The 122,500-nt window shown below is 42.4% G+C and overlaps 5 protein-coding genes and 1 long non-coding RNA gene across 12 annotated transcripts; 1 reads left to right on the forward strand and 5 right to left on the reverse strand.

Moving 5' to 3' along the window:
• Window positions 1–23,622: 23,622 nt before the first annotated feature.
• On the reverse strand, window positions 23,623–31,534 carry LOC126988267 (dTTP/UTP pyrophosphatase-like). Of its 3 annotated transcripts, none has more exons than XM_050846324.1 (6): window positions 31,212–31,534; window positions 29,630–29,740; window positions 28,499–28,635; window positions 27,074–27,247; window positions 26,806–26,965; window positions 23,623–23,735 (listed from the first exon to the last, which is right to left on the reverse strand). In XM_050846324.1, the coding sequence occupies exons 1-5, from the start codon at window positions 31,299–31,301 to the stop codon at window positions 26,815–26,817; spliced, it is 663 nt and encodes a 220-aa protein (XP_050702281.1). In that variant the 5' UTR covers window positions 31,302–31,534; the 3' UTR covers window positions 23,623–23,735; window positions 26,806–26,814. The 3 variants fall into 3 exon arrangements, with proteins under 3 accessions (XP_050702281.1, XP_050702279.1, XP_050702280.1); XM_050846322.1 differs by lacking the exon at window positions 23,623–23,735 and adding an exon at window positions 25,787–26,341; XM_050846323.1 differs by lacking the exon at window positions 23,623–23,735 and adding an exon at window positions 25,787–26,435.
• Window positions 31,535–33,256: 1,722 nt separating this feature from the next.
• Window positions 33,257–51,582, forward strand: LOC126988268 (zinc finger and BTB domain-containing protein 49-like). 3 transcript variants are annotated; one of them, XM_050846325.1, is made up of 11 exons: window positions 33,257–33,489; window positions 37,587–37,748; window positions 38,952–39,156; window positions 40,051–40,317; window positions 41,959–42,037; window positions 44,116–44,193; window positions 45,335–45,352; window positions 46,811–46,935; window positions 48,201–48,363; window positions 48,506–49,180; window positions 49,703–51,582. In XM_050846325.1, exons 1-11 carry the CDS (start codon window positions 33,444–33,446, stop codon window positions 50,180–50,182), a joined length of 2,298 nt encoding a protein of 765 aa, XP_050702282.1. In that variant the 5' UTR covers window positions 33,257–33,443; the 3' UTR covers window positions 50,183–51,582. The 3 variants fall into 3 exon arrangements, with proteins under 3 accessions (XP_050702282.1, XP_050702283.1, XP_050702284.1); XM_050846327.1 differs by lacking the exon at window positions 33,257–33,489 and adding an exon at window positions 33,496–33,642; XM_050846326.1 differs by lacking the exon at window positions 45,335–45,352 and having other exon boundaries at window positions 33,259–33,489.
• On the reverse strand, window positions 50,663–56,866 carry LOC126988270 (uncharacterized). The gene is made up of 2 exons (XR_007741818.1): window positions 53,476–56,866; window positions 50,663–53,086 (listed from the first exon to the last, which is right to left on the reverse strand). It is a non-coding gene; the product is annotated as an uncharacterized LOC126988270 (long non-coding RNA).
• A 4,609-nt stretch (window positions 56,867–61,475) lies between these two features.
• Window positions 61,476–74,315, reverse strand: LOC126988271 (uncharacterized). The gene is made up of 10 exons (XM_050846328.1): window positions 73,674–74,315; window positions 73,172–73,303; window positions 71,805–71,954; window positions 70,735–71,700; window positions 70,271–70,437; window positions 70,004–70,124; window positions 69,196–69,294; window positions 66,957–67,619; window positions 64,046–64,165; window positions 61,476–63,900 (listed from the first exon to the last, which is right to left on the reverse strand). Exons 1-10 carry the CDS (start codon window positions 74,142–74,144, stop codon window positions 63,799–63,801), a joined length of 2,991 nt encoding a protein of 996 aa, XP_050702285.1. The 5' UTR covers window positions 74,145–74,315; the 3' UTR covers window positions 61,476–63,798.
• A 1,283-nt stretch (window positions 74,316–75,598) lies between these two features.
• On the reverse strand, window positions 75,599–96,727 carry LOC126988272 (pleckstrin homology domain-containing family M member 2-like). Of its 3 annotated transcripts, none has more exons than XM_050846329.1 (7): window positions 96,500–96,727; window positions 81,854–82,052; window positions 80,302–80,489; window positions 79,581–79,751; window positions 78,913–79,068; window positions 76,660–77,156; window positions 75,599–75,782 (listed from the first exon to the last, which is right to left on the reverse strand). In XM_050846329.1, exons 1-7 carry the CDS (start codon window positions 96,563–96,565, stop codon window positions 75,614–75,616), a joined length of 1,446 nt encoding a protein of 481 aa, XP_050702286.1. In that variant the 5' UTR covers window positions 96,566–96,727; the 3' UTR covers window positions 75,599–75,613. The 3 variants fall into 3 exon arrangements, with proteins under 3 accessions (XP_050702286.1, XP_050702287.1, XP_050702288.1); XM_050846330.1 differs by lacking the exon at window positions 78,913–79,068 and adding an exon at window positions 77,777–77,860 and having other exon boundaries at window positions 96,500–96,724; XM_050846331.1 differs by lacking the exon at window positions 78,913–79,068 and having other exon boundaries at window positions 96,500–96,723.
• A 1,983-nt stretch (window positions 96,728–98,710) lies between these two features.
• LOC126988273 (nuclear pore complex protein Nup153-like) lies at window positions 98,711–116,446 on the reverse strand. The gene is made up of 11 exons (XM_050846332.1): window positions 116,090–116,446; window positions 110,447–110,654; window positions 107,875–108,147; window positions 107,530–107,766; window positions 107,252–107,400; window positions 106,631–106,753; window positions 105,997–106,254; window positions 104,675–105,039; window positions 101,873–104,402; window positions 101,329–101,411; window positions 98,711–100,451 (listed from the first exon to the last, which is right to left on the reverse strand). The coding sequence occupies exons 1-11, from the start codon at window positions 116,159–116,161 to the stop codon at window positions 100,373–100,375; spliced, it is 4,377 nt and encodes a 1,458-aa protein (XP_050702289.1). The 5' UTR covers window positions 116,162–116,446; the 3' UTR covers window positions 98,711–100,372.
• Between the last annotated feature and the right edge of the window lie 6,054 nt (window positions 116,447–122,500).

A 122,500-nucleotide genomic window follows, 5' to 3' on the forward strand; every position in this document is an offset into this window, starting at 1 on the left:
TGTTGCTTTTGTTGTTGTTATTGGTGGTGGTGGTGGTGTGTTGCTATTATTTTGGTGGTGGTTATGGTGGTGGTGGTGGTGGTGGTGATGGTGGTGGTGAGGTGTTGCTATTATTTTGGTGGTGGTTATGGTGGTGGTTGTGGTTGTTGTTGTTAATATTGCCTCTTTAGAGTTACAGAGACACGGGCTAACCTAAGCGCCCGTCAGTGAAGAGCAGTAAATTATGGGAACTCAGCGCGGAGGAGGATAATTTTTGCAGAGGGCAAGAAGTGACTCAGTCCTCGACGAGGCTACGACTGCTGCAGCTTTTTCTGTATCTGATGCATTTTGGTCTTGAGGGTAATTGCGGAGATGCTGCGTGACTGGGCACCGGAGCAGATAGTGGAGAAGAGGTTCATGGTCCTCCTCAAGACTGTTCACAAGGTTCAGGGCGATCATAAAGTTGTGATGCACACAGAAATCCGAGCCGCAGCCTGTGTAGGTGGTGGACAAGGTGCGATGTTGTCCTGGGAGGGAGGACTAAAGGCTTTTGTTTGGTGGCTCTTGTGTAGTATGTGGCGGAACGAGAGCATGTGGCAAGGTGATCCCTCAAGTCAAGAGATGGACCGAAGGGCTGCTGCATGGACCTGAGATTTTATCTGAGCCAGACTGAGAGGAGTGGTGATATCTGGATCTGTGCGCTGCCTTGCACTACGAGCGGCACTAGCAGCCCTCTCGTTGTCCAAGATGCCCACATGGCCAGGCACAAGTGTAGCTTGATAGTGTTGTTCGCTATGTGGAGTGTGAGCGTCTCTTTTTGGATGGAGGCAAGGAGATGCACGTTATCTGCAAAGTTTGTTTGTCTGAGTGCTGTTAAGGCAGAGTGTGAGTCGCTGTGCAGCACACTAGTGGTGTCATGTGTGTTGTTGGCGTGCCGGAGGGCTTGGTGAATTGCTATGAGCTCAGTCTGGAAGATGGACGTGCCCGTGCTGGGCCTGAAGGCATGCGTTAATTTGGTTGCCGCACACAAACGCAGCTCCAGCAGCACCCTTCTCATCTACTGAACCATAAGTGTAATAGTGTAAGGAATGAGAGGTGGAGAGGCTAGCAGTCTGCTCAAGGCTTTTTTTGGTGTTGGTGGAGAAGGACAGCGAGTGCTGCCCTTGGGCGACGGCGGTGGTGGTGGTGGTATATTTATATTGATGGTGGTGATTTATGTAAGTGGCGGTGGTGTGAGCAGAATACAGCGAACTTCATTGCGGTATTTATCACACACACACACACACACACACACACACACACACACACACACACACAGGGGGTGAGGAGAGTCATATGTTACACTGGGGTAAAGAGTTGATTAATCAACGACACGGCAGATGCCCGTCGACAGGCCCGCTGCGGCCGCTTCTGCTACTGTGGCAGGTCTGTTGACAACCTCCCTGAGAAGCTGACCTCTCCCTCGTACTCCGCGTGAGCAACGCAGCACCCACTTCACGGGCCGTCGACAGACAAAGGCCCCAAGACTCCTCCGTGGTGTGGGCGACTCGTAAAGAAGGTGGCGAGTGATGTTTTCCTTTCCGCTCCGATTTACTGACAAGCCAAATAAAAGGAAACAAATAAATAACGGATGATGAAATTTTTTCGTATCTTTTTATTCTTCTAAGCAATCCTGTGTGTGTGTGTGTGTGTGTGTGTGTGTGTGTGTGTGTGTGTGTGTGTGTGTGTGTGTGTGTGTGTGTGTGTTTAGTTTTTCTGAGTGTGTGTGTGTGTGTGTGTGTGTGTGTATAATTTTCTGTGTGTGTGTGTGTGTGTTTACGTATCTGTGTGTATATTTTTTCTGTGTGTGTGTGTGTGTGTGTGTGTGTGTGTGTGTGTGTGTGTTTGTGGTTGTGTGTGTGTGTGTGTGTGTGTGTGTGTGTGTGTGTGTGTGTGTGTGTGTGTTCAGTATCACCATTCCAGGTTAATTAATTAACTATCGACGTGTTCCCGGCGGTGACTGACCCAAGCGATTAATTTTTCGGGGCAGGTGAGTCGAGATTGAATTTATCTTTCCTTTTTTTCTCTTTTTGCTCCACTTTCCCCAGCCTTTCTTTCTCTTGGTTTTGTCTTCCTTAAGGGACTATTACACTGGGCAAATTTTCCGTGGATCTTCAGTCAAACCACGATTTCCGCTAACGTGGTTCTCATTTGTTTCTTGTTATTGCTGCTGATGATGATGGTGAGTAATACCGTCGTCCTTCAGTGAAATCTACCGTAGCTTTGGAAGATCGTGGACACGTCAGAAAACCACGGAAATATGAGAACCACGCCAGCGGAAATCGTGGTTTGACTGAAGATCCACGGAAAATTTGCCCAGTGTAATAGTCCCCCCAGTCACGCGTTAATCTTCACCAGCGTTTCTTTTCTTTTTCTGCGTTGCATTTTCTGTTCAAGTTTAAGTATTTTATCGCTGTCAATAACGTTCTCGGCGTTATCCGTCTGTTTGTTTGCCTGTCTGCCTCTCTGCCACCGTTGCCAGATTATCGTACTCAGAGCCAGATTATCGTACTCTCCTCCATGTAAAAAAAATAACAAAAATTCGCCATCTTTAAGTGTTATTTTACATCATGAAGGAAAGACAGTCATATCATCTTTGAAGGCAAGCAACGTCGTTTTTTTAATAGACAAGATAAACCCAAGTCTTGGTGAGACCTTCCCAATCAGTCACTGTTGTCTTATCGGACCCTCCAAGGCCTGTCACTGACCTCGTACTCTCTCTCTCTCTCTCTCTCTCTCTCTCTCTCTCTCTCTCTCTCTCTCTCTCTCTCTCTCTCTCTCTCTCTCTCTCTCTCTCTCTCTCTCTCTCTCTCTCTCTCCCACGAGTGACAGATAAGGACGTTCTCACTGAAGGAAAAAATCGTCCCCGTGTGAAGTTACTAAAAATGTTTTAAAATACTCACAAGATCTACGAAAGTCGAATGGCAATGACACACTCCATACCTGAAATGAAGGATTAACATTAAGACGTGAACAGATAAAACTGGATATCTCCCAATACACTTTTACATTTTCCAACAAAAATAGTAATTTGGGAAAAGTCAACCATTTTGATACGAACGAACTCAAACACTTTCTTCATCTTTCTCCTCCTCCTCCTCCTCCTCCTCCTCCTCTTTCTCCTCCTCTAACTTGATATACATTGCCATGTGAATGATTCAACATCGTGTACTGGTATACTTTCGCTTTACTCAATTCAAAGCAGTGATTCTCAAGCTTTTTCTAACTATGTAATCAATCCTTGGAATTTTTTTGAAGTGGTGAAGTATCGCCTTGTACAGAAGGAGGGAAAAAAAATCCTATTAAGTTAATCTTCTTTAAGTTATACCTGGTTTTTTTAATATGTGATTTAAAGTGGAAGTCTACTCAGGTATACCAATGAATAAAATTAATTAGTTTGAGATGCTTTATACATTCAGGCTTTACGCTATCAAAATTTAATACACTAGAGTGAAACCAAATTGTCGAGTCCGTTTTGGCGTTGGCTCCCGCGGGTCCATTTCTCCCCTCTGCTCTGCCACACAATCCCAACACCTAATTTTTCCTCTTATATGTTACCTATAGCTTACATATGAGAGGAAGAGATAGGTGTTGGAACTGTGTGGCAGAGCAGAGGGGAGGAAAGGACCCGCGGGAGCCTACGCCAGACCGGCCTCGACATACTTGGAAGACTATAGTAGTTTCTGAACCGTCTCATTCTGGCAAGATATTCCTCGTGTACCTCCGGGATGCGCGTGCCCAGCTTGAGAACCCTTAACACAATGCCGCTAGTTCAGTGCCACTCTTCTGTACTGATATACGTTGCTGTAGAAGTGACTCATTTTTTTATTTATTTTATTTTATTTTTTTTTACGTTGTTGCCTATTGCGCCGGTAGGCATCTTCCCGGTGGGGCCTGATGGTCGGCCCAAGGCTTCTTCCAGGTGGGGCCTGATGGTCGGCCCAGCCCGTTCTGGCGCAGGCGAGTGTTTATAGTGGCGCCATCTTGCACTCAACATCCTTCCCAGTCAAATTTTGTTATACTTAAAGTTTAACTAAAGTCCACTGTTTGAACTCTGCCACCACCATCACCACCTCTTCGTCCTTCTCTTGATAATTTTTACGTTTGCTGTGGAAGCGAGTTGTTCGGCATCTTACTAACTATTTTATGTTATTTAACGTTAAAAACACATTCATTACTGTGATACAAACTCAGCCACCATCACCACCACCACCTTCGCCTCCACCCAGGGTTGGAAAAACTCATGATTTTTTCTTTAAAAAAATCCAAAAATCGATTTATTTGATTTAAATCGGGTTTTTTTAAATCGATTTTTTTTATTTAAATGATTTTTTTTAATTAAACCTTGTTTGTTTCCATTGATTATTTGCTTCAGTCTTATGAGGCCATTTTCCTGTATTAAACTTGGCCAATGTTAAATGAAACCATAGTTTAATATACATTACCCAAGATGAGTTTTTCACATAAAAATCAAAATATATATTATATATATATATATATATATATATATATATATATATATATATATATATATATATATATATATATATATATATATATATATATATATATAATTTAAATCATTAGATATTTTACTCTTGATATAACACTTAAATCCTTTTAAATACGGCATATTTAATTTTAATTTAAATCATGATTATTTTGCTCTGATTTAAATCGATTTAAATCACTTGAGTTAAATCATTTGATTTCAGTCAGAACAACCCTGCCTCCACCCCACCACCGCCCCTCCTCTGGAATGTAAGTCGTCAATCAAAGATTCGACCTTTGTCTTTCGACGGCCCAGGACGAAGGTTCGGGTGATGTCAGCGAGAAAAGGTTCTCAAGGGGCGGGTGGTTGCCAACGCTCAGGCCACAGCGGCACGCAGCCGGTCTGTTGAGGAGCGCCTGGCGTGTCACTGCACTGATATGGTGCCGACGCTGATATGGAAATTGATAGTTCAACATTCTAGGGATTGTTTCTTTGCGTGTTTCTGTAAGTTTTGTGGCAGACTAATACCATGGAGGAGTCTGATCAGTCGTATGTAACTGTGTGATAGTTCTCTCTCTCTCTCTCTCTCTCTCTCTCTCTCTCTCTCACACACACATTCGAATCCGCTTCAAAGCAGAGGTATCAGATAAGCATCTGGCGTAATCTGCCTTGTGTCTTTTTATACTGTCTTGAACTGTTACGTACTTTCATGAAACCTTGAAAACCATCCCTTGATGTTTAGATTTTTCTTTTTCCTGCTAAGAAGTGCGGGAAAGTTACGTAAAAATATATTCAGCGTTCTCTACCAACCACAGCCCCCGGGTACACCTAACAATCTAACTGAAACTAAACTCAATCTTAACAAAAACGACACAACCCTAATCTGACTCCACCTTACATTAAACCACAGCCAATACTCCAACCAGCGCCCTCATTCAAACTTACTCACCATGGCAAGAGAGAGAATAACAACCACACAACTACAAACAAGTCCACATTATCCACATTACAGTCACGCACCGTCACACACCCTCCTTCCCTCCTACCCCCTCCTCCCTCATCCTTTAAGTAATTTAATCCACCTTACAATTTCATACTCCCATTCATTCTCTTAACAACTCCAACTACCGTTCATCAATTCCATGTATGTGTTTACTTCTCTCAACCCCAACCCCCCACATCTCTCCTTTCACCCTTATACACACTCTTCATCCCTGCCACCTCACACACACACACACACACACACACACACACACACACCTTTGCCATCTCCCACTCTAAGAGCCGATTCCACAGTCCAACACAGTGTCTTCGTAACAGCCCGAACCAAACAACAGAATCTCATACAATCCAAAACGGGGAGGTCTTCGATGCCACACTAAATACACAAGACTTTTCCTGTATAGTTTCGTCAAATTTGTGAACTTAAATATAAACACCAGACACTATACAAGGAAATTTCGAAGGCTCTGGTATTGGTTTGGGAGCTTACTAACCCGTCATGGGGAAATGTGAAACTGGCCTTAAGACACTCATTCAATGCCAACCACCTCCTACATTCACCCACGCTTCTCCCCATCACCTCCTCCATTCCTTCATCATATTTTTAAAGCCTCCACGCACCTTCCCAACTCATGCTCGTCTCCGTCACCTCCTCCAGAACTAACACACTCTTCCCCACTATCTCCTCCTCACTCACTAACTTCTTATCCCTTCCCCCAGCACTTACGCAGTCTTTACCCCCCCCCCTCCCCCTCGCTTCCCCACTCACTCAAGCCTCCCCCCCCTCCCCCCCATCACCTCCCACACGCTTCCAACACTCTCCTGGCCACACACGCGCACACACAAACACACTGCTTATTGTTCATCATGTCTGTGTTCATAGGATACACGAAACAGATTTCATTGTTTCGTTTTGTTTATGGGTTTGTCACTCGCTCGTGTGTGACCACTTGCACCCTCCACTTACTTAACGCACTCACATAACACTCCGCAACACTACCATACTATACAACATGCATAGGACTTCTGAATACTACAATTACAAAGCGCTTGGCAGACTTCTGTTTTCAGGGAGGGATGGGGGGCGTTACACCGTTCAGATGTTTCTGTAAATGTTAAAAAAAAAAACATTCACTGATCACCCTCCCACAACTCCCTCGTCTAACACATACAGCACTTGCATGACACTTAACACGATAAAATAAACACATACACAATACAAATGCTCAAAACACTCTTAAAACACATTTGCTTAACATAAAACACACATAAGCAGGACACATTACCAACCCACGGACAGAACACACAAACACATGCCACATTCTAGCACTCTTTAGAATAATCTCAAAACGCCATCGCCATAACTAAGGGATCTACTGAACGGGAACGAATGAGCCTGTCTGATAAATATTTCCTCTACACTCTACAACATACTCATGACTTGCACAACATAGGGAATAATAACTAACAACAATAATAATAAAAGTAATAGTACAGTAGTAGTAGTAGTAGTAGAAGTAGAAGTAGAAGTAGTTGTAGTAGTTTCTTCTCTCCCAACACCTCTTTTAACCCCTCCATCTACTCTTCTTTCCATCACTACCTCCTCTTCCAACACATCTTCCTCCTCCTCTTCCTCCCTTCACTCAGCCTCACGCCATCACCCTTCTTCCTCCTCCTCTTCCTCCTCTTCCTCTCTTCACTCAACCTCACGCCATCACCCTTCCTCCTCTTCCTCCTCTTCCTCTCTTCACCCAGCCTCACGCCATCACCCTTCCTACCCACCGTCGCCTCTCCTCCCCTCCTTACTCCTTCCCTCCTCCTCTTCCTCCCTCCATTCACTCCCTCGATCCTTTTCTTCGTCTCTTATCTCCAATTCCAAAAATGAGAACAAGAACAAGGAAACAAAAAACAAGAACGAGAACAAGAACAAGAACCTCGTATGGAGTATGCATCTCATGTGTGTGTTTGGGTGGGGGGGGGCCTCCACACACAACTCTCTTGGACAAAGGCTCCTCGTCAGACAGATAGATAGATAGATAGATAGATTGATTGACTGATTGAGAGAGAATGTGTGTTCACTTATAGAAAATGTTTAGTAAATGTTAATGTTTTCTAAGTTTTGGGAAGAAATAACGCTGGAGGTGGAGGTGGAGGTGGTGGTCGGGTTAATGTTAATGTTTTCTAAGTTTTGGGAAGAAATAACGCTGGAGGTGGAGGTGGAGGTGGTGGGGTTAATGTTAATGTTTTCTAAGTTTTGGGAAGAAATAACGCTGGAGGTGGAGGTGGAGGTGGTGGTGGGGTTAATGTTAATGTTTTCTAAGTTTTGGGAAGAAATAACGCTGGAGGTGGAGGTGGAGGTGGTCGGGTTAATGTTAATGTTTTCTAAGTTTTGGGAAGAAATAACGCTGGAGGTGGAGGTGGAGGTGGTGGTGGGGTTAATGTTAATGTTTTCTAAGTTTTGGGAAGAAATAACGCTGGAGGTGGAGGTGGAGGTGGAGGTGGTGGTGGGGTTAATGTTAATGTTTTCTAAGTTTTGGGAAGAAATAACGCTGGAGGTGGAGGTGGAGGTGGAGGTGGTCGGGTTAATGTTAATGTTTTCTAAGTTTTGGGAAGAAATAACGCTGGAGGTGGAGGTGGAGGTGGTGGGGTTAATGTTAATGTTTTCTAAGTTTTGGGAAGAAATAACGCTGGAGGTGGAGGTGGAGGTGGAGGTGGGGTTAATGTTAATGTTTTCTAAGTTTTGGGAAGAAATAACGCTGGAGGTGGAGGTGGAGGTGGAGGTGGAGGGGTTAATGTTAATGTTTTCTAAGTTTTGGGAAGAAATAACGCTGGAGGTGGAGGTGGAGGAGGTGGTGGGGTTAATGTTAATGTTTTCTAAGTTTTGGGAAGAAATAACGCTGGAGGTGGAGGTGGAGGAGGTGGTGGGGTTAATGTTAATGTTTTCTAAGTTTTGGGAAGAAATAACGCTGGTGGAGGTGGAGGTGGAGGTGGTCGGGTTAATGTTAATGTTTTCTAAGTTTTGGGAAGAAATAACGCTGGAGGTGGAGGTGGAGGTGGAGGAGGTGGGGTTAATGTTAATGTTTTCTAAGTTTTGGGAAGAAATAACCCTGGTGGAGGTGGTGGTGGTGGTGGTGGAGGGGGCAAGAGGCAGCAAAAACAACAACAGCAGTAGAGCACGCCAGCTTAAAGTGGAATGCAGCAACTATGAGAGGCAGAGAGCGGAATTAGTGGCAGGAGTAGTGATGGTAATAGGCAGAGAGGAGTGGGTTAGAGGCTAGAGGAGGACAACGGGGCGATCTGCACAGTGTTGGGGCCACCGTTGCCAAATTATCGTACTCAGCGCATTGATTTTTTTGTAGTTTCTGACCGGTAACTATAGGAAAAGAGAACGAACCCCATCAATATTTAACAGTTTTAACGCTAACTTTAATTTCCTATCGTTATTTGTGTGGTTACGACAGTCTTGGAGCCTAAAAATGATAAATGAAATGTTCAGTGTACGACAATTTGGCAGCGTTGGTTGGGGCTGTATGGGGACAAGAGGGAGACAGAAGGAAGAATGGTTAAGTTTGCAAGAGTGTTCCTCGTGCAATGCTGGGAAAAAAAGGCACAAATATCTGAATAAGTGAAGATAAGTGACTATTTCAGGTTAGAAAATTACGTAACACTGAAAAGGAAGGTGTGTGGATAAGAAGGGAGGAACGAGAGGAGGAGGACCTAAGAAGCGATACAAAGCGTTACAGGTCATAAGAAGAAGAAGAAGAAGAAAAGACAAGGCGGGTCACAGCTGGGGTCAAGTCTAAGCCCGTGAACAGCTCGTAAGCCGCTCAATCAAATTACTACCGCGCTCTCTCTCTCTCTCTCTCTCTCTCTCTCTCTCTCTCTCTCTCTCTCTACTCAGGTGGTGTTCAAAGAGTTGAGTTGTGAGGATTCATAGTCTAATCTCCTCCTCCTTCTCTGTCTCTTCCTCCTCCTCCTCCTCCTTCTCCTCCTCCTCTTTCTCTTCCTTCTCCTCCTTCTTCCCTTCCACCTCCTCTTCTTTATTCTCCTCCTCCTCCTCCTCTTTCTCTTCCTTCTCCTCCTTCTTCCCTTCCACCTCCTCTTCTTTATTCTCCTCCTCCTCTTCCTCCTCCTCCTCCAAGAAGCAGATCTTATTGAGTCACTAGCTTGGCGTCATCGTTAGCAGTGACAAAGTATTCCCATCATCGCACCGTCGTCTGCCCGCAAGAAAGGTATGCACTGTGATGCTTGGTTCATCGCAACGAGTTTTAAGTGAAAGACGCTAATAATAATAATAACATCAGTGAACGGTGAGAAGAGCGCGCTTCTTGCTTCACAATACCTGCAGTAAGATTCTCGTGAGTTCAGCCACGCGCTAGAAATCCAACTACCGATGAGGACAGCAGCAGTATGAAGGAAGATTCAAGCAACTCGGCCTCTACATTCGGGAAAGTGGTGACTGCGATTAGATATAAAACAGGCGCTCGACGTCATTCTTTTTTCTTATCCCACTCTCCCTATTCAACTTAAGGCCTCGTTCACTCTGTGCCGACTCTGGGGCACGACTACCCACGACTCTAGGGTACACGAGGTCTTGGGTGTTGATGTGAAAGGGTCGGGCATGTCTTGAAAGAGTTCTTGAGACTGTTACCGAATGCTGCGCCGACGTCGTGACAGGAGTCTGGAGTCGTGAGGGTTAGCACATGCTGGCAGCTAGTCGGCCGAACGTCCCAGACAGTCGGCAAAACACCAAGACCCCAATAAAACCTCCCCCCCCCCTCCTTTCTTGCAGCGTGGGAACCAACTTGTCAAATGGAAAAGTCGCTGGGTTGTGGTGGCCCAGAGTCGGCACAGTGTAAAACGGGCTTTAGAATAACAAGTAAACGCCAAATTCAGGCAAGGCTAAGGAACAAGGACATAAGCAAGATATTTTTCCTTGTCAGAGTCGCTGGGTTTGCCAAAGTTTTTTTTTTTTTTTTTTACAGCAAAGAGACTCAAGGCACAAAAAAAAAAAAAGTAAAAAAAAAAAAAAAAAAACTCGCTGCTCTAAAAAAAAAAGAAAGAAGAAAGAAGATGGGAAAGATAGAGGAGGAGGGGAGGAGAGGTCCCCTCTCTCTCAAGTTCTCAAGTCGTAGGCAGAGGAAATACAGATGAAGGAAGATTGTTCCAAGTTTACCAGCATGAGGGAGGAAGAGTGAATGAAAAAGTTAAGAAGATGCTAAATCATTGTATATAGGTATATATGAGTATAAGTGGAGGGGCATGAGAGAGGGTAGGAAGTTATTAGGACGTTCCTGCAATGTCTTGTATGTTTTGCTATTTCCGCATCAGCTTCCACGATGACACTGTGACCTTATACATTACACCGGATTTCAAGTATTTCATCGACATTGGTCCGTAGTTCTATGGATCCGTGGATGGTTTGCCTGGTTTAGGAATCATGGTAATAGTGGCTACTTTGAATCGTTGAGGGAAGTAACCTGTTGTTAACATCGCATTGTATATGGTGAGTAGGTACGCCAGCCCCCGGGGGAATAACATACTGATTTGTTGTTTATCTATTTTGCTCTCTCCGGGCGACGTGTTTTTCGTTTTGTTTATAGCTGATCGGAGCTCGGCTGTACCTATTTCCATAGTCAACAGATGGGCCTGTGTTATGCGTTGCAGATCAATCCTATGGTGTGGCCTGGTTCTTGTTGGGTCCTGCTGGAGCCATGCCTTTACTCCCCGTTCATTGTCTTGGTCATAGTGAGCGTTGTCTTCAGGTCTTATTGTGAACACTGACTTCCAGGTTTCTCTGAACTCTTGGGCAATACCCTCGTCATCCTGTATTTTGACTCCTCCCTTTTCTAGGTGTATGGGGCGGTGATGTGTGTTGCCCTGCAGGCGTTTTATTCCCTGCCAGAAGGCTTTTGGGTCCTTGTATTTCTCGGCGAGGCCTTTTATTGTGTTTTCCCACTGCCTGTTGTATACTGTTTTGCACGTATCTTGTAGCGTTCGTTGGAGAACTCTTCTTTGTTGATACAGATCATGCGTCCAGCCGTGCCGCCCGGCGTACCGGAGGATGTTGGTAAAACGTAGCTGTGCGTCCGTAATCTCTTGGTTGCGGTGGGGGTATGATAGTGTTTTGTGCCTTGTGAGGGGTATTGCTTGTGCTTGGGCAGTTTTGACAGCGGTATACCAGGTGTTGACAGCGGTTTCTATGTCATCTGTGTTTTTCCCCTCTAGATGTAGGTCAGGTAGTTCTGAGTCAATGATTTTCTTATATTGCTACCAATTCGCCTTTTTTGTGTTCATCCGCTGTGGGCAGGGCACGACAACGGGAGTGGTTGAGATGGTGAACAGTATTGGGAGGTGGTCGCTGCTCGTTAGTGGCCCCTGGCTGGCGTGGGTGTTGTGGTATGTTTTCCCAATCGTTAGAATCACGTCTGGCGTGGTGAGGGCTGAGTGGCCTATAAACGTGGGGATATTTGGACCTATGTGCTGGGCTCCGAAGGTGGTGGTGATTTTTATAATGTTCTCTCTCTCTCTCTCTCCTTTTCTTTTCACTTTCCCCTTTTCCTCCACTTCTACCTTTCTCCTTTCCCAGTCCACTTATTCCTCTTTCTTTTATTTTCCCTTTCCATTTCCATTAACTTAAAATTCGTCCCAATCCGCCTACCTTCCCACGCACGCCACTGCCTCCCTCCCTTTGCCTCTCTCTCCCTTCCCCTCCCTCCCCCTTCCTCCCCACCTAATCCCCTTCATCCCCTCCCCCCCAAACCGCAAATCCCCTCCAATCCCTGCCAAATATGTCGCCTAAAATGAAGTCCTTGATCATGTTAGGCCACTGCTCTCCCCTCACTCCTCCCCCTCCTCCTCTTCTCCTCTTCCTCTCTCTCTACACAGGCTCTGGAAGGAAGAAAATGGGAGGGGAAAGGATATCTGAAGGATGGAAGGAAGAAAATGGGAGGGGGAAGGATATCTGAAGGGTGGAAGGAAGAAAATGGGAGGGGGAAGGATATCTGAAGGATGGAAGGAAGAAAATGGGAGGGGGGAGGATATCTGAAGGATGGAAGGAAGAAAATGGGAGGGGAAGGATATCTGAAGGATGGAAGGAAGAAAATGGGAGGGGGAAGGATATCTGAAGGGTGGAAAAGGAGAAACAGGAAGGAAGGGTGTTTTAGAGAATGGATATGTAGGATTGAACTCTACAGCAAACTCCCTTCCTTTCCCTCATTACACTCCTTCAGTTTTTCCCTCTCCTCATGAGACCTGCAAAGGAGGATAAAGGAAGGGGAAGGAAAAATCATAAGAACGTAAGGAGTCTGCAGGAGGCCGGTAGGTCTGTAAAAGGCAGCTCCTGTGAACCTAACCCCACCTAACATCAACCAGGGCCATCGGATTCGTAGGTAGTCACGCTAACCACTACATCACGGAGGAAGGAGAACGAAAGGAAGGAAATGTCGACTTGATTTATGTATTTTAACTGCTCATCGCGCTGCTGAAGTATAGTCGAGGGCGAACAGTTTGGATTCACGACCACTGAGTAGCACATGCACCCGCGTCACTGTGGCATAAACAACATACGTGCGTCTGGAGGGGGCGTTTGTGGCCCGGGATGCGCACGTCGAGCTTGAAATGGTTAGTTACTTCAGTAAGTCAGGAGATTTTGCAACTCTGCGGGATTCACGCATCAATGGCTGTGGCGGTAAGTGGTGGAGTGGTGTTAACCCGGTAGCAGCGACGGGGCAAATTTGTGGCTTTACCGTGTACCAGCGATGGGCCAAATTTCTGCCATGATATAAACCTCCCAAAATAGATGATGCGTAAACTGATCACACATGCGTTGATATATATTATGAAATGGTTTGCGTGAGTGATGATTCTTTCTCATTATTTTACTTAGAGGGGCTTTTAACCTAACCTAACCTAACCTAACCTAACCTAAGAAACATGACCCCCGCAGGTACCAGGTTAAGCGTCCAGCTTCATTCTTGCATGCCAACACAGGGGTGAGCAGGGGCGTCCACGGGATGTTTCTCAAGGGGGAGCAGAGCCAAAAGTTTTTTTCCTGGTTGAACTATGTACTACAAGGCAAGGACACAGTTTCCCAATAACTGCAGCATTAGGTGTCCTCGTGAGGTTTTGAAAAATATTAATTCTGTTATAATTCATAAACGAAAGAGTTAACGGGAATATAACAGATTTTCAAGGGGTGAACCTGCGCCCCTTGTTCCCCCCCCCCCCCCACCCCACACACACACACACACTCTGGACGGCAGGAGGGATGGGACCAAGGGCGCAGAGCTTCTACGCAAGACTCGCCGAAACACTCGCGGATAAGAAACAGGAGCCAAGAAGCTGTGAGGTCGCCTGGATGAGATGCAGGCTGTCCTTCTCCCTCCTGAGGTCAGCCTTGGTCTGCATGAGAGGAGGGAACCAGGTCACCTCCATCCAAAACCACTCACATTGCCGACCTGGACTTTGAGGCGACGGTGGTTGATAGTCGTATCAACCACAAGCTCTGTTAGCTTAAGAATAATATGTTTAATAAGGGTTGTAATACTAAATAAAGATGGTTGTCGGCCATAGTCATTGGCGGGGTGGGGCCAATGAATTGCTTTGTGAAAGAGTATGAGAAAAGATACCGCTCACAACGCAACACTAATGGATGGAGGCCCTTAAAAAAAAAAAGTAGCAGTAGTAGTAGTAGTAGTAGTAGTAGTAGTAGTAGTAGTTACCATCGTCATCATCATCATTATCATCACCATTATCCTTTTACTGTTCCTTTCCGTTTTCCTCCTCTTCACACACACACACACACACACACACACACACACACACACACACACACTGACCTCCATCACCTCCTCTCTCTCCCCTTTAAGCATCGACGCCGCTCTTCTGAAACAGTTGCAGCCTTCCGGAAAAAGTAAAATATTCGTATACCTGGAGCGATGAGTTAAATTGGTGAAATCCTCTTAAAGCGTTACGTACACCAGCGAAACATTCAGTCACGGCAGCAGCACCTAAAGCGAAGGATCCAGAGTTTACTTAGGTCGGTAATAAGGGTCGTATTTTGAGATATTTCGCCGCCCAAGAACACATATTTGACAAGGCTATCGTAGGAGTTGTGGGCATTTCCAGGAGTAGTTTTATGACCCTGGTGGTACTCTGACCCTTCCTCTGCACCATGACCACCATGACCGCAGGTCGGCGGCCGCTCCTTCTCTTCCTCCGAGTGACCCCACCGTGACCAGACGTACCTTCGCTGCCTCCCGCACCACGTGTTTTACATCGTGGTGGTCTTCCTACCATCTGCAGGCATCCACATGTCAGGCGACTGTGTGCTTCAGGTCAAGGGAAGCCCTTGGGAGGTACGAGAAGGCGGCGTGTTGCTGAGAGGTTACAAGAGGACTGAAGGAGGACCAACGTGGGCGAGTACCACGTGTTCTGCTTCGCCCATCTACAGCTAAGTACACTTATTGCCTAGGATAGTTTAATACAGTTAGCTAGGTTGCTGTGTGCCTGGAATTAATTAATTATTCCTTATTTTCAGCGAGTTTTCCTTGTTGTTTCAAATAAACTTAAGAGCTGGTTCATCTGGCCTTTGCTTATCCTATGAGGGTGTGACTGGTCATAATAAGAGACGAGAAAGGGACTTTGAGTATGAGAACTCAATTTTCAGATAATCTATTTTATATTTTTTTATTGCTGAGAATTTTACGAGATCTTCAGAAGTCCAGACATTTTCAAGAACCCCACAAACGGAATGTCGAAGAAGGTATGAGTCTTAAAATGAAACTGATATACAATGAAAAGAAACAATAAGAATACGAAATGGAAGGAAGAACTTGAGGATAACAGGACGAATGGAATAAGATAGCGTCGACTGAGTTAGCAATTAGAAGATTGTGATAATCCGACACTTCTGTTTTTTTCACGACTGAGTTTGTTACATGCGGACTTAATTAACTGTGAAAATCCAACACTTCTTAACCCGGTAGCAGCGACGGGCCAAATTTGTGGCTTTACCGTGTAGCAGCGACGGGCCAAATTTGTGCCATGATAAAAATAAAAATAAATAGATGATACATAATCTGATCACAAATGCTTTGATATGTATTATGAAATGGTTTGCGTGAGGGATGATTTTTTTTCTAATTTTTCTCGCTTAGAGGGACCATTAAGAAACATGATCCCCGCTGCTACTGCTTCTTAACTAGCGCCGCCCCAGAACTGGAATTAAAAAAAAAAGCCAAACTACCCACACAGTTGTTATTGGGTACTAAGACGTTTTAAAAAAAATGGCGTGAGGGCGTCGCTCGGGGAACAGATACGAGGAAGACAAATAAAAAAGGAGAAAGAAGCGGGGAGAGACAAGAGAGGAAGAGGAGGGGGAGGGAGGGAGGGAGAGGAGTGGAAGGGGAGAGGTCTTGAAATTGAGATGCGACCCTGGAAATTACCTGTTACTGATTACATCTCTGAGGCCGAATACCTGTCCGTCAACACCTTGCCCCCCCCCTCCCCCCTCCTCTCCCCTTTTCCCTCCCCTTCCCCCCTCCTCTCCCCCTTTCATTTACACCCTTCCTCCCCCTCTCCATCCACCTTTACCCCTTCTGTCCCCCTTTTCCCTCCCCCCTCCACCTTTCCCTCTAACCCCCCCTAGCTACCCACTGCGCCCTGACTCTCACGTAACCTTCCAAACAGCCAATCCCCCTCACACCTTCCCTCCCCCCCCTTCTCCTTCTTTCCCCCTCTTCACCCCAACACACTTACACCACCATCCCCTCAACCCTCCCTTCCATCACATCCCTCAGCTACATTTCACATAGTGTGACCTTCCAAAGCGACCACCTCCTCCCCCCCCCCCCCTCACACAGGTTTCTGTCACTCCCCTCCATAACTACCCCGAGCACTCTCCCCTTCGCCCCGCCCCAGCCGTCCGTCATACAGTTATACGTATACAACATGGCCCCCAAATAGCTCCCTTCCCTCCAGCTTACCCCTCATCCACGCCCACCTGCTCTTGCCAGCCAGAATCACTGTTAGTTTGTGTTTTTCCAAGTGAAAGTAACGGGAATGCAGAAATTGGTCTTTAATTGCATGAACCACTAGTTAGGCTCCACCTTCATAATGCTAATCTCTCTTTGTTCCCATATTACAAAAAGGACACAATATCCCTAGATTGCTTGAGGGTCGTATTTTAAAACATTTCGTCGCCCAAGTTCACATATTTGATAAGGCTGTCGTAGGTGTTGTGGGCACTTCCAGAGATAGTTTCATGACCCTGGTAGTAGTTTGACCCTTCCTCTGTAGCATGAGCCTAAAGAAACACTCATTAGAACCCGACTGATCCCTTCTTTGACCTTTATAAGTAGCTGATGTGAGATGGCAAAGAGCCTTGTAATACCAACCATGTCACGTGCTGGCCTCACAGGAACAAACAAGTGACGAGTGACAACGGTAGGAACACACGCGATAGTAACATAAATAAGGCCGTGCCAGCTTCTGTAATAACGTTCATGGGTGGTATTCTCAGGCGCTCCCTCCTCTCACAACAAATATTTATAAATGCCACAAAGGTTATCAGAAAGGTTCCCATGAGTGGGTTTTTTTCACGTTCATGGTACAGGAGCTTTGTCATATTACCACCAGGGTCAAAAATCTACCCCAGGAAATACTCACGACTCCTACGAAAGCCTTATCAAATGTGGGTGTGTGAGCCCTGAAACGTTTAAGAATATGGCCCGTAGAAATAGAAACTTATCACGAAGATAAAAATCAAGGAAGTTTAATTTGCACCGCTGCGTTGTGATCTATAATAACTGAAGAGCCTCTTGGTGAAGTGCTTACACTGACTAAAAGATGCTACGACCCGCGTCAATGAATACAAACTGGACACATTCAGGCTTTGAAAGAAAACTGGCAAGAACTGATTTATGGTGCAAATGAAGCAGATAATTAAGTAGTTAATGCATTAAGCTAAAAAAAATTCAAATGAAGGAGAGATTTATGGACGGGGAGGGCAGAAAACTTGATCTCAGAAGCTGACATGTATGCTAACGTGTGGAGTATGCATCTCACGTGTGGGGGGGCTCCACTCACACAGCTCTCTTGGACAGAGTGGAATCTAAGGGCCATATTTTTAAACATTTCTGCGCCCAAGAACACGTAATTTACTAGTCTTTCGTTGGAGTTTAGGGCATATCCAGGGGTACTTTTATGACCCTGGTGGTAGTCTGAGCCTTCTTCTGTACCGTGAACCTAAAAGAACACTCATTAGAACTCGATTAACCTCCTTTTTGGCCTTTGGAAGTAGTTGGTGTGAGGGGTGGGAGCATCTGACAATACCAACCTTAGGCTCTTCGTCTCATCAGCTCTCCTCCTCTTACTGATTGTCTTCTACCTCTTAAATTCCGCCGCCATGTTGCCTCTCTTTCTATCTTCTATCGATATTTTCATGTTGACTGCTCTTCTGAACTTGCTAACTGCATGCCTCCCCCCTTCCGCGGCCTCGCCACACACGACTTTCCACTCACGCTCATCTCTTTACTGTCCAAATCCCTTACGCAAGAGTTAACCAGCACCTTCACTCTTTCATCCCTCATGCTGGTAAACTCTGGAACAATCTTCCTTCATCTGTATTTCCTCCTGCCTACGACTTGAACTATTTCAAGAGGAGGGTATCAGGACACCTCTCCTCCCGAAATTGACCTCTCTTTCGGCCACTCGTCTAACTCTTTTTAGGAGCAGTGAGTAGCGGACTTTTTTTTTCATTATTGTTTTCTTTTTTTTTCCCCTTTGAACTGACTCCTCTGCTGTAAAAAAAAAAAAAAAATATGTAGGCTGACTGGCTTCTTATAATCTTAATCCTTGTGTCTCCTTGTCTAAGTATATCTAACTATATGCCTTCATTACGAACCCCATACAGGCCTATTCACTCTTTCCCCACCAACCTCACCGAGACCCCAAACTACCAGCAGATCTCTCCCCCAATAATGCACCCCCCCAACCGATTTTCTCCCAAGTATCGGCCGGTAACCGTCCTCCACGCGCAGCCGTAGTGTATGCCCCCAACCACCCCTTTCACGCCCTGCCCCATCCTCCAATGCCCTACCTCTCCCATAATAAGACACACCCATAACACCCACATCCAACCCTTACCCCGCCTGCACCCTTCTGTTACACATCCTTCCCCTTCTCTCCCTCTCTCCTTACCCCACACGCACACCCTCGAAACACTGGTCCTAACTCTCCCCACTCTCAACCCTTACCCCAATTACGATTTTCTACTACATATTCGGCAACCTTCTCTCTCTCTCTCTCTCTCTCTCTCTCTCTCTCTCTCTCTCTCTCTCTCTCTCTCTCTCTCTCTCTCTCTCTCTCTCCACCCGCAAATCAAGGTAATTCCCAACATAATCTAATTAAGTCACAATCTGTTAGATACGGCCGCCACCGCCACCACCACCGCCGCCATCACAACTACCACTGCAAGAATTACTGAGAAAAGCGACTGATATATAACAGTAATAGTAGTAGTAGTAGTAGTTGTAGTAGTAGTAGTAGTAGTTGTAGTAGTAGTAGTAGTAGTAGTAGTAGTAGTAGTAGTAGTAGTAGTAGTAGTAGTAGTAGTAGTAGTAGTAGTAGTAGTAGTAGTAGTAGTAGTAGTAGTAGTAGTTTCAAAACTGCTATACGTATTGCACTGAACTCAATGGATTAATAATTTTGAGCCAGCAAGCAATCAAGATAATAAGGTGCTACATTAAGATCCTGAAGGACATGAAGTATGGCACCTAAATTACCTGTCCTTCGCACCAGCAACCACAATAATACGACCCGTTGTTAACTAGGGTTTCGGGGTATTAAACAGGCAGGTATGTTACTAAAATAAAATAAAAGTAGGTTTCTCTCTCTCTCTCTCTCTCTCTCTCTCTCTCTCTCTCTCTCTCTCTCTCTCTCTCTCTCTCTCTCTCTCTCTCTCTCTCTCTCTCTCTCTCTCTCTCTCTCTCTCTCTCTCTCTCTCTCTCTCACACACACACACACACACACACACACACACACACACACAGTTCTTCTCATCTCTTCTCTCTTTCTCTTTCCTACTCCATAATTTTCCCCTTCCTCTCTTTCAAACTTTCTCTCTCTTCGCCCGTTAATCTTCTTTCATTTAACTGTTTGCTGTGTGATATGACGGAGGCAGTTCTATCACAGCATTAGCAGAGAGATTTGGCGCCTCACAAAAGATCTTCAGAAAAAACTATGAAGCGCCGAAAGAGTAATGGAGAGAAGGAGCAACATGGATTAGGAAAAAAGGGTTCAAGATATTCAAATGACGATTAAATACAAGACCTTATGATGGGCAGGTCACAGGTGCTTGGGACTGGAAACAGATGAACGACCAAAGTAACAAAGCAAGGTAAAGTTGGGGGCATATGCTATAGCCGCGCGTGGCCTCAGCGCTCATTTCCGTGGCACTTGCAGAGGTGGGCAAGTGCGGTACTTAGTGCGGGAGTACCGCATCACAAAACAAGTACCGCACTACCGCAACATTTCTGAAAATACCGCACTACCGCAGACTGCACTGAAAAATCCTGCGGTACTTTTTGCGGTACTTTGAAAACTACCGAAGACGACTTTTGCAGCGCGGCATGCTCACAGAATTTTTTTTTATTACAGTAAATCGGACTCAATCAGTCAATCGGTATCAGTCATCAGAATCAGTGATTCAATCATTCTGCTTTTCTGTTAGTGTTCAAAATTAAATACTAAATAGACGGACTAAACTACTACACTGCGAGTCTTCTTTAACCCGCGCGGTGCCGGCCATTTCAACCCCGGAACCGTCCGTGGTGCCGGCCGATTTTTCATTGTACTCTTTTAAGCATGTTTCCTTTGTTTGGATAGCCAGGACAGGCGCTGAAGCATTTTTTATTTTGACTACCGCAGCACCGCGTACCGCAATGGGAAAGAAAAAAATTGGACCGCACTACCACAACCGCACTACTCCGGAAAAAGTACCGCACTACCGCAACCGCACTACTGATTTTTCAGTACCGCGCCCACCTCTGGGCACTTGCACTTGAGCCCATGATGGAAGCACCCATTACCCCAAGACACAGAGCCAATGTGACATCCGGGATACCACAGAAAAGAAAAGAACCGGGTTAGCAAAAGAAGAGAAGACTAGAAAAATATTAAAAAAAGAGGAAGAAATAAAAAAAGGAACAAGAAGAAAAAGCAAAAGAAAGAAAAAGATAAGGAAGACATTAAAGAAAGAGGAAAGGGGAAGGAAAAATACAATACCGATAGAAACAGAGTGGCAACCCAGAAAAGAAATTAAGTCAGGGCAGACAAATAACCAGGCGGAGAGATAACATTTTAAAGCACTTATTGGAACGGGATGGAGTACAGTAACACCAGATAGAGAGAGATTGAAGACGTTGGGAAAGGACTCTAATATCGTGGGTTAGTAATGACCAAAAATGATTATGATGATGATGGTGATGATGATGATGATAATACTGAGGACTACACACACACACACACACACACACACACACACACACACACACACAGCTAACGTTCCTCATATATCATTAAAGAGAGGGAAAAAAGAAGTTCCATGGCAGCACTGCACTGAAGGGAGGCAGAGAGGGAAGGAGCGAAGGGAGGGAGGGAGGGAGGGCCTGCAAGTGCTGATAAATACGTAAGTCGGAGGGAGGAAAAGGGAGGGAGGAGAGACTGCAGGATAAATGAACAGGAAGGAAGGGAGAGAAAAATGAGGGTAGAGAAAAGAGAAAGAAAGGAAAAGAATATAATTTTGAGAGAGAGAGAGAGAGAGAGAGAGAGAGAGAGAGAGAGATGTAGCAAAAAGTCACGGAGAGGAGAAAGAAAAATCAGTCTGAGAGAGAGAGAGAGAGAGAGAGAGAGAGAGAGAGAGAGAGAGAGAGAGAGAGAGAGAGAAAAGCGTAAGGAAGAAGCAGGAAGGGGAGGAGAGAGAGAAAGGAAGGAAGGGGAAGGGGGGAGGGCAAGGTGGAGAGATGTAACCTGGTATTGATTTTAAAGCCGTGCGGAGTCGTTCCCCAACCCCCTCCCCCCTAACCCCCCTAACTCCCCCCCCGGACGTCCATTCCCCAACCCTTCTCCCTCCCACATACATACATTTTATTCCGTGCCTTCCTTCCTTTCCTGCTCCTGTAATCTCTCTCTCTCTCTCTCTCTCTCTCTCTCTCTCTCTCTCTCTCTCTCTCTCTCTCTCTCTCTCTCTCACACACACACAGTTTTTCTCATCTCTTCTCTCTTTCTCTTTCCTACTCCATAATTTTCCCCTTCCTCTCTTTCAAACTTTCTCTTATTCCTTCATCTCTCTCTCTCTCTCTCTCTCTCTCTCTCTCTCTCTCTCTCTCTCACACACACACACACACACACAGTTCTTCTCATTTATTCTCTCTTTCTTTCTTTTTCTTCCTACGTTCTTTATTCCCAACATCACTTACAATGTAATGTACCTTCAACCGACTCCTCCTCCTCCTCCTCCCCTTCTTCTTCCTCCTCCTCCTTAACCTTCCTACGCATGGTTTTGTCGAGGAAAATTAATAAATGAACACGAAAAATCAATGAGACCATAATGATTCTCTCTCTCTCTCTCTCTCTCTCTCTCTCTCTCTCTCTCTCTCTCTCTCTCTCTCTCTCTCTCTCTCTCTCTCTCTCTTTTGCCAAGCTCAGGCTGGGAACTGAAACTATGCACCTAACACACTCTCTCTCTCTCTCTCTCTCTCTCTCTCTCTCTCTCTCCCCCACTACTACTAGTAAATCTGCAAGAAACTGGCGGACGGGGGGCGACAGCTGTGCGGCTACTAATTTCAGATCCACTGACACTGACGTTAAATGACAGCACCAAAACCAAGAAGAAAAAAAAAAAAAAGGACGAACGACAACAACAACAACAAAGATGACGACGACGACGACGAGAAAAAAATAGACTAAGAATAACAAGAACAAAAACAAGAACAAGAAGAAACGAGAGGCAAGGTATAGAGCGTACAAGCCAATATAAAACCGCGATAAATAGAGGCACTAGTGCACTGACCTCACACGTAAACACAACAGCGAACGCGTGACTGTACATGATCGACAGTGTTTTGTTTTGGTTTTATTTATTGATGTATTTGTTTCAGTATTCCAACCCGACATCTTTCGAACGTCTGTCATATATATTTCTGCATGGCTGAAGCGATAGTTTTTTTTATGCTTTTGACGATAAGATATTCTGCAGAGTGTATTGATGATTAGGTCATGGATATAGTGTGCGTGTAAGTGTGTGTGTGTGTGTGTGCGCTGGAGGGGGGGGGGGGAGAGAGAGAGAGAGAGAGAAAGTTTCGTTTAGTCGGCGCAACGTCTGTGGTCATATGCCAGAGAGACAGAAAGGGAAGGAATTATAGGAGATGTAACAGACCCCAGGTGACGGGACACAACCCCCGATTAATACCTGGTACCCATTCACTGCTGGGTGGACAGGGGCGTAGGGTATTGGAAAAGCCGCCCAAATTTTCCCACTCCGCCCGGGAATCGAAATCGAAATGTGAGCCGAGTGTGCTTACCACTGCACCACGAAGCCCCGAGAGAGATGTTGTTGTTGTGTGTAATTCACCATGGTCTGACCACGCGATCGCCAGCCAGTACCCTCCCCGACTGAGATCGCTCAGAAATGACGGATCTCTGGGAACAGCTGAAACCTTACACCCACACACGCACGGGAGGCGCGACACAACCCCCTCGACACCCGTTCCTGTGTGTGTGTGTGTGTACATCTAAACTGTTCACAAAGTCTGAAATTATAAATGATAACAGCGACGTAGCGGCAAGTCGAGAGCATTAACATAACAAGTTTACTGGGAGACTCAAATGCCTAATTTCACAGTGACCATTTGTTTGCATGATAGTAGGCCTATAACACACACACACACACACACACACACACACACACACACACACACACACCTCAAAATTATAGTCTCCACTACTACTCGCAAAAAAACTACCCCCGTGAGTGACTACCAAGGAGACTAATTTAGTACTATAGTCTCCTTGGTAACTACCCGGACAGGCACGTCACTTTACCTTTGAGCTCGTGTTTTGGTGTCATCCGTGCATGCCGTCGGGGTACTCTGGGACCTGGAGCCACGGAAAGACGTCAAGGCGGGCAGCGTCCAGCGTCTGTCCCTCCCGCTCCCTGGAACTGTAGCAGACGACTAACGTTTACTTTCCAGCCTTCTCTGCCCTTCACTACATATGGAACGTAATACCACTTCCACCATGTGCACTGCCAAAACCATGTTACTTATAGTTCGTCGGTAGAATTTCCACTATTTCCTGCGATGATACGAAGTGAATGGAAAACTTGGAATTGTTGCCCCGTAGATTTTATGACAAACATACCCGTGATAGAAAACAATTTTAGCGGAAACTTACTTATTTCCGAATGTGAAATGCACACCTGTAATTATCCATACTGTAGCTCAGCGCCCTTTCTATTTTAGTCATATAAACAGTGTTGCTGAAAATTAAATAAAGTAACTAATGACTAATATATGAAACGTACGTACTACAACAACACGACAATAATAATAATAATAATAATAATAATAATAATAATAATAATAATAATAATAATAATAATAATAATAATAATAATAATATCATGAATACAAAAGAACTATAGGAGCTACCACACAGCTTTCTGTAATAAGCCAGGCCATTTTTTTTTTTTTGAGGGGGGGGAAGTGGGGGGGAGGGGCCGCCCTGATGTCCCAATAGTATTTTCATGAGGCAGATTGGAAAAGGTGATTATAGAATCCTCCTGAGCTAGGTAACTAAGATTATAAATTATAGCTGTCGTCTTTCTTTTTTTTTCAAGTTTTTGTCTTGTTTTTCCTTTAACTGCCTCGAACCCTTGCTCCACCCCTTTGTAAAACCTCCATAGCTTGGCCCACTGCCTTCATAAATTATACTGAAGTTCTACTCTGCTAAAACTGCATCACATACTTAACACGGAACAAAGTTAATGAAGATAATTATGGTTAGAAGGAAAAAAAAGAGATACTTAGCCCGGTAGCAGCGAGGATCATGTCTCTCAATGTTCCTTCTAAGTGAGAAAAATGAGAAAAAATCATCGCTCACACAAACCATTTCATATTATATATCAAAGTATTTGTGATCAGTTTATGCATCATCTATTTTGGGGGGTTTATAACATGGCACAAATTTGGCCCGTCGCTGGTACACGGTAAAGCCACAAATTTGGCCCGTCGCTGGTACACGGTAAAGCCACAAATTTGGCCCATCGCTGGTACACGGTAAAGCCACAAATTTGGCCCGTCGCTGCTACCGGGTTAAGTGGAATAGGCTGCAGCCTTCAAGTCCCCTCATCATGAATAAACTGCAACTCATCGTAAGTGTATGAGATTGATGACTTATTACTGATCATCAAAAATCAGAGATGACATGCTAGTTTGCAAGTTAAAAACAGACTGTCATCTTGATTCATTCATTTTTCCTTGCATACTTCCACCATTTAGCTGCTAGTCATCATCCTTCTTGTATTACCTGTTGTCCCTCCATGTTCACTGACCGTCCCGTACCATATCCAAACACTGACTCTGTGACAGCCATCAGCAGTGACAAATTTATTCTTTTCATGAGTTTCTGCTGTTCTTAACATTTCTTATTAACACAACTGAGATAAAAGACAATCACAATCCACTCCAATCACAAAATAGGTAATATTTTGAAAGAGGTACACTTGAACACACATGGACAACCAACAAATCAACTGATGGATTTCTTTAATTCATTATGTATGTGAAATACACCATTGTAAACCACATACAGGAAGAAAGTATGGGTAAGACTCAAAACAAGTGCAAAATGTCAGTTAACCTGGTAGCAGCAACGGGTCAAATTTGTGGCTTTACCATGTAGAACCGATAGGCCAAATTTGTGCCACGATTTAAACCCCCAAAAATAGATGATACATAAACTGATCACAAATGCTTCAATATATATTATGAGATGGTTTGTGTGAGTGGTGATTTTTTCTCATTTTTCTTGCTTAGAGGGACCATTAGGAAACATGATCCCCACTGCTACCAGGTTAATTAACTGTCCAATGACAAAAAAAATATCTCTATCCTGTGAGCTCTGGTTGGTTATGTCCTCTAGGAATCATAACCCAAATAACATCTTCCCATACTTATTTTTTCCTTTGAATGAAAAACAGAAACACACATATACAGTTTACATTTATTTTAGGTCCAGCAATATACCTGAGAACATTCACTTCATAAAAACAGACAGCCAAATACTCCCTTATTGAAATATTAAAACATGGGAACTCTCACTTATTTCTCTTCTATATTGGTTTTGGATGTTTTTATATGTTTTTTGTTTCAAGAACTGTCAGAGGCTATTCCAGTGGCAGTCAATTAGAAGTAAGAAGCAGCCTTTGTTAGCTCCTACATCATTTAAAGCTTTAACATTGTAAAAAAAATATTTAAATCTATGTCATGGTGGAGTAAAAGTACACTGAGATCCTTGAAGAATAATGATATACGGATATGTCTTTTTTTTTTTTTATTACATCTCCAGTAGGCTTTCTTCAGGGGCCAGGTGGTCGGCCCAAGCCCGTCACGGTGCAGGCAATATTTATAGTGGCGCCAGTTATGCTTGGCTCATGCTGCCCCCCGGAACTCATTCTTGATTCACTTGGACGGTTTCTTCTAGAGTCTGGGGTGATGGGTGGTCTTCTGGACAGCATGTGGGTAGTCTTGAGCCACTCGGCGGTGACTGAAAAATCCCAGGTGGTAGCGTGGGGATTCAAACTGACGTTGTTCATGGCGTGGTAAATGCGTTGCCCGCCCGCTAACCACTCAGCCTCCGCCTACCCATGTATATATATATATATATATATATATATATATATATATATATCTATATATATATATATATATATATATATATATATATATATATATATATATATATATATATATATATATATATATATATATATATATATATATATATATATATATATATATATATTAAACAAATACAATTACATTATGCTTCATTAAAGATATACAGAGATGTTTCTTTACAGCATTACAGTACCAGTGTACTTTAGTCCCCATGATTCATGTCATTTTAGACTGAAATTCTCATTGCCATAGTAGTAAAAATTAATAAATTAATATTCCCCATGAATTTTGAAAACCAGGACAACCAACAGCATTTAATTGCTAACTTACTGCTTGGGGTTAGGAAGCAGGTTCCTCACCGGCCAGGGCTTGAGAAAGGTGTTTGCAGAAGCGGTGCAGGGGGAAGCCCATCACATTGTAGTAGTCCCCCCTGATGCCCTCCACCAGGGTGCCTCCAAGCCCCTGGATGCCATACCCGCCAGCCTTGTCCCTGGAAACAGCACACACACAATCACTTAGACTAAAGTACACCATCCCCAACAGTAAGGGTTCCCTTATTTATCATCTTGTAAGGATATCTTCAGTCACACACACTCACAGAGGCTCTCCACTGTCTACATAGGCCTTTATCACATCTTGTGTCAGCTTGGCAAACTGAACCTCAGTAGTCTCACTGAAGCAAATCTCCTGCCAGCGGCCACCATCATCACCAGCGCTGCGCCACATCAATATACAGACTCCAGTCAACACCTCATGGCTGTTACTGCTAAACCTGGTAGAGAAACAATGATAATGATATTATGCTTCATGTAATTCTTTTCCTTCAATAAGAAACTGACAACTGCCAATAATATTCACAAAAAGGAGGTGATTACAATATGTATAATAACTGATATGCCAAAAGACACCTGCTTACTAAATGGAAAAAGGCCCTAACTTGCATTGCTTGACAAATGAAAACTTTTAAAAAATCACCAAACAATCTGCTGCAGAGCATAATACCCCTGACAGAGCAAAACAAGACGCCAACATTAAGATGCACCCCCAAGACATAACCCTGGCAAAATGGCTTTGACAGGTCTAATGTTTGCTGGGTCATTACACAGTTGCCATCTTTCTAAGACAAATCGCTGCTATTTCGATCAATATGTAGCTTTGACACACTGTTCCCATCGAGAACTTATCTCAGAGGGACGGCCATGACACAAGTCTCTTGTTATCATCCTTTATACACTCCCTGTCTTTGTCCCACTCCTCCCTACCATTTCCTTCATGTACTCTTTAATCCTATCAATCCTGATCCTCTTTCAAGTCATCTGGATATCTACCACAGCACTCTGGTCCACTCTTCACCTCAACAGGCACTTTTCTCTTTCTTTTACTGGTTTATGTTAATTCATTCTTGACAATACAATGTCATTCAATGATTCCATAATGGGGAAATATGCTTTACTAGATTCTTGAGTAAGCAGGAGTGCTGATTCTTTTTTTATATATGTACAGGCCCACAGTGCTGGTAAACGTTCTTGAAGGGTCCTGGTGATTAGCCTGAGCCCACCGGTAAGAGTGAGAATTTTTTTAGTGATGCCATGATAGATCTGACTGTAACACTTAACGCAGTATTTCCTCATTCATTTTTGCTGGGCCACTATCAGGATTTGAAAAAAAAATTATGATATTTTTATATTTTTATAAAAATCAAAATACAAGTAACTCGATTTACGCGAGTTTGGTTTACACGTTTTTGAAATAATGTGGGGTCCAAAATCCAAATAAATGTTTAATTTACATGTGTTTTTTTTCACTATATATATATATATATATATATATATATATATATATATATATATATATATATATATATATATATATATATATATATATATATATATATATATATATATATATATATATATATATATATATATATATATATTTCACAATGTTTTAAATCATGATTTTTATACTCCACGAGTAAATCATTTTATTTAAATCAAAACAACCCTGGCCACTAGACACTCACCTAGAGAGCATTGAGACAGCATCATCCACATTCTTGGGCTTGCCAAATACCTGCCCTTCAAGGCTGATGCAAGTGTCTGCCCCAATGACCAGGTCTGGGTGAATGGATGACTCTGGCTGACTCAGTCTTTTGGCAACCTGAAACATAGCCACAAGAGATAACACCAAAAGTTAACAGAGGTAAGGAGTATAAGTGACAGTTTGGTAAGTACAGAGGATGAGGAAACCCCTCCCAAGGTGCATGACTTTATATTTTTCTTCACTGAATTGTAGCAGCCACTTTTTGTTTCATTCCTTTAGCTTGGTGATGTCTTCTTGTAGGAAATCCACAGTCAAGGAGTTAACAGAGGTAGAAAGTAAGTGACAGTGTGGTAGGTAAATCTTTATGATTAGAAAAGGAGTTTATTTAGCATGGTCAGGCAAAGTTCATAATTGGCTGACTCAGTGGTCTTGGCCACTTCAAATGCAGCCGCCAAGAGCTAAGACTGGACAGCCAAAAGGAGTAAAGGGTTAGCTGCTACAAGAAGTAACTGACTGCTTGGTAGGAGGAGAAAATAAGGGCAAGGCTTGAGAAGAGGTAGGTAATGGTATGAGGGAAAAGTTATGAAGGCCAGGTACGTAATGGAGGAAAAGTTAACAGGGGAATGGGGAAAGAGCAGAGACACAAAGTTAACCTGGTAGCAGCAGGGATCATGTTTCATAATGGTCCCTTCAAGTGAGAAAAATGAGAAAAAATCACCCCTCACACAAACCATTTCATAATGCATATCAAAGCATTTGTGATCAGATTATGTATCATCTAGTTTGGGGGGTTTATATCATGGCACAAATTTGGCCCTCCGCTGCTACACGGTAAAGCCACAAATTTGGCCCATCGCTGCCACCGGGTTAAGGCTAAGTAATTAGGATTCAACAGTGAGAGAGCAAACAGGGGCTAGAGAAGAACAAAGAGGAATTTTAGAGGCTGGCAACAAAGAAAAGCATACAAAGGAGCTCTTATACTTAAAATCAGATTAACTATTGAGAAAAATCCTTTTACTAATGTTAACAGCAAATATTACTAAGAATGATGCTCAGAGCCAACCAGAAAGGGACCATGACATGTGACATAATGTTTCTGCACTGGACCCACCTCTTCTGCCTTTCCCTTAGCAGTGGCAATCACGAATTGGTCTGGACTACTGTAGGTCTTGGGGTCTAGTGTCTCCTCAAAGTCTGAAGGAACAACTGTAAATTTCAGTCCCTGGAAAAAAAAAAATCATGTTAAAGTAAAGCTACTTACTCTTGGAAACCATGTTGCATATTCTGATGAGAAATGTCAAATTAAATTACGTATTATGGTATTATAAGAATAAAGTTATTTTTACATCACTTTCTGTACAATGATTGTCTGACTACCTAATATTCCATTATTCATATTACATTCACTGGACTGATGCTTTACCTTGGAACAAATATGATTGTTCATACAGGCTGGGCATTTAGTCCTCCACAGTTTAAAGGTTAAATAAAAATTTGATGTAGCTTGCAAATTGCTAAAGAGCAGCACTGGATTCAAGCATAAGCTAAACAAGCTACAGCTTAGGGTCTTTTAATCTGACCGGAGCTCAAGAAAATGGGTTTTATAGCCATTTTAACTGTTGCAGAAACAGAAATGCAATGACAACATGAATTGGTTGAATTAGTAGGTATATTACTTTGAATATTAATGTGTGTTAAAGTCATTTTTTAAATACTACTGAAGTATTCTTTCCAGAGTATAGGTACTAAATCATAATTGGTAATATATGATACAGATCGTCAACCATAATAATATATAATCGGTAAATACATTCATCTGAATAAAATCTGTATTTTTCACTTAATATATGCCTTGCTATTAAATAATTAAAAGGCATTAGTGTTCAAGTTTTGTGAGCCCCTCTGGTGTAATGCTTTTAACAAGGGGTCTAATAGCAAAAGATTATTATCCTAAAATGTAAATCAGTGTGCCATTTCTCCATCTGATCTATTTACTATCTCCCCAGTCACTACTACCAGAGGCCACAGATTCAAATTAGCCAAACCACACACCTCCACTGAGTGAAGACGCAGATTCTTCAGTGTTAGGTGCACTGGTCACTGGAACTCCCTCCCAGACAGTGTTGTTGGTGCTGGCACAATTGAGGCATTTAAACGAGGCCTTCACCTCTCCCTTGAACAGTCACTGTTCTCATACACGGAATAATTACCTGTCTCTGTCAAAACTCATCCCATTATTAACATTGTTCTGTAACAAGCTCAAATCTATATGCCTTTGCTTAACACCTAGCTGCACATGGCACACAATTCCGCCCATTATTTTGTGCAAATCATAATGTCTTTACTTTAACTGACGGGCTGGCGTGCCAGCAGTTGCGGGCTATCCATCTACGTACCACTGATAGGTGAACCATGACAGTAATTTGGGGTGGCCAACCAGGTCTTACCAGGATGTCTTACCAGGATGCGCTCCACAGGCATGGAGCTCCAAACATGCCAACACACCACAGTATATAGATGATGTAACAAAAATTAAGTGTGTGATTTAGAACACTGGAAAGTGTGTTGTGAGCACTATGGGCTTTGTCCATTATGTTAGTATTCATACAAGTTGTCGCCCAGCCGGTGTGCCGCTAGTAATCTCTTATTGTGAGTAAACCTTAGCCCTCAAATCTGCTCTTCCGTTCACTTACTATTTTCTGCAAAATTTCCTTCCTCCTAGGCGACGAGCTGGCCAAGATAATGTGCTTGGTAGACAAACTATTGAGGTGCTGGAGAATCATGGCCAGAGGTTATCAATGTAAGTGAGGTTGTACGGTAGTTGTACACTAATCCCTGTGAGTCCACGCCGCTCGCCCGTCTGTCGATCGTCCGTCCCTTCCTCGGCGCTGTAGCTGAACTCGTGCCGTGCAAGATGTAGGGAATGACACCTTGCCCGAGTAGCACACAGACTCTCTGTATGTTTTGTTTTTCGTTCACAGGAGCCGCCGATACAAAGGCCTGGCTGGGGAGAAATCTCAAGCCACCTATGACATCAAGATCAGGATTAAGATAAATTTTTTTTTTTTTTTTTCCCTGGACTATGGGCCGCTTTCACAGTCTGTTTTTATCGTTACCAATAGCGCCGATCGAGTCTGATCGACGCTATAGTTTTCCATGTGAAACTGGCCTATGTGGTAGTGGCAGAGGAAGCGAGAGGTAGTACGTGTTGAGAGTGTGTGGTAAAGTGCGGTGCTAGGCAAACCCCGCAGTCGCAGTTTTAAGTGGAAATTCTAAAGCTGCGATCCTGGCCATTGGTAATGATCAAAACAAACAAAACGACTGTGAAAGCGGCCCTCTGTCCTCCATGAACCGTCTTATGGTCTGTCATAACGACATCCTCAAGCGGCTTCTGGGCGTCCTAGATGGACTAGCTCATCCTTGGCCTTCACCGACCACGGGATGAACCGTCTATCTGTGCTGCGTCGCCACGCCGCGTACAGTTTGAGGAGTAGAGTGGAACTACTAAAAAAAAAAGGAACTCCATCATCACCTCCGTCAGACAGAGCTCGGCCTATGTATGTGGATCTATGCGGCGGGAGTGGCTGGGCCTTCTGTACGTGTAGATTGTGCATGTAAATGTGCCGTGCACACGCCTGTATATTAAGCTGTCTTCTATTTGAGTGTATAATTATATGTATCTCGATTTTGTTCTCGTTCGTTTACTTGTCCCGTTCTTTATATGCATGCCGATGTGAGAAATAAAATTATTATTATTATTATTATTATTATATTATATCCGGGTTGCCACAATTCACCTTCCCTAGGTTTCCGTACCCATCTATCGAGCAGCCCGAAAGGGAGGATGAACAGCTGCCATGGGCGTGCTGGACGTCGCTTTATAGGATTCGAACCCGGGCCCGCGGATTCGTAGCTATAGGCACGCTAATCACCGCACCACGGAGGCATATGGAATATAATTCAATAAGCGGCGTGAGAGGGCAGTTTTCCTCGTGAGATGGCCCAGGTGTAGCTGCTAGCATGGTGACTAATACTACAAAGAAACCTACCTCACATGTTCGAACCCTACCGGTTATAGCTCTATATACCATTATCTCAATCGTTCGGTGGCCATGGCAGGCTACATCGTGCCTCCCCGGAACACTGTTGGGGGAGTTACCTGTGTCCCATTACCTAGCATTATACAGACACGTATACGGCTCGAGGACCTACCATTGTATCTTTTTAATTTCATGGTGCTACCTACACATGTATTAATAGTTGTATAATCACACTCTGTCCTGCCTGGGGGTTGGGATGGCATGTTCCTCCCTTCTCCCTTGTTGTTTACCTGCAACAATAAACTATCAATCAATCAATATACCGTATAGTGGTCTCTCCTTCATTGTAACATTCGTCCTGACAGGATGCTATAAGGAGCGGATCGGCCTATAAAAACGAATCAACATATGAATAGAAAGCAGATCTAGACTCGTTATAATTTTCTCAACTTTCCTCATAATTTTATTCTACACCAGGATAATGCTTGGAATTGATAGTCTTCGTCTCTCTGCGGTTTGGAAATAAGGGAGCAGCTGAAATCAACTACAAAAATTGTAAGAGAAAACGGAACAAATGAAAAGGGAGATCTTAAATATTATAAAGAATGACCACAGAATAGTGGCTGGGATGTCAAAAAAACTATCCCGTTTATTTAGGTAAGACATCCATACATTGAACATATTTTATACGTGTTATAGGAGAACCAAATACAATCCCTGGAAGAACCATCGAGCCAGTCTGTGTTTGATGTGGTTGTTTACAAGACGTGATTACAGCTTCCCCGCGTCTATTTACGTCGGATTAAAGCCATTTGCCTCGTCCTGTCCACCCTGGCCTGGCTGATGAGGCTCTGCGGGGTCCCGGGGCGAGGAGAAGGAAGCTAGATGAAGGTCAAGAGGGCGGGAGGAGCAGGAAGAGGACGGCCGCTAGGTTTGTTTACGTGCTTCATCGACCAGTGACTCGCTATTCCCTCCTCTATTCCTCACTAAACACTCCCCACACCTGCCGCGGGCCTGGCTAGGTGCCCCACTAGTATGTGAGGGCAGAGGGCTTCCCGTGGGTGCCCCAGCTCAATGGCACCTGGTAAATATGGAGGAGGCGGGGGTGGGGGGAGGCAGGTGAGGGGATGTTTTACCGGAAGATCCGCGGCCGTGTGACTCCCTCTTGTACAGGCCGGGAAGGAGGACAGAGGCGGAGCTGTGGCTTGTCGCCCTAAAAAGCATACGCAAAGAAAACTAAAAGTGTAATATGTCTACCTGGAGTAAATAAACTCACTTGAAAGTTTGTTAGTTTTTGAAGTTGCAGGGGCTTATTGCAATGGGTGAAGTAGAAGTGTCTGTGTAGTGCTGACTTGCCTGATGGGCGAGCCAGAGGGGTACCTCTTTGGCCGACTGGATAAGGAGTGGCTCTCCCGTCTCGTTGGTCACGGGTTCGATCCCCGGTGCCGGCCAAACCTTTCCTTGTCTGGATTAATTTCTCGTGTGTTTCGTTACACGCATTGGTCGTGTGGGAGCATAGGAAAGAGCAAATTCTGGCATTTCATCTGCAGATTGTGATATGTCAGGCTATGTCAAGTCAGGCAGGTCTAGAGTAGATTAGGTTGAGTTAGATTATATGATGTTATGCTAGTTTACATTGCAGGATGCAAGACACTACAATCTGAAGCTGGCCATGCTAGACAACTATGACATTATGATGGTAAAAAATGCTGTCAAAGATTTAGTCGTGATAATTGACTGGACTCTATCATTCCTAGGGCCTCTACTGTGTCTGGTCATGATCGGGGATATTGACAGAGATGTAAAGCACTCCACACTTGCCTCATTCGCCGACGACACAAACATATGCAAGAACTTGCAAGCCAGCGAAGATGTCGACCTCCAAGGGGACCTTACCAAAATCTACAACTGGGCAAAAGAAAACAACATGACATTCAATGATAACAAATTCCAGCTTATCAGAGGTGATCCCCACCAAGACATACTAGAAAACACTTCTCTGTTCACTAGTGAAAACCAGGCCATTGACACAAGCTCTCATGCAAAATGCCTCGGAGTGTTACTAAGTGGTGATGGCACCTTCAAGCACCTCATCGAACACACTATCAGAAAGGTCAGAAGAATCGCTGGGTGGATTCTTAGGACCTTCTTCTCTCAGGAGGAGGAGTGTATGTTGACCCTGTGGAGGGCACTTTTCCAGCCTGTCCAAGACTATTGCAGTCAGCTGTGGTCCCCTCACAGGGCAATGGACAAACAGTCCCTTGAGTCTGTCCAAAGAGCATACACGAGGCAAATAAAGGGCATGAGGGGCCTCTCCTATTGGGAGAAGCTAAAAAAACTAGGACTTTATTCCCAACAAAGACGCAGAGAAAGATACATTGCTGTCTACACATGGAAGATAATAGAAAAAAGGGTACCCAATCCCTCTGATGGCAATGAAGTCCAACCAGTCTTTAACCAGAGGACTGGTCACAAGTGTGTGAGGAAACGCCCACCAACGGAAGCACCGGCACGCATCAAAACTCTCCTCTCGGCCAGTTTGCCCTACAACGGCCCAAAAAACTTCAACTGCTTGCTGCAAAGAATCCGGGACCTCACCAGCTGCTCTGTGAACCAATTCAAAGCCCGCCTGGACGCCTACTTGAGGACGACAGTTCCTGACAAGCCGCCAATACCTGGGTTCACGTCACTCTGCAGAGCAGCAAGCAATGCATTACGGGACCAAGTGGACCTGCAACACAGGGACATTGGTCTCGGGGAGAGTGTTGGATCACCATTGCTCTGAGGCATTGCCTTGCAAGACCTACAAGTAAACAAGTAATCAGGTTGTGAGAACAGCAAGCTACCATCTAAGAAATATTTCATTTGTCAAGAAATACTTGGATGATAAGACCATGAAGATCCTTGTATATAATCATGTAACTAGTAAGTTGGATTATTGTGTAATTCACTTTATTATGGCCTTCCTTAATATCTGCTGAAGAAACTACAACTTGTCAAGAACAGAGCTGCAAGGCTAATAAAGGGTCTGCCCCCCCGTGAGAGAATAACACCTGCACTTATAGAATTACATTGGCTACCCATTAAGGCACAAATAGCCTACAAAATATGTGTCTTGACTTATCAAACAACAAGACTTGGTAAACCTGGATATATGAGACATTTACAACAGGATTTTTATTTGGACGCCATCATGTCACTGAGACTCACTGAGGCACAGGTTGTATGTAAGTGTTCTTCCGTTGGATAGAAAAGATGCATGTTGAAAGGCAGAAGTGAAAGAGTTTGACCAGGCAGCATGTCAGCACGGAAGCACAGTGTTTAAGGACAATAGGGGGCACTCCATCGGTTTGATAATGTGTTGAGAATGAATGAGGATGACTTTGTGAGAAGAGTATATGAGGGTAGGATTGAAGGAGACCACTATTGAAACTGATTAACCCGGTAGCAGCGGGGATCATGTTTCTTAACCCTTTCATTGCTAAGCACTCGCAACGAGACTATCCCCTCAGGCGCGCTCGGGCACCCCAGCGGGGGAAGGGGATCTCTTTTCAGCGCTATATCTCAAAAACTATTCATCACAGCTGCAAAACAAAAACACCATTGGAAAGAGGAAGCCAAGATCTATAAGATTTGGTTATGTAAACCTCTCCTGCGAACGTACAGGCATGTTCAGGGGGTGTTTTTTGCTGTGAGTGCAACTGGCGCTCGCAGCGAGCTTTTAGCACCACCAGCAAGTGACGCTAGTGCTCGCTCTTTTAACCTCTGTATCTCAAAAACTATTCATCACAGCTAAAAAACAAAAACACCATTGGAAAGAGGAGGCCAAGATCTATACGATTTGGTAATGTAAGCCTCTCCTGCAAAAGTACAGGCACGTTCAGGGGGTGTTGACTGTGAAGATGTACATTTATACATGCACGACGGTCAGCCGTAAGGCAACTACTGTAGATCTCTTGATGATGGGGTGCTGGCAGGGTAGTATTGCCAACTGCAAAATGTACAACTATTTGGTCAAAATACCAGTCATGTGATAGGTGAAGCTATGCAAAAATGTCGCTATATTGGACAACAACATCCACCAGTTGCTCGTCCGTAGATTTTCCGCGCTGGGTTGACATGATTTTTTCTCATTCATTCATCCATCTATCTTTAGATTTGTCCCTCCATGGAGGGACCATGGACCTTTGTTGGGTGACAGCTAGCCCATGAGTTGGGCTGCAGATATGGCAAGACAGTCTTAATTTTCCCTCATTCCTTCCTTGTCCTTCGTTCCTGTTTGCCTCGATATCTGTCCCATATTTCTCTTTGCTTTCTTCCTGCCTCAATCTCCTCCGTATCTTCTTTTTCTTCATCTTAAGCATGTTCGTAGGTAACAAGACATCGAACGGCAAAGTTACCTTGACGTAATTGTGCAGCAAGCAATGAAATAATTGAATTCGTAGATTACGATTTAGTACAGTTTGCCTTAAAAGGAAGAAAAATGGGAAATAAGAATGGGTTTCTTGAACCAGCAGCTGGAGGGGCCTCCCTAGGATTGGCTAACGGTTCTGTAAACGTTCTTGCAATTCGCTGCAAGGCCAACGACGTCATCAACCAATCAGCGGCCTCGCTGACTTAGCGTGCCTCTAACTACCATCTAAGGTTTGCTTTGTGAATCTGACGCTAACGTCGGTCGCTAAATCAGTAGTGCGTAGTTATGTTGGTTCGTAGTTAGTGAGTATGTTTGTGGATTCCGCCCCTGTCAGGACTCCGGAAACAGTGAAGGCATATGAGATATGGGCACGCTCAGGTGACGGGAGCACCATGAAATAATAGTCACACATCATTAGCACTGGGTTTATTACTCACATAAAGGGTTAAAGAAAATAGTTTGATTTTCATTAATAGATAATGTAAATTTATGCATGAATTAAATTATTATTATATTTGCTTTTATGTAATGGTACTGTAGAGTATTAATGTTCTCAGATGGTAGCAGTGTATGGAAGTGAAATGAGTCAGTGATGCAAGCAGGTCCTCCCACAGGTAACCCTTCCCCTGACGCTGAGGCCATGGAGAAGAAGACAATCGTCATGGAGGCGGACGAGGTGGAGGACGGCAGCATCTTTGTGTGCTTCATGTGTGAGAAGGAGTTCAACAAGGTGTCCCTCCTCAATGACCACATGCAGCAGCACCAAAACCTCCCTGGTGAGCACATCATCAATGTTTCTCAGGTGACAAACACAATTCACAATTAGCTAGTACTGTACACACACACACACACACACACACACACACACACAAAAAAAAAAAAAAAAAAAAGACTGGATGAGATCTCAAATTGGGTGCTCAAGGAATGCAGCAAACAACTGGAAGACCAGATCCATAGTCCAATTGTGTGTTGTCTGGGAGAATGGAAAGTGCTATGGGAATGGAAAAGTGCCAGTGTCGTACCAGTTAACAAAGGAAGGAATAAGGATCATGGCGAAGGAGTCAGCATACCTAAACAAGACTCACCTAGCCTGAGTTCAAGTCTCAGCCTGGGCAGTCATCACACAACCCACCCAGCTGTTCATCCTCCCTTTCAGGCTGGGGCCGGATTCATAAAACCATTTACCATACCTCTTATTGGTAAATTTTCCAGTAACTCTGCCCAGCACTTACCCAGCCTCCAGTAAGGCCAAAATTTATCTCTGCTCTGAGCACCCGTAAGTGGAATACCGGAGTTCTGGTATGCTGGGTAAACACTGCCACCTCAGAATTATTCTGCTGTCTAACTGCTTATGCCCCCAACTTTACCAATACCTCAACTAGCACTTCTGTAGTGTAGTGGTGACCATGCCTAGCTACAACCTGCAGGCCTGGGTTTTATCTCGGCCCAGGGCAGTCAGTGTCCACCATACCCAGCTATTGATTCTCCATTTTAGGCTGATTGATAAATGGGCACCTGGGAAATGGAAAGTGTTGAACTGTGGTAACCCAGATGTCTGCCTTACTCTATGTCCCAAGGCCTTGGGGTTTTGCCCACCACAGGCTCAAGGACCAATGAAGATGAGATGAACTCTGAGGCCACAAGCAGATTGCTTTGTTGGCCAACACACTATCCTAGATTCAGAAAATATTCCTATTTCTGTACCAAGCTAATCTGTTACACAGGATAGGCAAGTTTTGTTGACATAATTGGATTAAGGTTAAGAATTGCCAAAATAGATACTGGGTTTAATTTCAAGGAGTGTATGCAATAGCAGTGCTAAAGTAATTTCCAAGCTATATTTAGTATGCCTTTATGCCTGACCATCTTTACTGGTTAGATACAGGCACATGACCATTGATTTGTGGCACTGAGAGAAAACATCAATACTGTTTATTCTGCTTCATTAGTATTGATCCATCCATCCTTCCACCCACCAGAAATGCACAAAGACCTCCCATCAAGAAGGAGAGGTCGTGGGAAACCAGGTGCCAGGGTTGCCAGGGGGAGGGGGCGCGGCAGGGGGCAAGGGGTGCCGGGCCTCATGCAGATCAAGCAGGAACCTGTAGACACCACCATCTACATCAAGTCTGAGCCATCTGACATGTACTGCCCCTCCCCAGTCAAAAAGGCTGAGCGAATCAGGTGAGAACCTTCAGAAACACGTGTGTGTGTGTGTGTGTGTGTGTGTGTGTTTACCTAGTTGCAGTTTTACAGGGCCTGGGCATACGCTCGTGTGGTCCCATTTCCGAATCTGCATTTATCCAACTTTTCCTTAAAGCTTTGCACACTCCTCGCCGATACTACATCCTCACTTAGTCTGTTCCAAACCTCTATATTTCTTTGCGGGAAGCTATATTTCTTATGTCTCTCAAGTATCTTCCCTTCCTCATTTTTTTTCTATGTCCTCTTGTGTTCCTGGTGGTAATTTCTTCTTGTAGTAGTAACTCCTCATTATCTACTTCTTCCATTTTGCTAAATAATTTGTAGATTTGTATTAGGTCTTCCCTTTCTCTTCTTTGTTCTAGTGTTAGTAAGTCCATTTCCTTTAGTCTTTCCTTGTATGTTAATCCCTCCCGCTAGTTTGTTTACATACCAGCATGGTTAACCATCATCACTTAATTCCTTCCTGAGTGTTGTTAATGTATATGAAGCAGCAGTAAGTACTACTGTTATACATAGTAGTTACTCTAGAAAAAGTTGCCGTTGTTGACATAGCAGTGATCACCACTTTGTTTATGTTTGCGGAGAGGTTTGGTCAACTTTAAAGTGGCAGTGTACCACTAAGACTTCACTAGCCAGTAAGCAAAAACTGAACCTTCACCTTATAAGACGCAAGGTGATTTTCTGGGTCTTTTTTCTGGAAAACAAGTGCGTCTTATAAGCCGTCAAATACGGTACTAAGTTTCATCCCCTACATGTATACATAAGTCCATATTACATTTGAAACAAATACAGAGAATCATATACTTGTATCCATTGCTTCAAAAAACAGTTGACATCACACAAAAAAATCAAGAGTTTCCTGTTCCCTTTCAGGCAGTATTTTCAGAGTCGAGAGCGGGGTCGTGCCCAACCCAAGAGGACTATAGGAGGAATACTGGAAGACGAGGAGATAGATGATCCAGACCTTCACCTTCTTGGCGATGAGCTCATGATGGTGCCGCCGCCTGGCAAGAAGTCATCCTTTGGGCCGTGCATCATGACCCCAGAACCTGAAGGCTTCATCTGCCCGAAGGCCACCACCAGCACCTCCTCCTCCTCCTCTTCCTCAGCTGGCAGGCCAAAAAAAAATGTCAGGATAAGGTGCAGTGCCAGGCTTTCTCCTAGTTCCCCCCCCCCCCCCCTTTCTCTCTCTCTCTCTCTCTCTCTCTCCTCTCTCTCTCTCTCTCTCTCTTTTTTTGACACACATTAAGTCTAAGTTAGATAAAAAAAATACATGATGATGATAGATGATACAAGTGCATACATTAGATAAAGAAATATATGATACCAGAAATGTAATGCTTATTGGAGATTTGAATTGGAAGCAAGAGAGTAAACTGAGAGTTGTTTGAAGCAGAAGATGGAAGGACATGAGTGAGTAGTTACTGGAACTGATAACCTCATGACTCAATGGGTAAAAGAGGAAACTAGAAAGGGAGGCAGAGATGAACCAGCAACACTGGAGTTAATATTTACAAAAGGGACTCAGACATCAGCAGGGGTGTAGAGTCGGGTACTTTTGCCCAGAGTCTGAGTCCCTCCAAGTGAGAAAAATGAGAAAAATCATCTCTCAAACAAACCATTTCATAATATATATCAAAGCATTTGTGATCAGTTTATGCATCATCTATTTTTGGGGTTTATATCATGGCACAAATTTGGCCCGTCGCTGCTACACAGTAAAGCCACAAATTTATCCCGTTGCTGCTACCGGGTTACTAGTTGAAGTTAATTTACTTAGTTGATTGGACAAATTGGATAGAAGTGACCATGGTGTGACAGAGGGGAGGAGGGGGCTGAGAGGACACAGTAAGAAGCTGAAGAAGGGAACATGTCTGAAGGATAAAGAGAAGTACAGTTTCCAATACAGAAGTGTAGATGACTGGAATGGTCTAAAGGAGGAGACTGAGGAGGCAGGGAGTGTCCATCAAATGAAGGAGAGGTTGGACAAATATAGACAAGGAGACAGGACTATCCAAACTTAGCTCAGGCCATGTAAACCACAAATAGGTAAATACAGAAGTAGAAGAAAGTTTGACAACAAAAAATTATATCAATGAAGTCCAGAGAGGGGACAAACTGCTGTAAGCATATTAAACTGTATCACTTCCCTGCCTGACCATTCAGTGTTGTATCACAGTTTAGGCACATTTCATATCTTCTGTGTCCTAACACACAGGCAGTTTCCACCTTTCTTTGCACTTGATTTGCTCACTCATTTGTTATCTGTCACTACATCAGCAAGACAGATTAGATGTTTTCCAAGTATTTGAGACCTTTTAATAGTGAAATTTAGTTAAAAAATGAAAAAGTAGAAAAGTCCAAACACTTACTTCATACTAGCATTGGAGAAACAGGGTTGTTCCTCACACTGGTGAGCTTGGGATACCCATTTCCTGCTGGGAAAAGAGGGACCATAAAGCATTTTGTAATCAAGAACTAGTACATTAAATTAACATATACCAACAATTTTATGTAGTGTGTGTGTGTGTGTGTGTGTGTGTGTATATATATATATATATATATATATATATATATATATATATATATATATATATATATATATATATATATATATATATATATATATATATATATATATATATATATATATATATATATATATATATATATATATATATATATATATGTCAGTCAGTCAGTCTGTATCACCTTGAGGTTGTTGGATAACTTTTGTCAAAGATGACACACATCAGCCTTTGAACGCTCTTTTCCTTACAGAAAGAAGCTTATTGTGCAGGAGGTAGTCTACGAAGAGGTCCAGGATGATGACGACAGTGGTACTAATGGCTCTTGTGAGGTAAGCAGTATTGTAGCTTGGCATGTGGTACAATAACACTGTCTGGTCTACCTTTTCTACTTTTTCATTTACAACAGCAGAAGACTGGACTTTCTTTATCCTCCATATGCCTTGCACAGTTATAGTATTAAGCACTTTATACAGTGTTCAGCAATATTAGAGGCATGGGCATTGGAAATACACTTTCTGCAGCTCATCATCATTAATAGTAACCTTTCTTACAGAAGCAAGGAGGGTCATGAGATGATGATGATAGCTAATAAAAGTGTAGGTGATAAACAGGGAGGGAGAGGGAGGCGATGTAAGGATGTTTTTCTTGAACTGAAAATAATCATTGTTTACAGGAAGGATTTATTGTATGTCCTCACCATGACCGAATATTGAAATTTGCGCCAAGCCGCCATGATGCGCGGCACAAGCTGTCATGATGCGCGGCACAAGCCGTCACGATGCACAGCACAAGCCGCCATGATGCGCAGCACAAGCCGCGAGAGCCCTTACTTTAGCATACGACGCCATGTTGTTACAGGGCAAGTGCTATGTTTACGTTGTGGATGTGGATACGGGCAACTGACCTTGGCCGTGTGTGACCCACACCCGGAAAAGTTGGATTTGCCAGTTGTCCAAGTGTGATACTGCCTTAAGGCAGCGAGGCCACTGACCGGGTGAGCGCCGGCAATGACGTCATCGGACTCCCAGCGAATCATAAGCGTGTTTTCAGAGCTCAACCAATCGTTTTTTTTTTTTTTTTTTTTTTTTTTTTTTTTTTTTTCCCCCAGTAATTATCAAACCCAAAAGTCAGACCCACGCATGCACCAAATAATTTTTTTCACATTGGTTACTTTATTCAATTAGCGTGAATTCAGTTAGCGCGACTGCGTTCATCCACCTAATTCTCGCGCTAAATGGGGCTCTACTGTAGTATATACCTTTCACTGCTTTATTCCCAAGAAATCAGGTCCTTGTTCACTAAAGCCTCCTTTGACCACTAGCATACTTAGAGATGTCAAACGTCGTAAACGGCAGGCTTGGCTTAACTATAGATGCTCATTCAAGGTTTGGTAGATCATCTTCTATCGCCTTAAGGTTATAGTATGTTTTTAGCGGCTTGTTCCTAGAATTTAGAGAAATTGTCCATCAATCAGTCATTAATTATGAAACTTCTTAACCCGGTAGCAGCGACGGGCCACATTTGTGGCTTTACCATGTAGCAGCGACGGGCCAGATTTGTGCCATGAAATAACACCTCCAAAATAGATGATACATAATCTGATCACAAATGCTTTGATATATATTATGAAATGGTTTGTGTGAGGGATGATTTTTTCTCATTTTCCTCGCTTAGAGGGACCATTAAGAAACATGATCCCCGCTGCTACCAGGTTAAGTATCTGCTGGTCACCCTGATGTGAAGTGTTTTCACACTTACCTCCATCATAAGGTTCAGCATCTGACTGTTAGGCCATTATATAGTGGGGACAGATGGTGTCTTGAGGCAGCAGATATGGCAAACCATTTTGCTTGTGCTTTTTCCACTGTATTTTCTAAAGAGTTCTTGCTTAATCCTTATCCTATCCAGCATTGCAATGATAAATTTATATTCAATGTTTATAGTTTCAACATCTTTCAAACTGAGAATATTTTAAAGTAAAGGAAGTAAAAAGGGAAAGGGAAAAGAAATATAGAGAATGCAAAAAGAAATTAAAGCAAGCAATAAAGGAAAGTAAGAAGAGAGTTGATGAAGACTTTGGAAAAAGACTAAGTGAAAAATATAAAGGAAACAGAAAATCATATTGGAGAGAAGTAAAAAACAAAAGAAATGCAGAAAATATCTCCACAAGGAAAATAAATGAAGTTATGGATGAGAATGGAAAGATGTTGAAAGACGGGGAAGCTGTGAAAGAGAGATGGAGAGAATGTTTTAAAAACTTAATGAATTTTAAAGATGGAGGTCCAGCAAAAAATGTTTGAAAAAAGGTTTATTTATAATTTGTATATCTTGAGAAGTGCTTGTGTCAACTGTATTGATTTATCTTAAAATCTTACCCTTAACAACCTGTCATATGGTTCATCTTCAGGTTAATGAGAGTGAGAGAAGAAACAGCCTAGAGGATGGAGAGGGCATGGAGGATGGTGCGCTGGGAGAGACCATAGAGGTGAGTCTGCCTCAGGGCAAGAAGAAAACTACAAATGGGGAGTGATGTGAGAGGTGAAGTGGCAAGATTTCCACATCACAAGTAATTTAAAAACTCGCTTTCTCGTATAGATGAGAACTCCATACGACTCAGAAAATATTTACTGTCTGAACTTTTGAGGGTTACTTCTGGTTACATCACAAACATACTATTCTTTGTTGCTAAGATTTATCTGAAGATTGAGTATCCCCTTAACTTTAAAAGAACCAGAATATAAAATGTAAGACCACCAAATGTCTGAGTTTATCTATCTATCTATATCTCTTGACGCCTTGCTCCCTCGCCGGAACTTCCCTCCAGGGGGTGGCCGCGGCAGAAGTGTCTCCATCTCTCCCTGTCCAGGCACTCCCTCTCAGCACATTCAATCCTGCTATTTCCAACTCTCACTCCAATACTCACTCACCCTATTGATCCACTTCACAGGTGGTCTTTCCCTGACACCCCCTCCCTCGATCCTTCCCTCATGCCCTCTTCACGAATTCATTCTCCCCCATCCCCATCACATGTCCAAACCATCTCAATGTACCATGCTTCACCCACTCTACACTCCACTCCTTTTGCTGTCGCCCCCATACCAAACTGCTCATACACACATTCATTACTTTCTCCATCCCATCCTGACACGCTACATGCACCTCTTATATAACTCATTTCCACTTCATGTATTCTCGATTGCTGTACTGCATTCCATGTCCACGTCTCTGATGCATATGACAGAGTTGGCAGGATAATACTGTTCCTTATTCCCCTCTTTATCTCCATGCTTACACTTCTTCCTTCCATAACTCTCTCCAATGCACCCACCACCTGTCTGCCCTTCACTGCTCTTTCCCTCACCTCACCTTCCATACTGCCATGATTACATAAAACTGTCCCTAAATATTTAAACTCGGTCACCTCCTCCATTCTCTCCTCCCCTAACCTTATCCTACTCTTCGTTGTACCCTCTGCTCTGTGGCCACTGTCATCCAATTTCTCACTTGCTAGTTCCTTCCTACCCTTTTCCTTCTCATTCCCCTGAGTTTATAGGATTTCATAAGATACTTTGTACTCTCTTTAGCAGTGAAATGTAATTAATTCTTTACATTGTCTTTCTTGATAGCTCTCAGAGGAAGATGACGTAAGTAGCTAATGTTCAGACGACTTACTTTCTATTTATAGTTATTTGTGCATGTCTTAGGATCTTAGGAGTATGTCGGACATTTGACCCAGTATACATCAGTGACGAAAAACAATACCCCACTTGTTTACTTTTTTTGTTTGCACCAGGGACATATTTAGGGTCTTGAAACACTGGAGGCTTAGCCCACCTCAATAATCTTTAGATATTCCCCAGATGGAATTCACCGGATGGAATCAAACCAAATATTATCAGTATGAGACCCATCAGTCTAAATACAAACTAGAAATAAAAGTTTGTGTCGGCCCTAGGCAGGCTTATTTTAATTTTTGTAAAAAAAAAGAAAAGCCATTTGAGATCTAGGGCTATTCATAAAACATTTAGGGCTATGGGCCACTTTCACAGTCACTTTGCTTGTTTTGATTGTTACCAATGGCGGCGATCGACGCTATAGTTTTCTACGTGAAACTGGCCTTTGGGGTAGTCGTGGTTGCAGAGGAAGCGAGGTGTTGAGAGTGTGTGCCAAGGTGCGGGGCTTGGGTAACCCCGCAGCCACCACTACCCCATCGGCCAGTTTTACGTGGAAATACTTTAGCGCCGATCGCCGCCATTGGTAACGATCAAAACAAACAAAATGACTGTGAAAGTGGCCCTATATTCAGGCCTAACTACACCAATGGTTTGCACTTATGCAGAATGCCGGTCATTAGCCACCATTGACTTTGTCCTTAAACTCGCACACAAAGCTCATTCTCGGTGCTCTTTTAGGTCGTGGTGTGTAGCCGTGTATTTTGTTGGTTAGCTTATCCTCATCTCCACAGGCTAATGTTGCTCTGTCATTTGAACATGTATCACAGTTATCTTGGACTAAATTCAGTCTGAAGCTTGAAATAATAGTACAATGAGATGGATGAGTGGAACAAACTGAGCAGTTATGTAGTTGTTACAAACTTAATGATATTCTTAACCCAGCAGCAGCGACAGGCCAAATTTGTGGCTTTACCATGTAGCAGCGACGGGCCAAATTTGTGCCATGATATAAACCCCCCAAAATAGATGATGCATAATCTGATCACAAATGCTTTGATATATATTATGAAATGGTTTGTGTGAGGGGTGATTTTTTCTCATTTTTCTTGCTTAGAGGGACCATTAAGAAACATGATCCCTGCTGCTACCAGGTTAAATGGAGGCTAGATATATTTATGGATGAGGAGGGAAGTTAGAAAATAACCCTTTGCAAGAGTTGCCATCTGACACTCTGGCCTCTTGTAGTCTCCTTATATCCTTGTTTATCCTTGTGTAAGTGGCGTTCCATGATTACCTGCCTGTCTGTCTGTATGTATATCTACCTTTATAGATATTATCGTCAGTCCATCAATATCTTTCTATGTTTTGGAGTGACTAGGAGTTGATTGTAAACTTAATTTACTGGTGATATGCTTTGTTCTGCAACAGGTGATGGAGTTTCCTCCTATCAAGAAAGACCCCTCCAGCCACAAGAAGCCTGGGCGGCGGTCACAACCCAGGTGTTCTGAGGAGGAGGGTGGTATTCCCTGCCAGGAGTGTGGCAAGGAGTTCAGGTCAGTTACCACAACTTCATTCACTCACCTGCCAGAAGAGATTTAACATTAACCTGGTAGTAGCGACGGGCCAAATTTGTGGCTTCACCGTGTAGCAGCGACGGGCCAAATTTGTGGCTTCACCGTGTAGCAGCGACAGGTCAAATTTGTGGCTTCACTGTGTAGCAGCGACGGGCCAAATTTGTGCCATGATATTTACCCCCCAAAATAGATGAGACATAATCTGATCACAAATGCTTCAGCTTCATTTTCCCCCCTTGGTTCTCTGGTTTATGCCCTTAATCTCTCCCTGTTATCACCAGTCCCACTAGCAGCAGCAGATGAAATAATCACACCAAAATCAGGTAGACACAACAAAAGTAATACAAATACTCGATGCTCACACGCTAGCCATTGTATTAACAAACACTCGGTGCTGTTGTAATGATAGCAAATCAAACCACTTGACCACTAAACTTTGTATCCATGAATCTTGGTTCTGCAAACTCGGTGCGCCCCACGCCGTATCTGGGATCGCCACGTGTGCCAAATTTCAAATGGACTTTTGCACCTTTCTTAGAATATAACAAGTTTTCAGCCATAAACTCAACAGAATCGTCATGTATTATATATGAAAACATGCAGAATTGAATGGTGCACATAAAGAAACTCACTACGGCCAGGCCAGAACAGCACCCCACGCCGTATCCGGGATCGCCGCGCGCACCAAATTTCAAATGTCGCTATTGAATATAACAAGCTTTCAGCCATAAACTCAACAGAATCGTCATGTATTATATATGAAAACATGCAGAATTGAATGGTGCACATAAAGAAACTCACTACGGCCAGGCCAAAACAGCACCCCGTGCCGTATCCGGGATCGCCGCGCGCGCCAAATTTCAAATGCCGCTATTGAATATAACAAGCTTTCAGCCATAAACTCAACATTATCATCATGTATTATATATGAAAACATGCAGAATTAAATGGTGCACATAAAGAAACATAAATTAATTGATAATTTTGAGACGTAAGCATAAAATATAAAGATAAAATAACTTGTATATTGGCACGTAAGGACACAGTATAGCGTCCTCGTGTTGAAGGGGTTAAACTGTATGTGATATTTTGTAGCCTTGAAATGCCTAGACATACATGTAAGACAAACAGTTATGTTAGAATAGGGCAAAGAACAGTAAAGGTTAAAAGGGATTTTAAATGTTGTGGCTGAATTACTCAACTCTTTATCTGGTCTATGCTTACCGTTTTTTAATTTTTTTCAGATCTGTTACAACTCTTCGTGTTCACGTCAAAACCCATTTAGAAAACAAAGATATTCCTTGTCCATATTGTGACGAGACCTTCCCTCAGCGCCACGTCTTGCACCAGCACCTTGTAAATGCTCATGAACAGTCAATTAACCTCACATGTCCTGTGTGTCAAAAGGTAAGGTATTTTCCCCTTGGCAGCTTGATCCATTTCAGTGGTGTGAAGCATTCATTGGACTATACTTCTCAAATAAAAAAGTGCACATTTAAGGCTTGACTAAATAGGCCTTTACATTCATGCCAATGATGTTCTCCAACAGGTTTTCACCAGAACCGACTCCTTGAAGTCACACATGGTGAGGATGCATGAGGAAGATGGTGGACTTATGTGCTATATTTGTGGCAAAAATTTTCCCAGTCAAGGACAGCTTGAAATGCATGTCAGGGTTCACACAGGTGAACGACCCTTTAAATGTGAAATCTGTAGTAAAGGATTTGTGCAGAAAGTGCACCTGCGCACACACTTACGAACAATGCACAACATACAAGAAATCCAGAACACACCGTGCCGAATATGCAATGCCATGCTAGACGGCCGGGCAGGTCTCAGGGAACACTACAACACCATACATGGGCTCACCAACAGCCAGTACAAGTCAAGAGTGGCCAAGCTGAGGAAGGAAGGGAAGATACCAGAGTTACCACCCCCTGTTGTGAAGGAGGTTGACCCCTCCCTCAACTACCACAAAGTCAATGTGTCAGAGGTGGTGTCCCAACCCACCACGCACACAACTGTCACCCGTAGCAAGACCTTCACACGCCGCAAGAGTGGCACTTTTCTAAGAAAGGTGCGAAAGTCCATGGCATCCACGGCGCGGGTCATCAACAGTGGGACGAGTACAGCCTTCGAGACCATGACTGTCAAGGTGGAGCCAGGCGACGTGCCCAAGCGGAGGGATCAGGAGGAGCTAAACATTGTGGAGTCAGCCTTCAAGGTAATTAAGGAACTATTTCGTGTGCTTCAGGGCATAATGTAATACTTTTAAGACTAATGCTGTGTAGTAGTAGACTTCTTGAACTTTTATGTATAGAGCTTTTCACAAACCCACCTACATAATATCTAGAAATTTTCTTTACACTAGCAAACTCAGGAGCATTTGAAGCATGTCACCAAGTCTCATTTTTGTTTTCTTCATGCAAATCAAGTTGACTCAACACGCTGCTGCCCAGTCATGTAGGGCATGCAACATACAGTATTAGGGCTGCCTTTAAAGTATGTGAGATTCCTGCATGTATGTTTTTAATCTTAAAAGATTCTGGAGCAAGAAAGAACTACTAAAATCAGTGTACATATGTTGACCCGGTAGCAGCGACGGGCCAAATTTGTGCCATGTTCTGAAGTGAAGTGTATTTTAACATTTAAGTTTTTGTTTAAATCCAGCAAAATGATGTTTAAATATCAGACCAGACATGCAACACATGACATGATGCATTACATTAAACACTTGATTGTTTAGGTTGCAGAGCAAATGGACCAGCTGGAAGGCAACGTCCCGGGGAGCACCACCATCCTAGTGGCTGGCGAGGACTCTGCCACCACTGGTGTTTATTATGCCATCCCGGTGATGATGGATGAGAACACCAACACAAGCACTGTAGACTCCTCCCCTCAGACCTTCCTCACTAACACCACCAGCACCACTTCTTCGCATCAGGACACAGCCTCCACCAATACCAGCACCATCACTACCAATGGAACTGCAATATCTTCACCCTCTGAGGGACCATCTAGCCTCCAAGAGGTTAACTTGGAAGATGAGGACTTGGACGATGAATATGCACAGTTTGCCGCTGAACACTCGCACCTCGGCAATGACGGGTTTGACTCCGACAGTTTGGGAGGAAAGGGATCCATCGTGAAGGCAGAACCGCTGCCTCTCTTTACAGACCCCAGTGATCCTTCACAGACAGAAACAGTAGAGATGTTTACTATGTAGTTTCTTAGGTGTGGATGATATATTTTATACATGCGTGTGAGAAGTACATTATGCACTGTACAGGTGGATTGTCTTAGGAGCCTTCTGTTGCTGTATCTGTGCTGGACATAGCCATCTAAAAGTGGTCTCCTACGTTGAAAGATTATGATCTGTAATGATGAATTCAAATGGTACTTAGTTTTCAAGTTGGTGTTTTTACATTTAGCTCACCACCAAAGACGTGTAAGTACTTTTACCAGATAATTTTTACCAGATTATTTATGGTTTGTCATAAATTGATAGTGATAGTTTACATTTGTAACAATTCTTTTACATGTTTTAGTTCCAAGTATAGATGCAGATGCTGGTTCAGTCATGAATAGACAAATGAACATGCCTTTCTAATGTACATTACATTAGAACATTCCCTACCAGAAAACACACATTAAAATATTCCAGTTGATTGACTAAAGTTTGAGGACACCCAGTAAAGTTATCTCCTTAAAGTTTATATGGTGTATTGATTATATAACAGTTTCACTATAGCAGATTATCTGATAAGTAAATCCTTTAACTATAGGCAATTACTATAGGACACTGCTTGCAGTGTGCTGTCACAGTAAGATACTTTTTCAAGACATCCTGTGAGATTGATACAGTTCATAATTATATGAGAAATATTATAAATGTAGATAACATGAGGGTTACAAAGCTAAATAGTATGGAAGATACACTTTCTACTATCAATAACACTGACCACTGGAAAACAAAATATATCTCAGCAATGACACATTGCATCAGCACACTTGTCAGGTCATAAGTTAATAAAATACATTTGTATTGGGTCTGAAATTAAGCACATTTACTAAAATCAGTTGATATACTGTGGCAAGATGCCTGCCACTCATAAGGGCAGAAGCATTACCGGTGTTACATGTAAAGTGATGCTCCACTGTATGACTTGTCAATTTTCTATGAATCTATCTATCTATCTATATCTCTATTGCCCTGTCCCCTCACAGGAACTTCTCCCAAGGGGGTGGTCATGGCAGAAGTCACAATTATCAATCTGATAAAATCAATAATTACCTTTGACAACCTTGAACCTCAACCATATTCATTTATTCACCAATTCATTTTTTGAGCTATGCTTAAAACAAGTGGTGTGCAGTGGTACATCCTGCAGTGTACTTGTAGGATATAAGGGTCAATAATAGTCAACTATTTTTATGAAGGTGGAATTTCAAACATTTAAATATGTTTGTAGGTTATTTATATATGTAAATTATTTTGAGGTGTGGACTCCAGAATGTAATTCTTGTACACTACTGTCAGTCTCGTGGTCATATGATAACTTAAGTAGGTCACCATTTATACATTTATCTGTTCATTTAAAGTCACCAGAGTAAAATAATTTGAGATCTGCTCTATCAGTTTTAAACCTGTAAAAAAAAAAATGGAGTATCCTTGAGTGGGATTTTTTTTTTACAAGCACCAGCAAGTTCTAACCAGCTGGGGTCTGAAGCATGTTTTCAGACGACGTCTACACACAGACAGGGGCGGCTGGGAATAGCTAACATCTTGGTCTTGATAGAGAACAAAACAAGGACAGTCATCCTCAGACTCTGACTCTATTTAGCGTTAGTTAGGCCACACTTAGATTATGCTGTCCAGTTTTGGTGCCCACACTGCAGAATGGACATCAACTTGCTAGAATCAGTTCAGGAGGATGACCAAGATGATTCAGGGGCTGAGGAACCTCCCATATCAAGATAGGCTGAAACATCTAAACTTACATTCACTAGAAAGACGAAGAGTGTGGGGAGATCTGATAGAAGTATTCAAATGGGTCAAGGGTTACAACAAAGGCGATATAAGTAAAGTACTGAGAATTAGCCAGCAGGATAGAACATGCAGTAATGGATTTAAATTAGAAAAATATAGATTTAGGAGGGAAATAGGCAGGCATTGTTTTAGTAATAGGGTGGTGGGGGAATGGAACAGACTCATCAATCACATAGTGAGTGCAGGGACGATAGCCTGTTTTAAGAGTAGACTGGATAGCCACATGGACGAGGATGACAGATGGTAGTGAGGGGGAATCTGAAGCTGCCTAGTGTAGACCATTAAGCCTCTTGCAGTTTCCCTATGTTCTTATGTCCTTACATGAAGTTGGCCAGCGTAAGGGTCTCCTGTAGCAGCACCACATCCAGCCCCTCCTGAAAGATGGCCTGCAGCACCTCGTGACGCTTGGGTCGCAGGCCCTGCATGTTCCACTGCAGCACCCTCAGACACAGCGCCGCAGAGGGAGCAGAAGGAGTGTACCGCTCACTGCGACTCTCCATCTTGGCGAGGTGCTTCAGCTGGGTGGAGGGGTTGCTGGGCATTCTCCCTCAGTGGTGATGGTGGTGGAAGGGGGTTGTGGGCACCCTCCATGGTGGCCACGAGCACCTCGTTGCGCAGGAGAGTGTCGAGGTCACTGTCGCTGGAGGGAGGGTGCTGGCGGTCAAGTAGCCACCTCATGACCTGCACCACGCACACGAGGATGGCGTTGAGGACCATGCACGTCTCCTTGCTGAGGCTGATGTCGCTATTGCCCCTCGCGGTGTTGTTGGTGGGCCTGTCTTGTGGTGGGGCTATGCACTGCGTGGAGGGCTCCTCGGTGGGCGGGTCACCACTCGCTTTGGTGCGGTGTCCGCATCGCCTGTCCCCCCTCCTCTGAGGTCGAGGGGTGAGTAGGGGGGGTAGAAGACGAGCAATGCGGCGTTCTTGCCTTTCCAAGGCCCAGTAAATACTGATGCCACGGGCTGAGTGCAGCGTTCCCAAACTCTAAGTCTATATATACACCAAGTCAAGTCATCCGCAGGTTTGTGGGAGGAGACACGGCCGAGGCGTGGTTTATGCGTGACACTGCTTGGAGCCAAACTAGGAAAGGCGGACTAATTTAAATCCAGCTCTAATCAGTCTGCCTTTGATTGAGTAGAGACAATTGTGCGAGACGATCCCTATAAGGTATGTCACAGAACCCAATTATTTTCTTAGTCTACTTTTTCTGAACAGCTTCTAAAAGTCTAACATCACCCAAATATCCAGTAAATTACACCACAGAAGTGTAGTCAAGGATTGGCCTAATATGCAAAATAAAAACTGCTCATAAAATCTGGAGTTCTACAATTAAATAGTTCCCTTAATACTATAACTTATGCCACTAGCTTTGCCTGCAATCTCTCTCACATGAAGATGGAACTCGAGAGAAGAATCAGTCCTGACCCCAAGATCTTTGTGGTTGTCAACATCTAAAATGGGTTGCTCACCAATGAAGTACTGCAAGAGAACAGGTGCATCTTGAAAATTCCTACAAAAGTTCATTCTGACACATTTGCCATTTGTAAAAGACAAACCCCAAGATCTACTTGTATTAAAGAGTAGGGTAATATCTCTCTGCAGATGAGATGGGAAATGAAATGGTCAGATTTCGAGATTTACAATTCAAACCGGAAACAACATGACTGATATAGATAAGAAATAGCAAGGGACCAATCACTGAACCCTGTGGAACACTGCTACCAACCTCACCTTTAGAACTCATAGCCATGCACAGCCACTTTCATTTCCCTGCCAATCAAGTAATCACTCAGCTACCCCAGCAAACAGCCTTCAACTCCAATGCTAGCTAACATCCTAAGTAACAATCTATGGTTCACAACATCAAAAGCCTTCTTAAAGTCAAAAAATATAATATCCACTGAAATTTTTTTATCATAGTGATCAGTAACATGGTCATAAGTGTATAATGATTGCTCAGACACTGACCTGCCTGATCTAAAACCATACTGATGAGGTGAAAGTAATTGACTATGTTCCAAAAAGGCAGACAATTGAGAAACTATAATTCTCTCAAAAGACTTTGAGCACACAGATGTCAAGCTTATGGGTCTATAATTAAGAGGATCAGAATGAACTCCCCCTTTAAATAGTGGCATTACATTAGCATCTTTCCAGTCTGAGGGGACACACATTGATGAAAGGGATTTTCTGAATAGTACAAGAACCTATCCCCAGTAGTAGTCACAAGTTCCAGGTCTTAATTTCTTTAATGTGTTGTATAGTAGTTGCTACACCAATATTCTCAAGAGTTATGGAACTTTTCATGCAACTTGGAGAGGTTTGAAATAATTACCTTTATACTACAATTGTCTTTTATTCAGTAGGGACTTATAACTCATCTTCCCATGCATGCTGATGAGAACATAGTGTGTACCTAGTGTAAGACTTGTAATGGTTAGAACAGATCACTTTCCTGCACTGTCACATTAATGTCTCAGTCAGCAGAACATGCACAGAGTTATTCACTTACTGTCCTTGCTTTTGTTTCCATTTTCCAACTTTCTTTTCTTCAATACACTAAAATACATTCATGGATGGATACTTGTATCCATGATAATTGGCTTTTGAAGGCAATCATCATGTAAAAATGTCAATTTTACAACAGCCATAGTCTCTGGGAAGTTCTCAGGTTATCACATTTTTGTTGTCCATGTTATTTAGTACATGTTGTATTAGAATGCACATCTTTGTAACTATATGTGAGATAATTAAGCATAATTTCTTGGCAGGAAGCCATCAAAGCAAAATCAAAAGGCCTACCAGAATGCTGCTCCAAAGGCCATCCCAACACATTAACTGTATTTTCTGCCTCATGATATCAGTTCTGCTCTCAGTCATAATTACCTTACAATAAATAATTACAATTTTACAATTATATACCTATATACAGCAGGGATGATTATGGTATGTGTGAACATCACTGTGGGGGAATGTTGTGATGGAGTGCAGCAGGGGGGCTGTCTAACCACTAACCACCGTGGCAAATGAGGCTCCAATGTCATGTGTAGAGCTGGCCATTGAGTGAACACAACAGTGACTATGAACAGCAGCAATAACTATTTCATAGATGAAAGACACTATACTGACATACAATGTCATAACTGAAACAAACGACTCTCCAACACAAGGTAGGCATAAAATACATTTCATTAATATTAGTCAAATGGGATAATGTTTGAAACCTGTAATGCACTTCTCAATGACTCTAAAAACATTGCTGCAGGTACACTATTGAAGTTTCATAAGTGGCAATAAGGTTTTTATAATCTGTTACCTGGTTCCAGCAGCTCTAGTGTGTGTCTTTTTCTTGTAGTTGAGTTTTCACTACACAAAACTAATTTGTCGAACCAAAACAACTTTTAAGCATTTCACTGACCTGCTTCCAATATATTTCATCAATGCAAAGAAATAATACAACCCACATGCAGGTGTTGACCAAACCTAATGAATGTTCAGTGAGGGGGAGCCACAAGTCTATGTGTGTAGGTACTATTTGAGTAGTCTGCCTCACAACACACATTAACAACTCCACAAAAGTAACTATGGCTACTCAGGTACTCTAGGCTAATAATGCAGAGTAAAGATACATTACCACCTCAACTCTATGGATCATAAGTTCACAGTACTACATGCATATTGGTAATGCTTTTTAAATAGCTTGAAAATTAACTTTTCTTCCCCTGTCTGCTACTTGTTACATCTATCTGCAATATGAACTATAAAATATTTCAACTGTAAGCTGTGGTACGTGTTTAGTTTCATGTACTGTTTTATAATTATTTTATACTCTTATTAGATATGTAATGGGTAACAACACATTTTCTATGATGCAGTTCAGATAGCACCTTTTAAGTTCAGAATTTCCAGTTACAAATCATGAGTTTAATTAAATACAAGATGTTTTACAGCTGTGCCTTGGACTGTGTGCACTACAACTTTTGTTGTTTTCTGCCTCAACCTAACTTTGCATATCATCATATGTACAAGGATATAGACTACCACATTTATCAAAGTTACAAAAATAATCAAGCTTACAAAGCTTAGCACACACTATCTGATGACATACATTTATCTTTACAATAAATCTGTAGCTCTACTAAACATATAATGCTAAGCATAAAACCTTTTAAGTTGAATTAAAAAGGGGACCTAACAAATTGTCAAACAAACCATTTATAGGGCAATGACAATTTAAAAATAATGGCAATTCATAGAAAGTCAAGTTACTATGCCAACACTGATTCCCCAGTACTGTGTTCGGAAGGTCCATGACCAAGATTTTATCCATTTAGGGTCCATTTCGTCATCAACCCCTCTGGTGCCAGGAACAACGAGCATCAATTTTTCAGGATAGTACTTAAAATCAAAGGAAATGACAAGTGCAAACATCTTATTAAAAACTGGCAGCCACATGGTCCAACCAGACTGGGACGTAGATCCCTTCCAGTCAGTAAGAACTAAGTGTTGGATAGGCAGGATGATTCCAGCCTGTACCCAGGCAAGGGGGGTAACTCCCCACCTCCCTCTCACTGCCTCCCTCTATTCCAATGTCTTTTCCCAACTTTGACAGGCTATACCTCAGTAACCATTTGGTCTAGTTTGGGGTATAAGGTGTGTAAATTCAAGCTTTGAAACTTGGACTCAAAATTTTAATTTCTGTAAGAGCTGAAAAAATTACCATGATCTGTAGTCTGGGAGTCTCGAAGCATTGCATACCAGAGGGGTTAAGAAACTTTTCAAGGTCCCAAATGTTTTATATCCTGCTAGATATTGAATCCTTTGCATCACTGATTTATAAAAACTTGACACAGAATCTCAGGTTATATATATATATATATATATATATATATATATATATATATATATATATATATATATATATATATATATATATATATATATATATATATATATATATATATATATATATATATATATATATATATATATATATATATATATATATATATATATATATATATATATATATATATGTTATGTATGAATATTACAAAACTGAATATACATTTACTCTATCATACAGCACATGATGTGGAATAACATACTTTTATCAAGTTTGCTCTGGTACACAAACACAGCCCAATCCAAACCGCAAGTGAATTTAAAGCAAAGTTTAACAAATCGAGACAGAGATGAGACCCCATGAGCATAATTATTTCATCTTCTGTGTATTAAGACTACCTAGGTACACACACACACACACACACACACACACACACACACACACACACACACTGCCAGGCTTTACGGCCTGTGAGCCCGCTCAGGCCGGATTCTTTACGTTGACTAGGAGTGGTTACTGTCCCCCCTTGAGCAAGGGGGATGGGGTGTGTGGTGTGTGAGGTCCTGGCAGTACCCACAGATTGACGACAAAGAGCATTTGCTCATGTTGCGAGGGCACCTGCTGGTGATTACGAGTCCAACATGTGATCAGCCCGTGGTGGTGAATTACACACATAACTGCTGGGAAGTGCCAATAAATTGGGGGCAAACTATCCTTGTTTGGACCCCCCCCCCCAGTCTTCTTCTTTGTCTGCGTGCCGGTCAAACAAGACCGCCAGCTTGAAGTCCAAGGAATGTACTTTCATATGCCGTTTGGTTTATTGATCTAGGTTTTTTTTTTTTTTTTTGTTTTTTTTTTGGCAAATATTTTCCCAGGGGCAACTTTTGCCCAAATATTCCAGGCTGCAGAACAAGACCACTGAAATATGGCAGGGGTTAAGGGATTAAGAATTAGCCTGCAAGTTCTTTTGATAAAAGTTTTCATATTGTTCTAAGAGATGAGTTTACACAGACATTATTTGTGAACTCTAATGCTGAGAACTCACAGAAGCCTGTCTTGTAGCCCTCTTGCTACCCCTCAGGGAATTTTCCAACAACCTATACAAACACGGTAATTTACATCTTTTTGTCTTTACAATTTCCTTGAATTTAAAATTCAGTTACAAATGTATAATATAATACAAGGTTTCTTGTAATAAACCATTGTTTTGTCTGCCAAGAGATCATGATTTATAACTTTTAATTTGACCTGATAAAAATGTACTTTGATAAGGTCTGATAATCTTGGGCTGCACTAAAATTAATATTATGTAGTGTGAAAATGAATGATGATTCTAAAATATGTAATCATGGGTGACACAAAGTGTGATATTGCTGACTTTTCTGTATTTACTCTTTAGTAAGTGTCAATAAGGAGAAAAGTATTGTACATATATGTTTATTAATAAAAAAAAGCATGGTGAAAGGGCAGGGATTAGAGAAATACTGAACCTTCAAGAGAAAACTATTGCAACACATACATAACATGTGCATAAAGAAATGAGAGGAAAGAGAAAATATACAAAAATTGTAAATATATTGAAAATTTTGGCATGAATATAAAGAAAAAAATTATGGGAGTGGCAGTGTTAAGAAAACTAAAATAAGTTCACTGTAAATACACAGAAACCCCTTAAATATAACTGAACATTGAGTGGTGATCTACTGAGAAAATTACTGAGATAAAGTGAGGCAGAAAACAAGACCATTTTGAGCCTGTTAGATAACTGTTCACTACCCTGTGCAAGAACAGACCTTGGAATATTATGCCATGAAAGATTGTGAGACACACAATAAGGAAAAAAGGAGACAAGAATAAAAAAAATGGGGGTGGGGGGGGCAGACTGAGAATGCCAACAGCTCTTTAATACAATAGCACTCTACTTTCACATCATGAAGGCAAATACGTCTCCTTAAAGATTACTTTATCATCATCCTAATTATGAGAAAAGTTAAGTAACTCCTTTAAATGTTGGCCACAAACTGGCTTTTGGGCTCACAAGATCTGAAAATGTCTTGTATCAATCATGAAGCTTCAGGCAAGGTTTCAGGTGAAGACAAAAAAGAAAATAATGACACAGTACATACATAATGTATACTAATGATTACCACCTTGACCTCGGTGCAGTTTTTATTTTCTATTAGCTAAAAAATTTCTGTATAGTAAGAAAAGAATTACCCATCACTCAGCTTCAAATGCTTTGGAAATGATTGTAAATTCAAACTGCATTCTATCAAACATGATTCTACAAGTAGATAAAAAGGGTATCTGTGAAAATATTACTTTCATTGGTGAAAGCTATTTTGACTTATTATATTAATTCTCTTAAATAAGATGATGTTTGATGATCCCTTACACTAGTGACAGCTACTTAGATTTCCAACTTAAAAATATAACAGCTGAAAATCTGAATGCATTACAACCACCACCACCCTCCCTCCTCCCTCCTTTCGAGGCAAGAAATAAACCACCACCAAACGCACGCTAGACGGGTATTCAGGCCACTTAACCCGGTAGCAGTGACGGGCCAAATTTGTGGCTTTACTGTGTAGCAACGACGGGCCAAATTTGTGCCATGATATAAACCCCCCAAATACATAATCTGATCACAAATGCTTTGATATATATTATGAAATGGTTTGTGTGAGTGGTGATTTTTTCTCATTTTTCTCGCTTGGAGGGACCATTAAGAAACATGATCCCTGCTGCTACCGGGTTAACGTAGTGGCATTGCAATACAACAATACGTGCATATGGCAAGGACTGAGGTAGGAGACTGGAGAGAGGCAGTGTGAGGGGAGGGTAGACAACAATGAGATCATGAATTCAGCCATGGTGGTGGCTGATTTGAACTGGGCACACAGGATTTTTTTCAGTTACATAGATTCAAAATTTCCTCGTTATACACGAATGTGGGTAGAGGTTCAATCGTGTTGTTAGATGTGAATTCATTAAATGTGAACTCATTAGATGCAAGATCTTATTGTAATGGCCATTTTTATATGTGTTATTCCCTTAAGAGGAAAATTTGATTAGCATGTGAAAATTTTGTTCATTGGAAACTTCCTAAGCTGAATTTTGGTGGCAGGCAGCACTGTATCCGGGGTCTTAGCACGAAGGAAACAAAAGTGCAATACATGTACATCTCATTTCTCTCTCTCTCTCTCTCCCTCTTTTTTTACAGCAGAGGAAACAGCTCAAGGGTAAAAAAAATAAAAAAAAATAAAAATAAATAAATAAAAAAAAAATTTAAAAAAACACTACTTGTTACTCCCACATAAAGCACTCAGAGGAGTGGCCAAAAGAGAGGTCAACTTCAGAAGGAAAGGGTCCTGATACCCTCCTCTTGAAAGGAATGTGAGGCAAAGTACTACAATATTTTATTTAAATAATAAAGAAAGCTTTGCTCACTTTGCTTTATTTCTTGCAAAAGGTCTCGGCTACATGCATTTTTTAGTTGACCTAAAATTGCAGACATCGAACTATATATTTTTTATTATGTAGGTTTCTATGGAACCTAATATGCAAATTTCTTATATGTGAGGGTTTCTGTCATCTCTACTGTCACATACTGACACTATCTGTATATGATAAAAATAGAACCTGCAACTTTATTGCATCTGTGTGCAAACAGCTAAATTTGTTAAAGTAGCAGGATACATCTGAAACCTTGCCTTGCAATAAGCACAGAGTTGTGGTCAGTTGTGTTAGTCCATCAAGGCATGTGGGAGCCCCTACTGGGATGGCATTTGAGACTTATCTATCTTGACACAACTTGTCTGACATGCAGTGGTTACATTCACCACACTAGTAGGGGTCTTGACATCACTCTTTTAAAGTAAATACATCTGCCCATGTTACTATAAATGCACTTCTGAGATTCTTACTATTTACACACACACACACATACACACACAGGCCCTGTATGCTACAAATAGGTAAACACACACACACACACACACACACACACAAAGTTCCATAGTGCAATGGTTAGTACTGTCACCTCACAACTGAGAGGTCCCAGGTTCAATTCCTGAGCAGAGTGGAGATGGATGAACAGTCTTCTTTATCTGTACTGCTTCTCCATCCAGCAGTGAATAGGTACCGAGTATCAGTCGGGGGTTGTGTCCCACCTCCTGGATGTGTGTGTATGTGTGTGTAATTCACCTCTTGGTCTGCTGCGGGTCTCTTTCGAGACAGCCAGTTGTTCCCCTACGGAGGAGCACAAAGCTCATAGTACCGATCTTTGGGTAGAACTGAGACCACTCACACACAACACACCGCGACGAAGTCACAACTCCTTGCCTGACGTCGCGTACCTACTCACTGCTAGGTGAACAGGGCCTACACTTGAAAGAAGATAAACCCAACTTATCTCCACCCAGCCGGGGAATCGAACCCCGGTCCTTCTGGTTGTGAGCCAGACGCTCTACCCCTGAGCTACCGGGCCATGTGTGTGTGTGTGTGTGTGTGTCAGGTTTCAGTCATACACAGAGATCTGTCACTTGTGAGCATGGTTATTTGGGGAGGGTGCTGGCTGGTGATCGCATGTCTATCGCATGGTCAGATCATAGTGAATTGCGCGCGCACACACACACACACACACACACACACACACACACACACACTGGTAAAGCAGAATATGTTACGTTTTAAAAATACATATAATCTCCACTGGCAAGCCATTCCCACTCAAATAAAAGGCAGCGATTATTTTACTACCGGTATAATATGAATGAGACTTGGAATGCAGGAATTTGAAAAATTCACCAAGAACCAAAGATACAGCTGCTCAATGTTATCATCATAAAAAATATCTATAGAATACAGAAAAATTCTAAGGCCACGCAACAATTCCAACAAATCCCTCATCCCTCATAAATAATCTTTCTATATATCTATAACATACAATGACAAAAAAGTTCCCTAATTTATAATACTTACATCATCACCCTTTCAACCATTACTATCTTTACCTGAATTTTAATATTTTATACTGGCACATAAAATCTTCAACTATAATTATAATAAATAAGATTTAAAATAGTTAATGCATAGATGAGTCTCTTCTTAAATTAAATACATTCCCAGTTGTTCCCATCAACAGCTATGACTCTTGCTGATATGCCACAGATACCTTATCCACCAATGAGTCCCTTGGTCCACAGCCATTAGTGACAAAGAAGCTCATGGGAAGCAATAATCAAGTCTGTTCAGCACCTTCAGGGAGGAATAGGAAAATGGTAACCCAATCCACATGAGATGCAACACCTCATTTGTGAACCTTGACAATAATGTGACAAATGCAATCCACAGCACCCTTGCTTCACCCTCTTCTCATCCACTTCCATAATACTGCATATCATGAAGACATGATTCACTTACAGTTTATATATATAAAATGCTTCTTAGTTTTGACTTAGCTCCAATAATAAAAAGAAAGATTTTTTCTGATTATGCAATATGATTGTGAGCAATTATAAAACTATTTCGAGATTCCTCTTTCAAAGGAAAATATTTTTAAACAGCATGATTGCAACCCAACTTTTTGGCCAATGCTTCACCAACACCCTAGAGCTACCTAAAGTATCACAAGGGACAGAATGCTGCAAACTATGGTGTAAAATATCAGACAGAGTTCAGTAAAGTAATCAAGACTTTCTATGAGATGAATCAAGACTATGGCTCAGTGTTCATGATGGCTGTAACCTCAATTGGCAAAACAAAATTTTTATGCACAGTACAAAACAAGGAAACACAGTACAGGCACTTCCTTTTTTTTGCCTGTCAAGTGTGTAGCCGTCGTGCCAAGTGCCATCTCCAAAGTGTGGCGTTGTCTGTGATTCTAGCACAGGTGCAGCACAAGTACTTTTCTTCCTTACTTCTACAGTTATCAGAAAACTTTTGTCTTGTATTATAAATGAAAATATCTGAAACTATGCATTAACTTAATATAAAAATTAAGTATCACATTTTCTGGTATGCAAGGTGCAATTTTTCTTTGTCTAAAAAAATTACCTGTTAAATCAAATGAAAAACTATCCCTTACACAACTTGCCTGGGTGCTTCCTAGGTGTTAATAACTATATTCTAATGTTAAAGAACATAGCATTAATACTTCTTAATATAAAATAACACCCATCAAAAAAAAATTCAGTGACAACACATGACCACATACATGAACTGGTGGTCACTTGTGCACCAGGAGTATCACATGTGACAAGCTATGCAAGTTCCACTGCTATATGTACATGTATAACTACTGTTAATAGATAGACACTGGTAGCTCCATTATTTTCACGTGTTACAAATGTAATAGAAATTCAAACAAAAAATATGATGAAGAATGCTATAGGTACATTGCATGCAGAAAACTGTGGTATATCTTACATGTTCGTGCACCTTACATGTCAGTTAATGTGGTAAAACACAATTTTCTCAACATTCAGCGGTCGTACAAATATCTATTAGAATTCCCTTTCTCTTACAGCAAAAAACATAAAGGAACCAAGTTTTTAAAGCTTTGTATTGTCACATGACTAGAGAGTAATGTCCTAACAAGGTAGCACACTCTAAGTAGGTGAGTATTAGTGTACATTTATTGTTCAAAATTCTTTGCACACATTTAACTATAAACCATTACTTACCAGTGAATTGCTGTACTTCCTACCTTGCAATGCACACAAAAGAAAAAACACGTAAGCATCACAGCAAAGGAAACACAGTGTTACCTCTATTGTAATAGTTAGCTTGATTTTTCATTTTTATGTCATAAGAGCATCATCCTTTTAAGTGTCTCTTACAGCAAGTAATATAAACTTATATAAAAAACCTGTAAGGCTGCTGATGAGGCAGATCAAACCTTCCTTTTCTGGAGTGTTGGGGATGGCTTTGCTTCATCCAAATCTTACAAGTGCAGGAGTGACCAACCATTGCTGGAGATCTGTGAGCCTTCCAAGAGGAACTGCTGAACGCCTGCATCCTCTATCCGCCGCAAGGGAAACTCAACCTGTTGAAGGCAAACATGAAGGTGGTGAAGGAAGATGAACATCAAGAATCCTTTTCATCCCCTTGTCCTCAACATATTAAGTACTGTAGATATATACCATTGAGGTTTTCTCTTTAAAATAATTTTTATATAATTGGTATCTCACCTGGGAGAACAACTGCCAAGTGTGGGCCAGTGCGGCAACAAACTGCTGTAGCTGGCTGCCGGAGCGGAAATAGAGTGCCCAGTCCCCGGAGATCTCCCCAGCTTCACTGCACTCAAACTCCTACAAAGAAAACAAGTTTAATATAAACCTGAAACCTTCTTGACACTGGCTTTTGGAATGATAGGAAGGTAGGTACTTGAGATATTGAAGGGAGGTGTCATGTGATACAGGAAAAGGAAAGTGTGCTGAGGTGGTATGGTCATACTTAACCCGGTAGCAGCGACGGGCCAAATTTGTGGCTTTACCGTGCAGCAGCGACGGGCCAAATTTGTGCCATGATGTAATACCCCCAAAATAGATGATACATAATCTGATCACAAATGTTTTGATATATATTATGAAATGGTTTGTGTGTGATTATTTTTTCTCGTTTTTCTCGCTTATAGGGACCATTAAGAAACATGATCCACGCTGCTACCAGGTTAAGTGAGGAGAGTGGCATGAGGGTCAATATTGAGATATCACTTGCCTTACATTGACCAACTATTCAGGATGACCACAGTGGAGCACAAGGCCCCAAAATGACATCTCTCCTCAGTTGGGGGAAAAGTTAGTTCCTTGTCCTTCCTTGCTCCACTAATGGACAGAAGAACAGGGTAGTAATTTCCTCTTATTTCTCTCTTTACTGTAAAATTTCCATGTCCCTTTCTTCCTTAAAGGCACATGGTGTTCTCTTCTAACTATTTCCTGCCAGCACGTTGCCGGAGGGAGAGGTGGGTGGGGAGGAGCCTTCATCTATTCTATCCTGTCCTACCACACGTAGATTACTAGTAGTAGCGGTAGTAAACAGACACCCTTGCCATAGACTGCCAGGCCTTCTGGTGTCTGTTCTTCCTATGTATTCCTATGTATTGACTTGACTCAACTTGTGTTTGAACATGAACTTGGTTTTTCTCCCAATGTAGACTTGACTCATGGTCTAAATTTCTAGGTAAACATGATTTGACTTTAACTCACTGCCTTCCATAAGGTAAGGCAATGTTTGGAGCATAAGCTGTAGCTGCATGTGGCAGTCTCCGTCTCATTGGCCCTTTGAGCCTGTGTAACATTTAGGTTACCACAGTTAACCTTCTCCTGGTTTCCCTAGATACCCATTTATTGACCATCCCATAAGGATCCCGGAAGGATGAACAGCTGGGTGGGCAGCACACCGACTGCCCAGGCCAGGATTTGAACCCAGGCCCATAGATTCATAGTAAGGGACTGGACTCCTGTAGGAATTGTGCCTCGGTGCCTTTCTTAGTGTAGGAAATGTGACTGGATCCCTGTAGAAATTTTGTTTGTAGGAGAAATGCTGTCTCTCTGCAGGAAATGTCACTACTCTAAAAACTGTTAAAGTTGTAGGAGCTGCTTCATGTAGGAAATGCGTTGCAGGAAATGTGGCACAAATCCCAGTTTACCCGACCTTGCCCTCTGCATCTTTTTCCCATTTCCCAAGTAGAAATTACAACTGAAAGGGCATCATTTTGATTTGATTAAGAAGATCCAGATAGAATCGCAGGAGGTGCTCAAGACTATTACACTCGAAGCTTTCCAGGGATGCACGGAATCGAGGAAGTAACGCTGGGACCAATGTATACGTGTCCAAAGTCCATGTTTAACCTGGTAGTAGTGACGGGCCAAATTTGTGGCTTTACCATGTAGCAGCGACGGGCCAAATTTGTGGCTTTACCGTGTAGCAGCGACGGGCCAAATTTGTGGCTTTACCGTGTAGCAGCGACGGGCCAAATCTGTGCCATGATATAAACCCTCCAAAATAGATGATGCATAAACTGATCACAAATGCTTTGATATGTATTATGAAATGGTTTGTGTGAGTTATGATTTTTTTTCATTTTTCTTGCTTAGAGGGACCATTTAGAAACATGATCCCCGCTGCTACTGGGTTAAAAGTGACAGGAAAAACTAGGAGGAAGGGTAACCTGTTTTTCCACAATATTCAAATTACTGTTACTTTGGGGTAGCATCTTGTATCAACTCATGATTATAATTGCAACATGGCAAACAGGATCAGGAACTAAAGACCTTGTTACTTTCAATTTAAATAGTGCAAGAAGTATTATGAGCATCAGAACTGGAAATCACAAATTCTGATTTCTAACCTTCCTGAAACAAATTCCAAACAAAGAAAACCCATACTTGTCTTGGGTTTTATGTGTCCAGATATATCACAAATTCTGATTTCTAACCTTCCTGAAACAAATTCCAAACAAACAAAGCCCATACTTGTCTTGGGTTTATGTGTCCAGATATATCACAAATTCTGATTTCTAACCTTCCTGAAACAAATTCCAAACAAACAAAACCCATACTTGTCTTGGGTTTAAGTGTCCAGATATAGGTGTGACTGAGCAAGCTATATGGAATACAAAACAAAGTAAATGAAGAGAAGATGGAGACCGTCAAATACATGCATGGTACTGTGGCCCATTTTACTGAATAGTTTTCTCACTATGACTTGTATTGTGTCTGAGGTGAGGAATGGTGCTACAGTACAGTGATGATCAAGCTAACAATGGCATCTAAGGGCCGCTTTCACAGTCACTTTGTTTGTTTTGATCGTTACCAATGGCGGCGATCGACGCTATAGTTTTCCACGTGAAACTGGCCTATGGGGTAGTGGCGGCTGCAGAGGAAGCGAGAGGTGTTGAGAGTGTGTGGCAAGGTGCGGGGCCAGGCTAACCCCGCAGCCGCCACTACCCCATCGGCCAGTTTTACGTGGAAATACTATAGCGGCGATAACAGCCATTGGTAACGATCAAAACAAACAAAATGACTGTGAAAGCGGCCCTAAGGAATGGTAATGAAAGCTGCTAAGCTCTTTGATGCCCAGTGAAAACAGAAGACTTACTAAGAGGCAGGTGGTGGGGCACTCAGCATATAGTGAGATGGAAGACAAATGCTCCATTGCACTTATCGTCAACACTTTAACTTCCCCAGTAGATCTGAAGCTTTCGGCCAGTCGTGTTGTGCTCTCCTTCCTTCCCTTCCCATCAAGAGTTTGCTGCACAGATAACTTTCTCTGTGGGGAAGGTGGTTGTAGTGATGACTTGTCTGTGGAGTGTTGCCTCTCACTGGCTCCCTGAATATCAGGAAGTTTTGAAAGGCTGTTCTGGCGAAGATGAAGGTTCTTGTGTGCTGGGGACAAGCATTTCTCCGCTCGGGAAATACGCCTCACAGGACTGCCAGGGACTGAGGAGATACCACCAACATGGTTTAGGGCTGTCAAGGAAGAGCTCAGGGGTTTGCGCTCTTTGAGGTGAGTAAGAAGCATGTTCTTTGGTTTGTCGGAGTCCTTTTTCTCTATGGTTAGTTGTGCCAAAGAGGGCTGAGTGCTGGGGGAGGATCCAAGAAGCTGCTGTGAGGAGTTTCCTGGAATGTCTTTGTCACTGCTGTTGGGGTCTGGGTTTGGTGGTGGCCCAAGGAACAGGTCTGACTGCTGTGCTAACAACACTCCCGATTCCAGGAGGACCACACGGCATGGCACCTGCATCCTCTCACTGATGTCTCGTACCTGAAATTGTAATCAGTTAGAAAGAAGAAGGCAAAAGAACACAATCATCACGGCTGAAAAAGAACACTACAAATGGATAAACACAAAGCAATTCTATAATGTATTTACCTAAAACCTGTAGCTACCTTTCATATCATTTAGTCATGTTTCTGTTTTGAGAGATATTGATAGACATTTTTATTTGGCTACATTAGGTGATACACTAGATGATACATTAGGTGATATTAACTAACAAATGTAACACATAAACGAAGTCTAGGTCCAATAAAGCGAACCTCTTTTGTGGACCTCATAAATAAATACATATATTGGAGCAATCATAGTTTGTCAATTTAAATACATAAAAAACACAAATATACATATACCTATAGACACACACATATATACATACACATATACATGCAAAGCTTCGGTTTTATGAGCTAACTGGGGTGACCTTAGTCCATTGATGCTCAAAGTTTGTTAGGAGAGGCAGAAATTTAAAAATACATATATATATACAGTCCCTCAAATAGTACGGTTTCCAGCAGTTCGGTTTTGGCTTTATGTGGATTTTCTAAGGTTTTTTAGGATTTTTAAATTTCCCGACGAGCAGGAAATTTTAATATCCTAAAAGATCTTCTATAACAATCCGTATAAAACCGAAACCAAACTATTGGAAACCGTGCTACTTGAGGGATGACTGTAATAATAACACTGCACCTAATAAACATAAGTATATAGTTTTTATAGTGTAGGTTTTCTTCATGTTGTCTATATAGAGGTGTTTTTCTTCGCTAATCTAGATAGTTCGACATACCAGCCCCTGATATGTGTTTCACCATTCTTTATTTTCTGATAAATTCCCTTCTTTAACCCTATCTCGTGTTTTAGTCCACGAGTCATCCACTTAGGGTCATTGTTTTCTTTTTTAAGTGTTCACTGGGGTATATGCTGTCCTTGCCCCTCTACTATTACTACCGCTGTTGTCAAATTATCGTGCTCAGAGCCGCTTATTTACTAGTTTCTGGTCCATAACTGTTGCCAAGAAGCACCAATAATTAACCATTTAAATGATAATCATATATGAAGGCAGTTATTTGGGTGATGAAAGCAATTTTTGGGTCGGAAATCGGCAAACATGAGAGGCAGAGTACGACAATCTGGCAACGTTGGTTACTACTACTACTAGGAGGAGGAGGAGGAGGAGGAGGAAGAGGAGGAGAGAATGAAGGGGGGCTAATGGTGGGTCCACTTTACACCCTGACCCTAATCCCACAATTGGAGACAGAAATGTGGCAGCATGGTACGGAAGGAGAGACCCACGCGGACCACTAACCCATTGGCCAGTTTCACGTGGAAATACTATACCAGATGCTATTGCAGTTACCTGGCATGGTTGATTCAAAAACTTCTCGGTTGGTCCCTGTGGATTTCTGACCTGAACTTGTCTGTTAAATCCAAAATACGTTAAAAGCAAGTCCGTTGAACTGAGGGTTTACTGTACACCATACATATACATGCGGAAACACATTTATGCACACATGCAAAAAGAGAGAGAGAGAGAGAGAGAGAGCACAAGAGTGGGAACACTTACCCCGCTGTTAATAATGGTGAGGAAGGCCTGCAGCCACAGTGAGGCCTGATGCTCATCAGAGGCGGCTAGCATGAGGGGCGTGTCCTTCTTCCTCAGCAGCTGTACAGAACAAGTCAACTCAATTACATCATTGAGTTTCACACTCAATCCTAAATTCTTACCATCCCAACTTTCGCGCATTATCGCCCCGAGTTTCACGTTGCCTTGACATGTACGGCTCACGTCTACCTGCCGTTGGCATCACGTGCGATTCCTTCAGGCGGTGTCACACTGGCTGTTTTCCTCAAACTGTTGGGGCTATTGGCAACCAAGGTTGCCTGTGCGCCCAACCAGGAGCGAATTGTCATTTTTTCCGTACAGATGGAAAATGGTTGTGGGTACGAGCGGTGTAACAGTAAGTTAGCTGTTAGTGTTAGCTTCTGATGACTGCTTTCAGTGATTTAGTGGTGTGGCATTAAGAAAGCTTTTTTTAGGTGATGCCTATTTTGCTGGTAGGCTCTGTTGGTGGCATAGGCAAATTATATTTATAATGGCTGCTATGATGCATGACCTTAATAGTTAGTGGATTCATGGTTGGCAAAGCTAATCTTTCAGTTGGCCATGCCCACCACAAAAATGAGGAATGCACAAAAATATTGTCATAAAAACTAATACAGTACTACACACATAACCCAGTTACAAAGTGAGTGCACTGAATCATCATGATTTGATTTGCAAATACTGATGAAAAAGACTCAATGGACTGGCATACATGCAGACAAAAATTAATGGACGAGGCACACATCACTAACAGTTAGGCAGACAGTACCTGGAAGGCATGGGGCCGCTGGCTGGAGGACAAGCGTACACACCCCACACACTGCACTACCTCCACGATCATGTGTGGCAGCCTCTCCCGGGCATCATTGAACTGGTACAGAACTCCAGCTCTGTTGGCACAGAACAGATTGTACTAAACACAGAAAGATCAAAGTAGGGAAGAAAACCGATAAACAAAATAAGTCCCAAATTTCCTTGGAAAAATAATACACCACTACACAATTTTGATGAGATAAAATGCCTCTCAAAGACTTACTTGAGTATAAAATATGCAGGCCTCCAAGGCATAAGAAGACCTGGAGGCTTGAACATAAGGGAACCCTCCTTGGTGGGCCCCAAGGGACCATATGCTGAGTCACCTCCCCCAAGGCTGCTGCCATCCTCCCAGTCCACCAGCCAGTAACCAACCACTTCAGGAGATTCCTGCAGGAACAGTACATAAGTATATATATATTTTTTTTATTTTTACATTCGCCTGTTGCACCGACAGGCTATCTTGGTGGGGTCTGCTGGTTGGGGTTTGAGGCAAGAAGCTTCACTCTTATAATATGACCTAGTCTTTCATGAAATAAAAATTCAATATGCAATTTTTCTATCTCTGCATGTGCCAATCCATACGGTTTAAGCCAACCTTAGGATAGAGACTGCTAGGATCAGGGTCAAATTTAGCAGCTGAGGCATGTCCTGCCCTGAACCAAAGCAAAAAGCAAGGACTCTTACCTGGAGACGCAGCTTCGTCCTCAGCCACCCACTGAGGCTTGGCAGTTCCCAGGAAGGATGCACAACCACCGCAGGGAGGGTCTGCTCCAGCAATGCTCCATTCCAACGTAAATATCCTCCAGCAAAAGAGTAAAAATTGTTTTGCCTCTGCAGCTCAAGTTTTAGAGGATGATGAGCCTGCTCTGCTTCATCTGAATCCTTGATGGTGCCTCCAGAATGCTGGCTTGTTTCACAGGACTCAGGCTCCCCATGGCCAGAGGCCTGACTCATGTTCAGCGATGCATCACTGATACTCGAGAGGGACTGGACCATGTCTGATGAGGTGGGAGTTTCATCCGATAATGAATTACTCAAGTCTGAAGCATGGCGACTTGAGTCTGTGGAGCCTAATATGACATCTGATGACAAATGACTAATGTCATTTGATGCCTGACTATCATCTGATGATGCTCTACTTAGTTCACCAGACATGTGGCTTGCCTCATCGAGAGACTGACTTGTATCATTGGACATATCACTGATGTCTGTTGACAACTGACTGGCATCACTTGACTCTTGACTGGAATGAACAGATCCTGGAGTCACTGCAGGGGAGGCTTCACTGCTCCCAGTTGTTGCTTGACTAATGTCAGCAGACTTCTGAGTGTCCCATGCATTTAGAAGGGATTCTTCTAAAAGGGAGTTGGAGAAGTTGTCAACACATTCTCTGGTGAATTCCTGTAGAAAACCTTTCCTTGAGGAAGGCTTCAAGTCCTTCACAGAGTGTGCTGCAGCCACACCTCTTGTACCCAGTCTCCCAGAGAGAAAATGGCGACGGATTGCAAGCTCCAAGGAACTCATGAAGCTGTGTGTGACGTCAGGGTCTCCAATCTCCAACTGGACACCAGGAAAAGTTCCTGTGGCAGTGAAGTCTTTCTGCATGGCCTCCTTACTTATGACACATATCCACTGGTCATTTGCTCCAACCTGAAAGCAACATTATTTCACTGAGTATAGTAATATTCCTTCCTTATAAATATCAAATCTTATTGCAGATAAATGTTTCTTTAATATCTGTGTTCCAAGCTTACAATGATGGTGTAGATGTCCGAGTACTTCATGGAGTGGCGAGGCTTTGCTCCCCTCGGCAATGGAGCAACAACGTAGAGGGCGTGGGTGGAAAGGACTACTTGGACCCCGACACTCTCCCCGCTGCTGTGGCCTTCCCTCACACTGAACATCTTGGGGGACACAACACATCATTAAAATCTTGAGTCCTTATTGCATATACTGATACATAACTAAATTTGGCTATCAGTGAATGTTCTGTTCCATGTTAATAGCATAAAAGCTTTAACAGTACATGTATATTTATGATGCTCATGTTGAAATAAAAATTCTCTTCACCACTTACATTACCAAATTTCCTACACAAAAAATAAAATTACGCAAGTAGAGGTACTATATTAACTCACTGGTTACCCTGCATATCTTGTTTGCTCTATAGATCTTTCATAACATGCTTACTTTCATTACTCTTAACTCTGACTTCATCTGTGAGATGAGAAGGCCAACACTTTACCATTGTGTTAAAAAGAGGAAGGCATTGGCAAGTGAGAGATTGCAAGATAATGATAACATGCAGATCTATGGAAGAAAGGCAAAGGAATTACTGGAAAGAACAAGAATTAGGATAGAACCAAATTCTGTAATAAGTGATGGGTTTGAGATATTTGAGAAGTCTGTGGTTAGGCCTACTGAAAGAGTATTTGAATATGTGTGTGTGGAAGAGGAAAGAAAGGGAGTGCATGGAGAACAGATGAGATTAAAGAGGCAGTTGAGGATACAAGGGGGCCTCGACTTACGACAGAGTTCCGTTCTTACGACACGTCGTAACCCAATCTTGTATGTAAGTCGAAACACACCCTTTATTAGAAGGAACTGTCAGCCCCAACCCTCACACGACCAATGATTGTTGCCGTTTCTCCCTTTTGCAATTGTATCTTATATCTGAATGTTGGGTTTTGTGGCCTCTGAGTTTGTGACGCTAATTTCGTTGAAGCTTTGAAGCTTTGGCATGTGACATCACTTAACCGCCATGTCAGCCAAGATTGCTGCCGTAAAATTTATCCCATGATTTACCGTCGTAAATTAGAATCATATTATTATTACCCTAAGTGCAACTGACCCCAAATAGTGCAATTTCTCCCTACTGACATAATGATTTAAAGGGAGGTAATTTTATACAAAAATTTCCAACACCCCCCATGCAGGGACATGTCATACTCTGGGCTGCCCTGCACTGGATTTTTTATATATATTTTTTTTGTGGCAATAAACCTCTAAATACATCTTTGCATATGGGATTCACTGGCATAGAGACATCTGGGAACTCAGTGCTGCCTCTCAAGGGAAAGTAAGTGGCTGTGTGTCTGTCTCCAACTTAAATTTCACTTACTTTGTAAAACTTTTCTTCTTCAGCTGCAAAGAAGTGAGCAGTGAACCTCTGCTTGGCCAAAGGGTCCACTTGAGCTCCAGGAAGAGTGAGGTTAGACTGGCCTTGTGCCACTTCCAAGGCAAGTCGCTCCTCCTGACGAAAGGGAAGGGGAAAAGTTAAAACAATAAAGTGAAAATACAGGAAAATTTTGATTGTCTTTTCTCCTAAACGTGTGGACATGTGGAATGTGCAAAATTAGAAAAAGTCTATTCTCCAAGCATAATGAGATAGACTGCAAATAAAATTACGTTAGTCATTCCTCTCGTCATTACATGCAAAAATATGTATTGGGAAAAACTGGGCTCAATACAGCATTTGCGGCATTATTATTATTATTATTTATTTTTATTATTTATTCTTTTTTTTACAGCAGAGGAGTCAGTTCAAGGGCATAAAAAAAGGTAACAAATGTGAAAAAAAGCCTGCTACTCACTGCTCCTAATTGCTATATATGTGATCTCACCTCTTCCTTAAAAGCAGATGGTTCTACTTTGGCAGGTATATAAAGACTGGGTAATCTTTTCTCTTCTTTGTATAGTTTTTTATATAGCCGCTTCCGGTCGCCCAAGCTTATATGATGGTGTGTCTTGGCATAGCAGCTGCTTCTCTGAGGGAACTTCTTGGGTCCTGAGCTCTTACTGCCTGACCTCCACGTCTGAATGTCAGTTTGGTTAAGATAGTCCTGCCTTCGTTTGGGCTTTGTGCCTGTTACTTTCTGTGTTTCACTTTTGTCACTTTCTTGGTATATCCGGGAAATTAGTGCCTCCTTTCCAAACTTTCCATTTTCTTGGCAGCCTTCCTTTAGCATCTCCTGACCTATCTTTGTCAACTCCTCCCACCGCACCCCATCGATGATATCACTGTGATGGGAGAAGCAGCCAACACGTGTATCTCTTTCTTGTGGCACACCCTTTTCCTGCTCACTGTCTGGCATCTCTCCTGTCGCTGGCTCGCTGGCATTGTTGTTGTTACTGTCATCACTGTTACTGTTGTTGTTGTTTTGGAAAAGACTGGTGATGGATTGATGCAAGGGAGGGTCTTCCTGACCCTCAGGAGGTGCACGCTCACTTAACAATGGACTTGACTGAAATGAAAAATTAAATTAGTCACAACAGCCTTCCAGTGAAAAATATTTTTTATTTATTAAGATATCTCGGGGATAATATTTAGGGCTAACAATTACCACTCTGAATTTTCTTCCTCCAAACTAATAGCACAGAAAACAAATGTAATTTTCTTAACTGTTTTGTTACGGTTTTCTTAAAAATGGATGTTAACAGTGGTGTAGGGAGCAGTTCTTGGCCCCCTTACTTTCTTTTGAGAGTGAGGGGGCCAACATATCTTTTGGCTTCTTCACCTTTTGACTTAAACTGTAAACAATAAGTGTGGTTTTCAAAACTAAGTCATGTAATGATGAGGACTACACTTAACACCTGTTGGGTGCAAGACCAGAGCACTGAAAGGTGTCATGATGAAAGGGACTGTTTTATTCAAATATATTAAAGAAATGCTTAAACTGTTTGTACTCTATACTGAAAATGCTCTTAGGATTTCTAATTATTTGTAGTTTGCAGTACATCAAATAATTCATACTATCTAAAACATCAATACATGCAAATATAAGTACTGTCTCCAAGTTTGCGACAAATAGATCCGCATTGTGGGTCGCAAACGTTGAAATGGCAAACTTTGAACCATTATTCTCATGGGGAAAATTGAAAACCATTGACATCTTGCGCATGTGTGCAGACAGCCCCAGCCACACGCTGGGCCCGAGCAGCTGACGGACGGCTGATGATGGTGATGGTAGTGATGAGTGTCGGCGGCGTGGCCTTTGCATCGGTGCCGCCTGAACGGTGTTTTGTCGGGGCTTGTGTGTGTGTGTGTGTGTGTGTGGCTGTTTGTTGTGGGTTTGGGCGTCTCAATTTGCCGATTTTTGTTTTCCACATGTTGCGCAGGACCTCTTTCTTTTCTTCCATCTCTTCTTTTTGAGAAAGAGATGGAAGAAAGGAAAGGGGTCCCACACAACATGTGGAAAGTGAGAATTGGCAAATTGAGGAGCCTGGGGCCACAATGGGCACAGCCACACACACGCAGGCCCCAGTGAAAATGCCGTTTGGGTGGCGCCAATGCCAGGGCCACACCGCCAACACTCATCATCAGCCACCCGTCAGCTGCTCGGGCCCAGCGCACGGTCGAGGCTGCTCACACACATGCGCCAGGTTAAATTGGCAAGGCTACTGCCCAGCTGGTACCAAATCCAGAGGCACTACAGAAATAATTGTGTAAATGTGTGAAGAAGTTAGTTTCAGTGTGTGTAATGCTACTCACAAAGTCTTGCAGAACTTATCTACTGAACCCAACACTTCAAAGAGTGCCACATCTAATGAGACTGCCATCAACCTAACACTGAGCAGAGTGACTTGCCTGGTCGAAGGAACTGAAGAGCTCATCCAGGGAAAGAGTGATGGGCAGCAGTCCCTGCACTTTAAGGCTGGACAGGAGCTCCTTCAGGTCACCCAAGTCCCGTATTTCCATGCCACTCACAGATCCACTGCACAGGCTGAGGCGCCTGTGAGGACACACATCATAATCATTGTTATAAGGTCTTCATTTCACTGATGCCTGAAAGGGAAGCACTACATCTGTGAAATATTCTAAAAATTAATGGAGCCTACTCCCTGGTGAAGTGGTTGGTATGCATAGCAATGAATCCACGGGCCTGGGTCCAAAGCCCAGCCCAGGCAGTGAGTATCTGTGTCGTTGGACCAAGGGTAAGAAGAGTCATCTTAAGTTTAGAATTCCCATGGTTTGGAGGGAGCCAACACGTTACACGTTACTGACCTGATCGAGAGAACTGGGTGTCATTTTCTGATTCAGCGGTGCAAATTTGTCCTAAATCAGTTGAAAAAACTTAGACAACTTGCATTTTTTTTTTTAGCCCAGTGTTATCATATGATTATTATTATTATTATTATTATTATTATACACACATGCACTCCTCCTCTGCACACACACAGGCAAAGTTGGTGCTGAAGTTAACCTCAGCAGCCCCATCTCTCGTGTACTCTTCAAGGGCTGGTAATCAAGTCTGAACACAAGTCACAGTGGACTACAGATTTTATCAGAGCAAACAAAGAGGAGCTTTTAGGCAACCTTGGATCATATACCTTCTAACCCATAAGTAACATTTTCTCTTGCCAAAGATATAACTTCGTAAGTCAATCAATCAATGGGGGCATACGCAAGGGGCACATCGCTTCACCTAATGACCACAGAGATACCACCAGAGATACTACCCCGTACTCCCCCCGGGGCGTTACATAATGTATGCAATAGTTTGTATATGAAACTTAAAAATAATTCCTTTGATCAAAAAATGCATAAAATAACTAGATTACAGTATTCTACATTTCTAATAAGCAAACTGAAACTGTCAAGTGTCTTACTTGTGCATAGTTTTGTTGTTCATCTCAGCCTCAGTGGTGTCAGTGAAGGAGACTCGTTTTTCACTGTTCTTAGAGGATACATTCTGCCGTAGAACAACCTTTGGCTCCATCCTAGTGCCATCCTTCTCTGGTCCTTCACCTTTATTATATTCAACCTTTTCTGTCTCAACTCCACTTGGCTGAGTATTATTAATGAGCACTGTCTTTTCTCCAGGTCCTTGTCTCTGTGCATTATCTGTCGCAAGTCTAGAATGACACTTTGAGGTACCTTTGTTCCTTGCCACACTGGTATCTTCCTTACAACGATTATCACAGTTTTTCCCAGCAGACGAAGGCGCCTCAGTACTGTCACCCAGCAGAGTGTTAGCAGTGCCTGTGGTGTCCTCATGGAGCTGTCCCACCTTCCTCCCTGCACTGACAGGTATGATGGTAATGGGTGTGGTGCCACCTGAGGAGTTTTGGGAGGATGACCTGCTCTGTCTCTTCCTTCTTGACATCTTTTGGAGGAAAGATTTCTTTAGATGAAGCATCCTAACTGTCGTGAATCAAGACACATTACTGTCTCAAATCTTTACGGTAAATGCCCTTCGATGTGTCACAGCTGATTAGATACTGCTTATCTTGGCCCTTAAGGCATATTTCACAAAAAGGTGTTTCAATAAGATAACACTATCTATTGCCCTAAGATATTATATTCAGAGTTTTACAGGACTTTTAAGAGGAGGATATAAAGGAAAAACTAAAGCAGTGCAACAGGAATTGAGAAAATATATGTCCTCAAATATACACAGAGAATTTCAACAAAATAAAAATCATATTTAAACCATGATTATATTGCTAAACTGTAACCAAAATTATATTGCACACTAGCATATCCTCTATGAAAAAGACAAGAATTACAAAAAATAAAGATCAGTGGTAATGAATAAATATATAATTAACTCGTTTTTTTTAATATAGTAAATATCATAGACATGACATTTTAAAAAGCAAATTTTGTGCCATATGCAACAGTGAAATAAATGGGAAACTATAAAAACAAATCATTGGTGAGAGCCAATCAAGAGGCTGATAAATCCATCAAGCAGAGGAGAGGGAAGGACACTTAATTAACTACCTTTGGAATGTGCTCAATGTGAATAGCTTTTTCCAACTCCTCACACCTTGGATAGGAAACTGGGACCTCTTCCTCAACAGAAAGCTGAAATAGACCAGTTAAACTGCTGTACAAGCAGATCACAAAACACAGCCACCAAAGGTTTCACCTCACTCCACGGGTTGATTTAGCACCTCTCAAGCAACACTTACGCATGCACATATTGACACACGAACGATCACGCATGATCCTCGAGTTTACCTTCAGAACAAAACAAGAGCGAAAATTGGGAGGGTACTGTAGAGTGTAGCATTTCCCTCATAGTTAACACTTTTTGAAAAAATTTATACCACGCACTCAAGGTACCAAAATCAGGCCTCCCAATAGCCAGTTAGGTGTGCGTTTTGGACGAGAAAATCAGATGGGAGGGTGTGTGCGAAAGTGTTAACAGCACATACATTTCCTATAGTGTAACATTTCCCTTTTAGTTACCAGCATGCCATTTCACACATGTAATAAAGCTCAGATAATACAGATAAAAGGTGACCCCCCAAAATTAACAAGTTTTTATCCAATGAAAAATCCTAGTCAATTAATGGCCATTCATTTGTATATGCTTTCAGTGTTTGACAACAAAATGCTGGAAAGTTATTCTAATAAGCCTGACATGCATCAGTCAGATTTCAAGTACCATATTTCCGCCATAAAAGACACTTTTTTCAAAAAAGAAGAGTCGAAAAATCACCCTGCGTCTTATACCCCGATGGTTAGGTTTTGGTAGGCCTAGGGGTTATTGTTACTGGTACGAGACCAATACCCAAAACACTTCCGTTTGACAATCGTACCCAGACGGCCCCAGAATGAAATATACCGTATTTCGCAGCACATAACGCACACTTTTTTTCACTCAGAAAATGCCAAAAAGTTACCCCTGAGCAGTATATGCCGAAGGTACAAATCTTAATTGATTTAAATAATGAATAGTGCGATGCAATAGAAAAGATAAGTGTGAATATCCAGCAGAGAAGAGGGCATGTGAAGCGGTAAAACCATACAGGTCACAAGAAGCCGCACCACACGTGGCAGCCAAGGCGCATGAACACGAAACACAAAACACAACATTGCCATGGCGCACCAGTCACCAGTGTGCCGGGTACCTTGGTGGTGATGGCTAAAGTGGCTATTACAAGGGAACAATTTTGGCGGAGCAGGGCGCTGCCTGACGTAACTCTGCTCGGCGACTGTGAGGAGGACTTGGGTGGATTAGTCTGGAGGTATTTCTGCTGTGCCGCGGCCCAGTCAGCTGACGTTTTCTGTGATATATGTTCGAAAGAACGGATATCCGTGGATGACTAAAGAGTTTGTTGTAAACGCACTTTTGTTTCTCATTGTAAAAATAAATATATTAAAACATAATATGATTGACAGAAATTAATCAACATCAATTTCAACTTGAAAGTAAGTATACAGTCCCTAAAAGTCAAGATCAAGACCAAAATTGCCCATCGTAAATAAGGTGGCCAAATGTAATAGGTACTGTATATACAGTAAGTTCAGGGAAAATGTGGAGTTTTTTTTCTAAATATATATTGCCAAATTATAGGTGCATCTTATACTCTGGTGCATCTTATATGGTGGGAAATACGGTATATTTTTCATCATGCATAATAGTATCCCTTCCTATGGGCATTTGCATCTATCATACAATCTCTTGCCCAATCTATCTGTCAATCAGTCAGTCAGTCTAACTATCAATCAATTGCTCTGTCTCTATACATCATCTTAATGCACATGGATTATCTGCTGCAAACCCTGAGGCACCCACCCAGTTCTCTTCCAGTGCCTCGGAGCAGGTAGTGTCCAGGTCCAGGCAGTCCTGTACAGAAGGGGAGGGAAGGGAAGAGCTCATGCTGGTCAGGGAGAGACTCATGGAGTTCATGCTCGTCCCAGAGGAGCTGCCAAGACTCCCCTCTGCCTGCATCCACCCAGGCACATCCTAAACAAAGCAAGATTGATTTTCTTATAAATAAAACCATACTAACTTATTTATGCTTCATGGACATTGAAAGCAAAATTAAGTAGAACATTGTATGTATGTATGTGTATTAGTAATTCTTTTATGCATGTACAGGGAGCAAGTGTGTTTGACTAATGTGTGGAATAAGGACAACATACTTTTATTCTTATTTTAACCTGGTAGCAGCGGGGATCATGTTACTTAATGTTCCCTCCAAGCGAGAAAAATGAGAAAAAATCACCCATCACACAAACCATTTCATAATATATATCAAAGCATTTGTGATCAGTTTATGTATCATCTATTTTGGGGGGTTTATATCATGGCACAAATTTGGCCCGTCGCTGCTACACGGTAAAGCCACAAGTTAACTGGCCCGTCACTGCTAAAGGTCAATTACAGTAAAAATTCCAAAAACAAAAATATGCATACAGATTATAATCCATAAAACTGATAGCACATGAGATTGAAGTGATGGTGATGGAGATAAACTAAGGTCAGATAGAGGCTGGGTGTATCAGTGTCTTACCATGGGAATGGCAAACTTGAGGTGTTCAAGGCCAGCCGCCAGCATGAGCAGGAGGTGGGCACGGTGGGGGTCCCGCAGCAAGCCATGGGCCTCATAGTGGGTAGCCAACAGCCCCGGATGGGATATGAGCACATGCAGGTAGTTCTCCAGCTGCCCTTCATTGAGGCACAGACACACCCATGAGCGACCTGTAGAAAGGGGACCGAGACTGAGTAAACTTGGCTGGTTGGTTAAAGAAAAGCTGCCAAACACCTGGCCTAGAATGAGGGGAAGCAGTTACAATCTCAAGTAATGGATGGCTTACTCTTTTGATTTTGCGGCGCCCTTGTCATTAAGCCGCGAACTTTGGAAAATCAACCGCTTTGGTGCGAATCGTCATAACTCCCTTATTTCTGGGGCAACAGACAAGTTTTTGGTATCAATCAACGGCAAAATGAAAGGGCTATATTTTTTAATCAGCGACCGGGCTCGAAAACCGACTCGAAAGGGTAAAAAATCGAATAAATTCGCAAAAAACAACTCTGAGAAAAAACTATTTTGAGTTCCCAACCTTGAAACCTGCTCATTTTTTGAGAATTTCAAAAACTTATTTAACAAATGATTTAGCCCTGCCTATGTGCTTTCCAATATGGTGCATAACATTTCCCTACTCCTAGTAGTTTCATCGCTAGAGCTCGAAACGTAAACCCTGTCGAGAGCGATTTTGACGAACTCCAGACACTTTGCCGTTTGTGTCTAGTGTGGCCTTGCTATTGCCTCTAGAAGGCTGTAATTTGGCATGTAGCCCCTCGTGGCAATGCAGTTTGACCAACTCGAAGGAATTTTTGATAGCTCGATTCCAAGTTCGTCGTCGAGCCGTCACAAAACAGCCTGTTTTTCGGTCCTTTTGCTGTGATATGGACACGTCCTATTTTTTTGCTTATAACTTTTTTTTCATTTATTTAATGCTTTCCAATTTTTTTCTTCTGATCATTCATCTGTATTAAAAGAGCTTTCATTTGCCACCAAGCACGCCTTCCTAGCTTCAGTAGTTTTTGCTCGAGCTTGACCAGAAGTCGCGACGAACATTCGCGGAATCTGACTCATTTCACGCCGCGACGAAAAATCTTCCTGACGCCACAAAAATTAATATATCTGCATAAAAATTCATATATGAACACTTCATTATGTTGACTATCTTGTATTAAAATCATTTTAAGATATCTATATAAAAAGTTACTATTTTTATATAATCATTTCACTATATAAATCAACCTATATTAAGCGTTCTTCAAACAACTTTAGCTAGACCGAGAATGGTAAGTGTCCTTAAACGGTAGCGATTCCTGATTCCCGGACTTTCGTGGTTCCCAGACAGGTTATCATTCCTCCTATTTGTCCGGTAAATCGAGGGTCGAGTATATTTCAAGGTAATTACAGGCAACTTTATATTGACTCCGCATCCAAATTGGTTTGAAAAATCCAACACCTTAGTGACAAAAAACAAGTACCTTGGTACGTAGAAGACATTTAAAAAATGAAGGGTAAAGCTACACAACACCTGCATACATACCCCTTGTGAGTGGCTTGGTGGCATAGGGGAGGGACATGATGGTGTTGAGGGAGGGCCGGTCCAGCAGGGTTGCCACCACAGGCCAGTAGCCGCGGCCGAGGGAGCGCAGGCCATGTAGAAGGGCAGCGTCCAGGCTCAGCACCAGCCACCGGCCAGTGCAGGCCCTCACGCACCCAACGCCGCACCATTCCAGCTGAGCCTGTCAAGGGAACGCCAGTGTCAAATCGCTGCTTCTGGCCATAATGCGATGACGCCATAACTTTATGCATGTGCCATGCATATATACTTATCAAAAGTAGAGAAACAGATACGTGTAGATAGGGATCAGTCTAGCAGCGTATAGGCTAGACGGGCAAACCTCGCTTTATGAATGAATTACGTTCCTAAGAAACTGTTCACTAACCGAAAATTAAAAAGTGTGCAAAGTAATTACAATGGGTGCAATAGTTTAGTTCCAGAGTTCCAGGAAAATAAATGAGATAATACAAGTTGAAATCACAGATGGTGTTTGAAATGTTAGTATACCGCATTTTATTCCATGCTATTTTTTCCTGGAATAATAAAGCTACTATAAACACAAATGGTTCCATCCAAGTATCTCTAAGTATCCGGCAAAAATTTGGCTGCCTGAAAATACAGAAATTCTCCAAGAAACTCTACACTAAGGGGAGGCGGTGGCTGCGTGGTTAGCGTGACATAAAAATAAAAGGAATAATGTAGGTATTTAAATACTGTATCTAACTACTGCGAAAAAATATTTATAAAAAGTCTTTAAATAGTTTGCACTAAAATACATATGCAAGTGTTTATCAAATACATTACAGCACATCTCTGTGGGTGGTGCAGAAAATTAGTCAAAACATGAGAATTGCAATGGAGAAAAAATATTAAGAGAGAGAGAGAGTGTGTTGGGGGAGCGAGTGAGTGAAGTGGCCCCACAGCCAGCCAGAGGCACGCTGCAGCCGCGCCTGAAGTGAAGATAATATGTAGACTATAAACAAGTGGAGCTCAGGAGCATTGTGATCCCACATAGAAGGTTACTAAGGTATATTCGAAGATCAGATCATTGTTAGGTATAAGGGCATAGGCAGTGGGGAGGCACCAGGGCTGGTACTTATAAAATTTCATAAATTTCAGTCGTAAATCTGGTAATAACTATGAAAGTTTCATAATTTTTTTTCATAAGCACTATGAAAGTTTCATATCCCTTTCATAGCTATAACGTTCATAGCTATGGGTGATTTCGTGATCGCCGACAAGTGTGGGAACCCTGCCCTGCATTTTTTTTGTTAGAGTATAGAAGAGAACTGAAAAGATGAAAATATGAAAAACACATTTCCATATTAATTAAGCAATAATTTCATATCTTCGCAGTAAATAAGGTTATTTGTCAAAAAACAACTGTAGCCCTTAGCAACGGCGCGCGCGCGTAAACATTTTCTTGACCCTGCCATGGATGACCCTGTAGCTGCCTCATTGTAGGCTAGCTGGTATTCATGCTGAGGTCGCAGATATGTGTCAGTCAGCGCTTTAGCAGATGGCATCCAGCTGGAACAGCACAGTCTCCGAACATCCTCTTGAGCTTTCATTCAATCAATTGCATCTAATCTTGTATTTGGCATCAAAACCCCACCACATTATTACTATATGGGTATCTCTTTTTTTTTATATTCTGCCACTGTCTTGGTAGGAAAGCCAGCAACGTCCCTGAATTCTTCACCATTACAGAGCTTTTTTTTCCCCCGTCGCTAGGTAGTTATAAAAAACTTTTATATCTTATGCTCGAGCCTTGTTGGTCGCCGTTGGTCTCAGTAACACACCAACCTCCTCAAACAACAAAAAAAAAAAAAACAAAAACAGATCAAGTCAGTTCCAGTTCTTCTCAGTTCACAGTTCATTCAGGACGTCTCTCTTTCTCGAAATTCCTTTGCTTGTTGTTGTCCAGCCATGATGCCTTGATCTTCTTCTTAACCTTCATCATGATGTGACCGTTGAGAAGAGTCAGTCCTTGTACCTATGAAAATTTCATAGCTCTGTGACACCCTCCTCTCGCTGTCTTACCATTGAATTTTTTTACGCTTATTATTTTTTTTTCTTATGAACTATGAACTATATGAATGAAATATAAAAAAATCCGCCATTTGAAAGGAAAAAAAAAAAATTCAATGCTATGAACTTTTATAAGTACCGGCCCAGACTCTCATGGGGGGCAAGTCCCACCCACCCCGAAGCTACGCCCCTGGAACCATCTTTTCCATCACAGGCTTCACTGCGCTGTTGAATGGGACCAGACACACACAGAAAAAGGAATGTCCTGTCGTGGGGTCCTGCTGATCTGTGTGCGCGATCTGTAGCAGGAGATAACCACTTTCCTCCGTCAGAAGACTCTTCCCCCATGCTGATCACTTTGACCTGCAATGGCTCACTCGCCTGGCCCTACTCATGGACATTACTGCGCGTCTGAACGCCCTCAGTGTGAAGCTGCAAGGCAAAGACATTTTCCTGACAGACATGCTCGCGCACATCAACGCCTTCGAGGTTAAGATGCGCTCAGTTGTCAGAAGTTAAGTTTGTGTATTTCCCTTGCCTTTCTGCATCTACTGTTGTGAGCTGCTCTTCTCCAAAACGAAAGACACAAAGTCTCAACTGTGCTCCCAACTCTCGACCTCCACCTCAATGACATTATTCTGTTGTCTACTTCATCCACTAAACACTGAAACACCTCACTGATCTGTAATGTTTTTTTACTTTTATACTTTGGGGTTCTTGTTTCTCACACCGTCCCGCGGCCTGCTCCCGAAAGTCTTATCTGGCCCTCGCTTTGAAAAGGTTGCCCGCCCCTGGTCTAGGATGTTGGGTGTATCTCCGAGGAGGGTAGGGAAGACGTGTAGGGTGCTGAACCAACTGCTCTAGATCGTTAAGGAGAGCAAAGTTGTAGGCTTGTTCACCAGGCTGGTCAGTGAAAGAGGATGAAAGCCAAAGCTGGCGGTGAACATTGAAATCTCCAAGATGGAGATTTCAGAAAAGGTTGAGTGAGTCAAGATGTGCTCCACTTTAGAGTTCAAATAGTCAAAGAATTTTACATAGTTGGTAGAGTTGGGTGAGAGATAAACATCACAGACGTATCTTCTTATTCTCGTAATAGAGTAACAATTAAGTCTTAGCCAGATGGTGGAAAATTTAGGACACCTCTCCTCCCGAATTTGACCTTGCTTTTGGCCACCTCTTCTGATTCTTGTATGGGAGCAGTGATTAGCGGTCTTTTTTATTATTGTTTTCTTTTATTGTGTGCCCTTGAGCTGCCTCCTTTGTTGTAAAAAAAAAAAAAAAAAAAAAATATCGGCAAAATTAAACTCTACGGTCACATGGCGATTATTTTCACGCAAGCCACTCACGCCCACAGTAGGTCACCGCTCAATAAATATGGACCTTTGAGTACTAGTAATGTTCTATCTTATCTGTATTATGTTTTGACACTATTTATGCAAAAAAGGTAGAAACTCGGCCCACGCTATCATCTCTCTGGTGTAATACTTTTTGCTGACGTTGTACGGGTTAGGTAAAAAGTTCAGCCAAGGAAAAGGGAATAAATTATCTGTACCTTGAGTTCAGCAGCGTTAAGGCACTTACTGAGGCTGTCTCCCATAACGCTCATCTCTCCCACAACCTAGTCACGCAAGGGGCGAGGGAGGGAGGCTCAAAGGATAGACGCAGGGTAACGTCCTTTGCACAGGATGAAGCGTGATATCAAGCTTCCTCATTTGATACTGCTTCGGGGTCCGGAAGGCTTGCAAGCATTTCCCTTCTCCTGTGTTGCATATCAAAACAATAATATGAAGGAATCAAGCGTATAAACAGCCTTAAGTGCCCCCGTGCGAGTAAGGTTCGTCTCCTTAGAGCTTTACGCTAAGGCCCCGTTCACACTGTGCCGACTCTGGGCCACGACAACCCAGCAACTTCTGCTGTCGGCTGTCGGCTACCATGATTGCCGACTGTCTGGGACATTCGACCAACTAGTCTCAAGACGAGTCTCAATGGTCAATTTTTGAAATGGCGCCATGTCCACGACAACCACGAATCTGCCGACCGATTGGCCGGCAGTCACAGACGGCCTTGACAACAGTCTTCCAGATTGTCTGTCAACTGGTTGGCCGACTAGCTAGCCGACAGTTGCCACGGAGTTGGCCGACGGTCTTCCTGACGGTCTTCGCGACTGTCTTGGTGACTGTCATGGCAGCAGCCTTGCCGTTCCTTAAAATACGGAATCGCTCTGTATTCGAGAATGAAATGTATCGTTCCGTTTTGAACCAATAGGAACGGCAATTGTTCCGTACGGTATTTTGTTATCTGAATGGTCAAGCTGATAAAATTCAGTACCTTAAAATTGTAGTGAGCGCATTTTTCGGTTAATCCTCTGCTGTAAAAAACAAAAATTAATAATGTACTGCCAAGGATTAAAGTATGTTGCTTATCACAGAGTAGCATACTGGAGTCAACACACAGGTCAGAACTAGATGTAAAAGAGTGAAGCATAAATTATATGCATGACTCGCTGAAGCTTGATCCGCGTGTGATGTCATCGAGCACGCAACAACACTGGAGAGAGACGGCTTGACAGTCTATATACATGTATACATATATACATGTATAAGGGAGTACAGCTGGTGTTTGACGAGGTGTTGAATAAGGTGGGTAAATGTTGTGTGAGGGGGTTGGAAAGGCGAATGAGTGAGTGAGAACATCTTAATATGGCAGATATGAATGGCCATATGGTACAAGTGATTACGGAGTTTGGTAGCAGAGAATGGATGATCTTTCCTTGTTCTTGCCTGGGGAAAAAAAATGGGTGGGGGGTGTTGCCAGATATGAATGGCCATATGGTACGAGTGATTACAGAGTTTGGTAGCAGAGAATGGATGATTTTTCCTCGTTCTTGCCTGGAAAAAAAATAGTAGGGGGGTGTTGCCAGAGGAAGGAGGAGGGAACGAGGTAGAAGAAAAAGAAAAAGAAGAAAAAGAAGAAGAAAAAGTAGAAGAAAAAAAAAGACGAAGAAGAAAACGAAAACGAAAAAGAAGAAGAAAAAAGAAAAAGAAAATGAAAAAGAAGTAGAAGTAGAAGAAGAAGTAGAAGAAGAAGTAGAAGAAAAAGAAGAAGAAGAAGAAGAAGAAGACGAAGAAGAAGAAAAAGAAGAAGTAGAAGAAAAAGAAGAAGAAAAAGAAGAAGAAGACGAAGAAGAAGAAAAAGAAGAAGTAGAAGAAAAAGAAAAAGAGAAAAAGAAAAAGAAGAAGTAGAAGAAAAAGAAAAAGAGACAAAGAAAAAGAAGAAAAAGAAGAAGTAGAAGTAGAAGCAGAAGAAGAAATAGAACAAGAAGTAGTAGAAGAAGAAAAAAGAAGAAGAAAAAAAGAAGAAGTAGAAGAATAAGAAGAAGAAGAAGAAGAAGAAGAAGAAGAAGAAGAAGAAGAAGAAGAAGAAGAAGAAGTAATAGAAAATGATGTTGATACCACCACTACCAAAACACACACACACACACACACAGGTGACTCCGAGGAGCTTCTAACAAACTATAAGGTTAAGAATGAAAGCCTGAATGAACTCCGCCTACAGTGAGTGACTTTAACGTCTCTCTCACAATGCCATTCAAGCAGGAAAGAAGTGTTGTCTGGCAGTCCCCCGCTCCTGAGTCACTGTTTCTCTCTCTCTCTCTCTCTCTCTCTCTCTCTCTCTCTCTCTCTCTCTCTCTCACACACACACACTCTGTGACTGATTAATCTTTCCAATTAACTAAGTCTAAGGTCAAACAATCAAATCACGATCTCTCTCTCTCTCTCTCTCTCTCTCTCTCTCTCTCTTTTTCTTTATTTTCACATCTTACATATTGCAATTATACATACATGTCGATGCTCTCTCTCTCTCTCTCTCTCTCTCTCTCTCTCTCTCTCTCTCTCTCTCTCTCTCTCAACAATGAAGCTCCATAAGTTGAATCCCAAAGTCTCAACTATATATAATCAACATTTTTACGGTTATTATTCACAGGAGATATTCTTTTTTGAGGACACACAAACACAACAAAGACTACTGATTAACTCTATTATACCATATTCTCCTAAACTGACTTCAAGTAGTATATCTGAAATCTCATAACGCGCACCACCTTTCCCATGAATGAGAGAGAGAGAGAGAGAGAGAGAGAGAGAGAGAGAGATCACATAATAGTAAAATGCCATACATGTTTGAACCTTAGCAAAATGAGAAGTTCAACAAACATGGAGAATGCATATACTCTTCTGTGTGTGTGCGAGAGAGAGAGAGAGAGAGAGAGAGAGAGAGAGAGAGAGAGAGAGTACAAAGTAATTACACTCTACTACACATGGGCATTAAGCACGTCAATTCCAGCTAGTAGTGAGTGAGTGCCCTGCCTCGGTGACTCATCTTTATACCCTCTGACTCACCACTACTGCCAGACGAGAAAGAAGTCACCGCTCACCAGCTGGCGGGCGTAAGAGCCAATGTATGACTCTCTTCCCTTCATCCTCCTCTCCCCACCTATACCATGTTCTGTTCTTTGCAACTCGCATAGGGCTAAAGAGAGACAGAGGGTGGAAGTGTGCAAGCAAGGGGGAGGGGAGCAACAGCCGCAGCAGCCAGCAGTAGTAGTAGTAGTAGTGGGGCCAATGAATTGCTTTGTGAAAGGATATGAAAAAATATACCGCTCACAACGCAACTCTAATGGATGGAGGCCCGTTAGAAGTAGTAGTAGTAGTAGTAGTATAGTCATGGATAGCAGCAGTAGTAGTAGTCAAGGATAGTAGTAGTAGTAGTAGTAGTAGTAGTAGTAGTAGTAGTGTTATTTCCGCCCCTTGATGCGAAAAGATGAGAGTTGGGGTAATCGTTGCATGGCGCCCTTTAATTAAACATATTTGGTCACCTGGCAACGGAGATGGAGGGTGTAGTATGCGGAGGGAATTGGGCGTTTCCGGTACTCCCGACATCCTAGGGAATGTAGGAGGGGTGTACACAAAGGGTGCAAGATAAAGAGGAGCGGGGAAGGCGGGGGACGCTTCCTGCCTTGTATTTGTCGTTTTGTTTTCCCCGATAAACTTCAGACAAGTAAGAGAAAGGTCCAAGTCATTCCTAGCACATACATAAGCCAGGCGTTCTTACCGTAGTGCCTCAAAATTCTTACGTGGTATCGACATGATATCTTGGGAGTTTACAAATAGGCGGTGGCTGAGTGGTTAGCGTACTGGGATCACATTCACCACGCCATGGACAACGTCGGTTCGAATACCCACGCTGCCACCTGGGATTATTCAGTCAGCTCAGTCACCCACATGCTGTCCAGCGGCAAAAGGGTCGAAAAACAGGCTATTTTGTGACGGCTCGACGACAAACTTGGAATCGAGCTATCAAAAAATCCTTCGAGCTGGTCAAACCACATTAAAAAATATAGCCCTTTCATTTTGCCGTCGATTGATACCAAAAACATTTCTATAGTCCCGGAAATAAGGAAGTTATGGCGATTCGCACCAAAGCGGTCGATTTTCCAAAATTCGCGGCTTAATGACAAGGGCGCCGCAAAATCAAGAGTCCGTCGTCCATTGCTTGAGATGTCACTGCCTTCATACATAGTTAACATATGGGAGGAGCTGAAATAATTGGGGACGACACAAAGCCTAACGCCCAGGAAGCTGATTAAGCAGGAGCTAAGATATATTTGAAGTTTCCAGTTAAGATTTTGAGTTAAGGACAGACAACGTGTGTATAGTGTAGAAGAAGGAAACAGCTGAGTGTTATCGAAGAACAGAAAATAGATGTGTGGAATGCAGAGTAAATTTATCGGGATAAGTAGATAGATCAATATTTTTGGAAGAAAAAAAATATATAATCAATGAACAGAGCCCTACGGAACACCGCTGTTAATGGGGTTAGGGGTAGAACAGTGACCGCCTACCACAGATAGATCGACACAAATAAAGAGATTGACATAGATCGACCTGAAAAGAAACTGGAAATAAAAGTTGAGAGGGATAGAATCCGTGGGAAGCTGTTGTTCAGTAAGCTTTTTAGGTTTCTAAGGTAACAGCAAAAGTAATATGTTAGGATAATGAAGGTTAAATATGGGTAGTAAAAGGATGATAATAAAGAGGCAGCACAAGGTTGATTTGATATTGAAATTTGGGTATCGGGGCCGAAAACTTTCATTAAGAACCGTCGTCATTGCCAAGGCCTGCCGTGGTGGGGTGGTCGCGGCTCCTTTATGAATTAAGCCTTTAACTTCAGTGACTATCAAGGCGAGACAGCTGCAACGCATTATAGATCTTCATCCGTCAGTTTACCTTTTATATATTTTTCTTTCTCAGTTACTACAAACAGCGAGTTCCTAAAGGCCACCCCAGGGAATGTGCGGTTTCCAATAATCAGGACACCTCCCAAAATTTACCTCTCTTTTTGGACACTCCTTTGACCTCTATTCAGGAGCAGTAAGTAGCGGGCGTTTTTTATATTTTTCTTTACGCCCTTGAACTGTCTCCTTAGCTGTAAAAAAATAAAATAAAATAAAGGCCACCCCAGGGAATGTACGGTTTCCAATAATCCATTTTCAGCTGTATGTTTGCTGCAGACCTCTGACAACACACGAAGTAGTGATGGTGGTGGTTGAAGTCGATGCAATGTTCAGTTTAGTTGGAATCAGCAAAATATCATAACATAATTGAAAGGCTGCTATGAGATGAGTACTTAATCGAGATAATTCCTCTTCGCATTATTATTTTTCCACTCAGCTTACTGTCGAATGAAACGGAACTCAAAACTCTCTCACACACACAACAACTATTTTTTTATTTACTGGAGAAAATAAACTCGTGCAGCAAAACAGTCATTTATGTCGTTCCGCTTTCTATTACCCCGCTACGCAACTTTCCTCATGACGTAACGCGGCCTGAAGCTCCCCTCTCACCTCCCTTCCTCCATGACAGCCACTTTCGCCGCCCCCTTCTGTACTGGCGAGTATGTAGGTTAGGCGCGGCGCATGGCGTGGAAACCTTATGAGTTGTTTCCTTTCAAACCCGGCCCTATCAAGTATACCATGATCCCCGTCTCCCCCTTCCCTTCCCCCTCGCATTCTCAGCACGATGAAGCCTTCGATACTCGTGGTATGAGTATTGTGTTACTCCGAAGGGAAAATCCAATGATGAACCCGGCTTATGAAAGTTAATACTACTACCCCATTAGCTACATGAAGTAATATAAAACAAATTAACACATTCGCACAATATAATGCAAGATTCCAGTAATGCGTTATTCTGAGGACACAAAACCTATCCTAAAACATGGCGTAATATATAAACAGACCGTGGTGCAGTGGTTGGAATGCCTGGAATGCCTAGCTATAATTCCGCAGGCTCGGGTTCGAATCCCGGCCCAGGCAGACAGCGTGCACCTCTTCCAGCTGTTCATCCGATTCCGGCTGTGTACCTGGGGAAACCTGGGTAAGGTAAACTGTGGTAACCCAGATGTCATACTGGCCTTGTGTCCCGGGGTAATGGTTTCTTATGTCAGTATTGTTAGACGCTTCCCCCTCTCACATCAGCTATTTCCAAAGGCCAAAAAGGAAATCAATCGGGTTCTCTTAAGCGTTTTCTTAGTTTCATGGTTACAGAAGGAGGGTCAAATTGCCACCAGGGTCATAATACTACCCTTGGAAATGCTCAAAACTCCTATGAAAGTCTTGTCAAATGTGTGAGCTTGGGCACCGAAATGTTTGAGAATATGACCCTTACCCATCACTACCTCAAGGGTCAATGCGACGGAGATGAGCACCGCGGCCACGAGCAGCTACAGCGTATGCCCCAACTTTACCTTTTTACACTTACAGTTATTAAGTGCTCATTCTCTCTAGTTTTCGCTCACTCAGTTATATCGTTCATAAGGTGGGTGATACTTATAAGAGCAACTGTACGTGCTGGAAATAAGATGTTGCCTTATTGGTATGCATTAAGGTGACGCGCCTACTACTTGCAATTAGGCAGGAAGAGAAACTCCAATCAGCATTCCTATCTCTACTGTCGTCTGCATGCAGGCTTGTGCTTTGCTTCCGAGCCAATGCGAGTAATACGCAAGGGCACACAATGATAGGAGACTACAAGAGCCAGTCCTGTGAATGGAGGTTGTTTTGAACGTTCGTTTGCATCCCATCCTTAGCATTACATCGAAACTACATGACGTAATAGGAAGTAACTCGGAGGTCAAAATTTATGCACAAACGTTCGCAATATGTCCCGTATTGAGCTATGTCAATAATTCATGTAGAAATGGTGTGAATGGATGTTTAAAAGCGAATTAATAGCATCCATGATATCTTGCCGTTCCTATAAGTAGCATGATTGTAGTCGCGCCTACGATGTGTTGTATAAGATGGTAACTAATGACGTAATGTCATGTCAATATATAGTAATATCAGTTGGATTGCATGTAATCTCTTAATGTAATAATGGTATATTTATTATGATGGTACATGTTTGTAATAAGATAAGATATTAACCATAATGGTAGGAAATGTATGTGAGGAGTTTGAAGGACACGTGTGGTGGGGCGGCGATGGGCACCTTAGAGTCCATGAGTTAGCGCGTAGAGTCAGCGCGTAGAAGCCGAACTCAGCATAATCGTCAGATAATTGAGAACAGTGAATGATGTCATGCCTGACCCAAGGGTCAGATACCGTGCCATAGCAAGCCTTGCCTCAAGCGAGGAGGACAGACGCTAGGCGAGAAGAAGAGAGGCAGGAGCGTGAGTCTCCTACCCGTGGCGAGGAGACGAGAGACAAAGGGAGCACAAGGCTCTTACGACGGATTACGAAGCTATTATTAGACCCCTCAATAATTGTGAGTATTATAAGTTTGACGTTGTGTCATAGGATAAGGTGACATTTGGTGTATTTGATGTGGCTGCATTAACTGTATGGTGTTGATTGACACGAGCTGATGAGTTGTACTCTTTTACCTCACTCAGGTTTACACGCATATTAAAAGCGTGTAAAACAAGACGGGTCTTCTGATTTATCCTACCCAAGCCGCCAGTGGTGGCAACAATGATATTGCAGAAAGTTGCCCAGAGCTCAAAATATGTTTGCAGTTCACCACCCGGTATGTTGAAGGCATAGTTCACGACAACATCCGGCAGAAATACAAAGAAAATAAACACTTCCATCTGGCTGCCGACTGTTCGGGTGGAGGCTGTGTTTAGGGTCTGAGGCGAAGCCCTGGGAACAGATGCGTCCCACAGACCCACGCCCACAAAGGGGCAGACCAAAGGCCACAAAACACTGCCATAAGCTGTGTGCTCCTCGTAACACTGATGCACGCAACATACACAGAGAACATTACGCCAGCGAGTCGTGTCTTGGGACGAACCTTAATTTTATTTCCTATCGGGATCTCAGATCATAAATCGTGCCTCACATAACATATTGATGAAGGGATTAGTTCTACTAGGGCAGCGGTTCTTTACCTTCTTACAACCACGCACCCACCAAGGAATTGGTCCTTCACGACACTCACACCCTGCATATTTAAATAAAATTCCCTTCCAGCATTAATAAACAATGGTAAGCCTAGGGAAAGTAGTACAGAAAACTAAAGTTAGTAAAGGTGATATTCTTGCATATTTTCATAAACTTCCCAATATTTGCACACTTAAAATAATAACAAATATAATTACCGAAATTCCAACCTTTCCCCCAAGGCTGAGTCTGTTCCATTCCCCCACCACCCTATCACAAAACCAATGCTTGCCTATTCCCCTCCTAAATCTATACTTTTCTAATTTAAATCCATTACCGCGTGTTCTATCCTGCTGGCTAATTCTCAGTACTTTACTTATATCGCCTTTGTTGTAACCCTTGACCCATTTGAATACTTCTATCAGATCTCCCCTCACTCTTCGTCTTTCTAGCGAATGTAAGTTGAGACGTTTCAGCCTATCTTGATAAGGGAGGTTCCTCAGCCCCTGAATCATCTTGGTCATCCTCCTCTGAACTGATTCTAGCAAGCTGATGTCCATTATGTAGTGTGGGCACCAACACTGGACAGCATAATCTAAGTGTGGCCTAACTAATGCTAAATAGAGTCTGAGGGTGACCTCTGCACTTTTGTTGGCTACCGTCCTGTTAATAAAGCCTAATACCCTGTTAGCCCTATTCCTCGCACTAATACTGTACATTGCTTCCTTAGTTTTAGGTCAGAGTTCACTAACACTGGGAGTAGGGGAAGCCATGGGTGGAGGTAGTTGGTGCCAGATACACGTCACAAATGTCACGCCTCACCTGTCCGAATGTGTAAGTGGCTCATGCAGGTTTTGCCATCACAGTCAAGAGTAAACGCCATAATTAACCGCATCTGGCAGTGCACAATAGCGTCAAAAATTAGCGAAGTGTGTGAAACAATCCGTGCCACAGCACCATGCTGATCCGAGACTTCGTTTGAAAGATATTTGCGAAAAACGGTATGTCATGGGGTCTGATATGGATAGTAGAAATGCCCAGGTGCCACATCCATCAAAATTCCCGCTTTGTTGGTGGGCAGATGAAATGAAAGACTACTGGTATAGTAGAAGTAGTAGCAGTATTGTTATTATCCTTTTTTATAATCACCCTCATTTTCATTACTTCAAAGCTGTACGTTATGCAAATTCGATTGATTATTTTAGTTGCCCATATTTTATACTACCAACAAATAGGCACATCAATTGCTACAGACTCCATCCTCCCTCGATGTTTGTTCTGTGGATAATTTGGTTTTGAGAAAAGATGATCCAATTATAGAAAGGAGCCAAAGAACAAGCTAACACATGTGGGCCATCAGTGTCAGGCCTAGGATGAGTTTTCTCTCCACAGCTACTTGACAACCCTGCACTGCCTTGAAAACACCTACCACTACCCCACACCTGTCCACTATCACGCCCTTCACTGCACTATGAACAGGAAACGTGGACAGGAGTACTATCGACAGACACCAACAACATTATCACGCAATATTGACGTATTCCAGCAACACAACACACGCTCTAGCCCTCTGGATCAATGGCTTTAGATTGCCACCCGTTCACAATCCCAGAGTAAAGTGGGGAAGTCCCAGGTAATGATGTATTAAAAAAACGTTAAGGTGTACGGAGGGACATACAAGAGAGAGAGAGAGAGAGAGAGAGAGAGAGAGAGAGAGAGAGAGAGAGAGAGAGAGAGAGAGAGAACAATACTACAGATCCATGACATGAGAGAGAGAGAGAGAGAGAGAGAGAGAGAGAGAGAGAGAGAGAGAGAGAGAGAGAGAGAGAGAGAGAGAGAGAGAGAGAGAGAGAGAGAGAGAGAGAGAGAAGAGAGAAGAGATCCACACAGATCCAAGGACATGAGAGAGAGAGAGAGAGAGAGAGATTTATTTAGATTTACATAGAAAATCAGACCAACACAGGACCCCATGGTCCAGACTTGGTGGTCTGTCCTAAACAGAAGACTCCAAAACGTTGCATTTCTACTCTAGTTGATATTAAAGTTGAAGAGTGACGGTCGAGCTTTTTTTTTGAAGGAGTCAATCGTTACACCACTGACACGGAGAGAGAGAGAGAGAGTGAGAGAGAGAGAGAGAGAGAGAGAGAGAGAGAGAGAGAGAGAGAGAGAGAGAGAGAGAGAGAGAGCAATACTACAGATCCATGAAGTATTATTAAAACACATGACAGCTAAGCTCTCCAGGATCAATGGTTTTAACTTCTGATTTTGATAACGGGCAGGGCACCAGCGGGTTTGGTGCAAAACTCATAATAAAACGAGTTGGTTGATGGGGGGAGGGAGAGCCGAGCATTTAAGAAAGTGAATCAAGTATTTTTTTTTCTTTCAATATTTGGGTGTTGTGCTGAGAAGTGAATGAGAATTTGCAAGATGAATCTGTTTGTCACGTATGATGCGTGGTGTCAGTGATATGTGGTATATTTGGCATTTCTGGCTTTGTTTGTCTTACGAGTACGTTGGTTGGTTGTGTAAGCATATGTCCATTAGTGTCGATCTGACTGTATGCGATGTTGTTCATAAATGTGTCAGTGTGCTTTTTTGCGTATGTGAAGATCCATGCACACCACAACCTCGCAGCCTTGGTGTAATTCGTTCTAAACCATCAATTTCTGAGTGTATTAAGGTCCCACACCATGAAACAGTACTCTCACAGCCCCGAAGTAATTGTATGAAAGTCCCAGGTGAAGAATTATAGGAAAATGGAACAGTGAAGCGTGTAATCATAAGGCAACAGATCAAACACACAACACTGGGAAATGAACACCTAAGAGTGGGGGCGGCACAACACTTGGCATGACAGACACTAACATAACAGAATAACGCGACCAACGAAGAAAACTAAAAATCTCATGCCCACGCCTTCTTGTTGACAACTGGGCGGCGGTGGCGGCGGCGACAGGCGATCGATGGGTCTCCTGTCCTCACTCCTGGCTTATTACGCCTTTCCCTAACTCTCCTCCACAACGTATTTCCTAGATGACAGCACGCCCCAGCATCACGCCCTCCGCGGCCCAGCCCGCAGGATTAGCAGACGGCGCGTCGGAACAACGGAGGCTGAGTAGTGTATGAGTGATCAACGTGAGTACAGTTACCTGCTTGATGGCCCGCCCGATCTCATGGATGATGCGGTCCTTGACGCCTCCCCTGATGGTTGCCATTGCCACTCCAAGCACTCAGAGCACATTAGAGGCAGGAGGGTGAGACAGGCCAACATAGGTGGACGGGAATGGTTAAATCCTGATGTCACACATCCTCACCGCACACTCGTCAGCAGCTGACTGCTGTCTGCTGGCTCTGGCTGCCGCAGCTGCTGCTGGCTCCACCCCCCGCACAGTCGGGAAACGCAAAGCGCTGCGAACAATGCAATAAACAAAGGAAATGTGAAGCCAGCCAAATTCTTATTCAAAACAAAGGAGATCTTAATAAAACGTTTCCTTCTACAAATCTCTGTTTATGCATGAGGCGCGGAATGATACGCCTTTTGCCTTCAGTCATATGTTTGTTGTATTCGTCCGTCTGGCACACACGCAGAGCCGGTGGTTGATGAGGCTTTCCTGCATGAAGCTTGATGAACCAATTCAATACATGAATAAATATAGAGGAACAGCGATAACTCTTGGTAGTGTGTGGATGAGTTTCCATTAGAACGCAGTGGGTGATAGAAAAAATACCAAAACTATGTCGTCGGCAACTAAGTTTGGTATGACAAGACACGTGATTTGTGAGGACACTGCACATTTGACCCACCTTTATGACCATTGACGTTACAGTATAGATACTAATATTGTTGTTCACTTCCGTACGTCGACCGCTCCCTCCATCTCGTAAATTCCCTGATACACCTGAAGGAAGAATGTTAATTGTTGGCGATTTGCCACTACATGATACCAACAGGAATTAACACCCTATATATAAGAGCACATGCACCGAGACTATTCATCTAATAAATCTTCTCTCCTACCTTTCTCGCCACAGTTACAGAAATATGCAACTCCACCAATACACGTGAAAGACGAAACAGCAGGCCCTTCGGCTCACATATGTTCCTCCTGCTGGAACTCCAAACTAAGTTTCCTGGTGTGGACAGGCCTTATCCACTACAGGTTCAAGAGTCGACATGACATGGATGAGAACAGAGGCCACGCACAGCTATAGCGTATGCCCCCAACTTTACCTTTTACTATTCTGGAACACATGCACTTTATATGGTTAATTTCCGCTGTGCATTCATAACGCCCAATCCCACCATAGGGAATAAATGGACGTTAAACGATGATGATGATGATGAATTCGTAACTGGCATGCTACATTCCATGTCCTTGCTTCATAACCTTATTTGTCCCCATTCTCACACTTCTTTCATAATGCCAGTGCACCTGTATTACCTGCAATGCTTTTCTTGAAGTCTCCTTATTGCAACCCCCTCTACCATTCTACAATGCTGCTATCAAACTCTGAGCAGTAAGGATTCAGAGACCTGGATTATTTTCCCCAAATTTTGCTGAACAAACATCAGTTACCAGTTAACCTTCCACAGGCAGAAAGGCAGGTTTAACAGTTGAGTGGGCTGTGCGCAGACTGCCCAGACCTGGACTCAACCCAAGCCCACAAATTTATGGCTAGATGTTTTAACTACTACATAATTATTCATTTTCAATGTATTTTTTTATCTCCCATCATATTCTCTCATCAGATACTGAACATCCATGTCTCAACTTATTCAAGTTTCATAATCCTGTTCTCTTACTCTGATCTATTATGAAATAAGTTCCTGATCTACAACCCTGACCTTAACATGCCAATCTCTCCTCGTTTGCAGTCCTCTCTGTGTTGACAAGCAATACTTTCCTGCCAATTCCTTGTAACATTTGAAACTGATGCAGCTCCAAAATGAATTACCCAACAGATCACAGTCTCACACCTGATAATAAACTGTTACTAAGGACTCTAACAAAGCCTGTGTATATCTCACAAACTCTTTTATAACTGAACCATCAAATTCAACATCTAGCACCCTGCGTCATACCATTGCTTTCCTCTGCAATTTCATAAACCAATGAGCAGGATGTTTACCTCATTTTTATGGTGGTCCATTATCTTCCATCCAAGGGTTATTAATGATGACAGCCCTTCACTTCAGTTGCTTTCATATGGAACTAATAAATTCAACTACATTACCTGTAGATATGATGAATGGTATCCCTCCACAGATGCAGAGTATTGTAAAATATGGATCTGCGCTGAACTAAAAAAAAAGCTGACACATACTACATACAAGTAACTGTGGAACACTGAAAAGTTAATCTGGGTATACAATGCTCCTTTATTGAACATTTCACTCACACCGAGTAATGCAAAACCGAAGACACATACACTGAGCAGTCTAACTCCTTCACACGCGCACACTTCACAGCTTTGTACATGTTAAAGTCAAGTTATTATAAAATATTAATGATACGAGCTAATTACAATAATAAACCTCTCAGGGATCCAACAGACAGGACAATACAAGGGGTGGTACACTCGGCATCTCACAACCATCCACATAGCACGTAATTCTGGCAGCAGCTTCCCAGTAACACAGCTTGTCTGTCAAATATATGAAGTGTCCATGTACAACAGTAAGGAGTGAGCCTGCCTGGGTATACTATTTACATCACTTATTTATAGAAGCGCATTTTGCCGCATCATGAAGAGGCCTTGCTTATGGCATGAGCAACACTACATGGGTACTCGTGCTGTAGAGGACTGATGTTCATTGGCAAAGCCAACCTAAAATGTTATTAAAATAGGGATATCACAAAAATAAAATAAGCAGAAGGAACTTTACATCAAACGTCCACAGCGTGCACCAAACACAAATTACTATATTCGTCTGCGCTATTTCTTCATAAAACTGTACAGCCACTGTATAGCAAGACGCTGAAATAGATCTGTGCGACAACAAAACTATGAACATTCCTGATGAGAACAACTTGTCCATCAGTTTGGACAAAGGATATAAAATTATCAACAATGTTCTCTTTTAACAAGGAACAGTCAAACAAGATTACTGGAAAGGCGGGTTAAGCCTCATTATGTACAAAGAATGTTCATAGCATATTTTTTACATCTTCATCAAGAAACCACAGCTTTGTAGTATATTTCGAGTGAAGGCTCTGCCATTGTTTCCTCCTTGTGCTAGGGAAAGTAACATCTATATAACAAAGCAGATTGTGTGAAGTTACTAAATTATGAAAAAATAAATAAGTTGAAAATATAAAATTATTATCTATCTAGCACAATGGATAGAGTCAAGGATTCACACTCCACAAGAAAAAAAAGCATCTGGTTCTTGTTCACAAATGGATCATACATATGGGAGCATAAAGCAAATAACTTACAATTTTTTTTAAGTGGAAAAAATAATCTTTGCTCCTAAATTCCATATAAAATATTGAGTTTATGCTGTTTACAGACACTAACTATGTACATTTGAAATTTATGCAATCCTTAAAAAAAAAAATAATAATAATAATAATAATAATAAAAATCACACTGAATTGATAAATTTTCAAGACATTCAGCATTAATGGCCTCAGCTACTGATCTGTAATACTTGTACTCCCAGTGTAAGTTTTCAACATAGTTAACAAGACATAGAGGGTGGCAACACACTGCAATGTTGCTCACACTCCAAGTCCACTAGGCAAATTTATCTCTTACAATGATTATGCAAACATGTTTTTTAAACCACTTGTTCATTTAAGTATTACAGAAAGCAAAAAAATTCTCAAAATTTTCTGTATATAGTATTTCTTTCTTCTATATAAATTTTAGAAGCACAAATGTCGTGTCATATGCATTGTAACTATTTGGTTGTATTATAGTTCACATCTTTATTTTTTTAGTAAGCAGCAGCATTTAAAAATAATCTAAGTAATTCCCAGGTAAAATATGAACAAAAGACCCTTAAGAAAATAACATTACTTTCTGGACCGCCGGACTGCCTTCTTCATCACCCGGCCACTGGGAGGAGTAGGGGCGAATGGGTTCTCATTGTTTCTGAAACAGTAAAGCAACATGAGAAACAAAAAATATGAAAAGCTACACATCTACACCTACAAAGCATATCTGGGTTCATGGATATATATATATATATATATATATATATATATATATATATATATATATATATATATATATATATATATATATATATATATATATATATATATATCGCCTAAATCTGAACAACGTATAACAACTGTTTTGCAAAGATAAGCACACGACGTGAGCTAAATCATTTCAAGCTTCAGTACTGAAGACAACACATGACATTCACAGTCGCATTTTTTAAAACAAATGAATGCATAATTGTAATTCAGATACTGCTACGTTATTTTACCGTGTTTTACATCACAACGTATTATAGATTATCATTAAAAGGGAACATTATAACATAAACAATAAATACACATCACTTCCGTTACCTTCAAATGCTCCCGTATGAAACACTTTGAGAGCGGCGACATCACTTCATATCACGACTGTACAACTAATCCTTGTCCCTCCGATGGCATCACTGTCTGTTCATCAGACGTCTTTCTAAGCCTTACCTCTGGTCCCTAACTCTAACCAGAAATTTTCAGGATCTATACAGCACTTATATGGAAAGTGCCACTTTTGTAACAATGAACCCTTCAGCCTAATCGCTACAACTGAATCTTCAACTATGATATCACAGTCACACTGTAAGGTTGCCCTAATACCTGCAAATTACCAAAGATTCTGGTCCCTGTCAGAATTAAGCAAACCTCATCTACAATTTCCATTTCATTTACACATTTAGCTACATCTTCCATTCCAGCTCTACACATTCAGGGCAAAAAACTTCTAGCATAATGCATTGATTGCAAGAAAGGCAGAAAAGGTTACTAACCCAAATGCAGCTCCTGGAGCCTGAACTTCAGAATTTCTTGTACCAAACTGAAAGACTCCTGGAGAACTGTTGTTTGCTTGACTCTGAAAAGTGAATAAAATAAGAAATATTAAATATATACTTTTTACTAATGTCAAAATTCTTTTAGGCAATGACCTAAGCATTTTGACATAAGGAGATTCACCACAACAATCACTACTGGTAAATGCTCTTAACCCAATGAGCTAAAAACTTCCAAGACATGTCATGATGTCAAGTGTCCTAACAGTTTTCAAACTGGAAGCAAACTAAATCACAATTATGGTTTCCTGCAACAGACAGAGAAAAACAAACAAAAAATAATAAATAATCATCTCATGCAATATATTGGGGAGACACAAAGTATTTAAAGCTGCAAGATTGGAGAACACCGACTTTTTACCTGACACCAACAGCCTATCCCCTCCATAATAACAAGAGGAATGACAGGACCAACAATAAATGATGTGCACCTGATTTAGTGGTGACTTCATTGAGGATAAAGAGTGTGCTAAAAAATTATTACCTGTCCAAACTGGAAAAGTCCGGGATTTGGTGGTGGTTGCACTGCAGCAAAGTTGAAGCTTGGGCCTGTACTGCTTGCAGCTTGCCCAAAGTCAAATCCTGTGCTGGATTTCTTCTCTGATGGCTGCCCAAAGGCAAAACCAGAGTTGGAATTGACACTGCTGCCAAACGCTGGTGTGGGACCTCCAAAGGCTGAGGGAGCCGTGGCAGCGCGGGCTGGAGGGTTGCTGTTGCCAAACTGGAAGGCTGGTGTTGTGTTGGAGGAAGGGGCAGGGGCTCCAAATGCTGGGGTGCTTGAGGGAGGGGAGCCAAATCCTGAGCCACTACCCAACTTGTTCTCCTTGCTTCCAAACGTGAAAAGGGAAGGTGGAGCACTGACCCCGTTGTTGATGGTAGGAGCAAAGGTAGGCGAGGAGAAGGAGAGTTTCTTGGCAGGTTCACTGGTGTCAGATGAGTCTACTTTGGAGCTAAAGGAAAATGCAGGTGCTGGTTTATTTTCCTCCTTGTTGGCCTGAGGCTGGGGTGAAGAAAATGACAAAGCAAATGTGTTAGGGGTGGATGCTTTATCCCCAAATGCAAACACACTGCCTGAGGATGTAGTATTTGCTCCAGTAGTAGCACCAAAAGGAACAGTTAATGCTGCAGTAGAAGTAGCAGTAGCAGTAAGTGTCGTAGCAGCAGCAGGAAGGGGGTCTCTCTTAGCCAAGACTTCAAAAGGCGATGCTAGTGTTGCATTACTTTTCTCTTCCCCCTTGTTGGATGTAGTGACACTGTTAAAGGTAAATGCTGGTTTACTTGTGTTTGCTTCTACACCCCCATCCTTTCCATCAAAAAGAGCCTCATTTCTTTTGAAGCCCTTGGTGTCTTCTGACATACCAGTTTTAGCCTCTCCACTGGAGGATGGATTTGCCTTCTGCTCTTCTTTGGCTTTTTCTTGGCTTCCAGAGTCAAAACTGAAGGCAACATGTGTCTTGGTACCTGTACCAAACTGAAAAGCTGGTGTGGTTGATGTCACACTTTCCACACTATCTGCAGACTTGCCACCAAATAACAATGGCTTTTTAGTTTCCTCAATTTCAGCTTTTGTATCCACCTTTTGAATGCCAAAACTGAAACCTACACTTGAACTGGCAACTTTGTCCTTTGGTTGGTCACTTTCAGCACTAGAGCCAAAAGAGTGTACAGTCAAGGCATTAGATTTCTCTCCAGGCACTCCAAATTTGAATCCAGTGACTCCCTTACCCTCCTCTTGAGTAGTTTTGGCACCAACTCCAAAATTAAACCCACTGGAGACAGCTTTCTCCTTAAATGTAAAAGCTAGTGAAGGTGAGTCACTGGTTGTAGTATTTACACCAAATTTGAAATTCCCAGTAATGGCTTCAGAAATATTAGCAGCACCTGGTTTGGGGGTCTCACATGATATGCACTTGGTGGCATCACTTTTGTTTCGAACTAAGCAGGTGTCGCATTCCCACTCTCCTTTCTGTTTTGCAAATACTGACCCAAAACCTAAAGTGTTTGTCTTTTCCTTAGTGTCAACAGTTGTCTCTGGTACAGATTTTGTATCTGACTTAGCTCCAGGCCTTGGAGTCTCACATGCAACACACTTTGATACAGAGTCCTTGTTACGCACCATACACATATCACAATCCCACTCACTGGCTGATTTTCTAAAAGTATCCCCCCAAGCTGCCCCATTTCCTGCCCATGACCCACTTGACTTAGTAGCTCCCTCAGCATCCTTTGTGGGGACTGATGCAACCTGTCCAGGTCTCTGAGTCTCACACGCAACACACTTAACAGACGTATTCTGATTCCTTAACATACACACACTGCACTCCCATTCATCACTAGACTTTTTGAACATTGAGCCAAAGCCTTGCACACCTTGCAAAGTGTCTGGTTTCTTAACTATACTGTTGACTGGTTGTTCCAACAAAGACTTAGTACTGTCAGAATTTGTCATAGAAAATGGCTTACTTGAAACAACTGTCTTTTCATCATTATTTGGTGACGAGGCTAATGATTTTTCAGAAAGCTTTTCTTTTGGCTTCAGAATATCCAAGATGCTACCTTCCTTGAGTTTTTCAGTAGACGTCACATCTTTCTTGGGGTTTGTCTTTAGCTTGGGGACCAACAAAGATGAGCTGCTACTATTAAACATCAGGGAAGGCTGAGAGGTGGGCATGGCTACCTTAGGGCTGGGTGTGATACCCTGACCAATAAGAGTTGGGTTCCTGAATGTAAAGTTGGGGGCATTATCCAAGGTCTCACTGGCTGACTGTACATCCACTATCTCAGGAATGGAGAACTTAAATCCTTCTGGTGAGGAGGAATATAAACTGGATTGCAAGCCTTGTCCTCCTGGGGATGCCATGAAGCTGATTTTTGGCAGTGATGAAAGTGGCAGGGGGACAGGGGTCAAGTTGGGCTCCTCCAGTACTTCATCTCCTTGCTTACTTGAACTTCTTCCACTGTCTACCAGTTTTGACTTCATCTTGCCAACTCGCTTTGTTGACTGTGAAACATCACTGAAAGAAAGCAAAGAAATTATGAGTTGGTATTACTAACTTCTTTCTTAACTTTTTTCTTACAATCCCCTTTGACTTACACACTGATTTCTCTTTTTATGATTTTGACACAAGCTAAATCTACAAAAACTGGATATTTTATAGCTAACAATGCAGCTGAACATTTTTAAACAAAGGTACCTTACGAAACACTGCATTCTGAAGTGTTTTAGGGAACTAGGTCTATGCAAATAAAAGCTGTGTGCTGCACTTTTGAATGAGTCTCCACTCACCCTGCAAGTGCTGTGCTGATGGGCTTGGGTGTGAATTCAAAGGTCATAGAGGCACTGTTGCTGCTGGACACACCAAACTTGAACACATCCTGTGGTGGGGCCGTTGATGTGACTGACACTGCAGGTTGCAAGGATGGCAAAAATTTTGCTGAAGTTTCTGCTGCGGCTTTAGAAAATAGAGAGGCCACAGAATTTTCAGAGGAGCTCTTCTCTTCTTTTTGTTCTGTCTTTCTGGTTTCTGAAGCTGTTTGAGAAGACTCCTCCCTCTTTGTTCCTGTCCCTGAACTCTTTTTATTGCGGGTAGAATCAGGTAGCTGTGGGGTGCTGGGGCGTAAGTTTGATGAAAGGTTGTCTTGAACTGTAACCTGAAAGAAAAATACTTCCTTGATGACAAAAATTAAGAATACTAACTGCACCACCACTGATTACAGTTCTTCTCGGGACACATCATCACATTCACCTATCATTTAGGTAGCCATTTTGTACATTCTTTGACTACAGCAAATGCAACAATGTGAGCCAGCATCTAGCAACAGCTAGTGAAGCCCCTCAAGTGCCTAAATGAAAAAGGAAGCAAAGAAACCTTGAGAAAACAGTGAGGTTAGTGCTTTCTGATCAGGGAAACAAAACTGTTCCCATACACATTACAAACTGCTAGTAAAAGATAATTTTGCACATCATATATGACAACTAAAAAATAATTAATAAAAAACCAATAATAATGTTCTGGTTATTTGGTATATTTTACTCACAAAATGCTTCAGCAGCTTTAAGTCTGCTGTTATGGGCAAGGGGAGAGCACAAGAGCCTCTATCTTGTGGTGGAATAACTGTACTGCACTCATGTAAGCAGTGTTGCATTACTTCATTAGTGGTAATGTTGGATCATGTATGATACATACTGTTTGAAATTTTCATAAATTACACACGTAAAACATGAGCAGCCTGTACATAACTTAACCATTTCAGTGCTATGAGCGTCTGTGGACACTTCCCAGGTTCTCTGCTATGAGCGTCTGGGGATGTTTTTATTAATCTATACTTTCTATCATGTCCTTTCCTCCTAATTCATCATCAGTGTTTTCCTAATCTTTCTCAAGGTGCTTGATATGGGTTCCATGATGGCTCAGTAAGGACTAAGGGCATTTCTTAAATCCACAAGGGTCAGATAAATCATCAAAGAACACATTAAATATCAACTCATGAAACTTGAGCTGCACATTCAAAATTAGTGGCGTGCAGTGGCAAACTGGATTTGATCAAATCAACAATGGCCATCATTTAAGGGTTAACATAGTTACTTGTCTACAATTTTCACATTACCTTGGAGGGTGTCAAAAGTTTACTGGAGGGAGGGGCAGAAGGCCTGAGAGGTGGTCGATGCCTGTGGAACGCAGCAGTATAGGAAGAGTCCAGGAAGCTGCCCCTCTGGCCTGGTGTGGGTGTGGGAATACGCTTAGCATCTGATATTGGTGTTGACATTGACTCTAAACTTTCCAGGATGCGGCGTGCTGCTTGGCTAAGTCCACCGTCATCGGAGGTCTGAGGTGCAGCTTTGGGTTTGACTTGGGCACGTGAAATCTGAAAGTGTGATTAAAAAGAAATAATGCAGACTTTGCATGATACAGATGAAGTCTTGTATGGATTTGCTTAGAAATACCAAGATCATAACTTTAGAAATTTTATCCATTACAAATAACATTTAGAATTCTCTAATCTTTCAAACTGAATTTGACTTTCTTATTGTTTCAGTAAAATTCTAACACACTCTTCTCCAAAACTTCAAAAATTTGTAAAACCTGTGTGCACAATCAGTTTCCTTACAGTAGCATTTCTATAATTTTGAATACATTCTGAAACAAAGTTTAGGCCAATTTTGGATACAACTGAAAACTCTCCAAATTTAACACAATCCCCAAGGAGCCAATAATAAAAGGGCAGAGCAAAAATTAACTACCTGGTGGGAACCCCGCACTGGTAGTCTTCTGCTTCTGTAGGCTGAGGCTCCGCCGTACATAGTTCTCCCAGGATAGAAGGGTGACGCTTTGAAAGCTGAATCACTTAGCACTGACTTTTCACTCTGAAAAAGTAAAAACAAAAACATCACCTAAATTTTTCACAGATCAAGAGAATAAAAAAAAGACTCAAGAAAGAAAATATTAGGCATTGTGGTAAGGCTTGCCCAGAGATTTGGGTCCATTAACAAGGCTTATTTAGGGAAATAATGTAAAATATCTTGCAACACCCCCCTCTCCCATCACAAGAAATAAGGTTGGTAGGAACTGTGAGTGGTTGGTAATGTTCACCAATATATATATGATTCAAAACAATGTGCCATAGTTAGTCAACTGCTTTACTTCCTCTCATTTTCCTGGTTTCTTTATGGTTGAAACACAATATACTCGTACCTCCCCTATACACTAATGAAAACCCAAAGGTCTTTCTGGACAAGAATTATGAACAAGGCACTGACGAGTTTTAATTTTTCAGAAAGTAGTTCACAGTACTGAAAACTAAGTGAAAGAAAAAGTACTATGTGAAATCTATTATGAAAACCCCAAACTATTATAACACTGACCAGAACTGGCGAGCCATATATAGAAACATTGAACCGAGGCCTCTTGCTTGCCAGTGCTGATGGCTGAGGCTGCCCACGAGAAACATCACCAGCTTCACTGAACAGGGACTTGCTGCTCACACTTCCCTCAGCACGTATACTTGAGTGATCTGTAAAGAAGTTTCATTAATTTCATTTTCCAAATTAGACATTTCACCTTATGTAATAAGTCCAGCCTTTCCTCTGTATCAGCACACTACAGGTATGAAATATTTCAGTACAGTACATTATGAACAAACCTGGCTCCATATCTCTGGGTCTTTTCCTAGTCTCCTCCAGTGAGGGGAGGGAGGTGGCAGGCTGTGCCATGGGTGAAGAGGGCACAGGTTTGGTCAATGACTCCCGTAGAGTCTGGAGGGATTCCTCATCCAGCTGCAATATCTCGCGCTGGTAGTCCCTCTCATCTGGCCGAGGTATGACGGAGGCATCCACACCAGTGTCTGCCGAGGACTCACTTACCTCACTACCATCATCACCTGGAAGAAACATGGAAAGATCCATTGTAAGCACATATATTATAAATAATTCTCTTTCCAAATGCCAATTTTTCTTCATGACTGGCAGTTTTTGAAGGGTCTACATACAGGCTGGTGTGGAAGCTGTGAGGAGTGGCAAGGGGCGGGGCTCCATCTGGCCCTTGGAGCGGGAGGTAAACATTGTGGCAGGAGTGGAGGATACTATGGGCAGCCTCCTCCCAGTCAAGGAAGAGCTGGAAGGCTCCACGTTTAGCTGTGATGATCTTGAAGACGCTGCAATGCCCCCTGTAGGTGTTGTTGACATGCTTATCCTCACTCCACTACTTGTACTGGCGCCCTCATTGACGCCCAGTGTAGGCTGACTGTTACTGTCGGTTTCACCTGAAAATAACACCAAAGCATCAAACCACTGCTTCTGTCCACATCTTGACAATAAGTATGTGCCACCGTGGTGTATTGGTTATTATGCCTAACTACAAATCTGCAAGCTTAGTTTGGATCCTAACCTGGGCAGCTGGCAAGCAGCCCACCCAACTGGTCATCCTCCCTTTTGGGTTGGTCAATAAGGGTGTAGTCACAAGTCACTGAAAGCCATATTCGAACAGTTTTTGTGGCTTGGCCCGAGGAAACCCCCATTGTTTACAGATCTAGCGATGACCTGCGCATGGCAATCTGTCTCACTCTTAGTCTGTACATTATCTATTTATGGAATATATATATATATATAGATATATATATATATATATATATATATATATATATATATATATATATATATATATATATATATATTCATAAAATGACTGCATGGTGTCATGAATGGCTTGGGATTAGAGGGTAAGACAACGACTTAGTAAACCTTCCATATCACTTGGCAACGTGGCTCATGTGACGTTGCCGCCTGACAGACCTTGGCAACAGGCGCCAGGCCACACCATTCAGCGTTCCAATACAATGGACAACTCAAGTAGATGTCACTCTCGTGCCCAGCACAGCCATGCAAAAGAGAGAGAGAGAGAGAGGTAGTGACCCTCTCTGAGGAGAGTAATGGAGTGATGTGGCACCAGCGCGGTCTTGTGGGGAATCCCTGAGTCGCGCCCAAGGGCTCAAGTTAAAATCGATAGACTATAACAAAATATCCACCACAGGCTCAAGGACCAATGAAACAGAGATGAGCAGTGAGGCCACAGGCAGCTTAGCATATGTCCCAAACTTACTTAAATGCCCAAAAATGTAGTGTGAAAACCATATTTCAAAATTTTCCCTTCAAATGACGTGTTATCAAAAAATGAAAAGGAATTATATTTTACACCAGAAATTCAAAATAGACAAGATAAGATTATGAGCTTAACACTAATTTCTCGTACAAAATTCAAATATTACATGGAAACAATCCTTGAGGGAGAGGGTTTGCTCAGTTTCTGCTACTCCTGATCAAATGCATAAGTAGAAGAGGATAAGTTGCTTCCTATCCATAGTGAAAAAAAATGAAAGGAATGTAGAGCTTATGCAATGAGAACTGTAGACCAAATAGAAAATTATAAATGAGGAAAATAAATATGTAATATCTGAACAATACTGAAGAGATAATGAGTTAGTAAAGTAGATATTGATAAATATCTAATTACCTTATTGGCATACCAGAAAGTGATGGTGGATTGAATGCTGTGCTAGCTGAAAGAGCAAGGCGAGCTACAAAGAAGTGATGCCAAACTAAACAGAATGGGTGTGTGCAAAGTTGGAGAGAAACAAGAAAATCCCAGTTTTGGACGGTAATGGCAGAATTCTTATAAGGACTGTGGAGAAGTAAAGATTTATTTTACTAACATATGAAGGTATTTATGAAGACAACTAACCAAGGAAGTGATGCCATGGACATATATACGTGGACAATGAACAAACAGCATTATAGGTGTGAGATTTAGTAGAAATGCTGAAAAGGATAAATCTGTGTACTTTTGAGACCCACCTATAATAAATAATGATCATATAATCTGAAAATAGAATGTCTCCTGATCATATATACATAAGATATGTGTTCGTCACAAATAAGTCACTCAATCTTAAATCAAATTTAAGTCACTCAATCTTGTTCCACTCTCAACATAAACACTTGGGGCAGCAACAAGCAGTAACTGCACTCCCAACCTGCATCACAGCTGAAGCTATTAATACTTTGCTTGGCGAACGGGATGTGTGCGGATGTCAAGGGCACCTGGCCAGAGGTACATAACTTAGGAATATTGTAAGATTGTGAAGGAACATGTTTCTCACAAGACTGAATAAATGAAAAATTGATACAATGTATTTAAATCAAAATGAAAGTTCATACAAATAAATAAAAATGGGGAAAGCAATAGTTTCCTCCTACTGTGTTTTTTTCCCAAAAAACAACTCAGGAAAGGAAAGGTACATATTCTTATGAATATATCATTATGATAGGACAGAATGACTATGAAACTAAACCTGCGCATTACTAAAGTACCAAAACAAAAGCAAACAAAAAATCTTTCGTTAAAATAGCTTAATCTTTACACATCGGACATGTTTATCCTGACTGACTTGCATCTGTGGCACGCTAGATACTTTGTTATTCCTAAACACATAGAAGTCATGCACCAAGAAGACATCAAGGAAGCAATACACATAGACATAAGGAGGCCATGGGTGATTTTCTTACCTTCCTCAGGGTAGAAAGGCCTGAATGACCTCCGAGCAGTGACTGGATGTGCAAAGATAAAGGACTCCCCTGGTGGAGCGAGCGTCGATGCCTGTGATGGGCCAGGCTGGGGTTCTGCACTCTCCTCCTCCTCTCCCCCCATCCAGCCTGAGAGCCATGATGTTGAGAACAGTCCAGTGACCGAGTCTGTCACTCGACGGATGATGCCCTGCAACATGGGAACATAACAATGAATGGCCAACCAGGAAATATTTAAATTTGTAGACTCAAGGTTAAGCAATGAAGGGATGTGGTTATGCGAACTAAGTTATGACATAGAGCACTTACTTTTACAACCCACAAGAACTGGAAGGTTATACCAATGTGCATCAGGAGAATCAATGGAGTACCCTTGTCATGATCAGTGACCCATAACAGTTTACAAAGTCAAAAGAATTGTATGATAAAATAAAGTCAATCATGAATGGCAGTCTGGCAAACATTTTCTGAAAATGCAAATTTGATCATATGGAAAGCATCATATTCTAAGTTATTCATACAAACGTTGCTTTCATCTTGAAGATCCACATCAAACAATTCAGTAAAATGCTGCAATCTCTGCTAAGGGTTTTGCCACAAACCTGATGATGGACACCACTAAGAAGCATCAATTCCTAATGAAATTGTATTGTTAAGAATGTATCGCTTGCCATGATGGCCAGTTTTTGTCAGATTTCAACAGATATAGGAGAGACCATTGCTATGGAAACCAAGTAACTGGGAGGACTCATGGTCTGTGCTGAACCACCTCCCAAGCCCCTGAGGTCTTTGGAAGCACTCATGGTCGGCCCTCAAAGCTTAGGTTTGCTTTTTCAATTCTCAACCTGATGGGCAACTTTTTAAGCTGAATGGAGTATATTCAGAGTTGCCAGCCAGCAGGTGTCGCCACCGACTACGTCTTTGGGCCCACGAAGCTTGAACTATTCTTTCAGTTATCATAAATTACCCATGTTTCTCTGGGACTTGTAACAATTACACTTCAATACAATAAGTGATACCTGACGTTTTTGTTAAAATGTAGTTGATCATTCTTGTTGTTTAATTTATTGGTAAATGAGAAAAATAAATGAGATGCAAGGTTTTCTCATTAAAAATCTTTATTGCATGAAAGCCATGCAAAATCAAACAGAATTGGACGTTATATATTTTTTTATTACATTTGCCAGTACCTGCTCTAGATGTATCAGTCTCACCTTTGACAAAATGTATAAAAAATATTATTAGGGGATCAAGCAAGTCGACAACCCCCCTACCCCCCTAAAAAAAAAAAAAAAAAAAAAAAAAAAAAGATACTTGAACTAGGTTTGTGTCTCAGCGAGGTCCCTGACTTCCACTTCCAGAATGTTACACTCCACCCTCAACCGACTGCTGGTTGTTGTGTGGGGTGAACAAGACCTTGGGTGGACGCCTGCAACCACCAGGAGGGTGAACAGGTCAGAGGTGATGACGTTTAAGGCCAGACTTGAGGGCGGAGTGTAACACTGAAAGCCGAAGCCATTGTACCCCATGGAGATCAAACAATGGATGCTATGCTTTTTGTCCAGTTTCTTGACACCCTAATATGCACTAAAGAGTTCACAAAATCATGAGGAAGGCAAACTTAGCTGCCGTTGAAGTGAGGCTAAACCTCGAACGCCCTACTGAAAATGCAACATGGCAAAGTGATCATCAGTCTTTAATGAAAATAATTAATCTTAACAAATATATCCATACCCAACATCACCTTTTAACTGGGAGGGGGGAAGAGGGTCGTCCTCCACAGAAAATGGTTATAAAGATGAACAGTTCAATAATATATATCAGAGAAATGTCAATCTCTGGCATGTGGTAGGTGTTTTAATAAATATTGTTGTTTAGGGTTAATTACCACAGTGCATGAGTACTGGTATGGTTAAGATTCATCTTAGATCTCTAAGGTTTTCAATAAGAGGTAATTTTCCACAATTTTGAGATTAGAAATTGAATCAGCACACATCAAGAATCAACTGGTCAAGTGATATTTTGAGATAAACAGATAAGTAATAATCCGGTAAACTTCGCCACTTCTGCGTTTCCTTCCTGCCTGTGCTCTTAACCCTTTCCATCCGTGACGCAGACGTCGGCGTCATAGTATGAAAAGGGTCAAGAGGAAATGGAAGAGGATTAACCCTTTCCTTGCACGTGGGATGGGACGCGACTATCCCCTCAGGCACAGTCAGGCAGCCCAATGGGGGGTCTCTTTTAACCTCTGTATCTCAAAAACTATTCATCACAGCTAAAAACCAAAAACACCATTGGAAAGAGGAGGTCCAGATCTATAGGAGTCGGTTATGTATGCCTCTCTTGCGAACGTACATGCACGTTCATGGAGTGTTGAATGTTAACACTTACGTCGGTGCGTGCGGGATGATCAGCCATATTGAGAGAACTGCGGACATCTCTCCTTCAGATTCTGGCAAGGGAGTATTGCCAACTGCAATATTTACAACTATTTGGTCAAAGAATCAGTCAGGTAATAAGTGAAGCTATGCAAAAATGCCGCTATATTGGGCAAGAACATCCACCAGTTACTCGTCCGTAGATTTGCCACGCTGGGCTGATATGATTTTCCACCAAATTTAGTGAAGAACCCACTCAATGGACCGTATTAGCTATACAGGCAGCGCCATATGTGGCCACTCAACTCCATGCTGAATTTTCTATAGAGTTCAAGTTATAGACTAGAGTGCGTCTGAGGCTGTCTTGGGGATACACGGCCATGATGCCGCCATCTCCCCAAGCCGATGATTGCACACACTTCATTCCTATCTGATTTCAGTTTTTCTCCGTGTCAAATAGTAGTCAGGAAATCAGGTAGGAGTAAAGCGTGTGCAGTCGTTGGCTTGGAGCAGTGGCGGTACCAAGGCCTTGTACCCTGGAGTCAGCCTCAGACGCACTCTAGTACATAACTTGAGTTCTATGGAAAGTACTGCTTTGACAGTTCACTGAGTGGCCACATGTGGTGCTGCCTGTATAGATAATATGGTCCATTGGCAATCCTGTCTTGTGAGAATTAGTGTTGGAACACTTTCATACGCGGGAGATTTGAGTGTGGGTGGAGCTCGCAGCGGGCGTTTAGCACCACCAGCAAATACACCTAACGCTCGCTGCGAGCGTTTAGCAATGAAAGGGTTTAATACTCTTCTAAACCTCTCAATCCTCCTCTAAATTCCTCTTCCATTTCCTCTTAAGAGATTAAGAAGAGGATTAAGAGGAAATGGAAGAAGATTAAGAGGTTTAGAAGAGGACTAACCCTTTCCATACATTGACGCCGTCGCCAGAGTGAAGGGGTGAAAAGTGGTAAGATGTTACTGCCCTTAGTGGTTACAGTACTACACATTACTTCTATGTGAGCTTGTTTTAGCTTAACCCTTTCACGCATCACGACGTGATTCACGTCAAACAACGGCACGAGAGTTGACAATTAGTTTATTTCGAGTCTAGCTTGGATCTTTGATGCAAAAAATTTTGACGCGATTCTGAGATACTTTATTTTTGGCGAGTTTTTAAAAGTTTTTTGATGCAATTCAAGTCAAAAGCTCAGATGTAGAGGATGTTGCGATGGAAAATTTTGTTTTATTGAGCAGCATATTTCATATGCGTGACTTCATTCCTAGGTACAATATGCCACATCTTCATGATGATACTCATATTTACCAGAAAACAGCTATGAAAGCACTTGAGTGACTTAGTCTGTATATTACAAGAGAACTATTTCAAGGTAAAACCATAGATATTCACGACAAAAAGCATCAAATTTTGCACATAAATGCAGTCCCTGTCTGATAAACTGAGTACCATGACCTCAATGCACAAAAACAAAGAAAAAATAAAAACTCAGCCTTCACAAGACCATGAGGAGGTGGACTCCGCCACCACCTTGATCGCCTCAGACAACAGCGCACTGTGAAGTGTATCACAAGTATTTATCAAATATAAACTAACAAATCTAACATAACCTCCACATAGGGTGGGGGTTCACCCCCCTGACTCGGTAAATTTTCATATTGTCACCTGTGGGATACTGTTGGACGAAACTATTTATATCTGGTAGTTTTAGGTTATGAAATAATCTGCTAACTGTTTCTGTCGCAAATCATTAAATCACTAATAAAATGACTTTTCTTCAAAGTCTGTTGTGCGCCTGTCGCCACAAAATATCTCGCAGAGAGAGGTTCAACTTGCTTACTTTTCAATATTTCACTCACCACTCACAAAGACCAAAAGTAGACAAACTAGAATAAAACCAGGAAAATTATTTTTTTCTCGTGTATTCTCCCAGCGCACATGCGTGGTGGACAGCTGAGCGACTTATTTCTGCGAGGAAGTATTTCTCACAACCCTGGCTCATGTAGTGGACCACCGTAACCATGTCCTATCCTGCGCTGCATATTTACGACACCCCACACTGTATGCCGAATAAATTTAAACTAACCAAACCTAACTTAGTGTAACCTACCCAACGGAGGGGCTGCGCCCCCCTCAATCCTCCTAATGGGGAGGCTTCGCCCCCTACCTCTTTGAGACGGAAAAGCAATAGGGTAGTGTTGTAAGGACACAAAATACATCACATAGCACCAAGGTGTTCTTTGCTGTGAGACAGGTGACAATCTGGAATAATACCCTTGACTCTTCTCATCTAACCAAACCTAACCACCTCATGGTGGGGGAAGGGGGGCTTCAGCCCTTCTCAACCCCCTTTACCTTAATCTAACCAAACAATCCAGATATAAGTAATATGATACGATACGAGAACCATAAGTAATAACTGTGGCAAACTGTTCAGCCCAAAGTGGCTGCATACAGGTTTGGCAGTGGCTCTGCTCCAGGATTTAGATTAGGGTGTAATTCTGTATTTACCATGACTTGGGTGAAATTCTGGATTTACATTGAATTGGGTATAATTCTGGATTTACCTTCCTTTATTCATTAATTTCAAAATAATGTGTCCACAAGGTTCTGATTCAGTTTCAACTCAAAAAATATGAAAATTCACCTTTACTGAAAATTTTGAAAGCCCTACTGGATGAAATCTTTGGTTCTTCACCCTGGATGTTAGTCATGAGGTGTTCCGCCAACCAGGCCAGCCACCACCCAGGGGGAGTAACACGAGGGTGAAAACCCAAGGCATTCACACCCAGGAGCTTGACTGGCTCCTGTAGGGCAGAAGGTTGACACACACACACACACACACACGCCGTCAGCCTCGGAGCAGCGTGCAGGTGGCCGCCAGATACTCTATTTCTCGGGGGTGCCCAGGGCGTCCCTAACACACCCTGTGCCCCTCCTGGCGGTGCGTGTGTGTGCGCGGCGGGGCGGCGGGGCGGGGGGCGACGGGCCAAGGCCGCGGGGCGCCCCAGACACACGAGACGGGGAAAAACATGAAACTCGCCGCCACTCTCCTGCCGCGGCGAGCGTCCCGAGCTGCGGCGGCCTGCCCCCGGCACCGCCCCGGCCCCCGCCGCGCCCCGCAGGCACGCCGCCGCCCCGCCGCGTTCCGCCGCCCCCGCCGGGGCACGCCGCGGCAGGAGTAATATCAGGCCCTGAGGAGGCAGGCCGCAGAGGGAATAAGCACCGCACACTCACCTTGGGCCGCTCGTAGGGCTTGCTCGCTCTGTTTTTCCGTTCCCTATACTTTCCCGGCCCATCGGAGGCCATCTTGAGGTGAAGTACCGGCACAGCGCGCTACAATCCCATAAAGTTGCTAATAATCGGTGGGCACAACAACTCGGCGAGGCTCCCCGGGCAACATGGCGGCGGGCGCGCGGGCCCGTGATTGGCGGCGCGGCGGACCACAAGGCGGCCCCGCCAAGGCGCGAGCACCGCCAAGCGTCGGGCGCGCTCAAAATTATATACTGCGAGGCTCTATTATAGCGAGGAAAGGCAAAGAGTGTAATGCCGGTGAAAAGCAAAGTGTGTGAATAACCAGAAGAGAGGCTCAAGAGGAGGAGGACGACGCGATACAAAGCGATACAGGCCAGAAGAAGAAGAAGAGGAAGAAGCGACCAACGAACAAACTTGCTTATAAACTCGACCACAAAACAAAAACTAAAATAATGGAAGAAAACACTAAAGCACAGAAGTAAGGGAGCTGTTACAAAGGTTTACTTCAACAAACTGGTAGGCTACCGCAGGAACAACTAGCTTACTGCGCTGTGCTACGTATTTTTATTGCCCATACGGGGAGTAGGGGAAGGTTCTGCTGTATTGTAAAATGATAACGTACTCATGAATGAATTATTTTTTTTTAGTTCTTGCATCTGTATGAAAAAGATGAAAAAAAAAAATAAAACGTTGGATGATGCAGCGCCGCCACTTGTCCACGGCGACTCTTATTCTTGCTAAACTCACGGAAGTTAAAAGTGAAAAAAAATATGCACTATCTATATGTACATTAAATTTAGCGTTTTCTTGAAACATAAAATCATCAGTAAACTGTATATATAAAGTTATATAAGAAAAAATCAACTCCACACATTGTACTTATAAATATTGCTACATTTAGCAGTTTTCGCCTTCCCAGCTCTTCCTCCAGCAACGTACGCAAACTACAATAAGAGAATAGAATGAGGGAACTGAGGAGTACATTGCCAAGGCACTAGATGCGAGTGAATACAGAAGTAGAGTAAATAGTCCTTAAAGTAGAATACTGTAGAAAGTACAGCTCTGTATTGCATGGCAGTACACTGTATTTCTGTAGTGATAAAAGTATATTTAGATTAAAGAAAATGACCATTTCAACAGCAAACTATATATTCAGAGTAGGTACCTAAGTATTTTCAAACACTTCTTCCGAATAAAATTCCGATCAAACGATAGCATATTTAACTTGTAGGCAGGCCAGCTTTCGTATAAATGAGCCACTACCATGATTCATTCGTATGATGGGTATGGTGATTATGTCCCTCTCTTTTCTAATCTTAAAGGATGTTTGAGTCGCTCCCTTGAAGGCACTGAGACGCGGATTAAAGCTATGCTACGTGGGAGAGGAACGGCAGAGCATCCTCAACCCCTACAGAGCTACAGGAGCTAAATAAGTCGCTTACTCTGGCCAATGATCAGGATTTGTCGTACTTATTTCACTTCATATTGCCTGCATCCGTTTTATAAAGAAAGTAGCGGACCTCTTTTAATATACTGGAAAAATGGACCGGTTTTCTTTTTTTTTACATTTGTTTTTGTTTACCTATTTATCAATTTATCATTATTATTATTATTATTATTATTATTATTATTATTATTATTGTTGTTGTTGTTGTTGTAGTTGTTGTTGTTGTTGTTGTTGTTGTCTTGCTCTCACATGGAGGGAACACAATATTCTATACGCCAGGGAGGGCAGGCGTCTGCCATCCTTGCCCGTGAAGGTGGCGGCCCAGAAGGGACGTAGCTGATTGGGATGGGGGTATAGTAACATGGGGAGGGGCCAATGCCTATTCTTATCAGCAAATCGTTGTCAATTTCTCGGAATTTCACACAGCGGGTGCCCAACTCTTTCTTTGAGGCCACTCCGGATGGTGTTGGGCTGTCGGCTCACTAGTACTGACCTCAGGAGGGAAAAGGACAGCCAGCACCAAAGCCTATATGAGAACCTATATGAGCATTGGCCTGCAACTCATCCAGGCGCCCACACTTCTTCTTGGCTGCTGCTTCAATGGTGCCGCTAGTCCTGCGTGGAAGCTGTGCACCTCTATGTCCCATTCCTCCTGCCGCTGGGAAGGCTGGGGGAGTGAAGGAACACTGGATCAACAGAGACACGCCAGTCCTCGTCGACAGACCGACTTGGTCGGCCAGGCTTCGGTCGGCCGATAGAGTCGGTTTGTCGGCACCCTGCTACGGGCCGCCACTGGCAAAGGCCCGTGCTCCCCCCTACAGGGAGGGAGCAATCTTGAAAAAAAAAAAAAAATGGATCGACATTCTGTAGTACCTATATTCTTTATTTCGTATAACATATATTACTCTTCTCTATTTCTTATGTGGGGGACATCGAGTGTAACGGCTCTGTGAAAATGGGCCATGGAATAAAAAATCCTTTTGTCAAAGTGATTTGTGTTGAAAAGTGTTACATATAGGCACCCGTGCTTGCGAGACCATATAATAGCCAACCACATCTTGGGTAATAGCAACTGCTTGTGAATATTTCTTCGTTTTACTCTTTTTTGCCTTTTATCCTGATAGGTAGAGTGATTATATACGGGCACTTCCTGTGCCATTCTTCTTCTTATCTTGTGTCTTCAGGGAGTTCTTTCATCAGGTCTAGGGTGTTTCTGCTCGCTTACTCTCGATGTCTTGAAACTTGGCTCCCAAGTGATCTACTTAAATGGAAGTTGTCCTTTCCTCACTTGGTTTGGTCAATGCATATGCTCGGCCACGGGCTGTCATTCTGAAGGAACTTTCGAACTCGAGTTGTGCCATGCAGATTCTGTTGATTTGTGTTGCCCAGCTACCCATTCTTGGCGGTAGCTCCGGCAGTCCACTCTTATGGTCGTTGAGGTAAAAAGATTTTTTTGTGTGACAGCTTCCAGCGGCTTTAGCAAACGGGGTCATGTCAGGGACTGTCCTAAAGAGGTAGCTTCATTTTTCCTGCTACTACTACTACTACTACTACTACTACTACTAATAATAATAATAATAATAATAATAATAATAATAATAATAATAATAATAATAATAATAATAATAATAATAATAATAATAATAATAATACTTTTACCATTTTAATATCAAGTGTTTTCATCAAAGGGTTGGACAAATGAAAGCAATGAAGTATTTCCCAAGGCTAAGAGAAGAGACCTTGATAACAATTATTTACTATTAATGTCATCTCAGTCTCGTGTGGCTTTCCCCCTGCGGGCATCACAGGGGCAGGGCGTCCTACTCCTATCTCTCGTCCTTCAGATTATCCCAACACTAGATGATTAGACGGCAAAACCTTACGGGGGAGGGAATTCAAGGGTGTCTCGGGTCTAGTCAGTGAGGAATGCTGGGAATTTTGCCGAGTGGGGAGGACTGGCGCCGGGCATGGGAAAAGCCGAAAGGGTCAGTTGCGGCAGAAATAAATACGTTAGGGTTTCGAATTGCTGCAATTTCGTCTATTTGCTTATTCAGCTTTATTTCGTCAGTTTATCTATATAGGTAATTATTCATTCAGTTATTGTATATTCAGTTATTCACATATTTTAGCGATACGGGAGTCACTTCAAGGGAAAAAAAAAGCTATGTGATGCTTCATAGGAAAAAAGAATAAAGGGGAAAAGTTAAGACATAGACCATATATATTTAGTTTATTTCTTGTGGTGAATCTCTCTCTCTCTCTCTCTCTCTCTCTCTCTCTCTCTCTCTCTCTCTCTCTCTCTCTCTCTCTCTCCTCTTTCCTTGTTTGACTAGAACAGGAAAAATCTGATCACTGGGCGATACGGGCAATTGCGTCATGATTTTGGGCTGTTTTCCCTTGGGAGGGAATATAAGCTAGTATCTGGGTGCTCTAAGGAAATTGCGTTTTATGACAATCTTTTTCCTTGTTTGATAATGACGAAAACACATTCATCGTTCCACACCATTTCAAAATACAATGAACAACTAACGAATACTGAAAAGGAGAGAGAGAGAGAGAGAGAGAGAGAGAGAGAGAGAGAGAGAGAGAGAGAGAGAGAGAGAGAGTTACCACACAGACCTCAAGGTCCAGATTAGGTGGTCTGTCCTTAAAAATAAGTGATTCTACATTGATCAGATGGCTCCAAAACTTTGCATTTCACTCTAGTTAACATTAAGTTGAAGGAAGTGACGGTCGAGCTTGTTCTTAAAGGATTCAATCGTGTTACATTGGACCAGCTGAAGGTGGGGGATAGAGAGAGAGAGAGAGAGAGAGAGAGAGAGAGAGAGAGAGAAAATTGTTATCGATATCATCATAACTAGATAAACGTGTAAAACAAATAAATAGCTGAATAGATAGATATATCGATAGTTAGATAGTTACATATAGATATACAGACAGATACAAGGAAAGTGAAAAAAAATATGATAACAATAACAATGTAATTAAATGGATGAGTGAAGAGAAAAGATAGTCCGTACAAATAGACAGATAGCTGGATGGGTAGACTGATTGATTGATAGTTTATTGTTGCAAGTAAACAACAAAGGAGAAGGGAGGAGCATGCCATCCCAACCCCCAGGCAGTACAGAGTGTGATTATATAACTAAGGATACATGTGGAAGATATATAGACAGACGGACAGATAGATAGATAGATAGATAGATAGATAGATAGATACGTAGACAGATAGATAGATAGATAGATGCGTAGATAGATAGATAGATAGATAGATGCGTAGATAGATATATAGATAGATAGATAGATAGATGCGTAGATAGATAGATAGATAGATGCGTAGATAGATAGATAGATAGATAGATAGATAGATAGATAGATAGATGAGTAGATAGATAGATAGATAGATAGATAGATGCGTAGATAGATAGATAGATAGACAGATAGATAGATAGATAGATAGATAGATAGATAGATGCGTAGATAGATAGATAAATAGATAGATAGATGCGTAGATAGATAGATAGATGCGTAGATAGATAGATAGATAGATAGATGCGTAGATAGATAGATATATAGATATATGCGTTGACAGATAGACATGAAAACATAAATAAACAAACCAACCACACACACACACACACACGGAGAAGAGAAATGAGTCAGCGTATCTGCATGTGCGTGAAGTGTAGCGTTCCGTGTGTGGTGTGTGTGTGTGTGTGTGTGTGAGAGGGCGGCCGCGTGAGGTGGGGCCCCGCGCGCCGTAGTGGTAGTAGTAAACAACGGCCACGTGGAGCGCGTAGTAGCGTGGGTAGCAGGAGCAACAGCGCCACCGCCCCATCTCCCTCCCCTCCTTTCCTTCCTGTCTCTCCTCTCCCCTCCCCTCCCCTCTCCATCACTCTCGCTTCCCGCTCAGACACAGCAGAGGGTGGCGGGAGAGAGAGAGAGAGAGAGAGAGAGAGAGAGAGAGAGAGAGAGAGAGAGATTGGGGAAGAGAACAACCGAGGCAAAGAAATTTAAATAGAAATGGAATGAATGGAGAGAGAGAGAGAGAGAGAGAGAGAGAGAGAGAGAGAGAGAGAGAGAGAGAGAGAGAATTTTTTTTTACATAGAATTACATAGAAAATCAGACCACACAAACCCCATGGTCCAGACTATGTGGTCTGTCCTTAAACCTAAGTGATTCTACATTAATCAGAAGGCTCCAAAACGATGCATTTCAACTCTAGTTGATATTAAGTCGATGGAAGTGACGGTCGAGCTTGTTTTTGAAGGAGTCAGTCGTGTTACACTGGACCACTGACGGTGGGAGCTTATTCCATTCTCGCACTACAACGTTAGTGAAGAAAAATTTGGTGCAGTCTGAATTTACTTGTCTACATTTGAGTTTTACGCCATTGTTCCTCGTACGCAAAGTATCATCGATCATAAACAATGTTGATCTGTCTACATTCGTGAAACCATGAAGTATTTTAAAACATTCGATCAGTTTTCCTCGGAGGCGACGTTTCTCAAGAGAGAGCATGTTAAGGGTGGAAGATAACACATCACTTGTCTCTGTGTTTGTTGAGTGCAAACGGTAAATATTGAGAAAGAACGATCCGTACATGTTACAGCTTCAATAGTTCATCGTTGGATGCTCGAGGTGCATTTTTGGGGTTATGCTTTCACTTTTTATTTGGTGTGTGTGTGTGTGTGTGTGTGTGTGTGTTGGTGGCTGTCCCATGATTGGTTAGTGGTGAATAATCTGATGATGTTTTCAGCTGTATATTTTCTTCAGCTTGCAGTTCGAGCTTTTTCTGTTCCCATCTTTTTTTCTTCATTGCAGAAAATGTGATGATGACGATAATGATAATGACGGTGATGCCGATGATAGTGATGGTGATAATGACATAATTATTATAATGGAAATGAGGATGTTGATTAGCATATAAAGCCGGGGGAAAGTT

Source organism: Eriocheir sinensis, chromosome 68 (assembly GCF_024679095.1).
Source record: "Eriocheir sinensis breed Jianghai 21 chromosome 68, ASM2467909v1, whole genome shotgun sequence".
NCBI lineage: Eukaryota > Metazoa > Arthropoda > Malacostraca > Decapoda > Varunidae > Eriocheir > Eriocheir sinensis.

Excerpts from the sequence above, each read along its gene's own strand:
- LOC126988267 (XM_050846324.1), bottom strand. The coding sequence starts at position 31,301 with ATGATTCTCCAGCACCTCAATAGTTTGTCTACCAAGCACATTATCTTG. Across the intron at positions 29,741-31,211 it reads AGGAAATTTTGCAGAAAATA|GGACTGAAATTTACAGTTGT; the intron begins GTAAGTGAACGG and ends TTTTTTTTCCAG. Across the intron at positions 26,966-27,073 it reads GTAGACAGTGGAGAGCCTCT|GGACAAGGCTGGCGGGTATG; the intron begins GTGAGTGTGTGT and ends TGCTGTTTCCAG.
- LOC126988268 (XM_050846325.1), top strand. The coding sequence starts at position 33,444 with ATGAAGGTCAAGAGGGCGGGAGGAGCAGGAAGAGGACGGCCGCTAG. Across the intron at positions 33,490-37,586 it reads AGGAAGAGGACGGCCGCTAG|GTAACCCTTCCCCTGACGCT; the intron begins GTTTGTTTACGT and ends GTCCTCCCACAG. Across the intron at positions 46,936-48,200 it reads GAGTGTGGCAAGGAGTTCAG|ATCTGTTACAACTCTTCGTG; the intron begins GTCAGTTACCAC and ends AATTTTTTTCAG.
- LOC126988271 (XM_050846328.1), bottom strand. The coding sequence starts at position 74,144 with ATGCCAGACAGTGAGCAGGAAAAGGGTGTGCCACAAGAAAGAGATACA. Across the intron at positions 71,701-71,804 it reads CGGACATCTACACCATCATT|GTTGGAGCAAATGACCAGTG; the intron begins GTAAGCTTGGAA and ends TGTTGCTTTCAG. Across the intron at positions 70,438-70,734 it reads GGACGAAGCTGCGTCTCCAG|GAATCTCCTGAAGTGGTTGG; the intron begins GTAAGAGTCCTT and ends CTGTTCCTGCAG.
- LOC126988272 (XM_050846329.1), bottom strand. The coding sequence starts at position 96,565 with ATGGCAACCATCAGGGGAGGCGTCAAGGACCGCATCATCCATGAGATC. Across the intron at positions 77,157-78,912 it reads CTTTAGCCATCACCACCAAG|ATGTCAAGAAGGAAGAGACA; the intron begins GTACCCGGCACA and ends TTCCTCCAAAAG. Across the intron at positions 75,783-76,659 it reads AACAACAAAACTATGCACAA|GCGCCTCAGCCTGTGCAGTG; the intron begins GTAAGACACTTG and ends GTGTCCTCACAG.
- LOC126988273 (XM_050846332.1), bottom strand. The coding sequence starts at position 116,161 with ATGGCCTCCGATGGGCCGGGAAAGTATAGGGAACGGAAAAACAGAGCG. Across the intron at positions 104,403-104,674 it reads ATCAGCACAGCACTTGCAGG|TGATGTTTCACAGTCAACAA; the intron begins GTGAGTGGAGAC and ends GCTTTCTTTCAG. Across the intron at positions 101,412-101,872 it reads GACTTTTCCAGTTTGGACAG|AGTCAAGCAAACAACAGTTC; the intron begins GTAATAATTTTT and ends TTCACTTTTCAG.